Here is a 132,809-nt window from a genome sequence, read left to right as displayed (position 1 = left end):
CTTTGAGGTAAAATGTAGATACCGTGAAATTCACAAGTCCTAAGGATACCGTTCGATGCGTTTTTGGCAAATATATGCCCAACTGTAAAAATACAGAGTACATTTTCATGCCCCAGAAAGTTACCTCATGCTCCTCCCCTGTCAACCCCTGCCTCCACCCCGCCCCCTCACCCCACCCCAGGCAGCTACTGTTCCGATTTCCATCACCATAGGTTATGTTTTATCTGTTCCAGACCTTTTTATAAACAGAAACCTACAGTTGGTGATTTGCGTGTGCGTGTCTGGTTTCCTTCACGCTGCATAATGCTTTTGATACTCCTCCCTGTTGTAAGAATCAGTAGTCGCTTCCTTTTCATCACCGTGTGGTACCCTGTTGTGTGGGTGCACCCATTTGTTGACCCCTTCTGCTGTCGATGGACACGTATTTCCACTTTGGGCTTATTATGAATAAAGCTGCTATTAATATTCTTGTACCGGTCTCTTCAGTGGGTACAAGTTCTGATTTCGCGTGACTGGAATTTCTTAGTCACAGGCTAGATGTGGGTTTCATGTCTAAAAAAATGCCACGTCTTTTCCGGAGGTGGCTGTATTAGCTTCCCATTGCTGCTATAACAAATTGCCACAATCTTAGTGGCTTAAAACAGCACAAATTATATAGTTCTGGAGGTCACATGTTTGAAATGGGTCTTACAGGGCTAACCTCAAGATGTCAGAGGAACTGTGTCTCTTCCCGAGGCTCTAACCCGTTCCTTAGGCTGAGTTTTAGAATCATACCACCCAGCGTGGTGGCCCACTAGTCACGTGAGTCTAAGTTTAGATGACTTAAAATTAAATAAGACTGAAAAGTCCGTTCCTCAGTCCTGCTAGGCGTATTTCACATGCTCAGTAGCCACATGAGGTTGGTGGCTACCACGTCGGCAGCACAGACATGCAACATTTCCCTTTCACAGAAAGTTCTAGAAGCATCTACAGGGAATTCAACCTGTCTCTTGCAGAAGTGACTGCCTTTCTTAAGACTACACAAATGTGTTATTATGCCAGACAGCTGCCTTCCCACAGGGGCTGAAGAGAAGAAATGAAGTGGCAAGAAGGAGAAAAAAATCCAACCATAATAATTGTCTGGCATTTTATAAGCACTCATTACATTAGAAAAATACACACTTAATTACCATCTAATGAGTATTTACTGAGTGCCAGGTCCTTTCTTGACTAAGTTATGGGACATATGTTTATTGCCAGAGACATAAAGGAGGGGCAAGAGAGAAAGACACTCCAGCCAAGCCCTTTCTTTTCTAAATAGCAAAGGGATTAACTCTTTAAATTCCACACCACTTGGGGCCAGCCATCCTGGAAGAAAGTCTCTCATAAATGTTCTGTGCACTTACCTTCAAACAGGGTTCATTATCTTTCCAGCCAAACCTGCTCTAAAACCTGTATTTTCTCTCTTGGCAAATAGCCTCTCCATACATCTAGTCATCTAGGTTGGATAACAGAGGCACCGTCATCACTGCCTCTCTCCTTCTTGCACATCTCCCACAGCTAGGCCCTTTTGCCCCCATCTCTGCCCAAGCCCTTCTCTCCATCCCCATGGTCACAACCTCAGTTCAGGCCCTGACCCCATCCTCCTCCCAGGCCTCCACATTTCTCCTCTGGCCTGTCCCCCATATGGTCCCAGGTCTTTCTACACCCAGCACTCATCCCCTGCTCAATCCTCCCAGAGCTCTCCAGTGCTTCTAGGACAACATCCCATCCCTTCAATTTTCATCTCTGCACAAGCATTGCCTCCTTTCTCCAGAATTCCCTTCTCGTCTCTCCCTGGTAAACTCCTATTCATCCTTCAACACCCAACTCAAATATCCCTTCTTCCAGGAGAAGAGACACACACCTGGAACTGAGAAGGAGGTTAGGTGTCCTAGAGATGCAGGGTTAAGATGCCTGGGTTAAGTGTCCTGGAGATGCAACACCCTATGATACTGCATGCCACAGGGAATTCCCTGGTGGCCCATTGGTTAAGGCTCTGCACTTCCACTACAGGGGACATTGGTTCGATCCCTGGTTGGGGAACTGAGATTCCACATGGCACAGGTATGCCAATAAATAAATAAAATTTTTAAAAAGTACCACAAACTGGATGGCTTTGAACAATAGAAATTCACTGTTTCATTGTTCTGGAGGCCAGAACCCTGAGATCAAAGTGTCAGCAGGGCCATGTTCCCTCTGAAACCTGTAGGAAAGAATTCTTCCTTGCCTCTTCCTAGCCTCTGATGGCTGTCAGCAATCTTTGACATTCCTTGGTTTGAAGCTTCACCCCTCCAATCTCTACTTTTTTTTTTTTTTGGTCACATGGCATTCTCTCTGTGCATCTCTGTGTCTTCACATGGTGCTCTTATAAGGACAGCAATCACATTGGATTAGGGGCCCACCCTGCTCCAGTATGAGCTCATTTTAACTAATTACATCTGCAATGACCCTATTTCCAAATAAGGTCACATTCTGAGGGACTGGAGTCTAGGACTTCAACATATCCTTTTCTTATATATATATTTATGTATATTTATTTATTTATTTGTTTATTTTATTGGCTGTGTTGGGTCTTTGTTGCTGCACACAGGCTTTCTCTAGTTGCAGTGAATGGGGGCTACTATTCATTGTGGTGCACAGGCTCCTCATTGTGGTGGCCTCTCTTGTTGCGGAGCATGGGCTCTAGGCACATGGGCTTCAGTAGTTGTGGTACATGGGCTCAATAGTTGTGGCTCATGGGCTCTAGAGCGCAGGCTTGATAGTTGTGGCACACGGGCTTGGTTGCTTCAAGGCATGTGGTATCTTCCTGGGGCAGGGATCGAACCTGTGTCCCCTGCATTGGCAGACGGATTCCTAACCCACCTCACCACCTAGGAAGTCCCCATCATATCCTTTTGAGGGGCACACAAGTCCACCCCTCACACACACTAAGGCAAAGCACAAACAGACAAGGGGGACATGAAGTGGTGGGGTGAGGGGTTGCTCTCTCAGATAGAGTGGCCTGGGAAGATCTCTCTGTCACTCGAGTCACAGCCTGAAGGAGAGGAGTTGACAGTGTTCTCCTATGAGTAACAGATATAAATTTCATTGCCTGGCTTTTATGACATGTCCCTTGGTATCTTGGAGGTGTTTAATTTGATTTTTTTTCCTGCTTATTTCCTGGTTTGAAATCGGTGAGATTAAGAGGGAGTAGACTCATGGGGGTGTGGTTCTCGTAAGAATCAGAGAACTTTTCCACCATGTCGAATTCACTCTGTCAGCGATTCTGAGAAGCCCCAGCAGCTGTGAGGCTGTGAAGCCGTCAGATCCTGATTCCAGCGAAAGGTCAGGGGGCCTCTGGTGAGTCCCAGCTGCTGTATCCCAGCCAATGCCCCTGCCAACTTTATTTAGAATAACACGCACACAAAAGAGGGGCTCACCCCATAGGAGTACAGCTTAACGAATTGTGACAAAGCCAGCATGTCCGGGAAGCGAAATTAAAAAAGCAGGACACCCCAGCCCCCCTAAAGCCCTCCTTGTACTCCTTCCCCCATGGGTCACCCTTGTCCTCACTTCTATTGCCATAGATTAGTTCCTCCTGTTCTTTTTTTTTCCTTTTCCTCTCTCTCTCTTTTTCTCAGTTCTTTCCATTCTTGAATTTCATATAAATGGAGTTGGACAGTCTGTACTCCTTTCATTTAACATAGTGTATCCAGGTTGTATGTTGTGGATTGTTTATTCTCATTGCTGTATGGTGGGTGTTGGCAAACTACTGCCTGGGGGCCAGATCCAGCCTGTGCCTGTTTATATAAATAAAGTTTTATTGGAACACAGCCACGCCCACTCATGTACTGTTGTCAGTAGCTGCTTGCATGCTCCGGTGGCTGCGCCTGTGCCTATAGGGCCCAGAGAGCTGAAAATATTTACTGTCTGGTCCTTAAGAGAAAAAGTTTGTTGGCCCCTGCTGGGTGACATTCCATTGTACAAATACAACACTGTCTATTTATTCATTCACCTGTGAATGGGTATTTGTGTAATTGCCAGTTGGAGGTATTACAATAAGGCTGCTAAGAACATTCTAAAACAAGGGTTGTCAAACTTTTTCTGATCTCTTTCCTCTTCTTTTTTTTGTAATATTTGTTTATTTATTTATTGGCTGCATTGGGCCTTTGTTGCTGCATGCAGGCTTTCTCCAGTTGCGGTGAGCGGGGGCTGCTCTTTGTTGTGGTGCCTGGGCTTCTCAGTGTGGTGGCTTCTCTTGTTGCGGAGCACGGGCTCCAGAACGCAGGCTCAGTAGTTGTGGCTCACAAGCTTAGTTGCTCCACGGCACGTGTGATCTTCCAGGACCAGGGATCGAACCCATGTCCCCTGCATTGACAGGTGGATTCTTAACCGCTGTGCCACCAGGGAAGTCCCTGATCTCTTTCTAATTAGACCTGTGATTCTCCACAGGGAGAAATTGTGTCACTCAGGGGACACTTGACGATGTCTGGAGACCATTTTGATGGTGGCTGAGGGCTGAATATTTGTGTCCCTCCAAAATTCATATGTTGAAATCCGAATCCCCAAGGGGTGGTATCAGGAGGTGGGACTTTTGGGTGGTGATTAAGTCATGAAGAGGGAGCCCTCGTGATTCGGATCAGTGCCCTTCTAAAAGGGGGTCCCAAGAGCCGCCTTACCCTTACAACCATGTTTGGATACAATGAGAAGCCTGTGACCCTCACCCAAACATATTGATACTGTGATCTTCGACTTTCAGCCTCCGGAACTGTGAGAAATAAACATCTGTTGTTTATAAGCTACCTGTCTATGGCATCTTCTTATAGCAGCCCAAACAGACTGAGACAATTGCCATGACTGGTAAGGAGTGCTTCTGAGTAGAGTCCAGGGATGCTGCCACAAGAGAGTCCCACAACAAAGAATCATTGCCCCCAAATGTCAGTAGTGCGGAGGTTGAGAAACCCTGCCCCAGAAGCTTACTCTGGAAGTGCTATCCATAGACCAAGAGCATAGCAAGTCTGAGAAGCCTGTTAGAAATATAGAATCTGGACTTCCCTGGTGGCGCAATGGTTCGGAATCTGCCTGCCAGTGCAGAGCACAGGGGTTCGTTCCCTGGTTGGGGAAGCTCCCACATGCCACAGAGCAACTAAGCCTGTGCGCCACAACTACTGAGCTTGTGCTCTAGAGCCCAGGAGCCACAACTACTGAGCCCACGTGCCGTAACTCCTGAAGCGCAGGCACCCAGAGCCTGTGCTCCACAACAAGAGAAGCCACCTCAATGAGAAGCCCACACACCACAACAAGGCATAGCCCCCACTCGCCATAACTAGAGTAAGCCTGCACGCAGCAATGAAGACCCAACACCGCCAAAAAATAATACAGTTCTTAAAAAAAAAAAAACTTAATGACCTCTTAAAAAAAAGAAAGGAAAAAAAGAAAAAGAAATGTAGAATTTCCAGCCCCATCCCGGACGACCTTGTAGATCAGAATCTGCCTTTGAACAACCCCCCCAGGAGGAGGTATATGTTCATTAATGTTCGGGACCCAGCCCACGTGATGAAGGAGCCAGGGCTTGCACGCATAGCAATCACCATGAAAGCCACAGCAACAAACCCGGTCTGACATGGGGTCGTGTGTGAGGTCAAAAACCACGAGAGACTTTGCTGTCAGACACGGGATTTTTTTCCAAAATGGCGGTCAACTCTCGCTGAAGTTTGCAGTACAATGGAGCAAAATCTCTCACTTCACGTGCCAGCCACACCCCTGGAAGAGTTGGTAGAAACTCAAACTGAACAAGAAGTATTTTATGTTTATGGGCAAAACAGAGACCAGTTCCAGGCTCAGATCATTAGAAACACGTTTTCCATCTACCCAAATTCTCTTCCCATCGGCTGCCAGGACTCAAGAGGCTGATGTTCCCTGACCGATGCCACACAGCCAGGATAGCAACCCTCCATTCTTATCTTCAAAAGACAAGCACACGTCCTGGTTACTCCATTCCTACATTTACTCATTTTTTCATGCATTCATTCATTATTCATCCAATAATATATATACTGGGCATCTATTGTGGGCCAGGTGCTGGGGATACTGCACTGAACAAAACAGAAGCCCCTGTGAGCTTGGGTGGCCTCAGCCTGCAGAGGCTTGAAGCAGGATTTCGGTTCCCTGGTGAAAGACTAAAGTCAGGCTGCGGCATTGAGAGCACTGAATCCTAACCACTAGCCCACCAGGGGCTTTGTAGAAATGAATTCCCACAAAGAAACGGAAAGTAAAGCAAGTAAAGTATTTATTAGGAGGAAAAAGGGTACATGTGAACAGATATACTCGAGCGGGCTCAGAGAGGGAGTTGCACACTCGTGGTAGTTTGAATCACTTATATGGGGCATTTCTTGAGGATTTCCTTTGGTCAATCGTCTTGCTTTGTCTGGCTCTGAGTCCGTGTTTGGTTTAATTCAGGGTCCTTCCCTGTGTGTGCATGCATCTCTTAGTCCAGATGGATTCTAGCGAAGAGACCTATGGGTAGATTGACATCACTTACTATGGGGTGGCGCCCCCTCCCTTTTGAGCTCCAAGGGGCCTTTCTGTGCATGTGTAGTTGGGAAGGTCTCTTCCACCTTGAGAATGGGAAATCTGTGGTCTCTTTATCTCTTATCTGGGCAGGGCTCAGCACCTCATTCCTGTTACTATCTTCATATTGGAGTTTCTGTCCACAGGGGGCAAACTCCAGCAGCTCAGCCTGGGGCCCATCTATCTCCTGCCTCACGGGCAAGGTGCTCCTTTCCTTATCTCACTCCTGCCTTTGCCTAGAGCTACAGCATCCAGAAGAAACAGAATGCAAGCACCATATACGATTTCAAATTTTCTAGTAGCCACACTAAAAAATAAGTAAAACGAAACAAGTGCCATTCTTTTATTTTTGGTGGGGGGTGGGGGTAGGGGGTGGGGATGCTGTGTTGGGTCTTCATTGCTGCGTTCAGGCTTTCTCTAGTTGCGGAGAGCAGGGGCTACTCATCTTTGTGGTGCGCAGGCGTCTTAGTGTGGTGGCTTCTCTCGCAGGGCACAGGCTCTAGGCGCGCAGGCTTCAGTCGTTGTGGCTCACGGGCTCTAGAGCACAGGCTCAGTAGTTGTGGTGCACGGGCCTAGCTGCTCCACAGCATGTGGGATCTTCCCGGACTAGGGCTAGAACCCGTGTCCCCTGCATTGGCAGGCAGATTCCCAACCACTGAGCCACCAGAGAAGTCCCAGTGCCATTCATTTTAATAATATAGTTTATTTAACCAGATAGATTCGAAGCATTCCCATTACAACATGTGATCGGTTTAACCAATTATAATGAGATATTTGACAGTTTCTTTTTTCACACTAACTCTTTGAAATCCGCTATGTTCCTTACACTCACAACCCATCTTAACTCAGAGCAGCCGCATTTCAAGTACTCAAGAGTGACATGTAGCAACTGGCTGTCCCATTGAACAATGCAGTACAACATTCGAATTCAACATTCCTAAAAGTGGAGTCCTTTTAGGTCTGCATTAAGCCTCCACTGTGTTGGCTAGATTTCCTCCTCTCGGCCAAGGTTATTATCATTCTCTCTCTCCAAATCCATCTCCTTCTCTCCCCTCATGCCACCCGCACCCTATTCTTCCTTTGCCAAGAGACTTACATTTATCCCCTTCTCTCTGAGCCCGAGGCTGTCAGTATGCATCCTTGTTATTTTCGTCATTCATGCCCTCACTAATTCATTCACTTCTCTAACAAATAGTTATTGAGAACCTACTGTGTACCAGGTGCTGTTCTAGACACTGGGAGTATAGCAGGGAGGAAGTTCTTGTCCTCAAAGAGCTTCCTTCTGATGTAAAATCCCCTTCCTGCCGAGGGCTTCCAGGGAAAAATGCATGATGCTCTGAGAATATATAACAGAGGGATCTGACCTTGTTGGGACCATCTAGAGGGCTTCCCTGAGGAGGTGTCCTCGTTGAGCTTTGAACTGAAGAGTGAGGAGGAGTTATTAGATAGAATGGGAGGGAAAGGTGGTCCAGGAAGAAGGAACAGCGTATGCAAATGTCCTGTAACAGGAGGATACAAGGTTCACGCAGAGAACAGAAAGGTCAGTGCAGCTGGAGGGAAGCAAGCAGGATGCGGTGTGAGGTGAGGCTGGAGGTGTGGGCATGGCTGAGTGGTCAGGAGTGTGGACTGGATCCTGAGCTCACAGGGAGTCTCTGGACACTTTAAGTAGGGAGGGCAGGATGGGACTTTGTATCAGAAGGGTCCCTGCAACAAAGAGTGGAGAATGGACTGGAGGGAGTGGGGTGGGGGTGGGGGGAGCAGCCAGGGAGCCGTCGATCACTCTGGAGTGACCGAGATGACTTCATTCATTCATTTCTTCACAACAAGACCTCTCCTCTAAACCCCAGATTCACTCACTCACCTGTCCACTTGACATTTCCACGTAGGTGTCAAACAGACATTTCATCCCGGTCCTGAACCAAACTCCTAACCTCTCCCCCTCTGTCTACTTTCCCTGTTGCCACAGTAACCGATTATCACACATTTCATGGCTTCAAACAACAGAAATTTGTTTTCTTCCAGTTCTGGAGGCCAGAAGTCTGTCATCAGTTTCACTGGGCTAAAATCAAGGGGATGACAGGGCTGTTTCCTTCTGGAGGCTCTGAGGGGAGACTCTGTTTCTTGGCCTTTTTCCAGCTTCTAGAGGCTGCCTGCATCCCTTGGCCCATGGCCCCTTGAAAACCTCTGTTTCTATGGTTACATCTCCTACTACTGTCTTGTCTTTGGTCCTCCTGTATCCCTCTTATAAGAACCTTTGTGGGGACTTCCCTGGTGGCACAGTGGTTAAGAATCCACCTGCCAATGCAGGGGACATGGGTTCGATCCCTGGTCCAGGAAGATCCCACATGCCTTGGAGCAACTAAGCCCGTGCACCACAACTACTGAAGCCTGCAAGGCTAGAGCCCGGGCTTGGCAGGAGGAGAAGCCACCACAATGAGAAGCCTGTGCACCACAATGAAGAGTAGCCCCCACTCACCACAACTAGACAAAGCCCGCGCACAGCAACAAAGACCTGACACAGCCAATACATAAATAAACAAATTTATTAAAAAAAATAAAAATAAAGGGTGTTTTTTTTTTTAAAAAGAACCCTTGTGATGACACTGGGCCCATTCAGATCATCCAGAATCATTCCCCCCACCTCAAGATAATTTAATCACCCCTGCAAAGTCCCTTATAACATGTAAGGTCACATACTCACAGAGTCTGGGGATTAGAACCTGGCCATCTTTGGGGCATCATTATTGAGCCTACCATGGCATCCTTAGACCTGCTCCTCTCTGTCTCCCTGTCTCAGAGGAAGACAGCTCCATCCTTCCAGGCCAAAACCAACAAATTCCTCGCTTTCTCTCGCATCTCATATCCAACTTCTCAATAGATTCCACAGTCTCTACCTTCAAAAATACGTTCCAGTTTCCATCACTCCCCACTACCCATCTGCCACCACCCTGGTCCAGCCCACCATCACCTCCTGATTTATCCATTGCCTTCTCGCTGGGCTCTCTGCTTCCAACCACAGCCTATTCCCCACCTGGCTCCTAGTCCCCACCTGGCAGCCAGAAAGATCCTGTTAAAACCTCAGACAGAACTCATCCCTCCACTGCTCAAAATTCTCCTAAATGGACTGAATGTTTGTGTCCCTACAAAACGCATTTGCTAAAGCCCTAACCCCCAGTGCAATAGTATTAGGAGTTGCGGTCTTTGGAGGTAATTAGGTTTAGCTGAGTTCATGAGGCCAGAGCCTCTGGGATGGGATTAGTGTAGTGCCCCTATAAGAAGAGGAAGAAAAACTAGAGCTCATGTTCTCTCTGCTCTAGGATAGAGGGAAAAGCTGCCGTCTGCAAGCCAGGGAGACAGCTCTTACTGGGGAAAGTATCTGCTGACACCTCGATATTGGACTTTCCAGCCTCCAGACTGTAAGAAACAAATTCCTGTTGTTTGAGCCACCCAGTCTATGGTATTTTTTTATGGCAGCCTGAGCAGACCAAGACACCGCCCCTGGCTCCTACCTCATTCAGAGCAAAAGCAAAAATCTCACCATAAGGTCTATAAGACTTGCACAACCTATCACATCTCCCCTCTGACCCTGTCTCGGATCTTCTACTGTTTGCTTCCTGCACTCAGTTGCTGTCACACTGGTTTCTTTGCTATTCATTGAAAATGCCAGGCACGTTTGCACCCCAGGGCCTTTGCACTGGTTGTTCCCCCCCTCCCCCCCCCACCCAGAAAGCTTTCCCCTGGGAGATCCCCATGACTCACTCCCTCATCTCCATCCAGACTTCACTTTCATCAATGAGGCCTCCCCTGGCAGAACCATGGGAATTATCAACAACCCCCCCCCCCATCCTTCATTCTCATTCTCTTTTCCTGCTTTATTTACTTCTCTTTGGTGCATAAGACTATCTAATAGGTTACATCTTTTAAGTGTTTATTTTATTTATGTTTTGTCTCACCCTTTAGAACATAAGCTCCAGGGGTTTGTGTCTGTGTTGGTCACTGTTATAGCCTCAGTGTCTAGAACAGTGCCTGGGATGCACTGTCTCTATGAACAAATGAATGAATGGATGGATGGATGAATTCAACAAATATTTCTGCTGTGCTCCTAGAACAGGGATGGAGGCTGGGTTCTGGAGACCTACAGAGCTCTGATGAGGCTCCTCCCCTGGGAGTTCAAGGTCTGGGCGTGGGGAAGGCTTGACCCCTAAAGGGAAAGAGAAACTGATTTCCTAATATAGTCTGATAAAGACTGTGAGAGAAAAGAGTTTGGAGAGGCATACAAAGCCTGAAAAATAAAGAATTGCCTCTTCTTCAATGCTGATACGGGGTCAACCATGACCCATGGGCCAGCTGTCTCTTATACTAAATAAAGTTTTATTGGAACACAGCTCATCCATTCTTTGATGCATTATCTGTGCTTTTGCACAACGACAACAGAGTTGAGTCATTGCAACAGAGACCATATAGTCTGAAAAGCCGAAAATATTTAGCAACTGACTCCCTTTACAGAAAAAGTTTGCTGACCTCTGCACTAATAGTAAAAGCTCACATTTTCTGAATATTTATATTTTTATATATATGTTTTGTTATGTAATCTTCACCTCAACCTTTGAGATTATGAATATCCCGTTCTATGGACAAGGAAATGGGGGTTCAGAAAGGCGAGGTGATTTTCCCAAGTTCACACAGCAAGTGCGGGAGGGGCAGAGCACAGAGTACCCTTGATTTTGCTCCCTGTGTTTTTCCCTTAGTAACGTATCTTGAAGAGGGTTCCTTTTGTAATTGTGGGCATCTATCAAGTTTGTTTATTTTGCAGCCTCCTCCTGGGGTCTATGTGAAGTCCCCATCTGATGAACACTGAGGTTATTTCCCCTCTAATCTGCTAGGATCAGCAGTGCTGAGATGAATATCCGCATGCTTTGTTCTTCACGCTCCTGTGTGAGTGTTATCTGAAGGCTGAATTCCTAGATTGGAATAGCTAGCTGGTCAAAGGGCATGTGCCAGGCTGTGATTTGGGTGTGGAGTTGAGTCCACTGGGCAGGTGGGGAAGGAGAGAATGAGGAGGGCATTCTGGGCAGAGGGACCCACCTGGACAAGAGTCTGGAGGTGTGAGTCAGGCTATCCTTGAGTGCCAGCGTCTGCACAGTAAAGGTGATACAAGGCGTGCAAGGCAGGGTGGTGCCAGGTGTCTCAGTGAAGGGCTGGGCTTGGTCCTGGGGGCACTGGGGAGCCATGGGAGGGCAGTGAGCAAAGGAGGGGCCAGATCAGCTCTGTGGCCCTGGAGGAAATGGGCTGGATGGGGAGACTAGAGGCAGGGAGGAGGCTAGGGGAGAGGACAGAGGCTGAGCCTTCCCCCATCAGAATTTCTTTTAAAAAAAAATTGATTGACTGATTGATTGATTTTGGCTGCTCTGGGTCTTAGTGGTGGCATGCATGTGGGATCTAGTTCCATGACCAGAGATGGAACCCAGACCCCCTGCATTGGGAGCGTGGAGTCTTAGCTACTGGACCATCAGGGAAGTCCCTTTTTTTTTTCCCAATCAGAATTTCTGAGTGGATCACTGGGATACCTCTCCTGCTGCTTCTGGCTCATGTTTATGGGGGTGATACTTGCATCTTGTGGATGGAGCCCAGAGATGCAGCTGAACATCCCACAGTGCACGGACAGGCCCCCACAAGACAAATCACATGGCCTCATATGTCAGTAGTACCTCAGAAATTCTGATATTTATTGATAAACGTAACAGTTAATGCTATAGAAGCCTCATAGCTCAGGGTTGGGGATGGGGCCAGGTGACCTGCATTCAAATTCTGGCCCCACCACTTACTTGCTGTTTGATTTTGGGCAAGTCTAGCCTGTAAACTTCAGTCTCCTCATCTGTATACTGGGGTCAATGCCTTACCTCCTTCATGGGGATGCCATAAGGGGTAAATGAGCCATTATGTCTTAAATCTAAGCCCAGGGCTTGGTGCAGAGTCGCCTATGTTAGTTGTGGTCTTGATCAATCACCAGCTGTATACCAGACAACCGTGGGACATGTGGTAACTCACTTCAGCTTCTCATCAGCCCTGTGAGTACAGGTGAGAAACTGAGGCAGAGAGAGGCAAAGGTTCCTGTCCAAGGTCACACAGCAACCACATGGCTCCTTGGACAGAGGTTAAAGGATGGCAGGAAGAAAGGAAAGAAAAGAAAAAGCAAGCCAAGAAAAAGGAGACTCAGGAAGATGGAGATCCAGAGATGGAAGACAGAGACCCACACAGAGGGGAAGACAAAAAGAGAGAAAAACAGGGTGAGGGAACAATCTTGAAGAACAGGAAGGAGGGGCTTCCCTGGTGGCGCAGTGATTAAGAATCCGCCTGCCAATGCAGGGGATGCAGGTTCGATCTCTGGTCTGGGAAGATCCCACATGCTGCAGAGCAACTAAGCCCGTACTCCATAGCTACTGAGCCTGCGCTCTACAGCCTGCGAGCCACAACTACTGAGCCCACATGCCACAACTACTGAAGCCTGTGTGCCTAGAGCCCGTGCTCCGCAACAAGAGAAGCCACTGCCATGAGAAGCCTGCGCACCGTAACGAAGAGTAGCCCATGCTCCCCTCCTCTGCAACTACAGAAGCCCAGCACGCAGCAATGATAACCCAACACAGCCAATAAATTTAAAAAAAAAATAATAAAAAAAAGAACAGGAAGGACCTGGGGAGGGTGTGGGGTGCCCTGACCCCAGGAGCAGTCTCGGAGTCAAAGTCTGAACAGAGATGGCATAGCCCCTCTACCCAGAGCAGCTGACAGTTGAGAGGAAGCTGGCCAGTGGGTGTGGCAGTATTTGGAGCCTGGCACTTGTAGTTGTGACAGTGCCCCACCCTGTGGGTGTGAGAGTCACTGAACCAGGGCAGAAGTGCCTCAGGAGATGCCCCAGGTGACGGGACCCAGCTCTGCCTCGGGGCAACACCCAGGCCCAGGCCAGGGTGTGTGTGGGGGGGGGGCACACGTGGGTGTGTGAACACACTACTAATTCAGCAGATAGCACTGCACATTATTTATTTTTATTTTTTAAACGAAGTGCAGTTGATTTATAATATGTTAATTTCTACTGTGCGGCAAAGTAATTCAGTTTTACATATATATGTATATATACGTTCTTTCTCATATTCTTTTCCATGATGGTTTATCTCAGGATATTGAGTATAGTTCCCCGTGCTGTACAGTAGGACCTTGTTATTTATCCATTCTACATATAATATTTTGCATCTGCTAATCCCAAACTCCCAATCATTCCCTCCCCCACCCCTCCTCCCCGTTGGCAACCACAAGTCTGTTCTCTGTGTCTGTGAATCTGTTTCTGTTTCATAGATAAGTTCATTTGTCTCATATTTTAGATTCCATACGTAAGTGATATCATATGATATTTGTCCTCCTCTGTCTGACTTACTTCACTTAGTGTGATAATCTCCAGGTCCAGCCATGTTGCTGCAAATGGCATTATTTCATTCTTTTTTATGGCTCAGTTATATTCCATTTATATGTGTGTGTGTGTGTGTGTGTGTGTGTGAGATATATATATATATATATCACATCTTTATCTATTCATCTGTTGATGGACATTTAGGTAGTTTCCATGTCTTGATTATTGTGAAGAGTGCTGCTATGAACATAGGGGTGCATGTATCTTTTTGAATTGTAGTTTTGTCTGGATATATATCCCAGCAGTGGGATTGCTGGATCACATGGCAACTCTATTTTTAGTTTTTTGATGCACATTATTTATTTATAAAGCTTTTTTTATCGTAAAATATAACACACATCAAGAAAAGGACATAACACACATTGTCGAAGCAACTCACATGTTCGTTGATGGATGACTTGATACACAAAATGTGGTCTATCCACCCAATGGAATTTTAATAAGCCTTAAAAAGGAAGCAGAGACTTCCCTAGTGGTCCAGTGGTTAAGACTCCATACTTCCACTGCAAGGGACACGGGCTAGATCCCTGGTTCAGGAAGATCCCGCATACCATGGAGCAACTAAGCTCCTGTGTCACAACTACTGAGCCTGAGCTCTAGAGCCTACGAGCCACAGCTACTGAAGCCCAGGCACCTAGAGCCTGTGCTCAGCAACAAGAGAAGCCACCGCACTGAGAAGCCCGCACAATGCAACAAAGAGTAGCCCCTGCTCGCTACAACTAGAGAAAGCCTGTGCACAGCAATGAAGACCCAACACAGCCAATAAATAAAATAAATAAGTAAACAAACAAATAAATAAATTTTAAAAAAATATTCCTTGTTTGTTAAAAAAAAAAAAAAAAGGAAGGAGGGAGGGACTTCCCTGGTTGTCCGGTGGTTAAGACTCCGCACTTCCACTGCAGAGGGCATGGGTTTGATCCCTGGTCGGGGAACTAAGATCCCACTATGCCTCTGGGCACAGCCAAAAAAGAAAAAAAAGAAAGAAAAAAAAATGGAAGGAAATTCTGACACATGCTACATTGTGGATGACCCTTAAGGACATTGTGCGGAGTGAAATAAGCCAGTCCCAGAAACGCAAGTAATGCATGATTCCACTTATACGAGGTACTTAGAGTAGTTAAATTCATAGAGACCGAAAGTAGAATATGGGATGCCAGGGGAAAACGGAGTTAGTGTTTAATGGGTACTGAGTTTCAGTTTTGCAAGATGAAGAAAGTTCTGGAGATCGATGGTTGTGATGGCTGCACCGCAACGTGAATGCACTAGATGCCACCGCATTGTACACTTAAAAGTGGTGAAAATGGTCACCATTTGTGTTGCGTGTATTTTACCACAATATTTAAAAATGTAAGTTGGATCATGCCACTTGCTTATCTTTACTGTCAGAATAAAACATAAATGATTTTAAACCATTTTTTAATTGAAGCATAGCTAATTTACTATGTTGTGTTAGTTTCAGGTGTGCAGCAAAGTGATTCAGTTACACGTAAATATATTGGGTTGGCCAAAAATTTTATTCGGGTTTTTCCGTAATATCTTACAAAAAGCCAAAAGAACTTTTTGGCCAACCCAATATGTATTCTTTCCATTATAGGTTATTAGGAGATATTGAATATAGTTCCCTGTGATTCACAGGAGGTCCTTGTTCTTTACTTATTAGAATAAAATATATAAATGATTTTGAAAATCATAGCTTGCAGCTTCATTGATGGCTATAAAATGAAACCCTTGTCACCAGCAGGTCAAGAAACAGAGCCGGGCCATTCCCTCTGTCATAGCCCGGCCCTCCTCACTTCTCCATCACTTGCCCGATTTTCTCATCCGTTTATCATCCAAGCCATCGGCCCCACCCGGTTATTTGCTTTGGCCTGTTTTGAGCTTTCTGTCAATGGAACCTTGGATCACATCTTCTTTTGCATGTGGCTTCTTGTGCCCAACATCATGTGTGGGACATGCATCGGAGCCGGTGTGCGTGTCTGGAGATCATTGCACCCCAGTGCTGTGGGGAATTCCATCGAATGAGTGTGCCACAGTGGTGTTTTGTTTTGTTTTCTTTAATGATTCAAGGATTTATTAAGTCACACGTGGAAAACAGACCGCTCCTACTGCTCACTGCGCTACCAAAAGTTTAAGGTAAAAACACCCCACATTTCTGCAACTGTCAATTTAAAAAATTGGGGTTCTAATGGTTGAAAGGTCCAACTTTGCATTCTTGCTAGCGGATGAGTGGTACAGAGCTCTGTCAGCAGCAGAAGGGGTTAGCATCACAGACGCAAATGAACACCATTAGACAAAGACAGGAAGTGTGTGTCCACATGGGTCCTGTGAAGAGGAGGCTCCGTAACAGTCCCAGTACAGCCTGATGGTCTGCTAAGGCAGTGATGTCAGCCAGGTGCATGGTTTAAGAATACAGTATTTAAAATATTTTATGAAGACAACGTCAATGAAAAAAAAATAATAAAAATTTAAAATTTTTAATTAAAAAATTTTAAATATATATATTTTTAAAAACTGTAAAGCTGCAACACCTGATGTTTACACCTAGTTACTAGAAAATGAAGGAAAGCACTTAATAGTTTAAATGAAGCAAAACAAACAAACAAAAAACATGGAAACAGGAATGCACTTTCATTTATCAATACAAAAAACCAAAAAGGGGTTTACGGTGAGTCTCCTGTTGATGGCCATTTGGGTGGTTTCCGGCTTGGCATTCTTACGAAGAGTAGGGGCCGTGGGCATTCGTGTCCCCCGGCAGCCGTGTATACCCATTTCTCACCTGTACACACCGAGGAGGGGATGTGCAAACGGCCAGCGCTCATGGATCCTGCCAAACAGTTCTCCAAAGGTCTTGTCTCAATTTCTCCTCCCACGGCAGCGCTTGAGAACAGGCCACTGTTTCTGCGGTGTGGACCGGGGAGGGGGCTGGGCACCGGCAGCGGATGGTGGGAAAACAGCCCACTCCGCCATCCCCACCCCAGGCGCTGGCACTGCCTCTTCTAATCCCACCTCCTCTTGCACTGGGCTCAAAGCCAGATCCCTCCAACCGTTTCCCTGGCGTACTTTTCCTCCTGCCTCACGCCAGCGCCAGCGCCAAACGGGGCCATTAGTGTTGCCCAGTGGAGCTCGTGGCCGGGACCGTATCCTGGTTGCCTGGTCCCACTCCTGCTTCTGTCTCTACCTCCGCGACCCAGCGCAAGTGGCTTTACCCTGCTAAGCCTGTTTCCACATCTGTCAAATTTTTTTTTTTTTTTAATGGCATACCCATCAAATGTGCTAAGTCATGCCCTCATTTAGGCAATACACGGTTTTATGTCAATTACTTTACAAGGTTCACGGAGCACAGTAAAACCTCTGAAAATATTTGAGCAGTGGGCACCGTTTTTTACAATCACAATGTGAGCAGAAAGCACAAAGTATTTTCTTTATAACACAGAGTTGTGTTCCGGAGCCCGGACCCTGGAACCCAACTGCCCGGGTTCAAAGCCCAACCCTCCCACTAACTAGCTGTGCTGTCTTAGAATAGTTACTTAACCTCTCTGATCCAGTTTCACTATCCATCAATGGGGGTCAAAACAGTACCTGTCTCACTGAGTGGTGAGATTAAATGAGTTGATACATGTAAAGCATTTAGGACTGTGACACTTAGTAAGGGCTCAATAGATGTAAGGTATTGTTCTATGACCTCGTGTGGTTGTCATGAGAATGACTTGAATTAACATATATGAGTACCTAGGAAGATGGTTGATACTTAGCACATGCTCAAGGGGAGACTGGATTTTGGTGGCAACTAGCAGTCTCTACCCCATGTCCCTTGTGCCCCTGAGCCTATAGGACATTTATGGAGGCTTCTGATGGCCAAACATACACACCACAATTCCACCATGTGGCTGCCAGGGGTGGTTTTAGAATATATCCACAAATTCTTTGATCTTCCTCCTTTCAAAAGGTGGAGACTAATTCCTCTTCTTTTGAATGTGAGCCAGACTCAATGGCTTGCTTCTAACACATAGAATATGCTAGAAGTAATAGTGTGTGACTTCAGAGTCTAGGTCCCAAAAGACCTGGCTCCTTCCTCCTGGCTTTCTCTTGGAATGGTCACTCTGGGGGAAGCCAAATACTATATACTGTGAACCTTTGAGAAGCCTGTGGGGAGACCCACATAGCAAGGACACGAGGCTTTCTGCCAAGAGCCAGTGCCAGCTTGCCAGTGAGCCATCTTGGAAGCAGATTCTCCAGTACCAATCTCACCATCAGATGACTGCAGCCCAAGCTGACATCATGAGATGCTGAGTCAGAACTGTCCAGCCACTTCCTAATTCCTGACCCACAGAAACTGTGAGATAACAAATGCTTATTGGTGTTTTAGGCAGTGTGTTGGGGGTGTAATTTGTTACACAGCAGTAGGTGACTATTACACTACTCCACTATAATGGCATGAAGGAACTTCTCTTATCTTCTTTCTGAGCCAGTCCCAGACTTTCAGGATGAGTTTCCTCAGCTCTCAGGTCCCTAAGTTTAAAGAGGGCTTTGAGCTGATCATTCAAGCTGTTTGCAAATATTCCAACTCTCAATCCTTCTGAGCCCATAAAAGATCATTTTTCCTCACTCTTGTGAAGTATGATGTGGCCATGTGACTCAATTCAGCCAATAAGTAGGTATCATTTGAGGGTGAAAGCATTTACAAACAACTGTGAGTTTTCCTCTTTTTTTCCCCTCTGCCAGAGTTCTGACCAGCCAAACATAATGACACAAGCAAAAAATAAGTTTGTTGTTTTAAGCCACTGAGATATCTGGGCTAGTTGTTGCAGCAGCATAACCCAGCCCACACTGACTAATATAGACATGCATCTTTCATGTGGTCTCACCCCTGCCAGACACAGAAGGCCCCACACTGACATCCAAATTTTTAATTTTCTCTCTTTCTCACATCTCTCTCTCCCTTCCCCAGCTCAGAGAGCCTCCCTTTTCCCTTCCATTTCTAACAACCTCAGGTGCAGAAGATTAAGTAAATAATCTTCAGTTCATAAAATATATAAAAATAGCAGCTAGCACTTGCTATGTAATATTGTAAACTCTGTATACATTTTTTGTTTTTCATTCTTGGCACAACCCTGTAACGTCGGGACTCTTGTTATTCCTTTTTATGCATGAGGCAGCTGAGGCAGAGAAATTACCTCATTTCACTGAGGGCCCCCAATAATTAAGTGGCAGAGATTAATTTTAATTAATTAATTAAAACAGGCAGTCTAACCCCAGAGGTACCCTTACCCACCTGGTTCACACAGAAGCCAGTGTTAGTTTTATTTATTTCTTATTCATTTGCTTCGTTTCACCCTCACCACCTTCTCTCTTTTCCTTCCCAGCCAGAGTCACTATTTTATCATGTTTATTGTGGTTCTTTTGTTTGCAGGTGCTCTTACATATTGTGTATTTTTGTTTGGGATGTATGAAGTTTACATTTATATCAACAGTATTGGGTTGTTTCTTACTATTTTCACTCAGATGCATTCTTGCTGTGTGCACAGACTGGTTTGCTGCTTCCCACACACAGAATCCTCCATTCTGGACACTGGCGGGCACATCCTCCTCCCCAGTGATGGACACCAGCTTGCCTTTGAACATTCCCCCCTCCCCCGCACCCCCCAGCCTGCTACAAACAGCACTGGGGGATAAACATCTTTGCCCTTGATGGGAGAGTGTGAGAACTTCCGCCTCTTCACCAAACACAGTGGGCTTGCCTGGTTGTGAAGTCTGCAAATTAATAGGTAATCTAGATAATCAAGTTAACGAAATTTTACCAAATGGCCCTTCAGAGTGGCTACGTCATCAGAGAAACAAAACCGGTTCCGCCGTCTGATTCTTGCTGCCTCCCACCTGGACCTGAGGCTTTGGGGCTTAGAAACGAGGAATTTGCAGGCTTTGTTTCCCCACCTTTGTTTTCCGTCCCATTCTGACTACTCCTTCCCTTAGGGCAAGTAGCTTCTTGCCTGCCTGAAGCAAATAGCACTGCCTGCCTGAAGCTTGGTAATGGGGGAAGGGGAAAGGACGGGCAAGTTCATATCTCGGCTCATATCTCAAAGTACGGTCTGCATCGCAATTCTGGGAAAGGTAGGCGAGGGCAGCAGGAAGCCAAGGGTGAGATTTCTCAGATGGGAAAGAGAGAATTTCACTGGGGTATGAGCACCCCCTTGTGGTCTAATCACCCCCATTACACCTTGAGTGGTTCTCCCCATTAATCCCAGTTAATTTAATCACAGCTAATTCAATTCAAATGATACCTATCGGCACATAAATATAATTCGAGGCCCACATGTGATTTCAAACTTTCTGCTAGCCACTTTAAAATGGTAAAAAGAAACAGGTGACACTAATTATAATATTTTTCTTTACCTCAATAGATCCAAAATACTATCACTTCAACGTGCAACCAATATAACAATTATTGAGATATTTTTACCTTTTATTGTACTAAGCCTTCAAAATGTTCTCAGGAGAGCCCAGGTCAATGCAGACACTAATTTTTTCATTAAAAACACTTGATCTCTATTTAGATTTCATAACATTTACAGTTGACGAGGTAGGTTCTCATAATTAAGTCGTTCCAAACATGTTTAAAGGCTTCCCAATAACTCAATCAAGGCTCCATTTTTTTAAATCTAAGTTTAAATCTATTACAAGTTCCCTCTTAAGGGTTGGAAACATATTGGTGAACAAGACACACATGGTTCCTGGCCTCAAGGGGTTTATTGATATAAGAGAAAGACAAAAAAAGAATTATAAATTGTAATTAAAGCTATAGCAGAAACTAACAGGATAATTAATTAGAGTTAATGGCAAACCGCGGCTCCTCAGTTGAAAACAGCTTTTACGTCTCTACAGGGTTGAAAACAGTCAAAAGAAGAATATTTTGTGACACCTGAAAATTACATGCAATTCAAATTTCAGTGTCTGTAATTATAGTTTTATTGGAACATAGTCACATCTATTCATTGCCACGTGGTCTGTGGCTGCTTTCCTGTTACAGTAGCAAGAGAACTATGGACCACACAGCCTAAAATATTTACAACCTGGCCCTTTACAGAAAGTATTAGCGGATCCCTGAAACAGAGAATAAAGAGGCAGGCATGCTTTACAGGGAGGGGGTAATCTGGGAGGACTTCTCGGAGGAGGTGCTATTGCTGCAGAGGAGAGTCAGGAGGCATTTATGAAAGTCTGATAATGTTGAACAGATCAAACCAATGTTAGATATCGTGAGTGTGAATTTAACTACTCTAGGTACTCTAGCTACCTCATGTAAGTGGAATCATGCAGTATCTGTCTTTTATGACTGCCTTTATTTCACTTAGCATAACGACCTCAAGGTTCATCCATGTTGTCGCATGTCAGAATTTCCATCCTTTTCAAGCCTGCATGTATATATCATGCATGTACCACATTTTGTTTCCCCAGTTGTTAGTTGATGGGTAGCACCCACATTTCAGTTTTTGCGAATAATGCTGCTATGAACATGGGTATACAAAGATCTCTTCCAGTCTCTGCTTCCAATTCTTTTGGATATATACCCAGAAGTGGAATTGCTCGATCATACAGTAATTCTACTTTTAATTATTTGAGGAACGTCCATATTGTTTTCCATAGCGGCGGTACCATTTCACATTCTCACCAACAGTGTGCAAGCGTTGCTATTTCTCTACATCTTTGTTATTTTCTGTTTTTCAGATAGTAGCCATCTTCTCAGGTGTGAAGTGGTAGCTCATTGGGGTTTTGATTTGCATTCTCCTAAAGCCCAGCGATGCTGAACATCTTTTCATGTGCTTATTGGCCATTCTTTGGAGAAATAACTATTCAAATACTTTGTCCATTTCTAATCGAAATTAACATTTAATTAATCTCTGTATGTTACATACATGGAGAGATACAGTAGATGCAAGTGTTAATAAGGCGTATTCGAGTATTTATTGTACTGTTCCTGCAACTTTTCTCTAGGTTTGATGATTTCTCAAAAAAAAAAAATTCCTGGGAAAAAATAAAGTGTATTTTATTCTTCTGTGGATTCACTGAATTCGATAAGTATTTATTGAGCACCTAGGACACGTCAGGCATTGGACGGGAGCAGGGAACACAAATCCTGACCTCGCGGCACAAGCGTAGGGGGAACTCATCATATATCCCACGGTTTATTTGCTTCCCAGCACTTAATGCGGTTTGTCAAGATCATCTGTTTACTAGGTTTCTCTCCGGTGCACCTCCTTCCACTGCGGCTAGAAGAAATTCCATGAGCAGGAACTGTGTCCATCTTATTCCATCTGCCTCCAGCGCCCGGCGCACAGTGTGTGCTCCATTGACATTTCTTGAACTGTAAACTCCATGTGAGCAAAGACTGTCTCTGTTTGCCTCAGCGCTCCATCAGGTGCCTAGGACAGGGCCTGGTACACAGTAGGTGTTCAGTAAATATTTGTTGAATTAAAGAATGTAAGTTCTGAAAAAAGCAGGGATCTCCTGTTTTTCTCAGCTCTAACCCTAGTTCCTGGAGCAGACCTGGCACATAGCAGGTGCTCAAAACACATAAGTTGAATGAATGAATGCAAAGACCCAAGAGGGCAGGGCAGTGACCTCTGGTTTTTGAGATTCTCTCCTTCGCTCCCAGCTCCACGCCTGGCACACAGTAAGTACGCCGCAAACACGCGCCTGCGCACTCAGTGTTTCTCCCCCGGGCCTCCCTGACCCCGCCCTTGCCTGGGGGCGGGGCCTACTGGGTTCTCTCTGTGGCGTCACAAAGGCTCTGCCATGCCTCTGGCCTTGGCCCTTCTGCTGCTCTTGGGCCTGAGCGCCCGCAGAAGCTGGGGCTGCCTGCAGTGTGACCACTCGGTGCAGGAGGCCCTGAGCCAGCTGCGCGTCGCCCTCATCCCCGACCGCTTCCATCAAGAGCAGCTGCAGGCCCGCGCTCATGCCCTGCTGCTGGGCATGGAGGGGCCTTTCTTTCGGGACTATGCGCTGAACGTCTTTGTGGGGAGAGTGGGTGCGCGCTGGGGCGGGGAGGGCGCCTAGCATGGTGAGAAAGGGACCAGTGGGGTAGCCCGAGGCTGGGCCGGAAGACGGACGCTTTGGGGACCAGGCTTCCAAGAGGGGGGAGGGCGGGGTCAGTGCCAGAGGGAGATGGAGGGGATCACTTGGCTCTCCCAGGGACCCATTGGAATTTCCTCCCCTCTCGTCCCCAGGGTTAGAGCACCTGGACCTTGTGGCATCTTTTGTCAAGAATCAAACAAACAACTTAATGATTAATTCTCTGAAAGGTAGGAGCTAAGAGGGAAAGCCTTTTTCCAGCCCCTTTACCCCTCTCCCTTTCCACCGGTCCATCACGCCTTCTCTTTGATGTAAAAAAAAAAGCAAACACGCGTGTGGCCTTCACTGTGTGTCTGACAGTGTTCTAGAGAAGTCTAGGACAGTTCATCAAGGTGGGCGGTATTGTGATCTGCCCTTTACAGAGGGGGAGACGGAGGATCAGAGAGGTTAGGCGACATGCCCAAAGTCACACAGCTAGGAATAACAGTGCTGAGGATTTGAACCTGGGACATCCGGCTCAGACCATTATATTCCTAACCATCACCCCACGGGGTGTCTTCTGGTTTTGTATTCAGCGGCTCCTGGGGGCGCCGCTTTCAGAGTTGGTCCTTGGAAATCATGGTGGTCCTTATGACAGTTCCCCACCAGAAGGCAGTAGAGGGCCCTGTGGACTGGGAAGGGGATGGATCTAAGCCCCAGAAACCTCACCCCACTTTGAGGGATGGAGCAGGGGGAAGGGAACCACGGAAGGGCACCATTTTTTAAAATTAATTAATTAATTTTGGCTGCATCAGGTCTTTGTTGCTTCTAGTGGGCTTTCTTTAGTTGTGGCCAGCGAGAGCTGCTCTTCGTTGGGGTGTGGCGGGCTTTTCATTGCGGTGGCTTCCCATGTTGCACTGGCTCTAGGTGTGCGAGCTTCAGTAGTTGTGGCGCAGGGACTTAGTTGCTCCTGCGCATGTGGGTCTTTCTGGAGCAAGGATCCAACAGGTGTCCCCTGCATTGGCAGGCAGAGTCTTAACCACTGCGCCACTGGGAAAGTCCCTTACTTTTTTTAAGATACGCACTGTGTGTGTGTGTGGTTTGTATAAATTGAGCCCTCAAAGAGGGATGGGGGTGGGGAGGTGAGTAGATTGACTCAATACTGACCGTCGGTTGTCCTAGAATAAGGGAACTGAAGGTGATGTATGCTTTTCTTGCCTATGCTTGTCAAATTGCTGTGGATTTCAATTTCTTTTTCTTTTTCCCTCCCTCCCCTTTTTAATACAGAATATGCAGTAGTCATAGAATCAGGAGGAAATACTAATCATTTTAATTATGTTAAAAATTTAAATTTTATCTCATTTTTTAGAATTGCCCTATCATTTAGTGAACATGAAATGTGAAAAAACAATGCATACTAAGGGGTGCAGGGATTTTGGGGGGGCAGAGAGGGGTAATGAATATTCTAAAATTGTGGCAATGGTTACACAGCTCTGGGAATAATCTAAAAGCCATTGAATTGTATACTGTAAATGGGTGAATTGTATAGTATGTGAGTTATGTTTCAGTAAAGCGGTCCTCCCCCCCAGAAAATCCAAATGTGTGTAGTCCCCTTTGCCCAGTCTCAGGCCCCTTCCTGGAGACTTTAAACACTGGAAGTTCTGTTCTCAGCTGGGGGACAGGAAGGGAGGTTGAGTTCTCATTCCAGACCTTTGAGAGAAGTATAGAAATTAAAAGTGGAGGTCCTGAGGGTAGGCTGCTCGGGATTCAAAGCTTGACTAACCTTCAGCAAGCTGTTTAACATCTTTGTGCCTCAGTTTCCTCAACTGTAAAATGGGAATAATAGCACTCACCTCATCGTCACTGAGAAGTGTAAAGAATTTTGTGCACATCGGGGATATGTGTATAAAAACAGATGATTGAACTTGGTGTACCCCCAAAAAATAATAAATAAATAAAATTAAAAAATAAAAATAAATAAAAAAAGAATTTTGTGCACATGCCTTTAGTGCAGAGGCTGGCCCACAGTAAGTGCTCAATAAATGTTAGCTATTAAGATTATTACGCTGCAGGGAGTTCCCTGGTGGTGCAGTGGTTAAGAATCTGCCTGCCAACGCAGGGGACATGGATGTGATCCCTGACCGGGGAGGATCCCACATGCCTCAGAGCAACTAAGCCCGTGTGCCCCAATTGCTGAGCCTGCGCCCTAGAGCCTGTGAGCCACAACGACTGAGCCCACGTGCCACAACTGCTGAAGTCCGCGTGCCTAGAGCCTGTGCTTCACAACAGGAAAAGCCACTGCAGTGAAAGGCCTGCGCGCTGCAACGAAGAGTAGCCCCCGCTCTCCGCAACTAGAGGAAGCCCGTGCGCAGCAACGAGGACCCAACACAGCCAATTAAAAAATAAACAAAGAAACAAACAAAAGATTATTATGCTACATCTTGCCTCTCTGTCTAAAGCAGGGATTGGCAAAATACAGCGCAAGGGCCAAATCTGCCCACCCCCTGTTTTTGCAAGTAGAGTGTTATTGGAACACAGCCACACCCATTCATGTCTGTACTGTGTGTTGCTTTTGCTCTCCAAGGCAGAGTTGAGTGGGGACAATGACCATATGGCCCTCAAATCTGAAAACATTGACTATCCAGACTTTCACAGAAAAAACTTAGAGCAGCAGGTCTCAACTCAGGCTGCAGGTTGGAATCCCCTGGGGAACTTTTAAAACAATCCAGGAGCCCAGGCAGCAGGCCCTGCCAGTTAAATCAGAATATTGGGGGTGGGGCCTGAACATCAGTAATTTTTAAAGCGCTCACCTCTTAACCCTTCTACCACTCACCAGATGAGGAAACTGAGGGCCCAAGGAGAGTGGTTTAGCCTGGATCCCCGCAGTGAATCAGAGCGTAGATGTGGGACCTCCAGGCCATAGATTTGCCCCAGTGGACCCCGAGGAATAGCCAGTGTTCCTTAGTCCTGATGAATGAAAAGAAGTTTCTTTATCTCTTTTGTGCCGCTTGTGGGATCCTAGTTCCCCAACCAGGGATCAAACCCGGGCCCGGGTAGTAAAAGCGCAGAGTCCTAACCACTGGACCATGAGGGAATTCCCCCTTATCCCTTCTCTTTAAAGCTGCAGGTAGAGTGGGCTTGTTGAGTGCCTCCCACCCCACAAGGATCTCTTTCTCTCCTCAGATGGTCCTCTGCTGGATGAACTGGTGACTCTTAGGGAGAGAGTAATCAAGGAACTCAAGAAAGTTTTAAGATCGTATGAATTAAAAGGTGTCGCATCTCTCTCCATTAAGCCCCCTTCTCCCCTTCCCTATTATCACTTGATGCCCTTCTCCTACCCTTTCTTCCAAACTCTTCTCTCACCTCCCCTATGACTCAGCCTCCTCTGCCTCTCCCCAAAATTCCCTTCTCTCCTTTCCTGGACTCACTCCTTCCTCCCTCTCCTGGTCCTTTCCCATTAAATTCTCAAATTGCTGGCCCAGTTTAATTCACCTCCGCTCTTTTCTCTTGCAGCCTGTGATCCCAAAATTTGCCGTGAGTCCTGGGTTTATTGTCTGTTCTTCCCTTGCTACCCTCCTACCCCCTTTTACCTCATCTCCCCCAAATCAAGCACTGCCGTGCTGTCACACCTACTCCATCTGGTGGTCTCCCACCCCAAAGCTATGACTAAGGGATATCTGATTTTTGAAGGCTTGCGAAAGTGATTGCAACCTGCAAAAAAGGATTTGGGGGGTGTTAGTCAGGCTAGAATAGGCTATGGCATAGTGACAAATAAACCCTCACATCTCAGTGGTTTAACAAAAGAAAGGTTTATTTCTCCCTTGCCAAAATTCCATTGAGAGTTGAACAGATCTTCCAAGTGGTAACTCAATGATCTAGGCTGCACATGCCATGGCTGCTAAGCTAGCTTCAGAAGGGAGAGTGAATAGGGAATCCTCATCTGGGAGTGACAAACCCCTCTCTGCCCATCTTCCTTTGGGCAGAACTTGGTCACGTGGGTGCAACCTACTGCAAAGGAGCCTGGGAAATATAGTCTTCCTGTGTGGGAGGAAGCTGGGGAGACACATGAGTGAGCAGGCAGCCAGTCTATGCCACAGGGGGCAGCAAAATAGGAAAAGAAAAAGGCAAACATTCTGTTGGTAGACATTTAATTTAAAATTAATTTAGTGTAATCACATGTCTACCAACAGAATGTTGGGTCAACTGCACAACTAAGCTCCACTCTTCAGTGATTATATACAAATTGTTTTTAATGTGAGTCATAAGTGCATTTTGTTCAGGTTACTCTGAGCAAAATGGGACCTCCAAATTCAGAAGGGCCAAGGGACTCCTTCTCTTCTTTCCCTTTCTACCTTCCTGCCCTTTGCCAGTCCTCTGATTCCTGCCTTCATCCCAATTCTCCCCTTACTCTTGCCCAGACTTGCTGAAAGAAGAAGTCTTGGATTGTTTACATTGCCAGAGGATCAGTCCCAAATGCATCAAACAAAAGTACTGTTTTGGTAAGCTCCTGTCATAGGGGAAGGCATGGTACAGGTGCATGAGAGGTGAAGACAGCCATATCCCTGTGGATATGGCTTTTGAGGTCTCCCACATGTAGCTTTGAGCCCTGCCCTTACCATTCAATTACAGTGTGGCCCAGAAGTTGCTCCCACATTCTGAAATTCACTTTCCCTGTACTAACTGGAAGACCTCTCTATAACTTTACAGTGCTTCTAAGTCCAGGATGGTGAGTGCTGGAAAACATTTTATTTTTAGACAGTGCCATACCTGTGGAGTCTGGAAGGATTGCTGAATTCATTCATTTATTCATTTAAAGGTTTTAAATATATAACATTATACACACACACACACACACATATCCTTATAGCACACAGAATAACACAGTGAACCCCTACATATCCATCAAGATTGAATAGTCAAGCTGAACCTTTTCACATGCCGTTCCCTCTCTCCGTCACACTGTTCCTCTCACTCCCTTACTTCAATAAAGTCTCAGAGTTCTCCTGCTCAGCAAGAACTCCCTGATGACTCTTTCTAAAGTATCACTTTCTATCAGATTGTGTTGATGGTGAACATACCTCCACATTTGCTTCATTTATTTTGTTTATTGCTGTTGTATTTGAAAAGAAATGAGGCATCACGAGATTTCACCCATAAACAGTGTGCGCCTCTGAAAGGGACACTTCCTGCATAACCACGATGCCCTTCCCAGTGAACCTAACAATTCCACATTATCAAATAATTCCAAGTCCCTTTTCCAACTTCCCTAATTTTCCCCACAATATCTTCACTGCTGATTTCATTCAAATCAGGATCCAATGAGAGGACTTTTCATATCATTTAATTGTCAGGTTTTTCCACTTTTTTTAAAAATCTAGAATTTCTCTTATCAGTTGTTTCCCCCCTATGATGTTGACTAGTTAAAAAGGAAGGATTTATCTATTTGCTCTCTGAGGATAATGTTTAACTACAACAAATATATTTTTCAATTTATTTATTTATTATTGGCTGCTTTGGGTCTTTGTTGCTGCATGGGCTTTCTCTAGTTGTGGCGAGCAGGGGCTACTCTTCACTGCAGTAGGTGGGCTTTTTATTGCAGTGGCTTCTCTTGTTGCGGAGCATGGGCTCTAGGCGCGAGGGCTTCAGTAGTTGCAGCACGTGGGCTCAGTAGTTGTGGCTCGCTGGCTCTAGAGCGCAGGTTCAGTAGTTGTTATGCGTGGGCTTAGTTGCTCTGTGGCATGTGGGATCTTTCCGGACCAGGGCTCGAACCCATGTCCCCTGCACTGGCAGGCAGATTCTTAACCACTGTGCCGCCAGGGAAGCCCCTACAACAAATATTTTGAGCACCTTATAATGCCTCAAACTGCTCATCAGCAGAATGGGAGACAAATGTCTCATAGAGCCCACATTTTAATGGGGTGAAGGGTTAGACTAGAGTTTCTCAGCCTTGGCACTATTGACATTGGGGCTGGATAACTGTCCTGAGGCTGTCCTATGTGTTATAGGAATTTTAGCAGCAGCGATAGCCTCTACCCACTCAGTGCCAGTTAGTACCCTCCAACCAAAATCGTGACAATCATTTCCAGCCTCCAGACATTTCCAAATGTCCCCTGGGAAGTAAAATTGTCCCCAGCTGAGAACCACTGCTAGATGATAATTTCATGAACAAATAAATAGACTAATTCCAGATAGCGGTAGTGCTCTAATGACAACAGAACAGAACAATTTCATAGGCAGTGCCTGCGGGGAGGGGCGGTTCTACTCTAGAGAGTGCAGGTGGGGGGACCTCTCTGAAGAGGTGATGTTTGAGATCTAAAGGAAGTGAAGGAGTGAGTGCACGACAAAGGGAACAGCAGGTGCGAAGATCCAACATGGCTGAGTAATAAGGGGGAAGCCAGTGTGGCCAGAGCCGAGTGAATGAAGAGGAGGGTATTAGGGTGGCCACATGGGGACCAGATCGTGCAGGGCCTGGTGGACCGTGGTGAGGACTTGGGCTTTGATTCTGATTGAGACGAGAGGCACTGGAAGGCTCTGAGCTGAAGACGGACATGAGCAGGCTTGGGCGTTATTGGCGCCCCTGGTGGCCAGGTGGGGAACTGTAGGAGAAGCAGGGCGCCCCTTGGGAGGAGTGATGATGAGAACCGGACCAGGTCGGTAACCCAGGAGGTGGATCCGATTCCGGCCCGTTTTGAAGGTCGAGCCAAGAGGCTTTGCTGGCAGAATGAAAGAGCTGAGGGAGGGGACAAATGGAAGATGCAGAATAGGACTCCCAAGGCCACCTTCAGGGTCCGCAGCTAAGATGCAGGCTGAGACTGTCAACATTTTGCAGTCCCGTCTCGTGTTTGTGGGTAGTTGCCAAGTCGTCCCCTCCATCACCTCCCTCCCCGCTCCCCTCCTCATCCAATAAGATGCACTTGGCTCTGGGCCCTTCGCCGTTCCGTAGACTGCTCCGTCAAGGCAGGGGGGGGTTGCGAATGGAGTTCCCAGCAGTCTCCCAAGTGCCTAGAATGGTGCCTGGGACACAGAATTTGAGGAACGGATGAATGACTGAAAAGTCAGACCCAGGAGAGGGCAGCAGCTAAGTAGAGAGAAGGGAGAGAGAGGCCCGACCCTGGCCAGGTTGCCGAGTGAGCAGGCGGGTGGGGGTGCAAGCCCAAAGAAGGGTGATGACTTGAGGTCGGGCTGTCTCCCACTCCCACCGCCCCCCTACCCCAGTCGACAGGCAGCCCCGCATGGACCTGCAGTACCAGAAGGACAGCAGCTCTCCGCGAAATCCGGCCCTGCTGGGCAGCATCATTTCCGTGTCTTTGGCTGTCTTGGCCTTCGGGATCATCGTGGCTTCGTGAGTCATGCCTATCCTCTCCTGAGGTCCCCAAAAGCCCCGCTGGGCCCCCCTCAGAAGTGGCATTGCTCTGGAAGGGCCACTGTGTCATTTGAGAATCTCTTCCCCAGTCCCTTCATGCCTCTGTCTCTGTTTTCCCCTCTCTCTTTTTCTTTCCCCTTTTTTTCTCTGTCTCTCCTTCCCTCTTGCCATCTCTTTTCTCTCTCCCTCTCTCCCATGTCTCTCCACCCAACTCTCGCTCTCATCTCCTCTTCTCCCCACCCCCATCCCTGGACCACATTATGTCTTTCCTGGGTCCTCATCACTTTGGCCTTCATGGGTCCCTTCCTCCACTAAAAAGACACTAAAAATTATATTTCATGTATGAAGACAGATGTAATCCAATCTGGACTTATTACATAGATATCATTATATATCCATCATCCTCATCATTGTTATATTAATTTTATGTTCTCCTGATTTTCACAAGTGTTTATTTATTTACTTTAATTGAAGTATAGTTGATGTACAATGTTGTGTTAGTTTCAGGTGTACAGCACAGTGATTCATGTGTATATATATATACTTTTTCAGATTCTTTTCACCTATGCGTTATTACAAAATATTGGGTACAAAGTATTTAAAATGAAGACATCTCCAGGGCCCCAAGTACTGAGTCCATGATGTTCTCACGAGGGGAGAAGTCACCATCACCTTCCTTTCTCCACCTCTGAGGGCTCCCCCCTGCCCCTGTCTGCTTCTCCCCAGCTCAGCCCCCTCTCAGCCCCTCTCCTCTTCTCTCTGGCTCCATTTCTGTCAGCCTCTCTCTGCCTCCTCCATCTGCCCCTCACCCTCCTTTCCTGAATACCTCCATTTCTTCATATTCAGTTGGGGATAATCCCAGTACCTCCCATTTAGGGGTGGTGGTGACCAGTAAATCAGCCCTTCGCCTAAGGAATGTCCCCTTCTCTCTCCCTCTCTGAAACTCTCTCCCCCTCTCAGCCTCTCCCACTGGTCTTCTCCCTTCCTCTGTCCCAGTCCCAATACTACCATCTCCCTCTTCCCCTTCCTGCCCCTCATGTTGGATCTGTGTCTCTCAGTCTCTCCGTCTCTCTCTGTGTCTGTCTCAGAATATCTCCCTGTCTCTGAGTCTCTGTTTTGGACTCCTGTCCCTCCCACCCCCAGACTCTCTCCCTATCTGTCAACTCCTCTCTGCTTCTTTAAATCTCTCCTGTGGTGGCTCCTCTCTTTCCCCTCCCACCTTCCCACTGTTCCCCCTCCCTCTCTCTCTCCGTCTTTGTCTTCTCCTGATCTTCACTTCTGTCTCCCTCTGTCTTCCCCCCTCCCATCTCTGGACTTCCCTTTCTCTCTTGAATTCTGTTTCTCTCTCCCTCAGCATCTGTCTGCTGCCTTGATGTCTCTAGAGCATAATTCTCTCCCTGTTCTCTCCCCGCTGTCTCCCTGTGTCTCCCTCTCTTGCTACTGTAACAAGTGACCATGAACTGGGCAGCTCAAGGCAACAGAAATTTATTCTCTCAGAGTTCTGGAGGCCAGAAGTGCAACATCCAAAGGTTGGCAGGGTGGGTTCCTTCTGGAGGTTCTGAGCGAGAGTCCATTCCATACCTGTCTCCTACCTTCTGGTGGTGGCTGGCATCCTTGGCATCCCTTGGCTTGTGGCTTCTCTCCAGTTTCTGCCTCCATCTTCACATGGCTTTGTCCTCAGTAGCTGTGTCCCAAACCTCCCTCCCCTTTCTCTTGTAAGGACATCAGTCTTTGAATGTAAGGGCCAGCCTAAATCCAGAATAACCTCATTTTTACCTTAACATAATTATATCTGCAAAGATCCTATATGCAAATAAGGTCACATTCACAGGTACTGTGGATTAGGACTTGGATATATTTTTGGAGTGTGGGGATACAGTTCAACCCAGTACATCTGCTTCTCTTTTTTCCTCATTTCTCTTTCTGTCTTTCCCATCTCTTTGAGTCACTCTCCCTGTATCTGTGTCTCTCCGAGTCTCCTGTCTTTGTCCATTCTTTCTGTTTCCACATTTAATACCCTCAGTCCCAGTCCCAACTTTTCTTTCCTCCCTCCTCATGTACTGATTGGCTGAGAACCCTGGAAATCTGCCCACAGACCTATGATGTCATTGGTTGAGCCAATTAAAGCCAATGACTGAGGGAAAGTTATGGGTGGTCAGTCAACCTGGAGGCGTCTGAAGTTCTTTTTCTAACCTGCGGGCTTTTTTCTCTCTGACCAGGGCTATTACATACAGGCGAAACCGAAAACTCCTGCTTCAGTAGGGCACTGGTTTTGAGGTTTGTAAGGGGAAAGGAAAAGAAGTTTAATAAAGTCTGTGACAAATTCCTCAATGTCTCCATCAGTTTCTGGAGGACCCTGCCCCAACTGGTGTCCAGCTTTGGACATCTGACTGGGTGCTCCTCAAGGGTTGGGATGTCTCACTCATCTGTAGATTCCAGTTAACCTAATTCAAAGTAGAAGTTATTTGGACCTTCAAGAGGGATGGACAACCTACAATGAGGACTTGAAGGGGACAACCATTCCTACTTCTGCAAAAAAAATGCATCCTAAAGGAGATGACACTGTCATGAGAGCCTTGAGAACATGAGACAGAGGAAGAGCAGTGGTCAATGTGGAAAATACAGGTTTCCCTCTGTTGTTGGAAATAATCAATAAACAATATATAATAGGAATAGAAAAGTTTTTTTTTAACCTCATGCATGAACTATTTTATTGTTTGAATATTTTTTTAATTTAAGTTTATTATCTTGACTTTTTAATGTATTTTATGTTTTATTTTTTTAGTTGACATAATACTGGGTTAGTTTCATGTATACAGCAAAATTATTCAGATATATTTGTTACTGAGTCCACGCTCACTCTGCTTGCCACACAACAGGCCAGAGAATCAGAGATGAGGTGTTGAGTCAAGGAATATGACTTTATTCGGAAAGCCAGCAGACTGAGAAGATGGCAGACTAGTGTCTCAAAAAACCATCTTCCCTCAATTGGAATTTGGGCTCCTTTTATACATAAGAGGGGGAGGGGGAGGGGCCCACTGTGGCTCCAACCAGTGGCTGAGCAGAACCACAACTGTCGCTGGTTAACAGTTGCTCATTAACTGGCTGGCGGCTTGCTTGGGGGAGGGGCCCACCATGCTTCAGGTTAGGTCCCATCTGGGGGGGCCACTGTTAAAATTAGATATAGATATATGTATACATCTACCTTCTTTTTTAAAACTCTTTTCCATTATAGTTTATTATGTAAAAATCACGAGTTCCCCATACCTCAATATGTGAAAATTTCTTCCATCACCTCCCAATCTGAAGTCTTAAACTTTCACCCTCTGTGTTCCTGAATAGATTGAGATACATTCTCATGTAAATTTTTTGCTGTCTGAACTCCCCAGACTTGCTAACCTAAAGTAGGAAGCAAAGAGATTTGGATAACATGGTACCCTTCTGTTTCTGAACCTGCTAGCAGAGCTATGGCTTCCTCATTCAAGACTTGGATAATGAGGGTGTTGTGAGAGGGTCACAGACTGATAAGAAAGGCTGAATTTAGCTGAAGAGTCCATGCCTCGTACAACGCTTGGCCCAGAGCAGGCACTCAGTAAATATTTGTTGAGTAAATGAGAATAGTAGTGTTGGGGTGGGGGGGGGGGGGCGGGGGGAGGGTGTCTATAAAGACGGTATTGAGCCATACACTGAAGGGCTTTAACTGCCAGGGAAAGGAACTTGGTGGTTTTTCCCAGTGTCTGGGTTTGAAATCTCAAATATTTTATGGGTCCATGTAGATAAGTGAGCAACTGCAGGTCCCATTCATAGAGGCTAGAAAATACCCAGCTCCACCCTATTTCGGTTATAGTGAAGTAACAGATCCAGAGTTTTCAATCTTCATATTTTTCAAGAAAACCCAGAAATTCAGATTTTTTTAAAATGTGAAATCTCTCCAACAGTAGTGTGGGCAATTTATTTTTTCTAATACTGAAGATCAACCCAAGACACATTTTGCTGCCATTGTGAGGTGATGGGGACCATCTGGGGCTGAGTATTGCTTACATTACTTTATGTTGTGAGAGATTAGCAAAAGGAAGTTTTGTGTTGATGAATCCCGCTGGACTCCAATTAATTGCATTTCCCAGATTCCTCTGTCGTCTCCCCCCACCCCCCAAGTGAGTTTGTTGCCATAGATACTGTCATCCCCAGTCTCGTTGGGGGCGGGGAGTGCACATAAAGGTCTACTGATGATTGGCCGAAAGCTTGCACGCGCTACCAAGATTCCAGTTTTAGTACTTGCACAGTAGAGCCCGCTTTGACTGGGGCAGTTTTGAAGAGATGGATGAGAGGCTGAGACCTCTGAAACAGACCCATCTCCAATCGAGAGGATTCTGGAATTGTATCTGGCCTCTCCCAGTGCAGGCACCCTTCCCTGGAGGCTGCAGACGCTGGTTGCCTTGGCGACGTGGCTCCTGGCACGCTTGACGTCACCGTCACCTGCCCGCTGGCCGGGGCCTGGGGTACTGAGGCCAAGTCAGAGATGCTCACTTCTTAAGCTGGTGGGCAGACTGAAGCCCAGATGGGGAAAGTCTTTAGTCTGGGATTCTAAGCCGGTGGCCTCAAAATGTCTTTTCCTTGGGTAGTAGTGTTGTTTGGGTTTGTTTGTTTGTTTTAATATCTTCACGCTACAGGTCCAGCCATTTCCTAACTTCCTGGGAATTTCCTGGGAGCAATGCACAATAAATGGATAATTAAATTGTGCATAAATTATAGTGTGATGAGAGCTCTTGGAGAGTGCAGTCTGGGGTGGGAGAGACAGTTACCAAATAATTACAATACAGCAATTATTATGCTATCAACACCATGAGAACTCAGGAGTGGGAGTTGTCAGCTCTAGCCAGGCTGAATGGGAATGAAATGGAGCAGGACCCTATAGTCCTTCCCCCAGGTCCTCAGCCTGCCTTTCGTCTGTGGAAAAACTTTAGTCAAAGAATAAGTTTAATCAGTGACATGAGAAAATGCAGAAGCAAAAACAAAAACAAAACAAAAACAAAAACAAACAAAAAAAACAGTCCAACAAGACTAAATAATAATAGTTTAGTCATTACACATAGTCAAGGACCTTTAGTTCCTCCTCAAGGGCTATAGATAATATTCTGAGCCATTTCTGTAAGCTGTCGTGAAAATACTGAGACCCCCACCAGGTGGAAGACATTAACTACATGATGACCAGACTGTAGCCGTGACATAAGCTGCCACAGTTCTGAGAACTGGCCTCAAGGAAATGGGAACAAACCGACTCTGGAACTGAAGATTGATTGTACTTAAAACAATCAAGACGACACGGGTCAGGCCACGGATGACCAATTTCAAGATGACTGTAGGAGCTGCTTGTGCATGTATTCCCCTCCCTCAGCCTATAAGAGCTCTTCCCCACTGGTGGGGCGGTGGAGGGGGGAGTCGGCCTTTGGACAGGCCTCACCCTCCCCTATGGTTGCCGGCACCCAAAAGAAAGCAAACTTTCCTTTCTGCCAGGCTTGCCTCTTTATTGGCTTTTGAGCAACGAGCAGCCCCAGACCCCACTTTCAGTTACAGGAATAGAGGAAATCTTCCTACAGGAATGGCTGTACGAGCTTGTTCTTGCAAGAAAAGTAGGAGTTTTCCAAAAGTAGAAGAGAAAGGACGTTTTGGACAGAGCGAACAGCAAATACAGAGGTCAAGAGGTGGGAACTATTAGTAATTTGACGTAAATGGTGTTTTCCATCTCAGACTGTTCTTGTGGCGTTACTTATATCAATCTACTCAAACCTCATAACCCAACAAAGAGGGTATTGTCCTCCATGTACAGTGAGTACACAGAGATACAGAGGAGTTAATGACTTTCAGTTTCACACACAGATGAGTGGGATTAACCATTATGCTATACAGCCCTTTTTACAAGGTCTTAAAGTAATTGAGCATTTTGTACCTGCGAAGCACTGTGCTGATTGACTTGTATACAACATCGAATTTAAGCCTCTTGGAGACTTTAGGAGATGGTTGTGTCAATCAGGACAGGCTACCGTAGCAAACAGCCTCCTAATATAATAGCTTAGTGGCTTACAGCAATGAAGGTTTGCTTCTCATCATGGGACATTCCTATCTCAGGGCAGCTGAGGCTCTGCTCCAGGTCACCTTGACTCCAGAGTCCTGGCTGAGGAAGCAGTTTCTGTTCGGGGCATTCCAAACAGAAGTCATCATGACACAAGGAAAAGAGGGTGAACTTGGCAGCTGTAAAAACAGTGGTTGCAGATATGGGCTGGACTTGGATTCAAATTCTGCCTCTGTCCTTGACTAGCTCTGGACCTTGGGTGAGTTACACAAATCCCTTGTCTGTAAGATGGGGGAGGAATGCCTTCTTCATAGGGTGGTCAGGCAACTGAAATGAGTTCAGTGACACGTGTCACTTCTGTCTGCATTTCTTTGGCTGAAGCAAGTAATACAGTTGCAACTGAGTTCATACAGCAATCCCAGGGAAGGATCCTGATTGGTCCTGCCCCCTCCTTGGACCAGTCACTATTGCTAGGATTAGGGTCATGATAGAGACATGGTTACAGGCAGTTAGGACCCAGTATGATATGTGTGCTTGATTAGAATAGCCTAGAGAGTTGTATGAACTCAGAAGAGGGCCCCCAACCCAGCCTGGGCAATCAGGGAAGGCTTTCCAAGGAGGTGTCACCTTGGCTGTAACACGGTAGATAAGAACCAATGGAGTAAGAGACATGAATGTGATCGAGAGTGAGGTGTGCTGTTCCAAGCAATGAGAACAGGGTGTACAGAAGCCTAGAGGGGAGAGGGAGATTTAAGCAGTTCTTTGTGGCTGGCATGCAGGCTGGGATACGGGAGTAAGCCATGGACTGAATGTGTCCCCCCAAAAATCTATATGTTGAAGTCCTAATCCCCAAAGTGACTTCAGTTGGAGATAGGACCTTTACAGAAGTAATTAAGGTTAAATGAGGTCATAAGGGTAGGGCCCTGATCCAATAGGATTAGCGTCCTTAAAAAAGGGGGAAGAGACATGAGAGCACTCTCCATGTGCTCATGCACTGAGGAAAAGTCACGTGAGGATACAGCCAGAAGGCAGCTGTCTACAAGCAAGGGAGAGAGCTCTCACCAGAAACCAACCATGCTGGCTCCATGATCTAGGACCTCCAGGTGAGAAATAAGTTTCTGTTGTTTAAGCCATTCAGTCTACGATATTTTGTTATGGTGGCCCCCAGTGAGTAAGACAGAGTAGCATGAAGCAAAGCAAGGCAGGCCCAGGGCTCAAAGGGCTTCAAGTACCAGGCTAAGGCCTGGACACTTTCCTGCTAGTGGAAAGGCAGGTCTGATCTGGGCATAGACACACCCACTGGGATTGTGCAGGGGACAGACTGGAGGGAAACACTGGAGGCCAGGAGGTTTGGAATGAAATAGGAGTGATGTTCAAGGCCTGAGTCAGGGCCAGGTTCATAGGCATGGAGACAGCAGCAGAGATGGAGAGTCTGGTAGTGATAAGTTCGGATCCACTGGCTGGGTCTTTGAGCTGTTAGGCTGCAAAGGTCCCCCCAGGGCTGCCTGATGCACCTTCATAGAGTGATTGTGGAGTTAAATGGGCCAATAAAGCCCACTGCGTGTTGTCAAGAAGTGACAGCTGTTGTTATTTCATCTTGGCAATGGTCTATGTAGCTTTTACTCATGTGCATACATGTACTTTACATGTTTATAAACATGAAAGATAACTTTACAATTTTTGTTTTTCTAACATTAATGTTCATTTGCAAGCATTTCCCCCATGTTATTGTGTGGTTGTTATAGTTATTTCAGGGCTCCATAATGTTTCACGGGCAGGATGTATTTAGCCAATCAGTAGTTCATATAATTGAATTTTTTTTCTATCTTGTTTCTAATTGGAGATGGCCTCCTCCATGTGACAATACAGGGACATAGGCTCCTTCCATCATCAACACTTGACTACTAGGGTCACAGTGTTCATCTGCAACAGCATAAGGGAAAAGACTGTAGACAGTGACAAGTGGGACATTTTAACGAGCCAGGTCTGCATGGCATTCAGGTCATTTTTGCTCGTATTTTATTGGCCAGAACTTAGTCACGTGGTCACCCCCAAATTGCAAGGGTGGCTGGGAAGTGCAGTCCAGCTGTGTGCACAGGAAGTAGAGGAAAGGATTTGGAGATGAGCTCTCCAGTCTCCGCCACACATTATTCCAATGAGGGATCTTAGAGAAGAAAACCTAGGTGTAGAGAGTGGAAGAAAACTGCCCGAGATCACAGAGACATTAAGATCTATCTGGCAAATATGACTCTAAAATCCAAACAACTATTTTTTTCTTTAGGGTCCTCATAATTCTTGTTTGAAAAGAAAAAACCTATTGGGTCTTATTGATTAATTTTGCACCCAGTAATTTTACAGAATTATGTTATCAATTATCTTAGTGTTTCAGCTGATTCTCTGATTTCCAAGGTATCATTCATATCATATTCAAAGAAGGATGAAAACCAAGACTTCTTTATTCCAATGACATCTTTTCTTTTGTCAAACTACATTGCTGGGTTTTTGGGTTTTTTTAATAAGTTTATGTATTTATTTTATTGGCTGTGTTGGGTCTTTTTGTGCTGTGCGCGGGCTTTCTTTAGTTGCGGTGAGTGGGGGGTTACTCTTGGTTGTGGTGCGCAGGCTCCTCATTGCCGCGGAGCACAGGCTCTAGGTGCATGGGCTTCAGTAGTTGTGGCACATGGGCTTCAGTAGTTGTGGCTCATGGGCTCTAAAGTGCAGGCTCAATAGTTGTGGCACACGGGCTTAGTTGCTCCGTGGCACGTGGGATCTTCCTGGAGCAGGGATCAAACCCATGTCCTCTGCATTGGCAGGCAGATTCTTAACCACTGTACCATCTAGGAAGCCCATGTTGCTGGTTTTTAAAAGCAGTAATGGTTGACATTTTGTTTTGTTTCTGACTTTAATGGGCAATTTTTGGTGTTTTACCATTAAGCCTGATTTGGGACTTTGATTATATGTATATAATTTAAAACAAGGAGAGGCCAGTGACTCTGTAAGATTGTGGTTATTACTGTTCAATATGGGTCTATTCTTTATTAAGTTTATATAGAATGGCTGATTACTGAATACCCTCAAAACTCTTTTCATATCCGTGGATATGACTGAAACCGTGTACAAGCCCCTGTGTCCCTGTCTTTTGAAGTAAAATGCTGACTTAAGAGTTGATTGGGAAATGTGAAGATATAGAAACAAAGAATAGCTGTTGGGCTGAGAAACTGGTAACAATTTAGACTATAAATCTACCACACAGCAGAATCACCAGGAACTCCCAGTTCCCTGAAAAATATATTAAGGCCTGACACACATTCCTAACTCGTTTTTACAGGAAGCAGACCCCCGCCTCCAGATGAAAACTGCTGACCACAAGAACATTGACCCTAGACTGGCTAAAACCAGAAGCTTGATGATGCTTGAAAGTTAACCTTGATGCCAGCCAATCCAAGAACTGTTCACGGGCTGATAATGCCCTGCTCCTTGAACACTATATAAAACTCCTCACTGCCCCCTAGGGTGGGTCAAACAGTTTTGAGAGCATTAGCCCACTGTGGCCCCTTTGCCCTGCAAAACAGTAAAAGCTACACTTTTCTACTTCACCCAAAACTCTGACTCCACATTTCTATTCGGCCTGGTGAACAGAGGCTGAGTTTTGGCAACAGGACTGTATTATTTTGATATATTAATAGAAGAATTACATAATAACCCAACGCATCCTTGCTTCCTGGATACTTCCCAGCTCCCACTATAGGGGTCTATTTCCTTTACCACGCTGTCCTTTAAGAAGTGATGGATGAAACTGAGGCAAATGGAAAGGCGGCTGCCCAGGAAAATTGAATAATTAAGTAACAGAGGCTCCATTCATTCACCATCAGTTTAGATGGTGCCTTGAAGATTTTTGCTTTGGTAGGAGAAATTTGAAGTAGATGGGTTAACCGGACTATGACATCGGCTCCTGTGTAGGGCAGTGAAAGACTCTGGCTATAAGAGAAATATACACGGTGCCAGTACAGCCATACAGTTCCCAAATACTATGTTTCAGCTAGCTACAAAACAGCTATTTTCAGCATTCTTTCTCCTGACCCACGTTCTTCGCGTGGACTCCATTTCCCAGCATTCCCCTGCCCTCAGAGACCTTAGGCCTGGAGGAGCGTGAGCCGCAATGGTTTCTGGGAAATGAAGTCCAGCTGCGAAGCCGAGTTTAAAGACCAGGACTTGTGGGTCCGAAACAGCGACAGCGCAGGCGCTCTCCGGGACCCGAAGGCGTGCGGGAAGGCCTGGCAGCCGTGCACAACCCGTGGGGGCACACAGGTGAGTTCGGAACTGGCGGTCCCGAGAGGTTGCAGGTGGGTGTAGGCTGGTCCAGGCAGGTAGGCAAGAGCGCAGGAGACGGGCCCGAGTCTGCCTGGATGGGAGGGGAAGCGTGCTGTTGGCGGCGCCCCGCCCCCTCCCGTCACTCGAGAGGCGGCCTCAGAGTCCATGCTGCCACCGACTCAGCGCGCAGGAATTGGGCGCCCGCTGTTTTCCAGAACTCTAGCCAAGTGCAGCGATTTCCTAGGAGGGAGAATGCACTTTTTTCTCACTTGGCAGGTGAAGAAACAGACAAGGGAGATTCCGCGACTTCTCCCAAATCACAATGCTGATGAGTTGTCCACCTGGGCTCACACCCAGGGATGTCTGACCCGAAAGCCCTCGCATACTCTGAACAGTCATGCCCTCGGTGTCTGTCCTGATCCCGAGCGTCTGTTCTCCTTTCTCTGGGTCTCATCTCCCCTCTCTAATCTCTTACCACACCCCAACCCCCATTCCGTCTCCCTCTCTCTCCCAGGGTCTCTGCTTCTCTATCTCTGTGTCTGTCCCCTTCTCTCTGGGTCTCTGCGTGCTCCCGGCCCCAATAAGTCTCTGCGTTTTTTCTAAAAACAGTCATTTTCTTCCAAAACCATTGCAGCATGATTACGTCAGGAAATGAACATCCGTATAATACTATTGATTGGCTAATCTGCAGGCCTTCTTCAGGTTCTGCTAACTGTCCCAATAATGCCCACAGTGGCCAAAGAGAATCCCCTATCACGCACTGCATTTGTCCTCATGTCTCTTTAGTCTCCGTTAACCTGGAACAGTTCTTCAGTCTTTTTTGACCTTTGTGATCGTGATAGTTCTGAAGATTACAGACCATGTTCTTCTAGAATGTCACTCAGTTTGGATGTGTTGGAAGTTCCCTCGTGATTAGATTTGGCAGGAATACCTTAGGAGTGATGCTGTGTCCTTAACAGATCAGGAGCCTGTGATGTCAGTTTGCCCATCGCTGGTCACATTGGCCTTGATCACTTGGCTAGGGTGGTGTCTGCCAAGTTTCTCCACTTAAAAATTATCCTCTTCGTTTTATAATTTCATCAGATCCCCTTATCCTTGGAGGTTACATTCTAAGACCACCAGTGGATGGCTGAAATCTTGGATAGTGCCGAACCCTATATATACTATTGTTAACCGAGAGACTAAAACCGCCAGTTATTTTACAAGCAAAATGGGTTTACTCAGGAACAGCAAAGAATTGCAATTCGGGACAAGCAGGCTATAGCAAAAGCCATAGGAAGTCCAACAAACAAGAGAAGAACCTTATTTTATAGAGAAAAAAAAAACAGGAAAGTGGGAGGAGTTCTTGTGAATGAAAGTCTAGTGGAGAAAAGTGAGAATTCAAGGTGGTGATGGTTTCCCATTGGCCTAGATGCTGGGAAAGTTGATTTCTTGTGGGAGATGCAGTGTACATCTTTTGGGGTTGGGACCTGTAATAGATGGTTCTTTCCTGCTGAAGATCTTCTTTTAGGGCTTGTGATGGATGTGGCGTGGTACTGCATGAGAGCTCCCCCTGCTGGCCTCCCAACTCCATTTTAAATGAGGTTCCCCTTTACTAATTTTCATACTAGGTTTTTTCTAAACATTTGTACCTATGATAAAGTTTCATTTATAAACTAGGCACAATAAGAGGTTAACAACAATAACTAATGATAAAATAGAACAATTATAAGAATATACTGTAATATTATGTGATTGTAAAGTTATGTGACTGTGGTCTCTCTCTCAAAATATCTCATTGTAGAAATGTAATAATGCCTTTTCCATCTTAACTAGGCACTTATCATGCACTGTGGCTGTAACTTCCGCAATTTGAGGCATGACAGTAAAACTGGCATGATTTTCTTTTTCCTTCTTCACAATTGCATGGATAGAAGATTCGTTCTTGCCATAGATCTTAGCAACCTCAGCTTACTTTTTTTTTTTCTTTCCTCACTAAGTTGAAAACTTTCACTTTTGCACTTAAAGGAAGCACTTTACAAGCTTCTCTTTGGCGTATTCGAATTACCAGCATCACTACTCTTGCACTTTGGGGCCATTATTAAGTAAAATAAGGGTTCCTTGAACACAAGCACTGTGATATGACAGTCAATCGAGACAACTACTAAGTGACTATTGGGCAGGATACGCTGGCCAAGGGGATGATTCACGCCCCGAGTGGGACAGAGTGGGACAGCGCAAGATTTCATCATGATACTCAGAATGGTGTGTGATTTAAAACTTATGAATTGTTTCTTTCTGGAACTTTCCATGCAGTGTTTTTGGACCACAGTTGACCTCAGGTAACTGAAACCTCGGAAAGCGAAACTGCAGATAAGGGGGCATTACCATAATAAGTCACTTGTGAGGAGATAGTTAAGACTCTGTAAGACTGTTCCTCGTCAGAATTTCACCCACTAGTTTCAGCGCTCAGGTGCATGCATTCCCGTGTGGCTGTTTGCCTGGAGACACATGTGAGGCTCTGAGTCTTTATCTCTGTTGACGCAGAGCCATGTTCCCTACGGAGGCTCCAGAGAATCCATCTCCTTGCCTTTTCCAGTTTCTAGAGGCCGCCTGCATTCCTTGGCTGGTGGCCCCTTCCTCCAGCTTCAAAGCTAGAGGTGCGGTGCCTTGTCTCTCTGACTCTGCTCCTCTTTACTTCTGTCACATGGGCTTCTCCTCCGTGTCAGGTCTCCCTCTGCCTCCCTCTTATGAGGACACTTGTGATCGCATTTAGGCTCCACCCTGATAATCCAGGATCATCTTCTGATCTCAAGATGCTTAACTGGAGAGGCAGTGTTCTGGGGTGGGGTGGCAGTCCTGCCAAAGACGCAGATTGAGTGTTTGTTATCTGCCTTGAAGTGTATGGGGCTTTCCAGAACCCACCAACATCAGTCCCTTGAGGCAGCCTGTGGAAAGCTCACATATTTAACTTGGTTTTTCTAAGAACTTGTGGGGGCCTCTGAGCTCACAGCCTGGCTCTGTTACAAGTGCCGTGGCTAATGGTGTGGTCTGCACACAGCCCGCTCTGCTCTGAGTCAGGGGAGGCTGGCCGCATTCAGGGACAGTTAAGATGCTTAACTTAATCACTTCAAAAGTTCATCCCAGGGATAATTTTTGGGACCATTATTCAGCCCACCACCTGGTCCATGTCCAGGCCTGTCTTCCCCACAGGCAGGAAGTCCCTCGAGGGCAGGATCACATCTCACTCATCTCTCTGCCCTCAGAACCCCAAATGGAGCCTGTTACTCACCTGGGGGCACAGAGCATGTTTGATGAACGAATGGGGGTGACCACAGTTGGAGCACCAACTTCTCTCTGTAAAGGATTCTTCAACTTTATTTCAACAGCTGTAATCTTTTTTTCTTCCTGATGCCACGCAGGTTGCAGGATCTTAGTTCCCCAATCAGGGATCAAATCCAGGCCCACGGCAGTGAAAGCACTGTGTCCTAACCACTGGACATCCAGGGAACACCTTGGAATCTTTCTTTAAATGACATCTTAAGCAGGAGTCCAGGAATGAGGCACTTGATCACGTGCTGTAGTGTGGATGATCCTTGAACACACTGCTGAGTGAAAGAAGCCAGACACAAAAGGTCACGTATTGTATGGTTCCACTGATACAAAATGTCCGGAATAGGGAAGTGCATTGAGACAGATTAGTGGTTATGATGTGGGGCTGGCATGGGGGAAGGGAGATTCAGGGGTGACTGATTAACGGTACAAGGTTTCCTTTTAGGGCAACGGTGAAAACGTCCTGGAACTAGATAGCAGCGATGGTTGCATACCACTGTGACTGTATGAAGTGCCACTGAATTATATACATTCAGATGGTTAAAATGGTATATTTTCTGGTGTTTTACCACAATTTAAAAATGAGGCACTTGGGACTTCCCGGTGGTCCAGTGGTTAAGACTTCGCCTTCCATTGCAGGGGGTGTGGGTTCGATCCCTGATCTGGGAGCTAAGATCCCATATGCCTCCTGGCCAAAAAACCAAAACATAAAACAGAAGCAATATTGTAACAAGTTCAATAAAGACTTTAAAAATGGTCCACGTCAAAAAGAAAATCTTTAAAAAAAATTATAAGACACTACTACATATAAGATAGATAACCAACAAGGACCTACTGTATAGCACAGGGAAGTCTACTCAGTATTTCTGTAATGACCTATAAGAGAAAAGAATCTAAAAAAGAATGAATATATGTATATGTGTAACTGAATCACTTTGCTGTACACCTGAAACTGACACAACATTGCAAGTCAACTCTACACCAATAGAATGTAAAAAATAAATAAATAAATAAACAAACAAATAAATACATAAATAATAAGGAAAAAAAGGACGGGTTGTCTCTTCCAGCAGACTTCTGGGTTTGAATCTCATTCTGACACTTGATGTCTCTGTGACCTTGAGCAATGGCCTTGGCCTCTTGTGCTTGGATTTCCTCATCTGGCGATAACTGTAGTTACTTCTTTGAGACTTGTCGTGTGCAGTGAGCTGAACCCCTTGGTTGCTAGTGGTGATTGCTATAGAATGGGGGCCTCAGGCAGCCTGCCCCGAGCCTTTGCTTTGGCTCTTAGGAGACGAGGGGCCCCTCTGTCATGAGGCATCGTTTGCAAAGTGTCTGTCTGTCTGAGCCAGAACTGACCCCCTCTCTGCTCTATCTTCCTCCTGTAGCTTTGCGGATTCAGGCCTGGTCCTTTCCTCTGGAGGTGCATGCCTGGGACCCAGCAATGGCCATCAGGACCCTGACAGGCAAGGGCCAGGTGAGTCTGGGCTCCCCGCTTCCCCGAGATGACTTTGTGGACCCCAGAGAGCCTTCCCTGTCTCTGCCTGTGGCCCCAAGACCTTCTGCCCCTCCCAACACTAGGAGAGATACGGTGATGGGACTGGGAGTTGCAGGGCCGGGGGGCAGGATTCTCCAAGCTGGAGAATTATGACATTATGACACGGTCTAAAAATCAATCATCGAACGCTCGGCAGCCTTTGGTTACCAGGCGAAGTGGGCAGTGGCCAGTTTTCTTCATCCCTGAGCCTTATTCTTGGAGTCAGGAGTGGGAGTTGGGATCAGAATTGGAGTCTGGGATGTAGTGCAACTTAGGAATAGCTCTAGCACATGACTTGGTGGGGCGGTTTTTGTCTTGGTTTGGTTTGGTTTAGTTTTTTGGCCATGCCACACGGCATGCAGAAGTTCCCCAACCAGGAATCAAACCCATGCCCCCTGCGTTGGAAACACAGAGTCTTAACCACTGGACCACTAGGGAACTCCAATAGTTTTTTTAAAGTGTTTCTCAGGGCTATCATGTACAGGTGTGTAAGTTACGCACTGCACAAGGGTGCCTCATCTCAGTGGCATGATTTGCATCTTCTACCTCCTACATGGGTATATTTATTATAGCAATTTACATGCAGATGGCAGTCCACTGTCATATGCTAGAAATAATTGGTGTATTATAACAATTTTCCAACAAATGGCAGTAAAGAGTCACGTGAATGTAGTGGCGGGGGTGGCTTGTTTTACGTTCTACAAGGGTACCTGTTAGCTAACAGCTGCCCTTGACTTTTTACATTCCGTGGGCATGTTTAATTCAGGGGTCCCAAATCGGCTGAGTCAGAATGTTGCAGCCCAGGGAGTAAGTGATAGACTCGTAACCCATGACTTGTCCCACCCCAGAGTTCTGGAAAGATGTGCCCATCTGTGATGTAAAATTGGCCCTTGCAGGAATCGGTGACCTTCAAAGACGTGGCTGTGGACTTTACCCTGGAGGAGTGGGGCCGGCTAGGGCCTGGCCAGAGGGAGCTATATCGGGATGTGATGCTGGAGAACTACCAGAACCTTCTCTCGCTGGGTGAGGCCCTGCCCTCTGCCCTCCCAGGAAGAGACAGGATGCCCCCTTCAGCCCTTATCTCCTCTGTGTCCATCCACTGCTTAACTGTGGGCATTCACTGGGGTCCTCTCTGTTCCTGTCACCAGGCCCCCTTAGGTGGCCCTTGTTCATCTCTCTGTCTCTCTGTCGGCTTCTCCCAGAGTCCTGTATCCGTGAGGGCCCCAAGTCCTCTGCCTATCCCACAAAATCTTCAGCCTGTGCCCCTGTCCTCTTCTTCTTCTTTTTAATTTATTAAAGTATAGTTGATTTACAATGCTGTGTTAATTTCTTCTGTACAGCAGAGTGATTCAGTTATTCTTTTTCTAATTCTTTTTCATATTCTTTTCCATTATGGTTGATCACAGGATATTGAATAGAGTTCCCTGTCCTATACAGTAGGCCCTTTTGTTTATCCATCCTATATATAATAGTTTGCATCTGCTAATCCCAAATTCCCAACCCATTCCTCCCCCATCCCCCCCACCCCAGCAACCACAAGTCTGTTCTCTATGTCTGTGAGTCTGTTTTTGTTTCATAGATATGTTGATCTGTGTTGTATTTTAGATTCCACATATAAGCAATATCGTGGGATATTTGTCTTTCTCTGTCTGACTTACTTCACTTAGTAAATGATCATCTCTAAGTCCATTCATGTTGCTTCTAATGGCATTATTTCATTCTTTTTATGACTGAGTAATATTCCATCGTATATATACACCACATCTTCTTTATCCATTCATCTTTCAATGGACATTTAGGTTGTTTCCATGTCTTTGCTACTGTAAATAGTGCTGCTATGCACATAGGGGTGCATGTTTATTTTAGTTTAGTTTAGTTTATGCCGCACCATGCGGCTTGTGTGATGTTAGTTCCAAGACCAGGGATTGAACCCCAGGCCCTCTGCAGTGAAAGTGTAGAGTCCTAGCCGCTGGACCACCAGAGAATTCACTACACGTATCTTTTCAAATTAGAGTTTTGTATGAATATATGCCCAGGAGAAAAACCACATTGTTTTGAATAGACAGTTTAGGCATAGGGAGCCCCTCTTGTCAGTTAGAGAGTGCTGGAAACCTCCCAAAACCCAGGTTCCCAGATGCCAGCAAGGGCAGCTTTGTGAGCAGGCCTTGCCAAGGAGAGCAGTCACCTGCTGTGTTAAACCCTTTTCTGTACAACCTGCACATACAGACAAGGTCCCTTCAGTCTGTGTAGCTGGTGGCCTACAGAACATCTCCCTGGGGAGGTCCCGGCCCTCATGCTCCCTGTCCTCACCGAGCTCACCATGTCTCCCTGGACCCACTCCTCCTCTAGTACACCCATCTCAGGGACAGTCCCCGCGCATCCAGTCACCACGCCAGTCCTGCGCATGGCCTGTACCTGCTCCTTCATACCCTTATGTGACCTTACCCCTGCCACTCTCCTCAATGTCATCCCCTTCCTTTCTCTTCCTTCCTCCCTCTTCTCCATGCAGAGGAAAGCTTGTCATTTAAGGTGAGAGCGATTTTTCAGCACATTTGCTTATAGAAATGATCAGTAGGGAGTGTGTTTCTTTCCTAGGAAGCTGTAGCAAGTTACCACAAACGTGGGCACTCAAGGTGGCAGCAATGTATCCTCTCATAGTTCTGGAAGCCAGGAGTGCAAACTCAAGGTGGGGGCAGGGCTGGGCTCCTTCTCAAGGCTCCTTGGAAGAGTCTTTCCTTGCTTCTTCCAGCTTCTGAAGACTCCTGGCATCCTTGGAGTTCTTTGCCCTGTACCTGCATCACCCCAGTCTCTGCCTCCATTTTCACCTGGCCTTTTCCCCTCCAAATGTGTCTGCGTCTTTCCTCTTCTTATAAGGACACCCGTCATTGGATTTAGGGTGATTTAGATTCCTACCTGAATCCAGTAGGGCCTCATCTTAAGCATTTACATCTGTAAAGCCCCTCTTTCCAAATCAGGTCACCTGCTGAGGTTCCTTGGCGGCCTAATTTGGGAGGAACACTGTTCCGCCCACTGCAGGAAGAGAGGAATTAGTGACCTCAATGACAGCAGGCATGAAAAAGTCAAAAGAAACAGATGAGATGAATTTTAGTTATCTGTTTTGTTGCACCCAATCTGGCCGAACTATGCTCATTTGGGCACATGTTGACATCATAATCAATCTATAAATTATCAGTGAGATCATTTTTCTCTTTTCTCCATATCAGGCCTTCGAAATGCGATGTGTATTTTTCACTCAACCAGAACGCAGAGCTGGAGCCTTAAACAGTGATGTCAGGACTCAGGTTCTCTCTGGAATGCAGTGGGCACTCAACAAACGAGTCTTGCATTGACCTTCAGATCCGCTAATCATTAGGCGTCCAATGTATGCATCTCCCCTGCAGACCCTGGGCCTCGGGCCCAGCCCTGAGGCCTCCCTGTGACCGTGGCACCCATGGCCAAGTCTTGTGTCTTTTCCAGGGGCAGGACTCCCTGGGTCCAAACCCGATGTGATCTCCCGTCTAGAGCGAGGGGAAGAGCCCAGGATGGAGAGGAGAGAAGACCAGCAAGTTACCTGTCAAGGTGGGTGAGGATGTCCAGCAGGTGCAAGCCATCTTCCTACCCTGTCAGTCATGATCAGTGACAGTCATTCGAAAGTGAGGGGTTGTAAAATACAGGCCATCACTGTGGGCGCTGGGTTGAAATCCCAGTTCTATTGCTTCCTGACTGTGTGACCTTTAGGCAAGTCATTTAGCCCCTCTGTGCCTCAATTTCCTCATCTGCAAAATGGGGTCAATAATAGTACCTGGAGTTGGGAAGAATAAGTGAGTTAACACATACAGAGGGCACCCAGGAACCCCCTGCTCAGAATAGGCTCCGATGATTATCGTTATGATTACAGTAAGTCCCCCACATACAAACGCATTCATTCCAGGAGCACGTTTGTAAGTCCAGTTTGTTCGTTAAGTCCAACAAAGTTAGCCTAGGTACCCAACTAACACAATCAGCTATATAGTACTGTACTGTAATAGGTTTATAATACTTTTCACACAAATAATACGTAAAAAACAAACATAAAAAATAAAGAAAACATTTTAAATCTTACAGTACAGCATCTTGAAAAGTATACCAGACACATGAACTAACTTACGTGATTGGACATGAGAACACATGTTCCCATCTTTGAAAGTTTGCAACTTGAAGGTTTGTATGTAGGGGACTAACTTTATTTATTGGGAATCACTTCTGTAATAGAACCAGAAGTGGGACCTGGCCTGACATGTTGGGGGACAGGAAGAAGCCAGATTTCTGCCCCCACTGGCCCACAACCTCATTAGAGGAGGGAACTGAAGCATCTTTGTTTCTGTCACTTGTCTACCCTGTTGGGGGACCAGGACTTGCCCCCTTCTTCCCCCTCACTCACCACAGCCCATCAGGCCCCAGTCCTGTCCCTCCAGCCCCCATGTCTTTGCGCAGCAGCCCCCTGCCTCTCTCATAGCCCTGGCTCAGGCCTCAGCTTCCCTCACCTGGACCCTCATGGCAGCCTCCTCTCTGGCCTCCCAGCCTCCAGTCTTATGCCCTCCAGTTCATCTCACACAAGGCCCCAGATCCCATCCCTCCCCTGCTCACAGACCTGTGGCTCCCCAGTGGCCCTGAGACAGAGTCCTAGCCCCCAAACCTGGCACTCGAGGCCCTGCATGGTCCAGCCTGCTCTGTCTCTGGCCTCATCTCTCGTCACCATCTACGCATGGTGGTACCCCATGTCCTGACCTCACTCACTGAAGCCCCATCCATCCCTCAATCTGAGTGAGCGTTCCCATCTTTGGGCCTTCACACGTGCTGTTCCCTCTGCCTGAAACACCCTTCCCTGCTTTGTCTGCCTAGTGAACACCTTCATGTAGCTCAAGGCTACAGGTCACCTCCTCCAGGAGGCCTTCCCTGACTTCCAGGCTGAGTTACCTGCCGCTTCTCTGTGCTTTCACAGCTCCTTGCTTGAACTGCTATTATTGCACTTGTTCATGTGGCAGTTAAGAGTGTGGGCTCTGGAGCTAGACTCTCTGAGTTCAAATCCCAGCCCTGCCACTGACAGGCCATGTGACTGTGGGTAAGTGACTTAACATCTTGGTGCTTGTCTGTAAAGTGGGGACATTGATTGGGGACACTGATAGTACCCACTTCACTGAATTTCTTTTGGGGAGTAAATTAGAGAACTCTGGGTGCTAAGACTCAAGCAGACTGCCCTGGGTGAAGGCATCTTCCATGTACCTCTGAAGTTCACATCAGTAGAGAAAAGCACATCCAAGTGACCCTTGCAGAGAGAGGATGACTTGGAAGCCTTCACATGATCTCTGTAGGCTTCACCTACACACTTACTTGTTATATACTTTGCTGTAATAAATTTTAGCTGTGTGGACAACTTGTTGTTGAGTCATGTAAATCTTTCCAGAAAAATCACCGAACTAGTGGATGGCTGTGAGATCACCCCAAATAGAAACAGGGCAACTAAATCCTATGTGGGATTTTCAAAATAATCCTGATGTCATTGGATTAGGCAATGGTTTCTTAGATATGACATCAAGGGAACACACAACAAAAGAAAAAATAAATTGGACATCATAAAAATTTAAAACTTTTGTGCTTCAAAAGACACTACAAAGAAAATGAAAAGGCAACCCACAAAATGCCAGAAAAATTCTGTAAATTATGTCTGATAAGGAACTGATAATTCTTATAACTCAATAATAAAAAGGCAAATAATCCAATTAAAAATGGGCCAAGGGAGACTTCCCTGGTGGTCCAGTGATTAAGACTCCATGCTACCACTACAGCGGGAGCAGGTTCGATCCCTGGTCAGGAAACTAAGATCCCACAAGTGCAGCCAAAAAAAAAAAAATTACAATGCCAGGTCTAAATAACCAGCTTCTTTTGTCCTAGGACAGATGAAGTTCATATTTTCCATTTCTTTCAGACTTGGAGACGAGCTCTGCAACTACTCAGGAGACACTTCTAAAAAAGAATATTTCCGAAGAGATGGCTTCCCCAATGGGAAAGATGGAGGGAATTATAAGGGCAGTGCTTGGAGATGCCAAGTTGGGGGACTCTTGGACATGCAGCCATCAACTGGAGGACCAGGGAAAGCAAGAGAGGCGTTTGCGGTGGTTGTTTGCTACTCCCAAGAAAAACATCCATGGGGAGTTGAGAAGCTTCAGGCGGACATCAGCCTTTGTCAGGAAGCAAAGAGTGCCTGGGGGAGAGAACCCTCAGAAGTGGACCAGGTCAAGAAAGAGCCTGAAACACCAAAGGACCTTTGTAGAAAAGAAACCATTTAACTGCATGGAATGTGGGAAAGCCTTCATCTACCATTCAGACTATGTTCTACACCAGAGAATTCACACTGGAGAGAAGCCCTACAAGTGTAATGATTGTGGAAAGGCATTCAGCAACAGCTCATATTTCATTCAGCACCACATCATCCACACCGGAGAGAAGCCCTATGCCTGCAACGAATGTGGCAAGACCTTTACCCAGAGCTCATCGCTCACTGAGCATCAGAGGATCCACACTGGAGAGAAACCCTACAAATGCAAGGAATGTGGGAAAGCCTTCACCCAGAGCTCCTCCCTCATCAAACACCAGCGATGCCACACTGGGGAGAAACCCTATAAATGCAACCAGTGTGGGAAGTTCTACTCCCAGGTGTCCCACCTCACCCGCCACCAGAAAATCCACACAGGGGAGAAGCCCTACAAATGCAGTGAGTGTGGCAAGGCTTTCTGTCACACTTCCTCCCTGACTCAGCACCAGACAATCCACACTGGAGAGAAACCCTACAAGTGTAACGAGTGTGGGAAAACCTTCAGCCACAGCTCGTCACTGACCCAGCACCAGCGAGTTCACACTGGAGAGAAACCTTACGAGTGTCCTGAGTGTGGCAAAGCCTTCAGCCACAGTTCGTCCCTGACTCAGCATCAGAGAATTCATACTGGCGAGAAGCCATATGAGTGTCATGAGTGTGGGAAGGCTTACACACAGATTTCCCATCTCATGAGGCACCAGAGCATTCACATGGGAGAGAAACCCTATATATGTAATGAGTGTGGAAAGGCTTTCAGTCACACCTCCTCCTTTACTCAACACCAGACAATTCACACTGGAGAGAAGCCCTACAAGTGTAATGAATGTGGGAAAACCTTCAGCCAGAACTCTTCACTTACGCGCCACCAGAGAATTCATACTGGGGAGAAGCCCTATGAGTGTAAAGTTTGTGGGAAGGCATACACCCAGATTTCCCACCTCATTCAACACCAGAGGACTCACACTGGAGAGAAACCTTATGAGTGCAGTGAGTGTGGGAAAGCCTTCAGCCGGAGCACCCATCTCATTGAGCATCAGAAGATCCACACGGGCGAGAAACCCTATAAGTGTAAGGAGTGTGGGAAAACATTCAGTCACAATTCATCCCTCACTCAACATCAGAGGATTCACACTGGTGAGAAACCCTATGCCTGTAAGGAATGTGGGAAAGCTTTCAACCAGAGCATCCACCTTATTCAGCATCAGAGGATTCACACAGGGGAGAAGCCCTACAAGTGTAAGAACTGTGGGAAAACATATACCCAAATTTCACACCTCATTCAGCACCAGAAAGTTCACATGGGTGGCAACCACTATGTGTGTAAAGAATGGGGAGAGGATTTTAGCTGGGGTTCACACCTGGCCAAACATCAGAGACTTCATGCCGTGCAGGATAGCTACGTCTGTGGTAATTTTGAGAAAGCCTTTGCTTGGAGTACGCAGCTCACTGATCATCAGAGAACTCATGCTGACTAGAGAACCTGAGAATGAAACAAACTGGCGATTCTGCTGTTGGGTTCCATTCAGCCTTCATCAGCAGTAGTAACTTCCTCCCAGAGAGGAACCCTAACAGTATATATTGAGAGACTTGGTTCCTTTATTTCCTAGAAAGAGGCTGGCACCATTTTTCACCAGCTGGGACACCTGATCATTCAAAAGGCTTCCCCCCAAAATCTCAGCTTCCCCCCTATTTCTCAACCCTACAATGTCCCCAGATGGTGGTAGATATGGAGAAGTCTAAATAGGATGCAGCTTCATCTGGGATCTTTAATAAGGTCTCTCCAAGTTTTTTTAATTTATTCATCATTTGTTAAATTAGAGCCTGGAAATTTAAGAAAAAACAAACACAGCTGGAGAGATTCATCCTTCAGAGTAAAAGTCGCAAATATGTGTAGCTAAAGATAAATGCCAGATGATTTTAGTTTCCTTTAAAAATCTAAGCTACAAATTTCACTGAAAAATATGCAGTTGTCTTAAACACAGAATATGTTTCATATATTTCCAGCCGTTTTTAATGTCCTATTGTTTCTGTCTTTTCCATTTCTAGGAATTATGCTTTACAAAGTAATTGCCCTGATAAACATCATTTTCTGATTTTATTCATGCCCAAAAGGAGGTTTTTCTCTCCTCATATTTTTGAAACATAGTACTTTTATTATAAATAATACACATAATTTTATAACAGGAAAAAATTTTTAAGTAGAATAACATAAGCTCATTGAAAAGGGTAATTTGAAAAGTGTAGAGAAGTATGAACTAAACTACCAAGTCCCCATAATCCCACAGCCCAGAGAGACCCACTAGTCATTTTGAGCATATTTCTTTCTGGTTTCACTCTGTAGTCCATATTTTTAAATGTTGAAAATTTTGGATCATAAAACAAAAGCCATATACTCACCTACAACTTGGCCACTCTCAAGTCAGGTTGTTTTGATTTTTTTTTTCATCTTTCCTTCCAAATATCGTTTAAAAATAAGTGTTACTTTATTTAATTGTAATAAGAGTGTAGAAACAATTTTGGCTTCTCTGTTTTGCCCTCATTATACCATGATATTGTCCTTTGTCACCACATAAACTTCATATTCATCATTATTAGGCTAATGTTATTTCATTGGTGGGTGTAGAATAATCTACAAATCCACTCCCTCATTTAGGCTTTGCTCTGAGCCCCCGATTCACACAGGTTATTCACCACTTTTCCCAATTATGAGTCATGTAATAATGAGTCGTAATTTTCCTTTCTTACTTCCCCTCTCCTTTTGGGGGTATCATTTCTCTAAGTCGAATTCCCAGGATGGGAATAACAGAATTAAGACTCTAACCATTTTCTTAGTTTCTGGAACATGTTGTCAAATTGCTTTCCAAAGGGGCTGAACCTAATCTACCTGGCACAGGCTGGGACCTGAGGACCACAGTTCTGTTACGTTTTTGCCAGCACTGACTGAACATCAATCATATTCCCATGTCAAGCATATAAAATGGCTAGTGATTTCAGTAACTTACTGTGTGCCAATTTTGTTCTAAGTCCTTGGTAAGTATGAACTCCTTTCATTCTTCAACAGCCATATATGTTCAGGGCTGTATTGTCCATTTCACAGATGAGGACACTGAGGCACACAGGTGAAGTGGACAAAGTCTCACAGCTTTGAGGTCATGGAGTCTGGACTCAAGTTCAAGTAATCAGACTCCAGATGCTATGCACTGAACTTCTATTGGGATTGAACACATTCCACATATTACATTTCCTTCTTAAAATAATGTTTATTGTCATTATAAAAACCAATACATGCTTCTTGGGGAGGAAGATGTGTTTAAATCATTTTCCCCCATTAAAGAAATACATACTTCTTATAAAAAATTTACAAGATCCAAGAAATCTGGAAGATTTTACCCAAAGGCTGGTGCTACCCAGAGATAACTGTTAACATTTTGCTACACTTCTGCTATTTTTAACACAATCACTGGGACTTCCCTGGTAGCACAGTGGTTAAGAATCCACCTGCCAATGCAGTGGACGTGGGTTCAATCCCCTGTCCAGGAAGATCCCACATGCCACAGAGCAACTAAGCCTGCTCACCACAACTACTGAGCCTGGCACTCTATAGACTGCGAGCCACAACTACTGAGCCTGTGTGCTGCAACTACTCAAGCCTGAGTGTCTCAAGCCCATGCTCCACCACAAGAGAAGCCACCACAGTGAGAAGCCTGTGCACCACAATGAAGAGTAGTCCCTGCTCACCACAACTAGAGAAAGCCTTTGAACAGCAATGAAGACCCAACACAGACAATAAATAGATTTTTTTAAAAACTTAATCGCAGTATTATAATGCTTTAATAAACCTGGGATACACTTAATATACAGTTTAGCATACTTCTATGTTTACTTAACTTTATATCACAGGCCCCATCATTAAATATTATGATTTAGCCAGATCATTATACCCATATCATTAAATACCCATGTCATTAAATAATATTTAACAACGTGACGTTTGGGGGCTTTGCATAGTTTGTCTTTATTCGACCAATGTAGTAGCCAGTACCCTGTTAGATATTTTGGTTGCTTCCAGTTTTTGACTTTTACAAACATCCTTTCTACTGAAGTCTTAGGCTGAGCACCTGACCAGTTCCCAAGTAAAATCCTGGCAGGGAGGTCGTGGGAAGAGAGAACATTTTAATGACCCCATGCATGTAGCTAATGGCTTCCTGAAATTTCTGTATCAGTTGGCAATCTGATTGGCAATAGATGGGACGGCATCTCACCAACATCATCAGTGGTAACTATTAGCATGTTTTAAAGTCTTTGCTCAGGTATTTCTTCCAATCTTCTGTGACTTCTTGCATGGTTGATGAAATACACGTTTATTGTGAATAACTCAACACAAAAACGAAGAACGCTATGGCTCTCCATAAATCTTTATTCCAAAGATTCTAGACTTTTTTCTAAGATTCTAGGTTTTCTGTTGTCTCTCCCTTCCTGTTCTAGGTTTTCTGTTGTCTCTCCCTTCCTGTTGTTATGAAATATATGTGCATAAAATATTATTTATATGGTATAATCACAGACGTGATTTTAGAAGTGACTTTTTTCACTTGATATTATGTGAATATTTTCCCATGACAATGTGAAATATACATGTAGTATGTATTGTACAAAAATATATACATATGTATATATATGTATCATCATTTGCCACTTTACTTTTTAAGTTTATGTTTATTTTATTTATTGGCTGCATTGGGCCTTTGTTGCTGTGTGGGCTTTCTCTAGTTGCAGTGAGTGGGGGCTACTATTCATTGCGGTGTGCAGACTTCTCATTGTGTTGGCTTCTCTTGTTGCATAGCACAGGCTCTAGGTGTGTGGGCTTCAGTAGTTGTGGCATATGGGCTCAATAGTTGTGGCTCACGGGCTTCAGAGCTCAGGCTCAGTAGTTGTGGCACATGGGCTTAGTTGCTCCGCACCATGTGGGATCTTCCCGGACCAGCGCTCAAACCCATTTCCCCTGCATTGGCAGGCAGATTCTTAACCACTGAGCCACCAAGGAAGTTCCTCATTTGCCACTTTTAACAGCTGCGTAATATTTAATGCTGAGTTTCTTGAATTTATTTAACCAAATTCTATTAATGGACATTTGGGTTGTTTTATTTTCTTTTCCATCATTGGAAATATATTATTTAACACTTGTGCAAATCATCTCCAGAAGATGAATTCCTAGAAGTAAACTTGAGATCGTAGAATGTCCACATTTAAAATTTTGACAGTTATTGCTAAATAATCCTCCAAAAAAGGATGAACCAATTTACACGACTCCTGAAAGTGTATATTAGTGCCTATCTCTGTTCCTCCACTTCCTTCACAAATACTCTGTATTAGCCTTTTTGTTATTTTTAACATTTCTAATCTAATAAGTAAAAATGTCTTATTGTTTACCTTAAAGTAATGTGACAGAAGAGCTATTTTATGGCTTTGTTACATCACTAGAGAGGCAAACTTTGGCTAGCTAAGAACACATTTTTGTGTGTACCTAGGGTTTTGAAAGTTAAGAGGGGAGCTTTGTACAGCTGTACCTCCTTTTATTGTGCTTCACCTTATTGTGTGTTTTACAAATTGAAGTTTTGTGGCAACCCTGTATTGTCATTTGTTAGCATTCTTTAGAAATAAAATATTTTTAAGGTAAAAAAATGGCCTATTGATAATGAGATTGATACTTTAATGTATTTATTGATGTTTTGTCTTCTTCAAATTGTTTATTTGTATATTTTGCCCATTTTTAATTGGGCCACCTTTTTGTGTTGATTTATAGGAGTAAGTGTATGTATTATACATATTAACTCTTTGGTATTTATGTTCCTAATATTTTCTCCCAGTTTGTTATTTCTCTTTCAATTTTGTTTATGGTGTATTTTGCTACACAGAATTTTTAAACTTTTAGGTATTCAATTCTATCTGTATTTTCTTTTATAATTCTTGGACCTACTATCATGCTAAGAAAGGCCTCCCTCACCCCCAAGATTATGAAAAAGTTCGCCTATATTTTATTCTATTACTTTTATGATATTTTTAAATATTAAATTTTTATTCCTTCTGCATTTTTTTATGGCTTGTGGTATAAAATTTCAGTTTCTAGAAGCCACCTTCATTCCTTGGCTTGTGGCCCCTTCATCCTCAAAACCAGAGGCATAGCATCTTTAAATCCTTTGTCCTAATATATTCTGCCATATATGTAACGTTCTCAGCATTTTTGGTCCACTTCCTTTGTAAACAGAGCACTACAGTGCACAGCCCTCAGCACTGGGCCATTGCTGCACACCCTCCAGTTACCAGGCAGTGGTTACTGGGAGACCATTAATGCGGGTTGGTTACAGCCAGTTAGAGGTCCTGCTCAGCAATTGGTCAGTGCTGCAGTAGGGCCCTCCCCTAAGCTAGCAACTGCCAATGGGCGACCTTTAGGGGGCCTGTTCAGCCATTGGTGGGCACTTGGCCCCACCCCCAAGTGAGTAACTGTCAATGAGCCACCATTAGAGGAGCTAACCTTAGAGTCTATGGAGTGGTGATCATCTGGTGGAGAGTGAGGTAAGAGGCAGATCCTGACCTTCTCCCCTGGGGCTCTCCAGCTCACCCCGCCTCAGGTGAGACCACCCACTGGCTGGACTCAGGCCCTGAGGCAGCAGTGACCCTCTCCCATCCCTGCCTCTGTGACCTAATGGCAGTGGCAGTTTGCATGGGACACAGTCTGGGGGAGCTGGCCCCCACCCTTTGGGCGGCCTGAGGAGCCTGAGGACCAGTTGGGTCCTGGGCCCCTGGCTCCCTCAGCGATGACAGCTGGGCAAGTTCTGGGGACCTGGCCCTGAGGGAGCCACCAACTGAGTTCTGCCTCTTCAGCCAGGCCTGGGCACTGGTGGGAGGACCCAGACTGGGTGCCGGATGAATGCTCCAGGGCAGGGTAACCCCCCACCCCTGCCAGGGACCCCCTTCTCTTAGCCAGGCCTGGGCCTCGGAGAGTGAAAGTTGTGCTTTGGGACCTTCCCCTTTCTTGTTAGAACAGAGAGTAACACTTGTTTGGTGGAGATTGACAGGAACATTGTTACCTGACCATGACCTGACCTCAAGAACAAGCAACCTGACACCAGGAAGTTTGCAACAACTAACCACACCCCTCCCTAACCTTTCCTATAAGAGGGCTTTGCTGAAAGCTTTCAGGGAGTTCGGGGTTTCTTTTTAAGGCGTGAGCCACCTGTCTCCTTGCATGACCCTGAGGTAAACCTTTCTCTGCTCCAAACTCCAGCATTTTGGTATTGTTTGGCCTCACTGTGTGGTGGGCACACAGACTTGGGGTTCGGTAATACTTTCTCGAAGACTCACCCCTCCTTTACTAACATACTGATGTAGAATAACTGAATTTTTAATCTAAGAGAACCTAGTTTTGAATCTTGCCTTTGCCATTGTCTTGCTGTCTGATCTAGTTTCTTTATCTCTTTATATTTTAAACAAGAATAATAAGTTATATTACAAAAGATGTTCTGGGTTTCAAATAACAGAAAAGTTAAGAATTCAAACAAGAAAGACAGTTTACTAGCTCAAGTAGCCAAAAGAACCAAAACAAGGCATTCATCTTGTTTATCCTAGTACTTCAGGATGCCTTCAGTGGCAAGTAAGAGAAAACCCCAACTCAAACTGTCACAAACACTAGAAAGAAGAAATCTACAGGTAAGGCAAACTCCAGCTGCTATACATTAATATCTCTCTAAAATTCACTTGAGATATATATGGTTTTTATTTCACAATTATCTTCTAAAATAATTATACTTCCTGATCACCTTTTCATTCCTATCTCAGCCCCTTCCATGTTTACTTCATAGTGCTTATCGTAATTTCCTATTATATGTCCCCTATTTACTGCCTGCTGTGACTTCCTGAAGGCAGGTCATTTGTGTCTGTCACCACTGTATCTCCAGGGCCTAGAGCGCTGCCTGGAACATGGTAGGTTTTCAGAAAATAGTCGCCAATTGACTAATTTATTTCGAGGCTGAAGCCATTCCCCCCATCCGCACTTGCGTGGTAAGAGAGTGGTAGTTTCCGTACACCCTCAAGATTGTATGTCATACAGCTTTAAATTTTTGGCCAGATATATAAGTAAAGATAGCATTTTTCCTTCTCTTCCTGACGATCTCCTGCTCATCCCTCAAAACCTTACTCAAGACACCACCGCTGAGAAATATTCCTCACATCAACTCTTTCAGTCTCGCCCTACCCAGTTTTTCTCCCTTCCTTCTGCTCTAACATGTCTCCCGTTAAGTTTTACGAGCAAAAAAAAAAAAAAGTTTTATGAGCAAAGCACGTTGTTTTGTTGAGCATCCCTACTACTTAGAAGCGCCTGTAAAGAGGGGCTCTCGCCTAGTCTCCTTGCTTAGTTGCCATTGGAGACAGGCTTGCGGAATTGACGATTGCCCTGGCCACGGGCCCAGTGGTTAGCTTTCAGAAAGCAGGCTGTGGTTGGTCGAGAGGAAACGAACTGTGTAACCACCTTCTCCTTCTCCACTCCGCCTACGGAAGCTAGAAGAAGGCTTTGACACCGGTGTACCCAAAGCGAAGGCCACCCTGGGACTCCAGGCTTTTGTCCGCCTTTGCCCTCAGAGGACCGTCGCCCCCAGGAGCCGGAATCCTGCGGGGATCTGGGAAATGTAGTTAGGAAGTCTGCGCAGGCGCAGAAGCATGCTCGGCACAGGGGCCGCGCACTCGGCGGCGTCGCCTTAGCGGAGACTGTCTGTGGGGGACTGACTCGAAGTCCAAGAACCAATTGCCAGGTACTTCAGGATACGAGTATTAATGACACTCATCGTGTCCTCCCCGTCTTTGGCCGGAAGAGAGGCTCGGAACGGTCTCGGGGTCTAAGGCCATCTTAGAGGGATCGAGAGGCGTGAGAAGCTGAGAAGGCTGGGTCGTGCGTCGCAAGGAGAGTGTGTCTCAAGGAGCCTGAGGCTGGGCGGGGGCCGGGATTAGAGGCGGGGCCGCTGCAGGGGCGGGATTATGAGGCGTGATTCTGAGAGGGAATTGGCTGGAATCGGCGTGGACTGGCGGGCGACCCGGGAAAAGGGGTGGGACCTCAGGTGGGATTGAGCCAATGAAGCTGGGGTAGCCGGAGCTCTCTGACCTGCAAATCCTTCGACCCAGTATCCTCCTTGAGTCCAGTGGGGAAACTGAGGCTCCGAGAGGCGTGGAGATTCTTCCAAGGCTGTTCACGCATCTTTCATTCTTGGTTTATGGACTCACTGGCTGAATTAAATGGTGTTGAACCAGCTCAGTTTCTCAGTTTCAGTTTCTAAGCTTATTTTTTAAGGAAGGTAATTAGTAAATGTTTAGTAATAAGAAATCTATCGTTATTATTGTTTTATGAGTAATACAAGACTGAAGCATGTGTTGCTTTTTGGCTCACTCTTTGTCGTAACGGGTGTAAATGATCTCTCAGGAATGGAATGGCCCAAGCCCTGTGACGCCGTGTTTTCTTGGTGAGTTTATCAGGTCTTTCTGTCCCTCTGTAACAGGTGACATTTATCAAGCAAGGAAATTTTCTGACTCAGCAGCTTCTGGTACAAAGGGAACAACTCTTTTCTATCTTGGTGGGATTTCTTTCACCAGCAGATAGGTAGGCCTACTCATAATTTTCAAAGCCAAGCAATTAAATGCTATTAGACAAAAAAAGAAAGAAAGAAAGAGAAAGAAACAAAGAAAAAAGCCTTCATGTAATAGTGACTTTTTTTTTTACTTTTTTTACTTTTATTTATTTATTTTTTTGTCACACCACACAGCTTGCAGGATCTTAGTTCCCTGACGAGGGACTGAACCCAGGACAACAGGCAGTAAAAGCACCAAGCACCAAGTCCTAACCACTGGACCACCAGCGAATTTCCAACTGTGTTTTCCAATGTTTGCTGAAAGCATTAAGCCCCACGCCTCCTTTTTCCCCTGTGTCCCACATCTGGGGAAGCAGATTGGAAAGCCTGGCTGTGCCCTCCTTTGGTGCCAGTGGGAAGTTCAAACCAAATGCAGGAACCCTCACCTGGGCCCCGCCCATTAACCACTATACTAACCCCGAGCCAGTCCTTGCTCTCTTTCAAGCCATTTTCGAACCACCTTGGGAAACCTGCCTGCTTCCTAAAGAACATCTCATTGTGTGACCATTAAGTCGTTTTATAACTTCTTGCTGTGTGTGTGTGTGTGCCGACATCAGCCTGGATGTTCAAAGCACATTGGGGGGCGGGCATCCTGTCTGGCCACAATTCTTGAGAAGCTCCATACCTGTAGCATGGCCCAGGAACAGGGAGCCTAAGATCACTATCAGGTGAAGCATGGCAGTGCCATGTCCTGCATCCTCATGGGTTAGAGCTCAGGAAAGCTGAGCTGAATGGCAGGTTGGATTATCGCTCACGTGGTGCTCGTTTACACTTTATAGGTTCCCAGCCCTTTGCAGATGCTTGAGCAACTGAGGCTATGATGCTCCTCCTGCTGGCCCCAGCCCTGCCCTGACCCTTGTGAATTGGATTCGGACACAGTTCAGACAGTTGAGGGTTCAAAACGAGGGGCAAGATCTCCCACTTTGGAAGGGCGTCCTGGGGAAGATGACCCCCAGAGGTTGCCTCCAGAGTAACAAGCCTTCAGTGATGGAGGGTGAAGCACATTTCTTCATTCACAGCACAAATAGTACATTCACAGAGCTGTGCAACCATCACCACAAACACGTTTAAAACATTTTCATCACCTTAAAAAGAAATCCCTTAGCCGGCACCTCTCAATCCTCCCTCCCCTGGCCTCTGGCAACCACTAATCTACTTCCTGTCTCTTAACGGATTTGCCTATTCTGGACATTTCATTTAAATGGAATCATACAGGGGACTTCCTAGGTGGCACAGTGGCTAAGAGTCCACCTGCCAATGCAGGGAACACGGGTTTGATCCCTGCCCCAGGAAGATCCCACATGCTGCAGAGCAACAAAGCCCGTGTGCCACAACTACTGAGCCTATGCTCTAGAGCCCACATTCAGCAACTACTGAAGCCCACACACCTAGAGCCCGTGCTCCGCAACGAGAAGCCACCACAATGAGGAGCCTGAGTACTACAATGAAGAGTAGCCTCTGCTTGCTGCAACTAGAGAAAGCCTGTGTGCAGCAATGAAGACACAAAGCAGCCAATAAATAAATAAATTTTTAAAAAATGGAATCATACAACATGTGGTCTTATGTCCGATCTTTTTACTTAGCATAATGTTTTCAAGGTTCATTCATGCTGTAGCATCTATCAATACTGGATTCCTTTTTGTTGCAAAATAGTATTCCATTGTGTGAGTTATACCACATTTTATTTATCCATTCATCAGTTGATAGACATTAGTTGTTTCCATTTGGGGGCTATTATAAATGATGGTGATATGAGCAATCATGTACTCATTTTTATGGGGACATGTTTGTTTTCATTTTTCTTGGGAAATATCTGAGTGTGCTGAGTCGTAGGGTAACTGCAGGTTTAACCTTTTGAGGAACTGCCAGACTATTTTCCAAAGTGGCTGCACCATTTTAGAAATCCACCAGCAGGGAATGAAGTTCCAGTTTCTCTACCTCCTCACCAGCCAATACTTGTCTTTTTTTTTTTTTTTTTTTTTACCCCTGCACTGCATGTGGGATCTTAGTTTCCTGGCCAGGGATCAAACCCATGCCTCCTGCAGTGGAAGCACGGGGTCTTAACCATTGGACCACCAGGGAAGTCACACATCTTAACTGTTTTTAAGTGTACAGTTCAAAAGTATTAAATCCATTCATAATGTCGTGTGGCCATCACCACCATCCATCCCCACAACTATTTTTCGTCTTGTAAAACTGCCCCTTTCCCCAGCGCCTTGCAACCACTATTCGTAGGTATGATTTTCCTAAAGAGCATCATCAACATTAGGCATCCACATCCACCTCCCTGGCTTAGGCAGAGCAGCCACCTTCCATCCTCCTGAGACACCACTGCCTTTACCAAGCTTCTCCTACTTATTTCAATCCATGCCCTTTAAAACTTTCAACCACAACTGTGAATGAACAATCAGTATCATTTGCTGTGAATGAATGTTTGCTGTAAGAGTAAATGTAATGAAAACTACTCTTTGCACATTTTCAATGGATAGCATTTCCCACCCAAAGTGCAGAATTTGGAGTCCTGGAGAGAGGTATAGTGTTAAAGCCTCTTTCTCATTGGGGTGACTAAGAAGGATCAACAGACTCAAAATGGGAACACTGGTCTCTCAGGTGGACAGAACAGACACAGCCCCACCCCATCCCCCACCCCTGCCAACCCACAGTGGACATGTAACACGAGTGAGGGAAATAAACAGCCACTGAGATCTCACACACAACTCTGTTGCCACAGCATCATCTAGTTCATCCTGATGGGTACAATTGAGTCCACTGGCAGGTTGCTAGGCTTTAGCTGAGTGTTCCCCAACCTCATTCGATAATATATCCCCATCAAATTATTTTGCTATAGTTGTGTGCCATGCATTTTCCTTTCAATCAGCTTTTTTTTCTTTTAACTTAAATCAATTTATTTTTAAACAGGACTTCCAACCTTTCCCATGAGTGGGAAACTGGTTTCTCTTGTCAGTAGAGGGAAAAGGAGAGGGAAAGTAAAATAAATACCAGGAGGGACTTCCCTGGTGGTCCAGTGGTTAAGACTCCACACTTCCACTGCAGGGGGTGCAGGTTTGATCACTGGTTGGGGAAATAAGATTCTGCATGCTGCATGGCATGGCCAAATAAAGATAAATACATAAATAAAAGCAAAAAATAAACACCAGAAGAGCAAAGTAATATTCAATTCTAGCAACAATCTTGCCTGAGCCTAAGGCCTACTGTGTCTTTGTAACTAGAGAGGAATAAACAACATGCCGTCCACGCTTCCTCCTTGATTAAGTAGGATTGCATAAGAATGGAAAAGCACTGGCTGATGATGTACTGAGGACCAACTGAAACTGAGGAACCACTGGTGGTCTTTGCCTCTCCTGGACTTTGGGAAAACAGACTTAACCATCTCATCATGGGGTGGGTTTCACCACTAGGAGCCCTCCCATCCTAAAATGTGAGCACTTGGCAGGTAGTGACTATGCATGCCCAGGCTCTGGCCGGGTACATGGCACTGAGCTGAGAAAAGCAACCAACACTTAGAAACTCAAAACTTTAATCAGAGAACCAACGCACAGACATGAGGATGGGCATTTCTACATTAGCCCACAAAACACAGGTCTTTTGTTACACAGACCCCCAAACACACACACAATGGCTGCCAACTTCACACAAGCCCTCTGGACTCTATCTTTGGTATCAAAATTCTTGGTTGAATACACTTATCAATTTGAGTTCCCACCCCTGCCCTGCCCCTGAGGCATATATCAGGCCTGTTGCCCAGACACGACAGGCAGGGAGGAGCTGGATGTTTCAGCCATTTGAAAACCAGTACACTCCCCACTACGGTGTGAATGGTCAGCCCATAAAGTCCCAGTTTCAACAAGAAAACCAACCAGCACAACTCAAGGTACGTGGTTTGAAAATCCCAAGGGCCCAGAGCACAGACTCCTGAATCTTTTTAGCACCAAAAATATGACAGAATATTAAAAGTGTCAGAGTCCAATGTCTTCATAAGGTTGTGCTTCAGCAAACAGATGACTGGATCACTTAGCAGGTGGGAAACAAAAGCTCAGAGCCGAGGAGTGCCATCCAGAGAGCGGGTCGTGTGGTGCCCTGAGGTGAGACTCTGCTGGAGAACAGGCCCGGCCAAGACAAGCAGTGAACGCAACGGCTCCAACTCCAAGATATCACTTGGCAACGAACAGCATTCCTGTATGAAAACAAGGCCATCCATTTCCCTTTGATTCCAGAAGCTTCAAGGCAAGGGCAGGGCTTACCATATTGGTGTTCCCCACCCTGGAGCCTAGGAAGGTGCCTGGTGAGTGGCCGAGTTGGACAAATGGTGAAGGACATTCATCCCAGCAGTCATTTCTGTGCATCACAATTTTTGCACCAAGCACATCTTCTGTATAGATAGTGTGAACCATGCAGAGGCAGCGACATCCCATGTAACTTTCCTAACTGAATCTAGCTGTTTATGGTATTAACTCACAATAAGTTGGGTCTCATCATTTAACCAACAGCTTTAAGTGGGAGATTATGGGAAGGGGGTGGCATGTGGATGTGGGAGGGGGTCCTTTTGAGTGAGAGGTTTGGGAGGGTAGGAGTGGAAAGTTCTTGCTGTACAACGTTAGTTTACATGTTCTTGGCTTTTTGTTGGTAAGTTAAGAAAGTACTAGGACAGAGCTGAGAGATGGAGGGAAGGAAAAGGCTAGCCTTTTTTTTTTTTTAAGAGCAAAGTGCTGGGTTTTTAGAACCAACCAAGCCAAGAGTATTTTGGAATAAAAGTTTAAAAATTAAAGCCATGCATACTAGTAATGTTAACTGCAGTTAAACAGAGATAGAGGGTTGCTTAACTTTCTATTCCTTTTAATGTAAAAGAGGTAACTGTTATATCTGATGCGTATTTGTAGCTCACACTAGGTGAGTACTTACCATGTGCTGGGCGCTTAGTTCTAAGTGCTTTAAATCTCTTTATCCTCACAACAGCCCTTTGAGGTAGGTAACTATTATTGTGCCCATCTTATAAATGACAACACTGAGGTCCTGAGAGGTTCCAAGACTCTCCCCAGGTCACTCAGGTGGCAGATGGCAGAGTTGGGATTTAACTCAGCAGACTGGCTCCAGTCTACCCCATGACTTCTGAAGCTCCAGCTTCTCAGTGCTTGTGTCTTCACTGTTTTAGTGAAACTTGTGTGCAAGTTTTCTAATCAATCTTTATTAATAAAGAGACTTACTACTCATGGGGGGAGAGGCTTACACTTAGATGCTTTCAACTTTAGGCCTTGCATGAACACATTCGCAGATGTCTGGGATCCAGCTGCCACCCAGCAGCCATGGGGAGGACTGCTACCTGCTTCTCTGAAGTGTGAGTTCACTGATGTCGGCTGAGACCTGAGCAGCAGCACAAGGCTTTCTGACAATGTGGTCACTGATACGGTTTCTCTTGGGTGTGAATTCTCTGGTGCTGACTGAGATGGGCACTAAGGCCAAAGGCTTTCCCACACACATTACAAGCATAAGGCCTCTCCCCAGTGTGAGTTCTCTGATGCTGTGTCAGATTTGCTTTCTGGGCAAAGGCTTTCCCACATTCGGCACACACGTAGGGCTTCTCCCCAGTATGCACTCTCTGATGCTTAGAAAGGCACGAGCTCTGGGTGAAGGCTTTCCCACACTCCTGACAAACATAAGGCTTTTCTCCAGTATGAATCCTCTTATGTCGGATGAGTGGAGCACCCTGACTGAAGGTTTTCCCACAGTAGCCACATTTGTAGGGTTTCTCACCTGTGTGAACTCTCTGATGCTTAGAAAAGCACGAACTCTGGCTGAAGACTTTCCCGCATTCGTGACAAATGTAAGGCTTTTTTCTAGTGTGAACTCTCTGGTGTTGAATGAGTTGAGCACCCAGGCTGAAGGTTTTCCCACAGTGACCACATTCGTGGAGCTTCTCACCTGTGTGAACTCTCTGATGTTTGGAAAGGCACAAGTTCTGCTGGGACGTTTTCCTGCATTCATTTTGCTCAAAAGGCTTCTTTCCTGCCTGAGTTCCCTGATGCTGAACAAGACAGTCACTGTGGGCAAAGAGTTCGTCACACTTGTTAGGTTTAAAGGACTTCTCCGCAGCATGGATTAACTGATGTTCTAAGAGACATGCACTTTGGCTGAAAGTCTTCCCACATTCGTTACACTTAAAGGAGTGCTCACTCTTATGGGTAGACTGATGTTTGGCGAGGGAGGTGCTATGCATGAAGGCCTTCCCGCAGTCCCCACATTCATATGGTCTCACTCCAGAGTGGATCCTTTGGTGGCGCGTGAGCTGTGAACTTTGGCCAAAGGCTTTCCTACACTGGGTACACTCAAAGGGTTTCACCCTGGCATGAATCCGCTGGTGCTGAGTCAGATATCTGCTGCGGCTGAAGGTTTTCTCACATTTGTTACACTTAAAGAGCTTCTCACCGACTCTTGGATGCTCTCTCTGCTCTGGGTTCTCATTCAAGATCTTCCTGCTCTCATTGAGTCTTTGTTTTTCTCTAGTGTGAATGCTCTGGTGGCAAGTTAGGGTCGAGCAGCAAATGAAGCGCTCACCACACTCCTGACATTCATAGGGAGTTTCCACAGCATGGATTTTCTGGTGCTGAACAAGGTATTCATGATGGCTGAAGGTCTCCTTGCATTCGGCACAGCTGTAGGGCTTTTCTGTGGCATGACTGGACAGGTGTCGAATCAGGTGGGAGGGCCGGCTGAAACTCTTGAGGCATTTGTGACATTTGTGGGGCCTGTAGCCCGTGTGAATCCTCTGGTGTTCACTGAGGTGAGTGTTCCGGTAAAAAGCTTTCCCACATTCACTGCATTTGTACGGCTTCTCGCCACTGTGAACCCTCTGGTGGATCTTTAGGGTCAGGATATGGCTGAAGAGTTTCCCACACTCGTCACACTTATAAGGCTTTACTCCAGTGTGAATAGACTGGTGTTTAACAAGCAAGGAGCTTCGCCTGAAGGCCTTCCCACACTCCTGACACTCAGCGGTCGTTTTTGCAGCATGAATTTTCTGATGTTGGAGGAGGTATTTGTTAAAGTTGAAGATCGCCTTGCATTTGGCACATTCGTAGCGTTTTCGAGTGTGGATCTTCTGATGCCGGGTGAGATGAGAGGTTTGGCTGAAACTCTTGCCACATTCATTACATTTGTAGGATTTACCATCTGGGGGTGGTTTCTCATGCTCAACAGGCTGTGATTCGTGACCTGCTGGACCATCACTGTCTTGACTCTTACATGGTTTTTCTTCAGTGTGAATGTTCTGATGCCACAGGAAGTGTGTATTCTGACTAAAAGTTTTCCCGCACTTGTTACACACATAGGATTTGTAGCCTCTGTGAGTCACTGATTGCATGAAAAGGGAACAACTCTGGCTGACATCTTTCTCATACTCTTGAAGCACAGTGGGGTCCTCCCTAGTGTGAAGAATCCAGTGCTGGATCAGATGGTAACTCTGGCTGAAGCTCTTCCCACACTCACTACATTTATATGGTTTCTCCCCTCCCTGAACAGTATCCTGCTGGCTCTGGTCTGAGTAGCACCCAAAATCAGTTCCACATTCCTGAGACTTAGCAGGTGTCAAGCTCTTTTCAGGAAGATCATGCATCATGGAACCTGTTCCCGGGGAAAGGAGGGACCCAGGAACAAGGGCGCTCTTGAGTTCGTGGCTCTTGCATTCTGTGGTACTTTCCTTGCTGGTAACAGTATCCAACCTCAGAAGACTTTCTGGATCTCCTAGCAAACTATCTGACCAGCTCTGGCCTATGCAGGCTTCTCCCAACTGGGAGTTCCAGAGGTCATCCTTGGAAAATGTCTCTGTAATCTCCTGGGAGAGTACTTCTTCCAAGAAGTCCTGCGGCAGAGGAGAGTTCTTGGCTTCAGCCGTGTCTGAAAGAAAGGGAAAGTGCAAATGTCTCCTGTGCTCTGGGAGTTAAAGACAGGAGCTGAAGGCTGAGAACAGACATGAGGAAGAATAGGTGATGGGTCCTAAGTCAGGCCTGTCTGGCAAGGGGATGAAGGAGACAGAGCCTGCATGGTGACCCAGCTGGAGCTGACATCACAGGAAACAGCCCATTTCCAGGAGGGTTTAAGAGAGGAGCTGAGCAACCTCAGACGTTCCACAGAAAACGGGAGGCTCTCAGCAGATACTCCCCACCATCACCCCCGTCAGCCAAGGCCTACTTCACAGAAAAGTACACTCAGCGGAAAAGAGGTATACATGCAACAATATGATTGTTACCACAGGAAGAAATATTTGGACATGGCTACACATGCTTGGAACCAACCTGGATGTTAGGGTGGCAGAAACAGAAATCCACAGTGGCAGGAGCCTGGACCTGGGCTACGTGAAAACACCTGTGCATTCAATGGGAGGCTACAGAAGGTCCACGTTCATGAGCTCACGAGAGGTGAGCCAAGAACAGAGCTGCGTGCTGACGGCTAGGGTGCAGGCTGAGACTAAGCCGTGCAGCTCCCACTCCATAGCCTCCGGTTCAGGGGCCCTTCCTCTCATGTGAACAATCTAACAATGAGAAAAGCCTCCACTGCCCCAGGCAGGGCCCCTGCCTCTGCTTTCTCCTCCTGAAGATGTCTTGACCAGCATAACACCCAGGAATCCTCACCACCTGACCAGATCTCCCAGAAAAACCGTGGCTCTTTTAGCATTTAGGCCCAGGCTTGACTTACTAACAGATGAGCCATCTGCTAGGCCCTGTGGACCAGGAAGGAAGGATGGGCCTGAATGAAAGGCAGGTGAAACAGGTAGACAGGGGGTCCACAGTGCTCAGGGGGCACAAGGCAGGAAGGTGGAGAGACCAACTCAGGGAATGGAAGGTTGACCCCTCCTGAGTCTGGAAGGATGTGAAGGGGACAGAGGAAGGGCACCAGGACAGCCACATGCTGAACATGGAGGCAGATGGAGATAAGGCATGCAGGATGAGGGTCCCGGACCTGAAGCCAGTGCAAGGCAGAGTGAAGCCCGGAAGCAGGGAGTTGAGATGTCTGAGTAGACACACTGGGCGGGATGGAGGTCCTGAAGATGGAGAGCCCACAAAGGGCCACACCCCACGACCCCTCCACCCTCCCCTTGCTGCCTACTCACCAGGGCCTGCTGACTCTGGGCTTCCTTTCACCAGGGCCTCCAGCTCTTCCCCACCATCTGGATGGGAGGTCAGGCTGGATCTGGGGGGGTCTGAGAGAGAGAAGAGCATTGTCACCAACCAGATGACAGCAGCGTGGAGGGCCACCTGGCCACTGAGCAGGAACCTCCTGGCTCCCCTGACTATTCAGCACCTCATCCAGTGCACGGCTCCCAAGGGCCGGATGCAGCACTGGGCGACTCCAGGGATGCCTGCCCTACAGGGTTCCTGGTCCAGTGGAGGAGAGGGACCTGGACAGTCACAATCCAGCATGATCAGAGCTGTGACAGCTGGGGCTGGGGACACAAAGGATCTGCAATAGCTCTTGAGGGATGAGCAGAGTGGTCGGGGAGAGGCATGTACTTACTCGGCCATCAGTGATTCCCTCATTCACCCATGGACCACACACGGCCAGAGGCTTCTGTGCACCAGACCCTGTGATGGAGTATGTCAGGGTCCCAGAGCCCAATCCTGCACTCTACCCTCTGCAAGCTTCCTCAAGGAAGGGACCATAGTCTTAATCCCAGAGGAAACGTGCTATAGTGGAGAGAAAGCCACTGCTGACTCTGAAGATGAGAGGCCATGATCCCAGCAAGCAGGCTTCGGCTTTTAGCTGAAGGAGGGCAAGGAAAGAGATTCTCTCCAAGAGCCTCCAGAAGGAACCAGCTGTGCCCACACCTGGATTTCAGCCTCGCAGACCCACTCCAAACTTCTGACCTCCAGAACCATCAAAGTCAGTGTGTGTTGTTTCCAGCCAGATTTGTGGCATTTGTAAGAGCAGCCATAGCAAACGAATACACCACTCATGTATATACATACATAAACACATGCCAGGGAGTCAAGGAAAACGTATTTCTACCATGGATTGTAATTTAAAAATTGCAGACACTAAGATCTGACTTCCCATGGGCTGCTTCTGTAGTGCACATTGAGTAGCTTGGAGAAAATCTGCCCCAATGCAATAAAATTGCATGAAGTGATAGTTTTCAGTGTGTTGTCCTTTTTTTCCTTTTTAAAAACTTTTGGGATAAGTTATTTTTTCTGCTTTTGGAAAAGAAAGAAGCAAGGAGCTTGAGAAGGGGAATCAGTTGATCGGGACGAGGAGCAGCACAGGCTACATCTGGAGTCTTGGCCCTGTCACTCACTCCCTGCGCGACACTGCCCAGGGAAAAGGGTTAGCACCACAGGCTGCCTGCCCTGCTTGAAAGGCCTGCTCGCAAGGATGGCCCTTGGCTGGTGTCTGGGAACCTGGATTTCAGGGGTGGGGGTTCCTTGCATAAGAGGGGCTCCCTGTGCCCAAACTGTTAAGATCAATGCCTGCATTCCTTCAGGGAGTCTAGGATTTGAGTACGTGGCAGGCAGCGGGTGCCTATGCAACCTGCCCCTGGTAAAAACCCTGGGTGCTGGGTCTCTAAAGAGCGTCCTGGTAGACATTTCACCTGTGTTGTCACACCTGGTTGCTGGAGGAATTAAGCATGTCCCATGTGACTCCACAGGACGAAGAAGCTGGCACCTGCCCCCCTACACTTGACCCTCTGCACCTTCCCCTTTCGCTGGCTGTGCTCGCATTCTTTCTCGGTGGTAAGTTGTGGCCACGAGTAGAACCATGTGCTGAGTCCCTCAAGTCCTCCAAGTCAATCACCAAATGTGGGGGTGTTCCTGGGGACCCCAACAGAGCTGAGAAGGTGACTTCCCCTCTTTGAACCTGGATTTCAGGAGGACCAAGAAAACAGGGGAAGTCAGACTTCCTCGTGGGGTGACTGGAAGATTGGAGGAGAGTGTTCTAAGTGCTCTCCCAGCACAAGACCCAGCGGCTCCTGCTGCTCCCTCATCTAGTAATTGAGCCCCCAAAGCGGGTACTGTCCATTCCAGACACTGGGCTCCACCAGGGAGCAGCCCGAGTCCCTGCCCACAGGAAGCTCCCGTCCCAGCAGAGGGAGACAGACCATAAAACGAGTGGTTAGAAAGTGAAGGAGCAGTGGGCAAAGTGGGCAGGGGAGAGGCAGGAAGTGCTCATGGGGTCACAGTTTGTCTGAAAAAAGGGAAGCCCCAAGTCAGAGAGGGGACAGGGGAGAGCAAATGCAAAGACCCTGAAGTGTCAGCTGAAGGAACTCCTCTACGAGGAAGAGGAAAGTGCTGATGGAGCTGGAGGGCAGGCAGGGGCTGGATCTCACCCTGGCATTACTGACATTTGGGGTCAGATAATCCCTACATTCTAGGATGTGTGGCGGCACCCCTGGGCTCTTCCCACTGGATTCCAGAAGCACAGCACCCCCCCTCCAAGTGGTGGCAATCAAAAAGGTCACCAGGTATTGCCAGTGTCCCTGGTTGGGGGGGAGGGGGAGTCTGCCAGTTGAGCACACTGGTATGAGGTGCTCAGGAGTCAGGAGCTCGTGCCATGGGTGACAAGAGAGCCATGGTGATCACCAAGCAGGGCAGTGATGGGCCCCCAGGACTGGGGTGGACACTCACTCAGCAGGAAGAGGTCCTGGTAGTTGTCCAGTGCTGTGTCCCAGAAGAGGTCCCCCTGGTCCAGCCCCAGCTGCTCCCAGTCGTCCAGGGTAAAGTCCATGGCTATGTCCTTGGGGGTAGCAAATTCCTGAAACACAACACACTGTCAGTGACAACTGCAGGGCTGGGGTCAATGAGGGGCTGATGGCTCACTCAGCACTCCCACCCACCATGCACCAGGGCTTTGGCAAGAATCATCTCGTGAGAACCTTCAGATGTAAGAGACTGGGCATCATGATATTTTCTAGGCAAGGACAAGGAGTCTTGAAGAGGATCCCTCAAGGTCACAGAGGACCCCTCAAGGTCACAGAGGCAAGTCTGCCTGATCTTAACAACCATCTACCTTGGCTTTTGCTTTTTTCAGTGTTTGTTCAAGATTATAAGGTTTTTAAATTTTAAAAAAAAATTTGTTTAATTGAAGTATAGTTGATTTACTATGTGTTAATTTCTACTGTACAGCAAAGTGATTCAGTTATACATATATACACATATTCTTTTTCACATTCTTTTCCATTATGGTTTATCCCAGGGTACTGAATACAGTTCCCTGTAGGGCCTTGTTGTTTATCCATTCGATACATAATAATTTGCATCTACTAATCCCAAACTCCCAATCCTTCCCTCCCCCACCCCATTCCCCCTTGGCAACCACAAGTCTGTTCTCTCTGTGAGTCTGTTTCCATTTCATTTCTGTTTTCATTCACTCATTCAACAAACACCCCGAGGCTTCCCCTGTACCAGACCAGTGATGGTCCCTGGCGACCCAGAGATGAGTCCCAATCAGTACCTGTCCCCATGGAGTGCTGAGTCTGGTGGGACTGACAGATATGGGCAGGGACACCCCACCCGGTGGATTCGTGCTACAGCAGAGACGGCAGGAGTGATATGGGAGACCAGAGCAGGGAGGAGCTGACGCTGCCCAGGAAAGGTGGGGGGATGAGCTGGGTCTTCGAGGCTGTGGAAGACTTACCAGCCAGAGGTGGTGGGCAGGGCATATGCTAGGAGAGGGAGGAGCCTGACCAAAGGCAGGAAGCTGGAAAGTACAGAGTAACATTTTACCACCAGACCAAGAAGGGAGTAAAGCTTGTGTGGGGAAACGGAGGAGAAGATAGAGGGGAGGGAGACAGGGCCCAGGTCACACAGGGATGGACTGAGAAACCTAGATTTTATCCTGTAGGCAATAAGGATTCCTAGAAGGGTACTGAGCAGGAGAGCGACACTGTGAGAGCTTTCCTTTAAGAAGATCGAGTTGGGGGCCATCGAAAGACAGTGAGTGGGAACAAGGCAGGCCAGCTGCGCAGCCTTGGGGATGATGGGTTAGGATCAGAAGGGACCCTCGACTCACCTCCGTCACAGCCAATGGGGGCCCAGCAGCCGGGTCCTCATTTAAGCTCCCCCTCCTTCCCCTCTGTAGAGAACCACAGAGGACAAAGAGGACATTGACTTGGAGTAACAATCCTGAGAGCTCAGGACCGGCTACATGGCTGCAGGCAGTTCTGAAAGCAGAACTAGTCTCAAGGAAAACCACTGAGATAAAGCAGTCATATAGCCCATGGCACCAGGCTCCAGCTCCGAGTTAAAGATTAACTATCTCCCCTAGTAGTCATGAAAAACAAGATGTTCTGCTTTTTTCTCTAATTGAAGCATATACCTTGTGATGTCCATTATCGTGATTTATAATCTAGAATGCTAGAAAGCTTTTCCTCAATAAATACGCTATGGGAATCAAAGCTTGGGACTCTTGACTGGCTTGGTCTTGAGTCCCCGACCCCATGCTTTCCTATACTCTTGTGTGAATTTTCTTAATTCCGCCATGCCATTCACATTCAGGTTCGTTCGTGTGGATGAGATCTCCACACCCCTCCGCAATCCCGGCTGGCAGAGCTGTGGAAATGACGAGGGACCTAGGAGAAAGTGTGCTTCCTCCTAGGGCTGACTCTCTGGCCATGCTGGAGGAGCCCCCAAATTGTCCAGAAGCAGGAGGAGGAGTCAGAACGTGAGTCTCCCTGCAGGAATCACAACAACAATTCTATTTATTGAAACCACCCCAGCCCCACGTTTTTCCTGTGCTTCAGAGCCTAAAAGGCAACTTCCCAACCCTTCTTAGCACTTATCACAGTCAGTAAATACAGCCAGTAAATACCAGCTTGGGAGACATGGACATGCAGACCTATCACCTTGGCGGAACCTTCTGCCTTGCTCAACACTGTGCACACAGTGCCTGGCACACAGTAGGGACTTTTTTTTTTTAAATATTTGTTGACAGAACACATATGTCTCTAACTGAACCCCTGGGACGATGCCTCTGGGATTTCTGATTATCATCTCTAAGACTTGAGTCCAGGTGAGCCTCCAAGACTGTTGCTATTTCTTCAACCTTTTTTTTTAAACCATGACCCACAGTAACAGGGACAGTATATACCACGACTGCTCATTTGCATACATAACTGAACAAAAGCTTCATGAAAGAATACTTCATCTTACAAAGTAGTACAACAGACTGGGATGTTTACCATTCTGGTTGCTTTTATTTGACTTCATTAAAAAAAAATTATGGTCACTGCCCACTGAGTTATTTTGATGACCCATAACATACAAAAACACTGTAGCACTGGTGTGGCCACTGTGTATTTCCTATGTGGCATGTATCTATGGGGTGTTGAAAGCATTCCATATCACAAAGCAACAATGGCACACAGGTCCACAATTCTTAACCCGCTGGGGCTAGGTGTGCTTTGAATTCAGAAATTTTCAGATTTTAAAAAGGTGGTCCACCATATATATACTGTGTATTTCATTAAAATTCCAGGGCAGTGGGGCCGAGTCGGGGGTGGAGTAAGAGGAGCACTTAATAATTGAATATGTAAATATTTCTAGAGCGGAGATATAAATATCCACTCTAGGTAGGATAATTAAAAGTAATAAATCACAGCAGTTCTAGTCAGGCTCGGGCACCAAATTCATGTAAAAAATGTTTGGTTTTCAGAGCTTTCTAGATTTTGTATAAGGGAATGTGGTAGGCCTAATAAGTACTAACCTTTTACCCAAAAAGGATTTTCCTCACAATAGAGGTTAAGCCTCGACTTGAGAGTATAATTTGATCCAGAGATTTTTAAAATTTTTATTTTATTTAAGTATAGTTGATTTACAATGTTGTGTTAGTTTCTGGTGTATAGCAAAGTGATTCAAGTATATATATATATATTTTTCATACTCTTTTCCATTATGGTTTATTACAGGACATTGAATACAGTTCCCTGTGCTATACAAGACTTTGTTGTTTATCCTTCTCTATGTAATAGTTTGCATCTGCTAATTCCAAACCCCTCCACACCCCACCTCTTGGCAACCACAAGTCTGTTCTCTATGTCCGATCCACAGATGTTTTATCTGGCCTGAGTTGGCACAGAATGTTTTGACAGAAAATTCTTTTAAGTAATCCCAAACTTGAGAGCTGGGAAATTTCACCTAAAAATTTGATTTCCAGCTTCTGAAAAATCCTAGGACTTGGCCACACAGGGTCTGCATTCCCACAAAGCTAGTTTGTTGGAGGCCGCCCCCCCCCTTAGGTGGGGTGAGCCCTCCTAGACGCCCCAAAGCCCTCACCCAGACCTCCTCTTCCCTCTGCCTTATCTACCTGGCCCTCACAGACGTCTGAGTTTGAGAACTCTACATTACAGTTTCCAAATTCCATTCTGTCCACATCTCATACACTCTCAGCCCTGGGAGGGAAGAAACTGGAAACTGAGCCCTGATATGAAGCTCAAGGTCACCCAGCCTGTTGTAATAACTTGAGCCAAAACATTATGGGACTGGAAAGCCTTAGGCCCTGGAGTTGGGGAGTCTTGCCTTTTCCTGGCGTGGAACCACGGCCAGATCATTCACCCTTTCCGTGCCTGTGTCTACATGTACAAAATGGGGCAGATACAACCGATCCACAATCCCATATCTGCAATTCTAAAAACGGGACCTCTGAAAACCAGAACTTTATTCATAAATTGGCAGCGAAACTGAACCCGAATTGCCACTGGCTATGTAGAGTCTTTATTCCCCTTCAGTGTGAATATTCACGCCTTTTCCGGCAGAAATATTCGATTTCCAAGAGCTACCCCAGATCTCGCTGGGGGGGCTTGCTTAATTATGAAATATGCACCCTATTAATTTTCTAAGTTTTGAAAAATTCTGATTCCCAAGATGATCCTGTTGGCAAGGGTATCCAGTAAGACTGGGTAGCCGCTACGGAGTTTACGAGAGAAAATGCGAGAACGGCATGGCGCCTGGCACACCGAAAGCGCTCAAATAAACGGTAAATATCTTGACTTCCCAAAGAACTCCCATTCATTCATCCCTCCAGATCCTGCCCAGCTCTGCCAACAACTTCAGGCAACTCACCCCCTCTTTCAGCCTCAGTTTCCTCACCCCAAAATAAAATAAAACAGAATCGCTCCTCTCAGGGCTGGCGGCGAGGGTTGGAAACCACTTTAGCAAGATTCTGGCCCGTAACTCTTAACAAGGGCTCAAGATTCCACCTAGATACCCACAGCCCAAGGGAACGCGCCCAGTGCTGAAATCGTCCCAAAAGCATTCCGCCACCCCTCGGGAAGGACCGAGCCCCACAAGCCTCCAGAGTCCTCAGCGATCCCAGCCGCGGCGTCTCCTCACCTGGAGACTGCAGGCCGCCGGGTTAACAGGCCGGACCCCAGCCAGGTGGGTGCCGGAGACTCAGCTTCTCTCACACGCGCCTCCTCGCAACCACTTCCGGTGCCGGGAGAAATCTCTTCAGAGCTACCCCACCTAGGAGCCTCCGCGCCAGCGCCAGGACTCCGTTTCCCAGAGGGCTATACGGACCCGCTTCTTCATCCTTAGAGGGCCCGCTGAGCACGCTGGGAAATAAGAGTAGAAAGAGAATCGCCACCAGGTGGCATCTGGGTATTGTAGTCCATCTTTTGAAGGACAACCTAATCACTCTTCTTCTGCCTTTTAGAGAAGACTGGGAGGGTTTTCCATTTTTGAAGGAGACAACTAGAGGGTTACCACGGAAATAGGTTGAGGAAGAAACTGAGAAGATTCGTGAAGGTAAGGGGCGGGGTTGAGGCGGCAGAAACGAGACTGTGACCTCCGACTAGCAGAGAAAGGCCTCGTAGTTCATCCCTCCTTAACAATTGGCTCCACATTGGCACATGCGCAGTAAAATGAAGAAGCGTTCCACAGAAGGTGGAATGGGGTTGGGCGATGAGGGAATAATCCCTCCCCCAGCCGTGAATCAGAGGGCTGGCCTGCCGCGAAGGTGCCTGGGAAATGGAGTTCCCAGGCAGGCACAGCCCGCGGGCAAGTCGGGAGGTCTGTGTAGGCTGCGCGAGCGCAGTTCTCCCGCGGGGGAGAGGATGCGCGCGCAGCGCCTTCCGCCCAAGCGGAAGTTTCCGCGGGGCAACTGAGAAGGTGAGTCCGAGTAGCCTGGAGGGCCCGAGGGTTTGGCTGCAAACATCCGTCTCCCCACTCTGTTCACCAAATCCAGAGGTGAGGGGAAGGCGAGACGGAGCAAGGGGCGGTCTCCTGATATCCTAGCCACAGTTCGGTCTGTGGTGGTGCCTGTGACGTCAGCGCGGCCCTTTGTGGGAGGCGGAGCCCCCGGGAGTGGGAGGTCGGGGGTCAATTTGAGAGAAGCTTCTGGTCTCCGAAATAACCTGCGGGTCCAGGCTATTCCCAAGCCTTTTTGGGTTCTTGGTGATAGGCGTGGCTACTCCGGCGGTGGGCGGAGCTAATGGGTAGTTTGACAGACGCCCCGCCTTGGTCCTACGTGATCGCTGGTTTTTGCGGAGGGCGGGGCCTAGGCGAATCGCATCACCTAGAAGATTATCCCTCCTGCCCTAAAGTGCAGTCTAGCCTTTAGCTCTTCCAGGAGGGGCACAGAACTTAACACATAGCAGACGTTCACTAAATGTTTGCTGACTAAATAAAGAAAATGGATGAATGAATATTAAAGACTGGCCTGAGTGTTGGAGCCTTGGTTTTGAGTCCTGCACTAGCCATGTGACCTTGGACCAGTGCCTTCAGCACTGAGACTCCCTGCGTCCATGCGTATTTATTGAGAGTTTACTATAGCTCTACCCTCAAGTGACCTATTAAACAGTTATTTGCTTATTTGTTTATAAAACTTGTCTTCCCCCACTAGAATGTCAAGTCAGGAGCCTTGTTTGTTTCCTTTGCTGCAGTATCCCCAGTAATTGGCACATATTAGGAGTTCAGTGAATAATTATTGAGTGAATGAATGAATGAACGTGGCACAGGCTGGCTACATAGCCAGTGCTCAACAAATATTAACCATTATCTTTTACTTACATGTGCAGTGAGCCTCAGTCAGTCTTTCCACCTTTGTTCACTTACAGGACACAGTTAAGACGGAGTTTCCAGCCCAATGAATCTGAGGGCCAGACCGTGACCCAGTAAAGGTACCGTCCCCTCAGGCACATGCCACTTAAGGCCTATTCCCCACCAACAGCCTGCTTCTGCTCCATCTCCAGTGTGTTACTGCTCAAAGACTTCACTCCCAGGAGAAAGATTATCATGGGTGTGGCAGTGTCCGGGCACTTGCCCGTTCCTGGAGGCCGTCTTTATCCAGTGGCCCTTGGCACCTGGGGAAATTCCACTGAAAGCAAAGACACTTAAAACTGCCACAAATTTTCAAACTTTTATTTACATAAGTAACCCAGCACAGCCTTAAGTGTATTAGTCAGACAAGGCTAGACCATGCTGCAGTAACAGTGACCCCCAAATCTCAGTGGCTTAACCCAAACACAAGTTTCTCACTAATACAAGGTCCTGAACAACTCTCCAGGGTAGCTGTCCTCTAGACTAGTGGTCCCCAACCTTTCTGGCACCAGGGACCAGTTTCACGGAAGACCGTTTTTCCACGGACCGTGGGGTGGGGGTGGGGGAATGGTTCAGGCGGTAATAGGAGCTATGGGGAGCGGCAGGTGAAGCTTTGCTCGCACACCTCCCTCTGTGCAGCCCAGTTCCTAGAAGGCCACAGACCAGTACTGGCCCAGGGGTTGGGGACCCCAGCTCTAGACAATTTTAATTTTGATCTTGTGGCTTCAGCATCACACAAGGGCTTCAGGTTTGTCTTGGCCTGAAGGGAGAAGTGGTGGTGACTCCTCTAGCTTAACAAAATTGCTCACCAATATTTATACCTTCAAAAAGCTAGAGATGTCCATTTAAATGTTATTACCAGGAAAACAAATGATTAAGTCTCATGACCAATCAGAATTACAACCTTCTTAGAGGCTAAAGGACACCTGGTGACCATTTTGTAATCAGATGTCTTATACAACTCGTGTGAAATAACAGAAGGGCAGTTTTATGCCACAGCGTGGTTTCTGGTCTTCTGCAGGCCAAGGGAAAGAGGAACTCTTTTCTCCTCTGGTTGAGATTTCTTTCACGGGCTGTTTGGACAGCCCTTGTGTTTCAAGGGCAAGCACTGGAATTCCGTGAGTCAGCAGCAAGAGAAATGAAGAGACCTGAGAGGCTCAGAACTTAAGATATGGAAAGAGAAAAGGGAGGAATAGAAACATTAACAAATGGAAGATGATAAGTGGGATACAGGGCATGATAGGGTAGTAACAACCACAAACATGAAAGGCTTTCTGTGGGCTGGGCCCTGTTCTTAGCAGTTGATAGAAATGTATCCCGTTTAGGCCTCCAACCACTCTGTCAGACAGAACTGTTAAAAACCCCCATTTTACCATTGGGCAAACTGAGGCACAGAGAGGTTAAGTAACGTGCCCAGCAAGGAGCACATCTGGAATTCAAATCCTGTGATTTTAAGGACTCTACTGTTTGCAGCTGCAACAGAGACCAGTCTTTACAGTGAAGAAAGGAAAAGGTTTTAATTAGACTAAGCCAGACACAGGAAGATAAATATGGCATGATCCCACATATCTGTGGAATCTTAAAGTGTCAAACTCAGAGGCACAGAGAGTGGAATGGTGCTTGCCAGAGGCTGTGGGGGAAAAGAGATATTGATCAAAGGATACAAAGTTCCCATTACAAGATGAATAAATTCTGGAGACCTAATGGATAGCATGGCAACGATAGTAAATAATAACATAGTTGTGTACTTGAAATATGCTGAGAGAGTAGATCTCTCAAACACACACGTACACACAAATTGGAACCATGAGAGGTGATGGACGTGTTAATTAGCTTGATAGTGGCGATCGTTTCATAACATATACTGTTAACCAAAGTTTCAGAAACCGAGACCTGATTGAAATAAAGAGGCTTTTGTTTGGGGTTTTTTCCCTGGATACCCAGGTTCAAGAGGCACTTGAGGGCATCCTAATAAAGAAATACGTTTATACGTGTTCCAATTTAAAAAAAAAGAAAAGAAGCTGCAGCAACTTGAATTATGCTCTGCTGGACTACAAATGGAGGAAGCTTCTAAAGGCAAAAATTGCAAGGCCATGGTTACATGAGTTGTTTATCAAGAGTTATAATTGGAGCTGGCAAGAAGTAAGGGTGTTTGTTAAGCAAGGATTGGTTGGGGTCAGAAATGGTTGCATCGTTGCAAGGGAGAACAACCCTGAGACACAAGGTTCCAGGTATCAGATGCTGCTTTAAAAACGGTTGGTGTCCTTGGGTTAGATACAGTTCATAGAAAGTTCAGGTTCTCAGTGGTGCAGGCAGTTGTCTGAGACCAGATCCTCAGTGGCCACTCAACTCCATTTTTGTATGCCTGAACCATGATCGCTCTGTTATAATTTCAATTTGTCATATATTTGTATATATATGTCATATATATAAATAAAATAAAAGTAGATAAATAAATACAAGTGGAAAAAAAAAAGAACTTTGAACTTCTCTGGCAGTCCAGTGATTAAAACTCCATGCTTGCGGTGCAGGGGGCGTGGGTTCGATCCCTGATTGGGGAGCTAAACTCCCACATGCCGCACAGCACGGCCAAAAAAAGAAAAGAACTTTGTCTTGCAAGGTGACATGAAGTCACAGGCACAAGTTTATTTTGACTTCGATTTTGATATCTCAGCTTATAACTAGGACTGTACACTAAATCTTAGAATAAAGAACAAATAAAATAATTTAGCTTTTTCTTTTTCTATTTAAAATATATTCGTTGGGACTTCCCTGGTGGCGCAGTGGTTAAGAATCCACCTGCCAATGCAGAGGACACAGGTTCAATCCCTAGTCTAGGAAGATCCCACATGCCACAGAACAGCTAAGCCCGTGAGGCACACCTACTGAAGCCCATGCGCCTAGGGCCAAAAAAGACCCAACGCAGCCAAAAATAAATAAGTAAATAAATAAATTTTTAAAAATAAATAAATAAAATAAAATATATTCATTGGAAATGCCTATGGCACTCTCATCCCTGTTGAATTTCTCTGCTTCACTTATGAACTAGTTTAATCCTGCTCTTTTGGGCTGAGTTGTGTCCCATAGAAATTCATATTTTTAGGAAACCCTAACCCTGAGTATCTTAGAATGTGCCTGTATTTGGAGATAGGGCCTTTAAAGAGGTAATTAAAATGAGGTCTTTAGGGTGGGCCTGCTATGGTGTGAATGTTGGTGTCCCCCCCCAAAGTTTGTATGTTGAAATGAAATACCTAATATGATGGCATTAGGAGGTGGGGCCTTTGAGAGGTGGGTAGGTCATGAGGGTGGAGCTCTCACGAATGGGATCAGTGCCCTTATACAAGAGACCAGAGAGCTCCGCAGCCCCTTCCTCCATGTGAGGACACAGGGTGACGTTGTCAGTCTGTAGCCCAGAAGAGGGCCTTCACCAGAACCCAGCCACGGTGGCACCTTCATCTTGGACTTCCCAATCTCCAGAACTGTGAGAAATAAGTTTCTGTTGTTTGTATGCCACTCAGTCTGTAATATTTTATTATAGACACTCCAACAGACTAAGACAGGCCCTAACCCAGTGTGGCCAGTGTCCCTAAAAGAAGAGGAGATTAGAACACAGAGGGACAACCATGTGAGGACACAGTGAGAAGGCAGCGATGAGGGATCAAGGAGAGAGGCCTCAGAAGAAACCAAACCTGCTGATACCATGATCTCAGACTTTTAGCCTCCAAAATTGTGAGAAAATAAATTCCTGTTGTTTAAGCCACACAGTCTGTGGTCTTGAGTTGTGGCTGCCCAAGTAAATGAATATACCTGCTGGGTCCTCATTTGTCATAGCCTCTATGTGCGATTTTGGCTTTGATTTTTTTTTTTAAGTATTAGGAAATATTCCAGAAATACACAAGGCTTAGAGGATAACATAGTGAACACCTGTTATCTAAGTCAGTCAGGATAGGGTAGGCTGTGCTGCAGTAAATAAACCCTGAAATCCTAGTGGCTTAATACAACATAAGTTTATTTGCTGATCATTGTGGGGCTTCCCTGGTGTCGCAGTGGTTAAGAATCTGCCTGCCAGTGCAAGGGACACAAATTCGATCCCTGGTCCAGGAAGACCCTATATGCCACAGAGCAACTAAGCCTGTGCACCACAACTACCGAGCCTGTGCTCTAGAGCCCGTGAGCCACAACTATTGAGCCCATGTGTCACAACTACTGAAGCCCACGCACCTAGGGCCCATGCTCCGCAACAAGAGAAGCCACCACAATGAGAAGCCCGCACACCTCAGAGTAGCCCCCGCTCACCGCAACTAGAGGAAGCCTGTGCACAACAACAAAGACCTAACACAGCCAACAAATAAATAAATTTATAAAAAAGAAAAAAAGAAATTGGGGTGTGGACCAGGCAGCCCTCCTTCATCTTGTGCCTGTGCCATCTGGAGTAGGTGGCCTTCAGGGCCATCCCTGCAGAGGATGGATGGACAGAGGAGGTATTCGGACTTAACTGCCTCAGCCGGGAAATGATTTCCACTCACACCCCCTCGGCCGGAACTAGTCATGTGACCCCGATCTCACTGCAGTGGACACTGGGAAGTGTAGGGGACCATGTGGATATCTGGTGAGCACTAACCGTCTCTCCATCCCCATCACATGGCTCAAGAAATGAGCGTCACAGTTAGAGTTGAAGACCCTCAATGCTTCCATGATTGGAGCAGTTCTGCAGAATTTTTATTAACCTCAAGGCAGTCCTGTATTTTTTGTGAGCTCTGCAGTTTCACTCCGCATTTGTTCTGCTTTGTACCTGCCCTGAGCCATTAGGGAGAGACAGGTGGCTAGAGGCTGGACACAGCAGGAGGGAACTCATTTTAGAAGTGCCCACTTTTTGAGAGGGTGTATTCCGAGTATGATAACTTTCTTCCTTTTGCAATCTCATCACCATGGGGAACTCAGATGATGACTCGTTGGCAGTGGATTGTTTTTTCTTTCAGCTTCCTGCCCACCCTCCTCTTTCTGTTTTCTAGCATGATCTCCTGTCCAGACTGTGGCAAAGGTATTGAAGCAATATTCAAATTCTGCCCCTACTGTGGAAAACCTTTGCCTACAGAGGAGCATGAGGGGTCCCAGGCCTTTGTCAAACCATTTATGTCACCCTCCCAAGGTAAGAACCATGGCTTTGCGCTTCTCCCCAGAGGAGGGGTGATGTGTGTGGGTGTGTGCGTTTGGGAAGGGAGGACAGACACACCTTTGCAGCCTGCCTGACCCTGCATGGATATTGGACAAGCCCAGAACTCAGGCTTTCTCCATACTCAGTTTCTTGACGTCTTATCAGGCTCATGGCTCTAAAGTTGACAATTCACACATTTCTGTCTCCAGCTTGGACTCCTCCCCTGAAATCTACATTCGTGCATATCAGACTGCCTGCTTGACATCTATTGGATGTCCTATACGTGTTTCCATATGCCCAGAACTAAGCTCTTGATATGACTGCCACCCTCCATCTGCCCTGTCCCTAGACTTCCCCATCGAGGTAATAGCAACTCAGCTTATTCAGTTTCTCAGACCATGGAGAAACTCTCATTCCAGGAGAAACCAAACATGCTGGCTGAGGTAGTGTCAACTGAAAGAAGACTTCTGGTTTTAGTAATATGGCAGACTAGATGGCAAGGAAAAGTCCCTTATGCTTCAGCACTCCATAAAATTCTGGATAAAATATAAAGAATATCTGTATATTCATAGGGCTGAATGGTAGGAAAGTAAGGGAATTACATGGAAGTGAGAAACAGTAAGAAAACATAGACCCACAGGGCTGAGCAAATGCTATGGGTGGTGCTGGTCATTGGTGGCCTTGAGCCTGGGTTTTAATGGGGTACAGGAGACAAAGCATAGGGCCTGAGCAGCACAGGGGTGAGATTGGAAACCTCTAAAATCTGGGACTCTTCAGAGGTAAAAAATTGCTCTGCAGAGAAAATGGGTGGAGACATTTTCACTCACAATCACTCGGCCTTGATTGTGAGTGAAAAAAGGAAAAATGTCTTCCCTGAGAGTTCCTAACCAAGAACTCCCATCCTTACCGGTTTGGGGCCAGAATTCATGCTGATCTGTGTGCCCCCCCCACCAAAATCCAAGCAGAAAAGTTAGTATAAAGTGATGAGATATGGGTGCCCCCCCCCCCACCAGCAGAGGCAAATTTTTGCTTGTGGAACATCCTGTAAAGACAGACCTTAGAATTCTAGCGGGCACGTGAGCTCCCAACCAATTAACAAAGATACCAGGAAACAAGCCACTGTCAGGAGAGGAACAAACTATAGAATCAGACCTGCAGTGACCAGAGACCTTGGAATTAACAGATGAGAATATGTACAAAGCACATTTATGTTTACAGAAATAAAAGAAGTAATTGAAGGTATAAGGAAGGAACAAAAGCTGGTTAGAATTGATTAGGCAGATTTTAAAAGAACCAAATAAAATCTATGATGATAAAAATAAATATCATCATGGCAATCAGAAACTCATTGGATGGTTTAAACTGCAGACTAGACACAGCAGAAGGGAGAATAGTGAACTGGAAGACAGATCTGAAGAGATTACCTAAAGGAGACCACACTGTGGCAGACTGCTGGAGGATATAAAAGAGAGGCTAAGCCTCTCTTAGGAAAGAATAACTAAAACAAAGGAAAGTTTGCTTAGATTATTTAGGTGATAGAAGTAAAACCTGGCTGTGAGGGTGAAAGGGAGGAGAGTGGTTGGATACAACCTGGGGGTTTCTGGTTTAATGGTTCCTGGAAAGGACCTCTGTAACTCCAGTCTGCATTCAGTCTTCCTTTCTCCAGGCTCAAGGAGAAAGAGGGACACCACTTCTGAAATATCTTCCAAGAAAGTGAAATGGTCCAGCTGTGCTTCTTCTCCCCCATCATCCCTCCTCTCAGAAGGTGACAGTTCTGGATCTGAAGATACCTTCAGTACCCGTGGGAAATCCAAAGGTGAGAGTTACACTCAACCTGGCCTGACTCTAGATGGGGAGAAGGAGGGTCATCTGACAATGTTTGAGGCATGACGCTTCTGCTCAGGCATCACATAGCCTTGCCTGGACCCTCCTCCCAGCATCCTCCCCCACCTTCCAGCCCACAGCCTCCCCCTCCAATCCACCTCTGCATGGCCAGAGCTGACCTCACCCCTCCCTGCTCATAGCTTCCTGCCATCCCCATTGCCCCACTGTCTGGGCTCTTCAGCCTGACCTCTGTGACTCAGTATGGTCTAGTTCCTCCTTTAGCTCTCACCACAACCCTGTAACACAGAAAACACACTTTTTGGAAATACTTTTTTAGGATTTTCATACTTCTGGTCTTGGCTGTCTCTGTTCCCTCAGCCCAGGGACTACCCTTCTTTCCGACACTCAGGGTCAGACCTCTAGGAAGCCTTTCCTGAATGCTAGATGCTAGATCCTGTTCACCTCGTCCCCCTCCAAAGCCCCTCTTCATCCTCTTCACCTGGACTCCCGCAGTTGCCAATGCTGCGCTCTTTTGAGCTTGTGTCTCCTCCAGGCTCCCTGTCCCTTCCTGCCTCACTTGCTGGACTGAGTGTCCCCATAGACAGGGACGAGGTGCACTCATCTGTGTATGCCCTGTGCCAGCCAGTGAGCAGGGGAGGCGTGAGGACCATATGCCTGCCTCCTTCCCATTGGGTCCTTGGATCTGAAGTCACAGCCCTCAGTGTCTCCTCTTTGTCCCTTGTTATCCCCTGAGCCCCACTGCCTCTTACCACCTGTGCCTTGGTGGATAGTAGGTGGGAGAAATGGAGCAGGGAATATCTTTTCCTGTGTCCCTGTCTCCTCACCACACCACCCACATTCTCTTGCCCATCTAGGAGCCCCTCAAGGGCAGGGCCTCAGTCTGACAAATGTCTGGTCCATCTTCCTACTCAGCACAAAGCCAGGTCCTGTTCTAGGACGTTTTGGGTTGAATGTCTGGAATGTTTTTTTTTTTCCCCCTCCCTGGCAAACTTCTACTCATTCAACAAGACCCAACTCAAATGTCCCCTCTTCCACGAAGCCTCCCCTGACTTCTGCAGGCATAGTCAGTCTCTTTCTCATATCCCTCTGTACTGCCCTGTCTCAGACTCAGTTCTGACCGACTGTGTCCAAGTCAGTCCATCCCACCAAATTAGATGCTCCGGAGGGAAGGGTCCAGATCTGATTCATGTCTGGGTCTCCAGCTTCAGCACAAGGATCCATGAAAGGTCCCAGGAAGCTTTTGTTGAAGGAACAAATGAATAAGTGAACAGTAACATGAGCGCTGTCCAATTACCCACCCAACTTTTCTCTCCTGGATGCCGGTTTTTCTTTATTCTAACCATCCTCCTGCAGGGTGCTGGAGCAGACCCCCAACCCCCCGTAGCAGCCCTCAGACGACCAGGCAAAGCCCTCAGACACTGAAGCGGAGCCGGGTGACCACCTCGCTCACGGCTTTGCCAGTGGGGACAGTGCTGACAGACAAGAGTGGGCGGCACTGGAAGCTGAGATGCCTCCAGTCCAGGGACGACCAGGGCATCCTCTATGAAGGTATACTCGGTCCAGAGGCGGGTGGGTGCTGGGCTAGGCCGGGCTGTCTTGGAGCCAAGGCAAAGGGGAGGGAACCCCCTTCATGGAAATGGAAGCCGTATCCCAGCTGCAGACCTGCCTCGAGGCAGCTCTCTCTTAGATTTGGGACTGCAAACCTATGCATCTACAGCAGCCCGGCAGGTAGAGTAAATGGATGCAGGAGGCTGGGAGTCAGGCGATTGGGAGTGGTGGGGACTGGCCAGCCAGAGCGCATGTGCCCTGGGTAAAGAGGACACTCTTCCCCAGCGCCACCTACTGTTGTCACATGGGAGTCAAGGCCCAGTGTGGCCAGAAGATGAGGGCAGTGATGGCTGTTCTGTCTGCCCTGCAGAGATAGGATGGACCCTCCCTCCAAATTTGGTTTGAATGTTGAGACCGTTGAGGATATGAAAGGTTTATTGCTTGCGTAACTGAGATCTCGGGGGCGGCGGGGTGGGACCAGCTCTCTGAGAACAAGGAAGAGCTCCTGGCCCAGGTTTTTATTGTGGTTAAGGGGTGGGGCCGGGGTGAGAGTTCTTCCTGAGCCAGGGCCTCCTAAGGTTTGAATCTCTGCCGTCACCAAAAGAGGGAGCTCCAGGCTTTCTTATTAGCAGGAGGGGAAGACCAGGGCCAGGCTTAAAAGCTGTCAATAGTTAAAAAGTGGAGTAAAACACCTTGTTAAAATGAAGAAAAAAATCACTGCACTGGAAATGTTAGTATTAATCAACCTAACATTTACTGAGCGCTTACTCCATGCCAGGCCCTGTTCTAAGCACTTTATGTGGTTTTATGAGGTTTGTTGCATTTTTTTTTAATTAAGATAAAATTCACATAACATAAAATTCACCATTTTAAAGTTTACAATTCAGTGGGTTTTAGTAGACTCACAAAGTTGTGCAACCGTCACCACCATCTAATTCCAGGATACTTCTGTCACCCCGAAAGGAAACCCTGTACCTCTAACAGTCACTCTCATATCCCCTCCCCCCAGCCCCTGACAACCACTGATCTACTTTATGTCTCTGTGGATTTGCCTGGACATTTCAGGTGAATGGAGTGATACGCTGTGTGGCCTTTTGTGTCTGGCATCCCCTCAGCACGATGTTTTCAAGGTCAACCACGTTGTCACCTTTGTCAGAATTCCCTTCTGTTTTATGACTGAATAAGGTTCCAGGGTGTGTATAATTTCACGTTTGGTTGATCCGTTTATCAGTTGGTGGACATTTGGACTGTGTCCGCTTTGGGCCCTGTGTACATGCTGTGAACAAAGTCAACCACGTTGTCACCTTTGTCAGAATTCCCTTCTGTTTTATGACTGAATAAGGTTCCAGGGTGTGTATAATTTCACGTTTGGTTGATCCGCTTATCAGTTGGTGGACATTTGGACTGTGTCCGCTTTGGGCCACGTGTACAGGTTTTCACGTGGACATATGTTTGCTTTGTACTTCTTAACCGTTGTAATTCTCACAACAGCCTCATGACACCAGCACGGTCATTATCGCCATTTTCTAGGTGAGGAAGATGAAACCCAGAGGTGTTAATGGCTAGCCAGAGATCTGGCTCCAGAGAGCTTCCAAGTTTGCAGGGAAAGCCAGAAATCTGGATTTTTGAGAGGAAAACTCTGATTTGGAAGCACCGGCCAGCCAGACACAGATGCAAGCAATTTTGAGCCTCTGGCCTCAGGTTGGCCATCCTGCCTTAAAGTCTGGGCAGAAGGGCAGGGCAGCTGCACTTGAGACAGACCCAGGCGGGGACTTCCCTGGTGGTCCAGTGGTTAGGACTCTGTGCTTCCACTGTAGGGAGCCCGGGTTCCATCCCTGATCGGCGAAGTAAGATTGCACATGCCAAGCCCCAAGGCCAAAAAAAAGAGACAGGCCTAGGAAGAGTCGTGACTTAGCTCGGGCACACTGAGTGAGCCTGGGCAAGCAGCTCTGCCTCAATGTCCCAGTTGGAAAACTGAGAGGCGATGCCCTGCCCGCCTCCTGGGGCCATTGGTCCCAAATGGTGAGAAGGGACAGAGGCGATGAGCTTGGAAAACCGTAAAGGGATCTCCTCAGGTAGAGGTAGGTAGCGTTAGTCATGGAGGGAGAGAGGAGAGCATGAAGGAACACTAGGGAGTACTCACTCCATGCCAGGCGCTGTCCTGGGGCCCACTTAACGCTCCCAGCCGTACTAGAAGGGAGGCACGCACGTTACTTCACCTTACAGCTGGAGCACAGAGAGGGGAAGCCACTCTCCCAAGGTCACACAGCCCCGAAGTGGCAGAGCTGGGATTTGAACCTAGGTGGTCTGGCTTCACAGCCATTATACCACAAGACGTGGAAGGAGGTGGGGGCAGAAGGAAGGAGTCAGGGTGAGAAGGAATAAGAGGAAGAGAAAGGTAGAGGGGCAGAACCAACAGCGAGGAAGAGGCTGGGGAGAGAGAAGGATGGGGAGAGAGGAGGAAGGGGAGAGACCCAGAGGGCTGGGAAGAGGGAGAAGAAAGACAAACAGAGTAGAAGACATCTGAAGGAAAAAACCACCCGTGTCCTCACCCCAGAAACCCACAGTGGAAGGTCAGGAAGGAGATGCTCTGGGCCATGTGTCTTCCCTGTTTGCATCTCAGGTTGTTTGCGCAAACCCCTTCGCAGCCTCAGCCCGCCAGCATCACTGTTCTCCCACAGATACCCGCGGTGCCAGGCCCGGGTGCTGGCTTGGCACAGTGGGGAGGGGGCTGCATGTGGATGCACCTCAGAGCAGCGCTACCCCAGGGCAAGCTGCCCTTGGCTTCTGCCAGTTTGCACCAGTTGGGAAGATGGAGCTGAAAACAGTGACAGTAAAACAACGGCAGCAACCAGAATGGTGATGTTTATACAGCAGCCGACACTTCCAGCCCACTCTGGGCGCCCCCACCCCACCCCCGCCCTCAGTTCTTTATGTCTGTTAACTCATCTGATTCCCATAACAGCCCTGTGAGTTGGCACTCTCTCGTCCTTTGTGAAACACTGAATTATAACATCATCCTCGCTGGTCTCCCTGGCACAGTTTGGGAGACCCATTATCGAGGCAACCTCGTAAATCCCTGCAGCTGCTCACCACGGTGTGCATGGAGAGCAGCTGAGATTCAGGTCCAGGTCTGTGCCCTGTGGACGGAGGTTCAGGGCTTGTATTCATTTCCTGTGGCCGCTGTCACAAATCGCCATAACCTTAGTGGCTTAAGACAGCACACATTTATTCTCTTCTACTTGTGCAGGTCCTAAGTCTGAAATCCATCTCATGGGGCTAAAGTTAAGATATGCACAGAGAGACTTCCCTGGTTGTCCAGTGGTTAAGACTCTGTGCTTCCACTGCAGGGGGTGCAGGTTCAGTCCCTGGTTGAGGAACTAAGATCCTTCATGCTGCGTGTCCCGGCCAAAAAAATAAAATTAAAAAAAATTTTTTTTAAAGATATTGACAGGGCTGGTCCTTCCAGAGGCCTCAGGGGAGCATCTGTTTCCTTGCCTGTTCAGTTCCCAGAGGCCACCTGCGTTCCTCAGCATGCAGTCCCTTCCTCCATCCTCAAAGCACATCACCCCAGTCTCTGCTTCCACCATCACATCACCTCCTCTTCCGTGGTCAGATCTCCTCCTGCCTCCCTCTTTATAACGACCTTGTGATTACAGTAGGGCCCCCAGGATCGTCCAGGACAGTCCCCACAGCACAGGACCCTTAATTTAACTATACCTGCAAAGACCCACCATTTGTTCTCTCCACCTGCAACCCCTTAACACACCCTGCACATTTCTCCCAAAGGCAGCCCTGAGCCTCTCCCTGGTCCTCGGTTTCAGCTGCTCTGGGAGAATGGTTGCCTCCCTTTGCTCGGGGTTCCCTGGGAGTCCTTTAGGGCTTGTTTAAAGTATGCAGTTAACTCTCCTAGGAATTAGTCCAGAGTTTCTCAGCCTGGGCACCGTTGGCGTTCATTGTGGGGGCCTTCCCGTACACGATAGGGTGTATACAGCACCCTCAGCCTTTACCCACCAGATGCCAGGAGCATCAGTCCCCTTTCCCAGTCGTGACAACCAGAACTGTCTCCAGACATTGCCAGGTGCCCACTGCGGGGACAGAACTGCCCATGGTTGAGAACCACTGCGTCAGGCTGTCCCAGATGTGCTCTCCAAAGATGGAGAGACTGTCAGCTGATAACTGTCAGGTGGAATCACTATTCTTTAATTAAATGCCTTTCAACTGTGCCCACAACAAAGAGGTTGGGCCAGAGACGGGCAGGCCAAACAGAGGCACGGCACAGGCAAAGACTCAGAGGCCGGAAACTGACGGTGGGGCATGGGATGCCCGGAGTCCCCAGCCAGGCTTGGGGAGGTGGGAAAACACAGCCAGACCGCTCGAGGTGGTCTTCTGCCTCTGCCAGCAACTCGCCTGATCTTGCTTGAGGGATGTCATGACCTTGCCCCTCTGTTTCCTCACCTGCAAAAGGAGAGCGTAATAACACCGACCTCACAGGGTTGCTGGGAGAGTGAAGTGAGTAGAACGATGCACAGGGAAATAGCCAGCACCGTAGAAACGCTTCCCGTTGTTATTCTGGTCATGATGGATCCCAGCGCAGCATTCTTGGCGCCAGGTTCAGTGTCGCTGTCTCTTGGCAATCAGAGGCCCCCACCTGCCTGCCTGCCAGCCACACTCTGTCTGCATTTGGCACATGTAGGGCCTTTCCGAACATGTATCAGGTTTGCATCAAGCAGGGGTCTCCCAGGTCGCAGGGTCTGGAGCCGGGTTTATAGCCCAGCTCTGCAGGGGCCCTCAGTGAAGCCCACGGCCCTTCTTGGGCTTCTGTTGGTTCCTCTCAGTAATGGGAATTGCCCAGCTGACTCCACGGCTGTCAGCGGGAGGGCCAGTTGGAAGAGTGGAGGAGGAAAGCCCTTCATAATCTGCAGGGCAGTTCAGGAAAAGCGTATTTAAATTGCCGGCTCTCCTGCCTGTTTCTGAGTGCCGGGCATGTGCGCACTAGGATAACGTGTTCATTGAGTGGTACTTATCCTCAGACCTCGGGGTAACTCTGTGAGACGGGTACTGTTTTTATGTCTGAGAGGTGCCCTGGCCATTTCCTGCATTCCCCTCAAAGATTCCCCCCACCAAGGCCTCACCCCACAAGTGGGAAGGATCCGTCTTTCCCCTGAGATCCGTAATCTTCCCACATTCCCCTCCTTTAGGCTGGGCTCAGGTCGCCTTTGGCCGTGAATCTGTAAGCCCTGGTTCTTGCCATGCTCCACCTGGAGCTTCTTGAGGGCAAGGGTGGCTTCTAGGTAACTTTGTCACCTCCCTGCCCCTTAGCTCAGTGTCTAAGATGACACAAACCTGAATGGTTAGGAAGGGTGGGAAAGAAGAGAGAAGAGGAAGGCTGATGCAGAGGGCCAGCTGGGATGGATGGCGATGGTTCAGTTCACAAGCTCTGGAATGAGCTAGACCCAGGCCAAGGCCACTCTGCCACTTACCAACTGTGGACCCTCAGCTAATGTTGATATTTACTTATTTTTTGGCCATGCAGCACATGGGATCCTAGTTCGCCAACCAGGGATTGAACCCGTGCCCTCTGCAATGGAAGTGCGGAGTCTTAACTGCTGGATCGCTGGGGAAGTCCCGATGATATTTTAAAAGCTGCCACACACTGAGTACTCCCAGTGTGCCCGGCGTGGTGTGGGCTGTGGGGCTGTGAGTGGGATCACCGAGTGGCTTGTATAAAGGGTGAGGCTGGCTGTGATTCCTGCTCGGCTGGTACCATTGTTATTCCTACCGGCCCCTCTGAATCCTTGCATCCAATCTCAGGGGTGGGCTTTATTACTTCTACTTTACTGACGTGGAGCAGAGGCCCAGTGAGGTTTAGTACCTCACACCAAGTCACACAGAGCTGATGGAGGGGCTGGGCTTGAACCTAGATCTGCTTGGCACAAAGCCTCCTGGGTCTCTTGGCCTCCCTAAGCGTCAGCTCTCTCGTCTCATCCATCAAGTGGAGCTAACAGGAAACAGGTCTCAGAGCTTTGTGAGATGCTCTTCCCAGGTTATAATCCTCAAATTTGGCTCAAATGAAGTTTTCCATTTCTTTCTTAAAAAAAAAAAAGTCGAGCTAACAACAATGACGGCCACCGCAGTAATAATAACATCGTAGTAGGCCTTCCTGAGGCTGTCGTGAGCATTAAAGGAAACGAGGTGTGTAAAGCCCACACTTAGCACAGGGCAGGAGACTGCGGGGTTTGTGATTAAGCAGAATGAGACGATGAACATGCAGGGTGTTTATGAGGAAGTGCCTTGGAGGATTGGCACCTGTGGAGGGAGGGGAGGGAAGGGGGAGGGGAGGGAAGTGGCGGGGGGAGAGAAATAGAGCCGTGGGATCTCCTCGGCTGGCCCCATGGGGGCTCTGGAGCAGAAGTGGTCCTTCAGTATGGTTCCGTGTCAGGCCAGCGTGGCTGGGCCTTCATATCCCCCTCCGTCAGCCTTTGGTTATGGGCCGCCCTGGGACTTGCAGCTGAGGGGATCCCTGAGGGGCCGAAGGCTGCTGCAGTGGCCTCCCCAGCTGGGGTGGGGCTGGGGCAACAGGTCCTCCTCCAAGGGGATCTGTGTCCATCACATCAGGGGTCCCCAAGCCCCGGGATCTAATGCCTGATGATCTGAGGTGCAGCTGATGTGATAATAATAGAAATACAGTGCACGATGAATGTAATGCACTTGAATCATCCCGAAACCACCCCTCCCCACCCCCACCCCCCACCCCCGGTCCGTGGAAAAATTGTCTTCCATGAAACCGGTGCCTGGTGCCAAAAAGGTTGGGCACCACTGCGTCACATGGTACTAACGTGTTTTTCAAAGACTGGGATATTGACCAGTATCCCCTGACCTGAGAAGGAACTTTGAGATCTAAAAACTGAAGTGGACAACTCCATAAAGTACAGTTGTGAAGTTTATTGTGCGTAACTTACACATGGGTAGGATCAGGCGGACGGCAATCTGGAAGCATCTGTAGCTGCGCCCTGTGCTGCCAAAGAGGGTACAGGGGAACTTAAAGGGGCCAAAACTAAAGACAGAATCTGACTTCTAAGGGAGAAGCACATCTACGCCAACAGGACCCGGGGGGTTTTCCTCGCCCCCCCCACCCCCACCCCCGCACCCGGGGAGGGGCGGGGTGTCTCAGGACAGACCATTTTTCCTTGTGGGCTGTTAACCATCTGCATCAGCAAAAGACATTCTTCCAGTTTTCAGAGGAAGGTGAGGGTTAATCAGCAACTTATCTGGCCTGGGTGCAGTTCCTCATGAGTAGGCTAAAGCTCAGTCACGCAGGACAGTGGGTCTAAAATGGCGACAAGATGGAGTCAGTGTGGTTCAGCCACACACCTGTATATGCAGGCAAATGTACACAGCTGCGGAGTCAGGGGCCCCAGGACTACCCCCGGGCTCAGTGATTCGCTGGGGGGGCCCACAGGCCTCAGCTTATAGTCATACACACGTTATAATCTATTACAGCAGGACACAGCACAGGGATAAGGCACATGGGTAAGTCCGGGGGAAGCAGCGCCAGCTTCCAGAGCCCTCGCCCCTTGGAGTCACACAGCATGCCGTGTAACAAGGTGTGACATCACGTGTGCAAAGTCTCCCCGGGATGCTCATTAGAGCCTCGGCACCCAGGGTTTTTATTGGGCGCTGGTCACATCGACACCCTCTGTCTGGCACATACCAGAATTTTAGACTCGGAAAGCAGGTGTTCACCATAATAGTTTGGGCACAGGGAGCCCCTTTTACTGGTTAGCAATGCTAGAACCTTCCCAGCTGATTCGCAGACACCAGCCAAGGTTCAGCCTTGCGCACAGGCCTTTCTAAGGAGAGCAGTCTCAGGGTTAGTAACCCTTTGTGCACAGAGAGAAAGAGGGGGAAGGAAAGAAGCTGTTTAAAAATAGAAAGGAGCAGGTCTTGAACGTCAGAATGCACTTGACCCCATGGGAATCCGTTAACCGCAACTGCTGCTTGTTACTCTAAGGACGACGACCCTCACCTTCCCTGTAGATGATAACCTCACTCATTTTGTCCGTCCACAGCTGAGCCCGACTCCACCTTTGCCTGCGAGTCAAGTCCCCAGAAACAAAGATTCTCACTTAAACTAGTGAGTGGTCCCCTGGGGGCAGCACTGAGGGGAGGGCCTGGGGCTTTAGCAAATGCACCATTGACCTCCAAGCTCCTCTGTGGGCTGCGCAGGCCGGAGAGCACCACCTTGGCCTGCAAGGAGCAGTGGGACCTTGGGCGGGACACGTGTCCCTCTGGGCCTCGGGTTCTTCTACATGGGGCCCCTCAGAAACTGCAGTAAGATCCAGCTGTGAACCCTGGCTCTGATGCTTTCCGGCTGTGTGTCTGGGCAAGCACCCAAAACCTGGGACAGCCAGATTGGGTGGCCTCCCTCGGCCCTAGATGGAGGCCTTGTGAGTGGTTCAGAGCAAGGGCTCTGGAGCCAGGCTTGCAGATGAGTAACAGCACCTGCTTGCTGAGAGCCTGTCCTGCACCCAACGCTGTGCTAAGAGTTTCATAATCAAACCTGTGGGGTGGTTACCGTGTTCCCCATTTAACAGCTGAGGAAATAAAGACTCGGTCACTTGCCCAGGGGTATCCAGCATGCAAATTGCTTTGTTGACTGCTGTATGGGCAATGCCCAGGACAATACGACACATAATAGGTGCTTTATAGAAAGAATGAATAAATGACAGCGCTGGGATTTGAACCCAGTTCTCTTTGACCCTGTGCTCTTAAGAACCCAGCTGTACTAGTTGTGTTTGATTAAAATATTTGGTTTGACTGCTTGGAAAAAATGACCCAATGTCAGTAATGGCTTAAGCAAATATATTGTGTTGCTCTTTCACTTAAGAGTCTGGGGCAGTGGTCCAGATATGATGGTTCTGTAAACAAGGGGCTCACTTTCCTTCTCTCTTGTTGCTCCAAGATCCTCAACCTGTAACCTTCATCTCGTGGGCTGAGATAACTGCTCCAGCTCCTACTATCTCATCTGCATTCCAGCCAACTGGAACAGGAGAAGAGGAAGGGGAGAGCCTGCCCTAGCCCTTTAAGGGCATAACCTGGAAGTTGCCCATCTCTCTTCTGCTCACATCCCCATTGGCCAGAACTTGGTCATGTGGGCATTCCTCACGCAAGGAAGACTGGGAAGTGTAGTTTTTAGCTGAAGGGTGTGTGTCTAGGGAAAACTTGTGGATCCTATTGTAAAAGAAAGGAACCTGGGCAATAACTCAAAGTCACTGATATGAGTTCACATGGAGCTCCCTAGGGAATTTGGTTCTGATGTGCAGGACTTGGGGAACCTGGGTTGTTGCTGACATTATTACCCTGGGGTAATCTGTAGCCAATGATGACCTAGGAGCCCTTGCCTAAGAGGTTCCAGGGTGACAGCCTTTTCTCCTCCCCTCCCCCACTAGGATGCCAAGGATGGGCGCTTGTTCAATGAGCAGAACTTCTTCCAGAGGGCCGCCAAGCCTTTGCAAGGTACTCCTTGGGGAAATGGGCAAGTGAGAGAAGAGTAGAGGGTACCAGCTTGATCAAAACAACTGGCTTCTCCCTGAAGGTGTGGGAAGAGTGGGAATTAAATTAAAGGCTCAGATTTGCTCCCGTCACCCCTTGGGCCTTAGGCCCCAGAGGACAGACAGCAGACAGTGGGCTGAGGCTGGCTCTTCATACCAGATCTTGAGAGCAGAGTATTAGGTTTTCACAACTACAGCAAGCCAGTTGTTAAAACATAGCCATCAGACTTCCCTGGTGGTTCAGTGGTTAAGACTCCATGCTCCCAGTCCAGGGGGCCTGGGTTCCATCCCTGGTCAGGGAACTAGATCCCGCATGCCACAACTAAAAGATCCCGTATGCCACAACAAAGATCCTGCATGCCGCGACTAATACCCAGCACAGCCAAATAAATATTTTTTAAATAATAAAATAAAATACAATAAAATAGCCCTCCAAGCTTTCAGTCATAGCCATCTTAAAAAATAAATAATAAAAAATTTACAAATGAATAAAACATAGCCATCATAAATTAATTGTATCGGTTTACAATCAAATTAAGAACAAGGGTAATAAATACTCCAAGCTCATCACTTCCTAATTAGTTGTCTGCATTTTCTGTTATAATCTTAGTTCCCCAACCAGGGATTGAGTCCGTGCCTCCTGCAGTGGGAGCTCAGAGTCCTAACCCATGGCCCGCCAGGGAAGTCCAATTATCTATACTCTTGAAGTTGTCTACATTCACTGTATCTGTGCGGTGGAAATACCGTATAAGGGCATGCTACTGTCTCTTCCCAACTGTGTCTTCTGTGATACCACACTGGTAGCTTGAAATTGGACATGATGGGATGTATTTATACCATGGAAATCTGCAAACATGACATATCAGGGCTATTTTTCCCAGACAACCAGTTGTTAAACTTTTATCAGCACACTGCTCGATCCGTACCATCCAACTGAGATCCTGGAAGGTGGGCGGACAGCTAGTGACACCATGACCAGTTTAGACATTCCCCAGTCTCATTAGCTCGATGTGGGAACTCAGAGGTTATGCTGTCACTCTTACACCTTCCACTCATTCTAGATTTGTCAGCGCTTTCTCCCATGTTCACAGCCCTGTCATCACCCCCCTCGCTGTCACCCACCCACAGAGGTGACGTCTCCAACACGAGACCCAGTGTCAGGCCTGGGCTGGGGTGTGCTCTGCTTCTGGTCTGAGAACAGGCTGTTGTCCATTGTGGGTGCGGGGCCAGGTGGGCCCTAACCTCTCAGGCCCCTGCCTCCCTCAGTGAACAAGTGGAAAAAGCTGTACTCGACCCCCCAGCTGGCCATCCCCACCTGCATTGGCTTTGGCATTCACCAGGACAAGTACAGGTGAGTCACTTCGCTTGCCACTCACCTCACCGGCCCCTTGCTTTCTCTCCCTGTCACACGCCCAGGCATGGCTGGGACCCTGGAGCCACTGGCCAGTTCATCACTTCCTTCCTGGAGCTTTGAGCCAGGCTGGTTCCCCACCAATCCGAACCCTTCATCTCGCCCGGGACCAGGACCTGGTAGCCACCAGCCACAGTCCATTCTTGGTGGCCTGTATTCCGTCCCCTCCCCTGGTCATTTCTCCCACCTCCCGGGACACTCATGCCTTCCAGGTTCTTGGTGTTCCCCATCCTGGGGAGGAGCCTTCAGTCGATCCTGGGTGACTACCCGAAGCACGTGATGCCAGTGAGGTCTGTGTTCCAGATGGCCTGCCGGCTGGTAGGTACCTGAGAGTTGCAGGCTTCCATCCAGGGGATGGCCCCCTGGGTTCTAGTTTATCAGTCTGTTTGCTCGTTGACGCATTCAACCTGCATCTCCCTCTGCTGGACACTGGGGCGAGCATGGTGACAGACGTAGCTGAAAATCAGGCCACTGGAGCCAGAGTGATAAGTGGGACTTCCCTGACGGTCCAGTAGTTAAGACTCCGCGCTTCCTATGCAGGGGGTGCAGGTTCAGTCCCTAGTTGGGGAAGTAAGATCCCACATGCCACGCAGAGTGGCAGAGAAAGAAGAAAACAAAACAAAACAAAAAACAACCAGAGCGATAAGTATTGCCCTGAGGGGTGTTCCAAAGACTGTGGCAGTTGGAGGAAGGGGCCCAGCCTAAATCGAGGGGTTCAATTGGGCTTCCTGGTGGAGGTTATTTCTAAGCCAAGAGTGGGAAATAGCAAGGTGCTGGGTGGAGTGGGAGTGGAGATGCATGGGGAGAGCGTTCCAGGCCAAGAATATAGCTTAGGCAAAGGCTGGTGTGGGGGAGAGAGCACAAGACTTCTGTTCATTCCTTCCTTCCTTCACCCATCCTTTCATTAAATATTTATCAGGTCCCTGCTGGGTATCAGACGCTGTCCCAGGGGCTAGGAGTACAGTGGAGGATAGCACAGTCATGGTTTTTATGTCTAGTGGGAGAGGATGAGATTAAATCACAGTTGCACAAGTTATGAAAAGTGCTCTGAATAGAAGAGATGGAGAATAAGAGGAGCCAGTGCAAGTTGCTGGGGGGTGGAAGTGGCAAGGGAGTGACACATCAGGTGAGTCCCGAAGGTCATCACGCTCAGAGTCTGCAGTGTGATGTGCAGAGGGGAAAGGTGAGAGCTGAGGTTGGTGTGGAGAGCTCAGCAGTGAGCAGGTCATTCAGGGCCTTGAACACCAAGCTGGGGGGCTGGGACTCTGTCCCGAGAGCGCTGGGGAGCCACGAGAGGATTGGGAACAGGGGAGGGGCAGGGTCAGCTCTGAGTGTAGAAAGACCCCATGGGCTGTGTGGGGGTGGGCTGGAGGGGTGAGATGGAGGCTGAGTGAGGTTGGCACAAGAGAGGACCAGGCCTGAGGAGGAACTGGGCTGTGGGGCCAGAGAGCTTGAACGAGCAGAACTTGGTGGGCAGTTAAGCCTTGGAGGGCTTGGGTTGTAATTAAGATGTAACAAACACCTGGGCAGTTCAGTGTATGAGTCTGGAACTCAGTAGAAAAGTCAGAGCTACAGATCAAAATATGAATTACTTAACTAAATGTATTTCTGATCCCTAGGACAAATGAGAAAACTTCTTTGATGTACATGAGTGTTGCGTGTTTTATTTGCAGGGGGGCAATAAATAACCAGCTTCTTCCCCTCCTGAGACCGCAATCAGCTAAGAAATAGATACAAGAGATGGAAAATATTTGGAAAACCAAATATCAGTTTTAAAGCTGAATTTTTCAAAAGCCTAATTAGGAGACATGCCTAGGTGTGCTGTCAGGGTGGGCTTCCTGAGGCTTCACTCAGAATTAGTCAGGCTTAAACCACCACCACTACCACCACAACCTCAGGCCCAACAGTGGGTATTCCTTCTGGGGCTTTGCATCAGAGCCTTTTTGTGTTAGCCGGGCTACTCATGGGAAGGGTTGCTTTCTTCCCCCAGCTGGATGCCCTAGAGTTCCTCCATGAGAGTGAATACGTTCACGGCAACGTGACAGCTGAGAATATCTTCGTGAATCCAGAGGACCTGTGCCAGGTAATAGCCAGGTCCTCCCCCACCCTGGGGGCTCCCTGAGCTCAGGATCTCACCTGTCTCAAAATCTGCATTTATTTCACAATGCTTATTGCAGACAAAGAATTGCTGTCCATCATATGTAAAGAGCTCCTTTGCACAAATAAGGAGAGATAAGCAACTTAGTAGAAAAATGGACAAAGGACAGGAAAAGCAGTTCATAGACAAAGAAATCCACAGGTTAGTTAAATGTATGAAGAGATACTCAACCTCCCTAATAATCATAGAAATTAAACTTAAAATACACTATGTTTACGCTTGGAGTGGACAAAATTAAAACAAAAAAATATCTCTGGCTGATAAGGCTGTAAAGAAATAGGAATCCTTTATATACTATTGGAAGTGTGAATTGGGCAACCTTTTTGGAAGGTAATTTGGGTATAGCGGTCAAAATTTTAAATGCATATGGGTTTTTTGTTTGTTTTGCTGGAGGATTCACATTTATTGGTTCAAATACAGTACCTAACATTTGCTAAACATGCATTTCACACTAATTGGTCACATTTCCACAGGTTGTCAATTCACAGAAAGGTCCCATGCCTTGCCAGATGGCAGGATGGGAGGTAGCAGAGAGCCTGGGTAGCAGAGCTCACCCGCTATCATTTGGTCTTGCAAGATTGATGGAGCTAAATGCATATGTTTTTTGATCCACCGGTTCCTCTTTTAGGAATGTATCCATTCCATGTAGTCAAAGATATATTACAAAGATATATGTACAAAATGTTTCTGACAACACTGATTGTGACAGTAAAATGGGAAAACCTTAATTAAATACCCACTCCCAAGATGGTACTGATTGGTATTTTAAAGTAAATTCTAATTACTCTGTAATGACAGAAACGAAATTTAACACAAATATAAAAAAGAGAGAGAAAAAATAAAAAAAGGGAGGTACAATTTATTGCTCTATGGAGTGGAAAAAATCCAGGACTTCGCTGGCTTCAGGCATGGCTGAACCTAAGAACTCAGGCCCTGTCTTTGGGAAACTGGCTCTTCCATCTTATTATCAGGCAGACTCTCTTCCCTGTGGTGAGAAAACAACCACCAGCAAATGAGGCTCAAATCCCCTCCGCTTAGCAACCCCAGTGGAAATAGATCCAGTGAGCCCCAACTCAGTCATGTGGATTGAGAGTTGGAAGAGGGTGATCCCAGAGAAAATCCTAGAACTGTATTAGGCAGAGCTCTCTAGAGAAACAGAACCAACTGTGTGTGTGTGTGTGTGTGTGTGTGTGTTAGAGAGAGATTTATTATAAGAAATTGACTCATACAATTATGGAAGCTGAGAGTCCCTAGAGCTGCAGTCAGCAAACTGGAGACCCTGGACAGCTAATAGTGTGGTTCTAGTCAGAGTCCAAAGGCCTGAAAACCAGGAGAGGTGACTAAGTTCCAGTCCGAAAGTTGGCAGGCTGGGAACCCGAGAAGAGCCAATGTTTCTGTTCAAATCCAAAGGCAGGAAAAGACTGATGTTCAGCTCAAGCTGTCAGGCAGGAGGCATTCCCTCTCACACAGCCTTTTTGTTCTATTCAGGTCTTCAACTGATTGGGTGAGGCCCACCCAGTCTAGAGAGGGCAGTCTGCTGATCTAAATGTTCATCTCACCCAGACACACTCTCACAGACACACCAAGAATAACCTTTGGCTACATGTCTGGGCACCCTGTGGCCCAGTCAAGGTGACATAAAATTAACCATCACAGACTGTGACCAAAAGAAAAAGATGTAGGTCTCACATAGACAAAGCCAACAGTTGTCCACTCTCCATTCAGCAGAATAAGATGCAACCATTAAAAAGCAGTTGTGGGAGTTCCCTGGTGGCCTAGTAGTTAGGATTCCTGGCTTTTACTGTTGCAGCCCGGGTCCAATCCCTGTTCAGGGAACTGAGATCCCACAAGCCACGTGGCATAGCGAAAAGAATAAAATGAAAAATAAAGTCTCAGGAAATTAAAAAAAAAAGAAAAAGCAGTTGTGGCTAACTTTGTGTGTCTGGCGGATAAGTACTTTTTGTTTTAAACTCAGTTAAGCCTCTTAACAACCCTGCAAGGTGGGGACTATCATTATCTTCACTTTACGAATGGAGAAATCAAAGCACAGAGAAGTTTCATAATTCCCAAAGTTATATGGCCACTGAAGGTCCAGACTTGCATTGGAACCTGGTCTGTCTCGTTCTTAATACCCCAAACCACTGTTATGCAGAAAGCTGTGTGTCCAATAGGAGGTATGGTGTGATCCCTCCGTGGAAAACTAGAGCCCCCTCCCTATTCACATGTGTTTACCGATTATTTAAAGAAAAATGATTTGAAACAACACATAAGAAACTACTATTAGGGGTTACTTATGGGCAGTGGGTTTAAAGGGCTGGGCAGTGATGGGGACGGTTGGTTTGGGTTATTTTCACACCCTCTTGTACTGTTTGGCATTGGGTTGTTTCAAATTGCACCAACGATTGAAATCTCTGAGTCCAGAATCTGAGCTCCTAACCTTCAAAGTGTACGGCTTCTCCCCACGTCCACACAGGTGACCCTGGCAGGCTACGGCTTCACTTTCCGCTATTCGCCAGGTGGCAGACACGTGGCCTACACCGAAGGCAGCAGGAGCCCACATGAGGGGGACCTTGAGTTCATTAGCATGGACCTGCACAAAGGATGTGGTAAGAGGCCAGAGAAGGGGTTCAGGACCATGGAGACATGCTTCTCGGACAAAAGCAGCTCTAGTTTTTCACAGCCATGGACAGCAGATGGCCAAACACAGGAGTCAGGCTAAAGGGGGAGCCATGGTAGGGATTCAGAATCATGGATAGCACCTCACACATTAGGGCAGTAGTTCAGCACCAAGGACAGTGAGCGGTGGACTACAAGGAAGCCCTGCAGGTCCAGAGGTTCACGTTCAGGATCTGTGTAGACTTGGAATGTGAGAGTTGCCCAGGAGTCATCCAGGAGGGGCTGATGAGTAAGCAGTTGGCTGTGCATGTCTGCAGCACACAAGTGAGGTCTGGATGAAGACTCAGATGTCAGCAGTATCTTAGGAGTTAGCAGTTGAAGCCCAGGGATGAGAATAAAGTTATCCAAGGAAAGTGTGTGCGGAGAGAAGACGGCACTTGGAGAAAAAGACTCCTTGAGGAGGTCTCAGCATCTCTTTCCCAAACCGCTTGATATCATGGCCATCCGTGTGCCTGCCCCTGTCCTCCCACTACATTAAGCTCCCCCAGGGAAGGGATGGTGCCTGTGCCTCCAGCACCAGGTGGCAAAGGTCTGCACAGTCAACTCTCAGTGTTTGTTGAAGCTTACATAAAGTATTATCTAAATCACATGGTATAGGAAGGATAAGGAAAATCAAACCCCGCTGCCTCCTTTGCCCTCCCCTGCTGAGTGAGACTGAGTTCATCTCCCATCCTTCTGGGTTCCCTCATGCCTTGTTCTGTGTACTCTGTAACCCAGTGATCGCACACTATAACTGTCTTTCTACTGGACTGTCAAGGGCTGGGACCCAACCAAACTCTTATCTGTGTTTTAAGAATGTGGGAAGGGACCTGGCACACAGGGCTCTGAGGACTCGTTGAACGAATAGGCACATGAATGAAAGACAGGTAGATGAGGGAGTGAGCTAGTGAAAGCGGGGATGGAGGGCTGGCTGAGGGAGAGAAGGAGCAGTTGGAGACTCATGAGGGAATGGGAGTAGGTGAGTGACAAGTGAATGAACAGACGAGAGCCTGTATGTTTGGGTGGTTGAGTGTGTGAGCACATGCTTGAGTCGGTGACAGAAAGGAAGGGGGTGGGCGTGTCCGTGAGCAGAACATCCGGACTGAGCTGCCACCTCCCCTCCCTCCCCAGGGCCCTCACGCCGCAGTGACCTCCAGACCCTGGGCTACTGTTTGCTGAAGTGGCTCTATGGGACCCTGCCGTGGACAAACTGCCTTCCCAACACCGAAGATATCATGAAGCTGAAACAGAAGTGAGTCTGGGGGGCCCGCAGAGCCCAGCACTGTCCCAGCACCCCTGCAGATGGGACAGAAGCTCAGAACCCAAGAGGGAACAGGAAAGGGGCAGGCAGCATCTGGCAGAGTCAAGGTCCCTGCAGCTCTCGGACGTGTGCTTTGCCGTCCGTTCCAGCAGACAAGAACAGGGGCTCTGGAGCCACGCCGGAGTCTGGGGTCAGACTCCAGTCCCACTGCTGCAGGGTGTTGGGTGGGCAGCTTAACCTCCACAAGCCTCAGTGACCTCCATCAGATGGGATCCTATTAGCACCCACGTCAGGGGGCTGTGAAAGGATTCTGGGGAGTCAGATACACAGCACTCACCTGTAGAAAATGCTCACCGTGTGCAGGAGACCATGATTCATTTAGTCACACAGGGAAACACGAGCAACCTGCCTCAGCCTCCGGTGTCCTCACCTCTGCATCCTGCTAGTTCTGAGTCAGACATTCAGCACCAAGGACAGCAGGACGAAACCGGAAGTGCTGGGAGGTGTGGTTCAGCACCAAGGACAGGGGGCAATTGGGTGCAAAGGGAGGTGTTGCTTGGTGCGCACTTCAGCACCAAGGACAGAGGGGCCGTTGCCTGGAAAGGGAGGTTGCTGCCCAGTGCGGGGTTCAGCAGGAGGGACAGAGGGCAGCTGGGCACAGAGGGAAGTAAGCACAGGGGCTTTGGTCTTCAGCACCAAGGACAGTGGACAGCTCGACGCAGGGAAGCTCTGCAGGTCCAGAAGTTGGGGTTCAAGATCTGGTATAGGCTTGGGGCATGAGAGTTGCCCCAAGAGGAGTCATCCAGGAGGGGCCATCCAGGAGATGGTTGACTGTCCCATCGAAGTGCAGAAATGAAGTCCAAACGGAGACTTAGACCTCCGCAGTGTCTCAGGAGTTGTCAGCAGAATTCCTGGGAGAGGAAGAGAGATTATCCAGGAAAAGTGTGCAAAGTGGGAAGAGGGCACATTTTCCAGTGAGCAGCATTGAGTCTGTCGTACTTCTCAGTTCTTAGCATGCTGTGTCGCTGGTTCGTGTTGAGCCTCTCTCTGTTTATTTTGCCCCCTTTATTATCCCCCATCTTCCTTCTCTCAACTGTGGACACCCACTCATACATGCTGAATATATGTCCTACTGAAAATGCATGCTTAAATGTACTTGTATCCTTAAACTTGCATGATGGTGGCAGCACTGTGTGTATTTGACTTGCATAAATGGTATTCTGTTCTGGATCTCACCTGTTTCTGACTGTTTTCACTCAACACTTCCAGTTTAACCCCATCGTTACACGTGCATCGAGTTTACTGCTTCGGACTACTGCTTTAAAATAAGTTTGTATAGATGCGTCTGTGTGCTTAAACAACACATGATGAGTGTATTTAACTTACATAAATGGTACTGTGCTCTAAATTTCATTCTCTTTCTCTCACTCGATGTTATATTCTTTTAACTTTAGTTACATTGCTAAAGAAGCCCAGTGCTTCTCCTCAATTAACTTTAGATGTAGCTGTGTCCCTGAAAAATATGTTATTTGATTTATGCCAATCAAACACACACCTGTATGTGTGCGTTCGATTGGCATAACTGGTGCCGTGCCCCGCATCTCATCCTCCTTCAGGGTTCAGCTTAGTCGTCACTCCCCAGGGAGCCCTTCCCTCACCCCCACTGCATCAGGTCTCCTGCCTGTTCACGCTCAGAGAAAGGGACGCCTGTCACATTGTCCTGCTGTAATGAGCTATTCAAGCCTCACATCTGTTGTGTGCTTTCCTGCGCCAGGCACTGCGCCCAGCGCTTCCCTGTGTCATCCTCAGAGGAACTCTGTGTGAAGTGCTCTCATGGTCTGAGGCACAGAGAGCTTAGGTAATCAGCCCAGGTCACATAGCTGTGCTCCCAGGCCATTTGACTCCAGAGGAGGCCCTTTCACCTGGAAGCTAATATCTCCCAAGTATGGGAGGCTTATCACAGGTGGATTGGTGGTGTTTGGATGCAGTCATCCTCCACTCACCAGATACTCACTGAGCACCTCCCATGCACCAGGTTCTGTTCTAGGGCCTGGGGATACAGGATAACTAAGACAAGCATCCCTGCCCTCAGGGAACTCACATTCTAATGGGGGATATAGAAAGTAAAGAGAGTGAAACACACAGCACGTCAGAGGTCAGACGGTGGGGGCTGTCAGGTCAGAGCCCTGGGTATCCATCGGGGGGCTGTCAGGTGTGGGTGTGCCTGCTTTTTTAGGTTTAAAGGCCAGGGCAGGGACTTCCCTGGTGGTCCAGTGGGTGAGGCTCCGCGCTTCCAATGCAGGGGGCCTGGGTTCAATCCCTGGTCGGGGAACTAGATCCTGCATGCATGCTGCAACTAAGAGTCTGCATGCTGCAACTAAGAGTCTGCATGCTGCAACTAAAGATCCCGTGTGCCTCAACTAAAGATCCCGCGTGCTGCAACTAAGACCCGGTGCAACCAAAACAAATGATAAACATTTAAATAAAGGCCAGGGCAGGTCTCGTGATGATGGTGACAGGTGCATTGCCTCCAGAAGGGTGGCGAGGCAAGGAGGTCCCACTTTGGTGCTAATATGCCCCAACATCTCTGCAGAAGGAGGAAGAGACAGAGAAAGAGTGGCCCTCAGCTCCCAGGCTTCCACAGGCAACCTCTGCATTGGAAGCCAGCCTCAGAACCTGCCAGAACATGATGAGCGCATTGCCCTATTTTCTGAATTCCTTTTTGCACTTGTTTTTCTAGTTTTCCAGTAGTTTTTGATTTTTGCAATGAAGCCAGGTGAAAACAACGAGGCTCAGAATTAGTAACACAGGTGATCGGAACACACAACCCAACCGCTAAAACATTGTGTGGCTGAAGCCTGTGAACTGCTCCTTGACACGCTCTGCTGTGTTAGCGATGAGGCTGAGCTGCTCTTACAAGGTGACCCCGAAACACTGTAGCTCAGAGGTAGATGTTTACTTCCTTCTCACTAGCAGTCCGAAGGTAGGAGACCAAGGGTGGTGGGGCACCTCGGCCTCCCTCATGCTGAGTGCAAGCTCTGTTGCCACCGACTCCCATTGCTTTTAGAGGGCAGGACCGGAAATGACATGTCTCTCAGTCACGTGACCACCCCAAGCTTCAGTGGGGGCTGGGAAATGTCTCCAGCCTGTGGCTGCCAACCCTTGGGATTCTGCCGTTGAAGGGGAGGAGTGACACTGGGCGACAGGTAGCAGAATCCTCCACAGTGCCACCTTTAGTCCAATTTCTGTGAGGGCAGGGACCACGTCAGCTCTCTTGGTCACTATCTTATTTGAAGTATAGCACTTGGCAGGCTGTGGGTGCTCATGAGATAGTTGTGGGATGGATGAATGACTAAGGAAAGAGGGTGTGAACCTTTTCATACACAGCCTGGGCTTCTGTGTGGGCGCACAGGTCAGGCAGATGCAGCCCCAGCCTTGGGGGTTCCCAGGCTGGGAGGAGACACACAGGCAGGAAGAAGGCACTGCCTGTGAGGGTGGAGGCGGCCCCGGGGGGAGCTGTGGGAACAGAGGGGGGGCACGTGACCTGGCCTCAGGCCACTGGGAGCCCTTACCCAAGAGATCCCTGACCCGGTCTGCAGAGAGCAGAGGAGTTCCACAGGCAGGCGAGGGGGAGGCGAGATTTCTAGGCAGACAGGATAGCACATATGTGAATTCTCTGTTCATTCATTCTGAACCTGTTTCCTGAGGCTCCGCTGGGTTGAATCCTCCCTCCTGCTACCTCCTCTAACTCCGAAGAGCAATCGTAACTCCCTTTTCACCTCTCTACTACCCTCCCCTTCACAGAGTTTAATCAAATGTGTCTGTGACGTGCTTCACTAAGAGGCTGTGCCCTCACCAAGTCGGATGCACAGTAAATAAAATAGGTCTTAGTAATCACTTTCATATCAGTGATTTCAGAAAAAGTAACAGTTCCTTCCAGAACCCCAGGTCCCAACCACGATCACAGAGGGAGGGCCGGGAACATGAAGAGGCTCCCCTGGGAAATGTTGGTGATGCTGTGGGGCTGATCCTAGACCCTCCAGTCTAGCCTCTGTCGGATGACGCGAGGCAGTAACCAAAGGGCCCACAAGGGGGCAGTGTTGCAACATGCCCGTTTTCTGCAATTCTAACCTGTCCTCTGGGACGTCTTACTGGTGTGCATGGCATTTTTCACTCAGCAAACATGTAGTCATTTTTCTGCAAGGTCTAGTTCGTGACGGAATGAACGAATGAAAGAAAGATGAGAGGCAATGTGATTCCCCAAAGCTTTCTGGTATGCAAAGCCCCCAGCTGGGAAAGCACAGACTCCAGGTGGAGTTGGTCCCTGCTCTTAAGCCTGTGGCTGGGCGGGGAGGTCCTACAGACACCGACAGTGACAGCCTGTGGTGGGAGAATTGCTCACGCAATTTACAACATCCTGAGGCTGGCACAACCCTTTTCTGCCGTCACTCGATCGCTCAGTCATTCACCACATACATCCTGAGGCTGTCGGAGAAAGACAAGGGTCAGACCCAGCCCTTCTTGTGCACGTATGACAGTGGCTGTAGGGCATCCATGGACCTATGTGCAGGGAGTGCAGGTTCTTCTGCCTGGAGGGGTCCAGGGGAAGCTTCCGGGGACCAGCCCTCAAGCCGTGTCCAGAAGAGAGAGCAGCCACTTACTGGGGATCAAGGTGGGGAAGGGCTGCCAAGGGGAGAGGAGCAGCACGTAGAGGCCAGGAGATGTGGGCGGATGTGTGACCTGGTTGGGGGACCAGAAGGAGTTTGGTGTGACTGGAGCATGAGATGGGAGGTAGGAAGTCAGGGAGACAAGGCCACAGGGGCTGGTGGCTTTGGTGGCAAAGGTTTCCCTCCAGGGCACTGGGGAACCCCAGGAGGGCTGTGAGCAGGGAGGGGCAGGGTCCACTCTGGGCATAGAAAGACCCTCTGGGGCCGTGAAGGGGATGCGTGGGAAGCTGGGAAGTAGGCTGGGGTCCAGGGAGAAAAGGTGAGGCCTGAGCTTGGCTTAGAGCCATGGACAGAGTGGGGGATGGGGCAGAGAGTGTTGGGGAGCAGGAGGGTGGGGCTTGGGGACTTCTGGGCTGGATGGGAGGGGAGGGGAAGGACAGCTCCCCATGACTTGGTGGACAGTGGGGAGCCAGCCCGGTGGTCCAGGCCAGAGGAGGGTACAGGAGGCTGGGACTCTGAGGATGGAGCAAAGAGAGTGGATGAACTTTCACTTTTTTTTTATTGCAGTAAATTTACAATATCATGTTAGTTTCATTATACGGCACAGTGATTCAATTATATATATATGAATATATATATGTGAATACATATTCTTTTTCAGATTCTTTTCCCTTATAGGTTATTACAAAATATTGAGTAGAGTTCCCTGTGCTATACAGTGGGTCCTGGTTGATTATTTTATATATAGTAGTGTGTATATGTTAATCCCAATCTCCTAGTTTATCCCTCCCCCCACAACTTTCATTTCTCTTGAGTGGTCCAAGGGGTGTGTGTGTGTGTGTGTTTATATATGTATACATATACAAACGTGTGTAGATAGACAGATAGTTAATCCTTATTATTCACAGATTCTGTATTTGTGAATTGGCCTCTTCACTAAAATGTATTTGTGACCCCAAAATCCATACTCACGGTGCTTTCAAGGTCATGCTCAGACACACGCAGAGTGGAGAAAATTCTGAGTCGCCCAATGCACTGATCCCAGCCGAGGTCAAACAAGGCGACACTCTGCCTTCTTGTCTCAGCTCACACTGTGAACAAGTGTCCTTCACGCGGTCTGTTTAGTGCCACATTTTCCACACTTTTGTGCTTTTGGTGGGGGGTGGATTTTGCTGTTTAAAATGGCCCCCGAGTGTAGTACTGATGTGCTAAGTGCAACGAAATACATGTGTGAGGTGAGCATCCTTCAGGTGTGAAGGATGGACCGGAAATCCATGTGAGCGAATCCACATTACGGTAAAGAAGATGTCTGTAGGCACAAATACATGTAAAACCAGGCGATATACTGATCAGTTGGTAAAAATGTTGCTATTGGAAGCTTGCAAGTACCTAATGCTGTGCTTCCCCTAAACTCCTGGTTGAGAATTCACTCATTCAGTGTTCGAGGCAACTCTGTAGAGCATAACTGCCATGAATAACGTGAACTAGGGCACTCTTCCAGACGTCCTGTTCCAAAAGGTTTCTGTCCTTCCCCAAAAGGCCTCTCACATGTACCTCTCTCCTGTCAGGTTTCTTGACAACCCGGCGGGCCTCGTGGGACAATGCAGTCGCTGGATCAGTCCCTCAGGTATGTCCCAAGGGGAGGGAGTAGACAGGGGCCGTGGAGGGACCGGGGCTCGGGCCCATCCCAGAGATGCCTCTCTTTACACCCCTCTACGTTCCTTCTTTGAATTTTCCAAATTGCACATGGATTTGTGCTTCTTGTAGAACAACAGAAATCTTCTCCCCAAATTCAGAAGTGTGTTTGAACAATAATAATAGCAACACACACACACGCAGGTGCAACCACGTACACATAATGTGTGGGGTTTTTTTTTTAATGGAATCATATTATGTATATTGGTCTCTGACTTGCTTTTTTTCATTTAAGAATGTGATACCCTGGAGATTTTCTGTGTCAATACTTGTAGAATCTTATGGGTATTTTTTTAAATTGTGATAAAATACACTTAACGTCAGTTAAAACTGCAGTTGTGACTCATTAGTCAGTCATGAAATCCGTTTAATGGGTAAACAACAAGATTTTTAAAAACTGAAAACAGACAAAAAAAACCATGAATGCCTTGCAGAAGTTAAGGAAATGCCTTATGAGACATTAACTTCAGTGATACACATTTATACTCATATATGTGTATGTGAGTAATGGGTTATAATTAGAAATACATTTTATATTTATATTTGATATTATAAAATGTATTTCTAATTATACCTCTTTCTGTTTTGTTTATAACTTCATTTGTATCCTCTTTTTTAGATTCCACATATAAGTGATATCATACGACATATGTCTTTGTCAGTCTGTGTGACTTCACTAAGTATGATAATTTCTAGGTTCACCCATGTTGCTGCAAATGGCATTATTTCATCCTTTTTTATGGCTGAGTAATATTCCATTGTGTATATGTACCACATCTTCTTTATCCATTCATGTGTCAATGGACATTTACGTTGCTTCCATGTCTTTCTGTTTTGTTTTGTTTTGCTTCCATGTCTTGGTACTGTAAACAATGCTGCTATGAACATTGAGGGGCATGGATGTTTTTGAGTTAGAGGTTTCTTCATATATATGCCCGGGAGTGGGATTGCTGGTTCGTATGGTAGCTCTATTTTCAGTGTTTTAAGGAACCTTCATACTGGTCTCCATAATGGCTGCACCAATTTGTATTCCCACCAACAGGGTAGGAGTGTTCCCTTTTCTCCACACCCTTTCCAGCATTTATTATTTGTAGACTTTTTGATGATAGCCGTTCTGACCGGAGTGAGGCGATACCTCATTGTAGTTTTTGACTTGCATTTCTCTAATAATTAGCCATGTTGAGGATTTTTTTCATGTAAACCATCATTTTTAAAGGCAATCCCTCTTACTGGAGATAGAGGCTGTTTTTTGTTTTGTTTGGGGGAGTGGTTTTTTCCCAGCGTCTCTTCTATAGAACATCTACATTGCTCTCTAAACAAGAGGCAGAAAGACATCCAGAAAGGGATAGTTTGTCCCCTCCAGCTCTGTAAGGGCTCATTTTTTAATTACCTAAAATCCCTGGATTCAGATCATGTCTCTGCTGCTCAAGTCACTCTCCCCTCCAGCATCAGGTTTTTGCTCTGTAAGAATGAGCCCCATTGGAAGTTCCCTGGTGGCCTAGCGGTCAAGATGCCAGGCTTTCACTGCCAAGGGCCCGGGTTCAGTCCCTGGTTGAGGAACTGAGATCCCACAAGCTGTACCAGCGTGGCCAAAAAAAAAAAAAAAAAAGAGCCCCATGGTTAGTTTAATGGGCAGGGCTTGGAGTGGGCGGGGCCAGAAGGAAGTTCAGCCTCAGGTTTACCAGCCTCTCTGAACCTCAGCTTCCTCATGTCTAAAATGGAGCCAATAATAGCCCCCAGCTCCAGGTCTGTCCTGAGAATTCAACGTAGAACTGGGCCCAGGGGCACTGCCTCAGCTTCTGCTGCAGCCCTAATTAAACGTGCTTTTGAGCTCAGAGCCCGGCCTGAGATAGACATTCCTCAAGTGGGAGCTATTATGATTACTGTATTAGTTTCATAACTGGTACTTTTAAAAAGTGTAATAATGGCATTGTGCTATTTAGGGGAAGATAAACAACAAAAAGAGGTTTTATCTTTTAAAGCGGCCTCTATCTTTTAAACCCTGTCCCTGGAGCAGCCAGCCTGGTTTTGTAAGCCAATGAACTGGTTATTTTTGTTTTTTTGGTTTTTTTGGCCATGCACCCTGACTTGCGGGATCTTAGTTCCTCCACCGGGGATCCAACCCATGCCCGCTGCCGTGAAAGCTCGGAGTCTTAAGCACTGGACCACCAGGGAATTCCCCTAAGAATTGTTTTACATTTTGAAATGCCTGGGGGAAAAACATCAAGAGAACATTTTGTGACACGTAAAACTTGTTTGAAGTTCGAGCTGCAGCTCCCATAAGTACAGTATGGGCACGGCATGCCGCTGGCTTCCTGGCTTCCTGGCTTCCTGGCTTCCTGCCCTCCTGCCCTCCGTGGGCCTTCTGTGGGAGAACAGCTGAGCTGAGTCTTAGTCACACAGACTCCCCGCGTGCAAAGCCAAAAATTATTTACTCTCCGGAACTTTACAGTTAGAGCTTGCTGGCCCCCATTTTTAGAGATACACACCAAGTAATTAGAGGTAAAATCGTATAATCAGCTGGGATTTGCTTTAAAACAATACGGAGGGGGCAGCAGTAGGGACTGTGGTGAAATGAGCTTGGCAGGAGTTGGCAGCTGATGAGACTGGGGGATGGGTACACTGCTATTCCGGGTACCACTCTCCCACTGCTTGTGTTTGACGCCTTCCAATAAATAAATAGATAGACAGGTAAACAGATAGGTAAATAAGTAAATAATCTAAGTGGCTGTGACCGTGCCAGGCACAGAGGAAGCACTGAGCCAACAGACACCATGGTTGAGACCCTCTGGGCACGGGCCCCCGGGCTCTGGGTTGGGGGCCCCCCTCATCCTGTCCCATGTCTTGACCACAGAGACCCTACAGGAGTACCTGAAGGTGGTGATGACCCTCAGGTATGAGGAGAAGCCACCCTACACCGCGCTGAGGAACAGTCTGAAAGCCCTGCTGCGGGATCTGCGGGTGTCGGCCTATGACCCCTTGGACCTCCAGGTGGGTTCCGGTGGGAAGAGTTTGTGAGGCTTAACCCTCTCCCTGGCTCCCACCACTGTTTCCACTGATGCCATTTGATGTTTATACCCCAGGGGCCAACTTCCCAGTGAGCTGCTGGCTTTTTCCACAGGGTTCTTGAACCTTCCAGCCCCTGAGCATCACAGGTTGCAGCAGCTTGACTCAAACTGGCTTTAAGGAGAAGGGCGATTGATTGGCTCTTGTCACTAGAAAATTCTGAGGGCGAAGCTTTAGGTGTGACTGGATTCAGGGCCTGAAAGTTAGCACTGAGATGTTGTCAGTCTCTCTCCATCTTTCTCTGTCCCTTTTGCCATCCCTCCATCCCTCTACCCATCCACATTCAGCCTCTGCTTTCCTTTGGGTCACCCCCCCATCTCTTCCCTACCACAACACGCTGGCTCTGTGTCCTGTGCTTCACCTTGCCCGTGTGTGTGTGTGTGTGTGTGTGTGTGTGTGTGTGTGAGATGACAGTAATATTTGACTATGGTAAGCATACACATACAGGAAATCGGGGGAGCTAATGCCCAGGGACTAGAAAGACTACACAACACAACACGTAGACCAACACATTTCACAAAAACATTCCAGATCCTTACAAAAGGGGCTGTATTGGTCCTTTTGCCTTTTTTGTTGTTGTTCCACTGAGCTTGGATGGCCATTCATTGGGACAAAGGAGGAGGGCAGTTGATACCATTTGGTTCCCTCCCCCACAGCCTTGCAGCTCTTGCATTGTAGAGGTGAAGGATGCTCTTTATAACCAGTGGCTGGGTGTTTGCTTGGTTTCCCGGGGTTTTGTTTTCCCGACAAAGCACCTTGAACGCCCGTGTGCACACAGGCCTGTGGGTGGGTTTCTTCTGAAGGAGATAAGCCTGTTGCTCTCCGTGTGGGCAATACTCACTCGCTTACACTCCCCTTAGCACTGAGTGAGCGCACACGGGCATTTGTGGAAGGTCAAACTTAAACGCAGTTCACTTGACGGTTCATTTTGGTGAGACAGCATGTGTGCGTTCTGAGAAGCTTCCCCTAGGCCCTCGGCTGTCCATGGGGTTGTCATTTCTCTCATACATCTGGCTGGATTCAAAGCTTAGCAGGTCTGTCCAGCTCTTCACACAGCAGCTGGGCACAGAGCGCTGAAAAAAATGCCAGGTTGTTTGTTTGTTCGTTTGTTCAGTAGCCTACCAGGCTTCCCACTTTAACCACAGACACTCTCTAAAAGTGAAGGTGTGGCCTCCTCACCCGGCTTGCCCCCCTCCTAGTCTCTGTCCCCCCACCCCCAGCTGTGCCGAGAGACCTCTGGGTCCTCCCACAGCCCTCCCTCCCCCCAACCCTGTCCCTCCAGGCGGTTGCTAAGTTCCCTTGTAGTCCGACTCCTCCAGGGCTCTGCCTCCACCCTGGCCCGGGATCCCCCAGAGTGTGGTCTTTTGTCATAGTCACCTCCTGGCAGTGAGCTCCTTGAGGGCCGGGTCGAGTCTGTTTCTGCATCTCCATGTTTCCCGCTCACGTCGCTGGCCTGGCTCACTACACCCACATTTACCGAGTGGGCGGGTCCAGCCTTCCTGCTGATGCTGGCCTGTCTTACAGGACCTCCTCGTCCACCAGGTACCATGGAAATTTTCTTTTAAGCTCTTTATTGGAATATAATTGCTTTACTCTCTGGCATCAGCTTTTGAGGTACACCAAAGTGAATCAGCTGTATTTATACATATATCCCCATATCCCCTCCCTCCCACGACTCCCTCCCACATTCCCTGTCCCGGCCCTCTAAGGCATCACCCATCATCAAGTTGATCTCCCTTTGTTATACAGCAACTTCCCACTAGCTATCTACTTTACAGTTGCTAGTGTAAATATGTCTATGCTACTCTCTCACTTCGTCTCAGCTTCCCCTTCGCCCCCACCCCTGCAACCCCGTGTCCTCCAGTCCATTCTCTGCATCTGCATCTTTATTCTTGCCCTGTCACTGGGTTCATCAGTACCATTTTTTTTTTTAGATTCCGTATATATGAGTTAGCATACAGTATTTGTTTTTCTCTTTCTGACTTATTTCACTCTGTATGACAGACTCTAGGTCTATCCACCTCATTACACAGAGCTCCATTTCATTCCTTTTTATGGCTGAGTAATATTCCATCATATATATATGCCACATCTCCTTTATCCATTCATCTGTTGATGGGCATTTAGGTTGCTTCCATGTCCTGGCTATTGTAAATACTGCTGCAATGAACATTATGGGTACCATGGAAATTTAAAAACAAACCGAATGCCCCCCTTTCAGGATCATTACAGTTTCCAGTCTGCTTACTATCTGGGTACAACTTACTCAGAGGCAGGTCTGTCCCTTGGTTAGGAACTTGTTTTTTTCTTTTTTTTTTTTTGTGGCCACAGCTGTGCAGCTTGCAGGATCTTAGTTCCCTGACGAGAGATTGAACCCGGGCCCTCAGCAGTCAAAGTGGCTGAGTCCTGACCGCTGGACCACCAGGGAATTCCCTCTGGTTAGGAACTAAATGAGGAGATGCTCCTTAAGGAGCCCCGGGACTTTGGAGTAACTTGAGGATCATCTTGCCCCCATCTTGGTCCGATTGCCCAGCCTCCCCTCAGATTCTAGGCCAGGCCAAGCTCAGTCCTACCTCAGGACCTTTGCACTTGCCATTCCCATGGTCTGTGATGATTTTTCCCTTTTTGCACAACCAGCTCCTCATCACCACCTTCTCAGATCTCAAGGCTTCCCCTGATTGCCCCAGTGAGGTGCCTCCTCACCTCCTACTTTATCACATCTCCTGTTCTCTGCACAGCCCTTGTCCTCTTCTGGAGGGAAGCTTGTGTTTAACCTGTCATGTTTCCATCCCTCTCCTCCAGATTGTAAGCTCAGCAAAGCCTTCTTGTTCCTCTTGTCTGTGGTGGTATCTCCAGTCTCTAGAAAGTTGAAAGCCCCTATCACACAGTAGGTGCTTAAAGGGTGCTCTTTGAATGAATGACACTGACAGCCATTTTTATTGTCTTCTAGAACTTTCAGCCTGCAGTTTGAAATAGGAAAAACAAAAAGGAGACATGTGACTCAAGGCCTGCTGTAGAATCACAGATAAACATCTAGAAAGATCCCTCAAATGTGCATTCCTGCCACTTCTTGAAGTGAAATTGCTCATCCGTCTAGATCAGCCTCAGAGAACCCAGAAGTTAGGCTCCAGATACTGTGAACTCCCTCCTTTCGACTGTCCCTCCTTTCAGCCGTTGTCTCCCGCCAGCCCCTGGGGTTTTGGAAGGAGAAGACCCCCAATTCACAGACAGGGGTTGGGTTGGTCCCCTCAGTGGGGATGCTGCCATTGGCACCACTGCGCTTTGACAATAAATTGTTTCATTGGAGCTTGGAGAGTCAAATGTCTGCCAAAGAATTTCCTTTTGGAAAAATCTAGCTCATTTTTTCCATCCATCCCTTCAACCTTTCACCCAACCATCCACTCTTTTATACATCTATCCACACTTTCCAGCAGACACTCATCCATCCATTCGTTCTCTTATCCATCCCTCCATCCATCCCTCCATCCATCCATCCATGTACTTGTCTGTCCATCCCTCCATCCATCTCTCCATCCATTCACCCTTTCATCCATCCATTCATTTACTACTCATTCTCCCATCCACTTACCCCTCTTCTCTTCCATACATTCATCCTTCCTTTTATTCAACAAATATTGAGTAGGCATTTCTTGAGTACCTGCTGTATGACAGGTACCATGCTGCTCAGAGGGTCCCTATGCATCAGACATACGTGCCAAGGTTCTTGAGCTGATGGAGCCTACGGTCAAGTGGAAGGAAATGGTATTAAAGGAGACGACTTTGGGTTGTGGTCAGCACTCTGAAGACAAAGCACAGGCTGTGATGGAGAGAGAGGGGCCTCGTGACGGGAGGGCACCTTTGGGGAGAGCCTGGGCACAGAGAGACCAGGGAAGAAGCTGTAGGATGGTAGCTGGAGGAAGGGAGGGCCTGGGGAGAGATTTCAGAGTCAGGCTGGCCAGCAGCACGTGGCAGATAATTAGACTGGGAGGGATTAAGAAGGAGGAGGAGATAAACACGCCTCCCTGCATTTGGCCTTGGATATCTGAAATCATCCACCCTGCTCTGGGATGAGGAGAATCAGAGGCCAGATGAGGGGAGAAACTTCCCTGAGATGCCCTGATTCTCTCCCTGGTCAGGAGAGGAAAGGAGATTAGCAGATGGATGATCATTTCCTGGCTGAAAGGAAGTATGTATAACCCTTTCCAGGAGGTATTCCTCAGTGAGAGAGAAAACCTATCAGAAAATCTCCCACATACAGCCTCTCTGTGTTTGCAAGTCCACAAAAGAAGAGGATGTCAGCCACCCTTCAGGGCCTCAGATCAGGCAAGAGGGACGGTCACAGTCAACGCCTGCCCCTCCCGTCCTCCTGTCCTCGGTGCCCTTGGTCATTGCAGCCCTGAGGTCCTGCAGCCCCCTGTCCTCCACCCTCCTCTCTGAGCCAGCAAAGCCAGCAGGGCCCAGTGCTGCTCAGACAACGGGAGAATCCCACAACCGGGCAGAGCAGCGAGAGCGTGGACCACTTCCCTCTGTCTCTGAGCTGGCTTTAATCTGTCTCCAGAGCCCAGGTTTCGGCAGCTCATCCCCCAACCTCTGAAAGAGGAGGGTGTTGTCATCAGCATTAGATGAGAATCACAGGGCTCAGGGGAGTGGAAGTGACCCACAGGCCACCATGCGGCCAGCAGTGGCTGGAGCCTGTCCTCTGTTGCCTCCATCCCACCTCTGCAGCCAAATGAAACCCTGGCTCAATGTTAATCAGATAGTTGTGGTGCTGGGGGTGGGTTTTTTTTTTAATAATTTTTACTGCAGGGCACCTCTGAGCCTTCAGTAAACTCAAGTTGTTACCAGAAGGGGGACTCCTTCCAGTGCCCAAGAGTGAGCTCTTCTCTAACACTCAGAAATGAATTTTCCAGGGCTTCCCTGGTGGCGCAGTGATTAAGAATCCGCCTGCCAATACAGGGGACACGGGTCTGAGCCCTGGTCCAGGAAGATCCCACATGCTGTGAGCAACTAAGCCCATGCGCCACAGCTACGGAGCCTGCGCTGTAGAGCTCGTGAGCCACAACTGCTGAGCCCACATGCCACAACTACTGAAGCCCATGCTCCTAGGGCCCATGCTCTGCAACAAGAGAAGCCACGGCAACGAGAAGCCTGCACACCACAATGAAGAGTAGCCCCCACTCGCCACAACTAGAGAAAGCCCGCACACAGCAATGAAGACCCAACGCAGCCAATTAAATAAATAAATAAATTTTTTTAAAAAGAAAAAAGTATTTAAAAAAAAGAAAAGAAATGAATTGTCCAAGGAGACATTAGTGCTGACAAAGCAAGAGACTTTATCGGGAAGGGGCGCCCAGGCAGAGAGCAGCAGGTGAGGGAACCCAGGAGAACCGCTCTGCCACCTGGCTCGGCTTGCAGTCTCGGGTTTTATGGTGATGGGGTTAGCTTCCGGGTTGTCTCTGGTCAATCACTCTGACTCAGGGTCCTTCCTGGTGGTGCACCCATCTCTCAGCCAAGATGGATTCTAGTGTGAGGATTTCTGGGAGGTTGGCAGGACATACCACAGGCTGGCATCTCCCCCTTTCCTTTGGCCCCTACCGAAGTCTCCGGGTTAGTTTCAGCACCATGTCTCTAATCAGGACCTCCTGTGGTGAGACAACTCATGCTAGCGGTGATTATCATGCTTGGCCAAGGCAGGTGGTTTTGGTCAATGGTTCCCTAACAAGGTGTGGGGTTTCGTCTCCAAGAGGGGCCCCCGGACAAATCATTTCCCTTCACTTGTGAAATATTTTTCTTGTGAAAACTGCTTGCTTCTAAGGCTGTTGCAAATAAAATCCCTTCCGGATGAGACCTCAGAAACAATAGCAAATGTTTGCAGAGCCTTTCTTACAGAGGTTAAAAAACAAAATTCAGCTGACTACCTTTTCAAGATCTTATTGGCTCTGTTCACTGATTCCTGAATCGGGCGGCCTCCCATCAAGCAGACAGAAAGATCTGCACAAAACAGAAGACTTTTAGAGGCGGAAGGAAGCAAAAACAAGACAGTTCTACTGGGCAAAAAAAAAGCAGGCTGCTTATTGCAAAGCTTCTTTCCTTTAGGGGATGGCAGGGGTCTGCCAGGCAGATTGCTTAACTAGTTCTGACCAGACGACTCCTGATTCATGGTTTAAGATGCCATTTCCGGGAAAGCCGATGCTGTCATGGAGTCTCGGTTTGGTGACGTGGGGTTTAGCGTAAGACACTCCATTTGGGGCCCGTAGTCTTTTTTTTAATTTAATTTAATTTTAAGTTTTTGCCGTGTTGGGTCTTAGTTGCGGCACGTGGGCTTCTCTGGCTTCTCTCTAGTTGCAGCGCACGGGCTTAGTTGCCCCATGGCATGTGGGATCTTATTTCCCCAACCAGGGATCGAACCCACATCCCCTGCATTGGAAGGCAGATTCTTAACCACTGGACCACCAGAGAAGACCCCTGTTGTCTTATTTTTAACACCAAGTTGGAAGTTAATGGGGAAATTTTTACCGCTTTGGTGGAAAGTCTACAAATACAAAAAAGTTTTTTTAAACAAGAATACCTTTTTTTTTTTCTTTTTATGGTTTGTTTATTTTTGGCTGTGTTGGGTCTTTGTTGCTGCACGGGCTTTCTCTGGTTGCGGAGAGCAGGGGCTACTATTCGTTGCAGTGCACGGGCTTCTTATTGCGGTGGCTTCTCTTGTGAAGCACAGGCTCTAGGCATGTGGGCTTCAGTAGTTGTGGATCTCAGGCTCTAAAGCACAGGCTCAGTAACTGTGGCACAAGGGCTCAGTTGCTTCTCGGCATGTGGGATCTTCCCAGCCCAGGGCTCGAACCTGTGTGCCCTGCATTGGCAGGTGGATTCTTAACCACTGTGCCACCAGGGAAGTCCCTACAAATAAAAATTTTGATGGATGTTTGATTCAAAGTGGACACACAACGTGAACGATTCCACGGGAGGCCTCGGCTGCCCTGACCGTCTTCTACCTAATGCTGCTCAAACAGCATCTGATGTCCTTTCTATTGACACTGAAGGAAGTTGTTTTCTTACTTAGGCTTTGTACTGTTTGAACTGAGGGATTAAAGGCTTTTTATGATCTGTTCCCACTCGGTATTCTTCAGTTCTCTCTCATTCAAAAGCCCAGTGACATTCAGTTTATGAAGTCAAGAAAAATCCTCAGTTTGTTTGGAGTCCTGCAACTATACTTTCATTCTGGAGAAAAAGCTCCCCCAAATTCTTTTTTTTTTTAATAAATTTATTTATTTTATTGACTGTGTTGGGTCTTTTATTGCTGTGCGCGGGCTTTCTTTAGTTGCGGTGAGTGGGGGCTACTCTTCGTTGTGATGCGCGGGCTCCTCATTGCCGTGGCTTCTTCTGTTGCAGAGCATAGGCTCTAGGCGCGTGGACTTCAGTAGTTGCAGCACACGGGCTCAATAGTTGTGGCTCACCGGCTTAGTTGCTCTGCGGCATGTGGTATCTTCCTGGAGCAGGGATTGAACCCATGTCCCCTGCATTGGCAGGCAGATTCTTAACCACTGCGCCACCTAGGAAGCCCCCAAATTCTTGACTTTTAAAATAATCCATGGAGGGGGGAGCCTATTTTATTGCTTACTTGTAATTTCCGGTATCTGTTTAGCAATACGATTTTGCAAATTAAAAAAAAACAGAAAACAGTGTTAAGTGCTCTGTTACAAGAACTTCTTGAATGTGTTAAAGAAAGAATTGATGGAAAATTTCTTTAAATGTCAAGGATACTCTTAAAAGAGACATAACTTCAAACAGGAAAATAAATTATTTTTTAATGGAAATATAGTCGATTTACAATGTTGTGTTAGTTTCAGGTAGACAGCAAAATGATTCAGTTACACATATCTATATATATATATTCTGTTTCAGATTCTTTTCCATTATAGGTTATTACAAGATATTGAGTATGGTTCCCTGTGCTATGCAGAAGGTCCTTGTTGTTTATCATTTTTATATATAGCAGTGTGTATCTGTTAACTCCAAACGCCTAATTTATCCCTCCCTGCCTCCTTCCCCCTTTGGTAACCATCGGTTTGTTTTCAGTGTCTAAGAGAGGAAATTCTGACTTGAAGTGGCTAATTATTGTGGCATTTCCATGATGATCTTTTCAAAAAGATTCCGTCCCTTAGAGAATGTGATTCTTTTACACAGATGTCATCAAATACTCTGCCAGCAGGAGAACACATGGAACCACCTTGTGTCACGTTGAGGAAGGGGGTGAAAAGAGACAGCAATGTTCTCTTTTTTTGGTGGACACCATTTTTAAAGGTCATTGACTGGGGACTTCCCTGGTGGTGCAGAGGGCCTGGGTTCGATCCCTGGTCAGGGAACTAGATCCCGCTTGCATGCTGCAACTAAGAGTTTGCATGCCACAACTAAGGAGGCTGTGAGCCGCAACTAAGGGGCCCTAGAGCCACAACTAAGGGGCCCTAGAGCCACAACTAAAGAGCCATCATAAAAATAAAAAAATAATAAAAATAAATTTAAAAAAAAAAAAATTAAAAAAAAGAGCCCTCATACTGCAACTAAGACTCAGCGCAACCACATAGATATTTAAAAGTCATTGATCAAGAGATGCAACATACTCCTGAAAAATGGCAAAGCAAAATGTGCCACAAAAGATGGAATTACGTGTTTCAACACCTCCAATTTGAAGAGCAGTTACCAGCGTGAAGCTGTTAACTTTATGCCAAAACATATTCCCTATCTTGGCTCCTAATGCTGCTGTTGAGAGTGTTTCTTCGTGAATGGAAACAATGGAAAATTTTCAGTGGACACAATGGAAACAAGAACAAAATCAGGTGGATGTGACCCCTGTAAAAACTATATTACAATGTAAATGGACACAGACTGGAACTGCAAGGAATTTTGTAAGCCAGTTCTGCAAAAAAGAAGAAACTCTTAAGGAGAACCCAAATATCAAGGACACAGAATTAAAGAGGTCCCCTGTCATTTATTTCAGATAATCGGTGAATGTTTTTTTTGTCTGAGAAAATACACAAGTTGGGTTTCAAGGAAGCAAGGTCAGAGAGACACCAGTATGCAGTGTGTTCACGAGGAAGTGCCCCAGGAGTGGGTCCCAGTGGAGGGGAGGGGAAGGGGGCAGGTGGGGCAGAGGGATGCCATGCAGCCCAACAACAGCCTCGGCCGAGCCTTCGGAGAGTTCTGGAGCTAGACAGCCCTGCAAAGTGGTCCCCATTTGGGCCAGGATGCCAGACCCTTATCCCAGGTGGGCTGCCATAGGACAAGGTTTGACCTTGGGCATGATGCCCTCTGCACGTTCACTCCTGTGGCACACTTTACATTAATTACTGCCTTGACACCCCACGACAACCCTGTGAGTTAGGTTTATTGTGTCCATTTTACAGAGCGGGAGACCGAGAAGGAAAGTGACTTGCTCAGACTCACATTTGTCATTGGTGACAGGGCTGAAATTTGAGCCCAGTTCTGCCCATCATCCCACCAGCAGAACTCCCAGACACTCATTGGTAGCCCTGTGTACATGGAAAACTATTCTCTCAGGAATTGTCCCTGATGTCTCCCTTTCTGGAGAAGCCCTGGGCCCTCCAGCTAGAGGTCACCGGAGCGGGCGGTCGTCATTTACAGATCTTGATCTCAGCATATTCAGTGGTACTGGTGGCCTCCTGGTGCTGAGGCTCCCAGGGCCCCAGCACGTGGAGATTGAGGGAGGCATAATGGAGCTCCTGTTCCTCCCCAGAGGTGGGGCTGGCCACCCCTGGGGGTGGGAGGTCCAGGGGGCTGCCTGGAGGACACTCATGCTGATAACCCTGAGTGGAGGGGGAAGAAGGGGGTCATATTAGGATAACAGGGGCTGGAAGAGAGCAAGGAGGGTCCACAGGTGAACCGGAAAACTGAACATTCAGTCTGTCTTCTATTCTTTCCAGACATTGGCTGGGCCGCCTACATTCATTCATTCATTCATTCAAACAAATACTTGAGAGTAGTAATGCCTGGCCCTTGGTAATCAGTTGCCAGTCTCCTAGATTCCTCACGACAATCTACATGGGAGACCCTATTATCCCTACTTATCAGGTGGAGAAATTGAAGCTAAGTAAATATCCGCAAATCACACATTCAGTCATTGGTAGGGCCAAGATTTACGCTAGATCTTTCTGACTCCAGTGCTACCTCCTGGATCAGCTCCCCCTGGTGCCAGGATCTGGATATCCAGTGAGAAACAAAGAAGACACTATTCCTGACCTGCTGCAGCTTGCGGGGGGTGGGGGTGGGGGGGCAGACATTAAAGCAATAGTCAATTATATTACTATCTAATTGCAAATTAAGATGGGACAAGAATGGGATGGATGGTGTGAGAAGGACAGGGATTTGCTCAGACCTGGATGGCCCTTCAGGGACCACTCAACATTTCAGAGGTTCAGGCAAACGCAATCACCCAATTGCATTCTGAACCCTAAAATCAAAGGATCTTGTTGTGCCAGAAAGGGTTAACCCTGTCCAAAGAAAATCTGACCCTTTGCCCCAGCACCTGGGAGGGAACCTCTAAGCCCTTGAAATGTCTTGCCTGATAAGAATGTCTTTGTTCACCTGGACCTTGGCCCACGCTAGATGGTCTATGTAACAATGTGACAGATGGTAGGGGCCTTGGGTCACACAGTATCACACCTCTGCAGGGACTGGACACTAAGTTCAGCCATGTGGGTAGTCAGCCACGCCAACGTGACCAACTCCCAATAAAAACGCTGAATGTGGAGGCATCCCCTGGCAGTCCAGTGGTTAGGGCGCCACGCTTCCACGGCAGGGGCACAGGTTCCATCCCTGGTCAAGGAACTAAGATCCCACAAGCCATGCAGTACAACAACAACAAAAAAATAGGCGGGGGGGAGGGCAACTCTGGATACGAAGGCTCAGGTGTGCTTCCCTGTCTGGCAATAGCCCATGCATGTTATCACACATTATTGATCATTTCTGGGAGAATTAAGCACTTTCTGCTCAACTCCACTGAAAGAGGCAACTAGACACTCACGCCTGGTCTCCCCTGGACTCTGCCCCCCGTGCCTTTTTCCTTAGCTGATTTGAATCTCTATCCTTGTCCTGTAATAAACTATCACCGTGAGTACAAAAGCTTTCAGTGAGTTTTGTGTCTGTCTGGTGAGTTATTGAAACGGAGAGTGTCTTGGGGACCCCTGAACTTCATGGTAGACACTAATTATTTTGGGGAGATCCTTCTGGCATCCTGTCTTGAGGAGGAGAGGTAGGAAGTGGGGGGGGAAGGTGGGTCAGGGGCCCAGAGAGAAAGGAGGAGGTGGGGGTAGGGAGGGCCCAGTTGGAACTGAATGCAATCAGTAAGATGAACGGGTGGTCCTCGGCTCTGAGAGAGGAGACAGCAAAGGGAAAAGTGACTCCCCGGTCGCTCGGCTGGGTGAGAGTGTTGATGGCGCCCAAGAGGAAAAGCCTATTGTGGGGGCACAATGATCATCTGAATCACTGAGAGGAATGTGGCCATGGCCATCCTGGTGAGACAGCCAGACGGGATCCCGAGGGCTCATCACTCACCTGGGAGGTGGGACCCGGCATGGAGGGCTCCTCCTTCTCACCTGCTGCCTTCCTGAAAGTCTTCACTCTGAAAGGGGAAGCCAGGACCTTTCAGCAGCCTGGCTGCCTCAGAGCTTGGAGGGCAACTGCTTAGGAGGCTACAAGGGCTGGGACATCCCTGGTGGTCCAGTGGTTAAGACTCCGCATTTCCACTGAAGGGGGCACAGGTTCGATCCCTGGTGGGGGAACTAAGATCCCACGTGCCGTGTGACACAGCCAAAAGATAAGAAAAATTAAAAAAAAAAAAAAAGAGAGGGTAGAAGGGCTGACCAAGGCCAGGAGGTGGGGGACGTGCCTCGTCTTATGACCTTCATGATGAGAATGGGCACCCTTCACAAACGGCTGGGATGGAGGGGTGGGGACAGACCCTGCTCTGATTTCCTGACCCAAGAGCCAGTTCTCCAAAGCTCTGCACCATCTAGATTCCTCCAGCAGGGGCTGCCTGGGGTTCCAGGGCTTGGACCCCTCCCTGCCCCCTGCACTCGCCCTCCCGCGCCCCCCAGAGACGTCACTCACGTGAAGAAGAAGAGGCAAAAACAGAGACTGAGCAGGCCAGCGACACCAGCTCCCCCAACAGCCCCCAGAATGAATTCTCCTCCAAGTCTGGGCTTCCCTGCAGATGACCGGGGTGTAGGGTGACTCCCCGCCAAGTCCCAGGACCCTGTGCCCCTTCCTCCCAGAGAACTTGAGCTCTCCTGTGTCTTCAGCCCCCAATCAGCCGAAGAACAGGACTCTGCCCCCACCCCTGCCTCTCCCCCCCTCCCCTCCAAGTCCCTCTCCCCAAAAGCTCCATCTTCTCTAGGGTGGAGTCTCCTTTCTGCCTAAGCCTCTGTCCCCAACCAGCCCCCTGACCTGGCAGCAGTAGGACGGTGGCGCTCTGGGCCCCGTGGACGTTCTGAGCCTCGCAGCTGAGTCTGAGGCCGGAGCGGAGCCCCTCGCTGAGGCTCAGGGAGCTGTTGGCCCAGGGCCCAGACGAGCTGGAGGTGACCTTGAAGGAGGCGTTGCTGAGCTGCCCCTCCAGCAGCCCCTCCCCCAGCCGCCAGCGCAGGGAGGGGGCCGGCTGGGCTCGGGAGGAGCAGCTGCAGTGCAGACCCTCACCCTCCTGGGAGCAGGCGGGTCCCAGCAGCTGCGGGGGGGCTGTAGGGAGGGAGCAGAAGGGTCAGCGTGCCTCTCCCCTCCCCTAGACCTGAGCGTCCCCTCCCCGGGTGTTTTCCCTCCTCGAAGCTCACTCTGCACAGAGAGATGCACGGAGACCCGCAGGGAGCCCTGAGGGTACTGAGCTTGGCAGGCGAATTCGCCTTCATGGCCCAGCCCCACCCGGGGCAGCTGCAGGACCCCGGGGTTTGAGGGATGTGAGGGGCTCAGGGTCTGGTTGCCCCAGGCCCAGCTCAGTGTGGCCGGGGGGTTGCTGTCGGTGACACAGAGCAGGCGCAGAGATTCTCCTTCCAGGACAGGAAGAGATGAGCCGTTCCCCAGGTGTTTCAGCTCTGGAGGGAGAGAGACAGAGACATATAGAGACACAGAGAGAGACAGAAAAAAAGAGAGAGAGAGAACGCTGAGCCCAGGCTATGAAGCCCTGTTTCTATTTCTCTCTCCTCTCTATTTTATTTATTTAAAGTTGAGAAAGGATCCCACAAGTATTTTTTGTTTTATTATTTTATTTTATTTTTATTTTTATTTTGGCTGTGTTGGGTCTTTGTTGCTCTGCGGGGTTTTCTCTAGTTGTGGCAAGAGGGGGTTACTCTTCATTGCAGTGCGCGGGCTTCTCATTGCGGTGGCTTCTTTTGTTGTGGAGCATGGGCTCTAGGCATGCAGGCTTCAGTAGTTGTGGCACGTGGGCTCAGTAGCAGGCTCTAGAGCGCAAGCTCAGTAGTTGTGGTGCACAGGCTTAGTTGCTCCGTGGTATGTGGGATCTTCCCGGACCAGGGATGGAACTGGTGTCCCCTGCATTGGCAGGCAGATTCTTAACCACTGCACCACCAGGGAAGCACCCCCATAAGTAGTTTTTTAAGCAGCTTTATTGAGATATAATTCACATTCCATACAACTCCATGTACATACCACTTAAAAGTCACACAATAACCATCACCACAATCAGTTTCAGAACATTTTCATGACCTCGCAAAATACTCCGCACCCCTCAGCCATCTCCCCCAATCCTCCCATCACCCCAGCCCTAAGCAATCACTACTTTCTGTCCCTATGGATTTGTCTCTTCTGGACATGGCCAGTGAATATCCTGCTTTTCCCCCTCAGCATGACGTTTCCAAGGTTCATCTATGTGTATCAGTGCCTCATTCCTTGTCATGGCTGAATCTCATCCATTGTCTGAATAGACTACCTTTTGTTCATCCGTCCACTGGATACTGGAGTTGCCCCTTAACTTCTTTGAGGCATCTGTCCTCGTCCACGTTTCTCTCCTTCCTTCCTGAGCAGCTCACCACCCCTCGTTCAAGTATCCACAATTCAAGTCCCAGATCCCTCGAGGTTCTTCAGGACCTGGTCTCTACCTCCTCACCTCCTTTGCCCTGGTCATCTCAGGATAAATAGGGTGTTCACATCTCGAATTCTAAAATTCACAGAGGACGGAATAGGTGTCCAGAGTGAAGTCTCCCTCTCACACTGACTCCCCAGGTAACAAATTCCTCTTGTCAAAGGCAACATTCATTGCCTGCTTCTCATGTGTCCCCTCCAGAGCTGGTCTGTCATAGCCTCATCTAGTGGCATTGAAAATATACATCCCTGAGGGACTTCCCTGGTGGTCCAGTGGTTACAACTCTGTGCTCCCAATGCAGGGGGCCCGGGTTCCATCCTTGATCCCACATGCAGCAACTAAGAGCCCGCATGTCACAACTAAGGCCTGGCACAGCAAAATAAATTTTTAAAAAAAATTTTTTTTAAAAAGGACATGACTACTTAATAGGTATGGGTCTTTCTGGGTGATGGGAAAGTTTTGGGATGCGATTGAGGTGGTGGTTGCGCCACACTGTGAATGTCCTCAATGCCACCAAATTGTTCCCTTCAAAATGGCTCATTTTAGGAATTCCCAGGCTGTCCAGTGGTTAGGACTCAGCGCTTTCACTGCTGAGGGCTCAGGTCCGAGTCCTGGTCAGGGAACTAAGATCCCACAAGCCCCACAACACGGCAAAAATAAAATAAAATAAAATGGCTAATTTTAACTGTATTCAATATCCTGTAATAACCTATAATGGAAAAGAATCTGAAAAGGAATATATATGTATATATGCATAACTGAATCACTTTGCTGTACACCTGAAACTAACACAACACTGTAAATCAACTCTACTTCAGTTAAAAAATAAAGGGAGGAAGGGACTTCCCTGGTGGTCCAGCGGTAAATGTAGGGTCCCAGGTTCCATCCCTGGTCTCGGAACTAAGATCCCACAAGCCACAGGGCAACTAAGCTTGCGTGCCTCAACTAGAGAGTCCTCATGCCCCAGAACTACAGAGCCCATGTGCCACAACTAGAGAGAGAAAACCCTCACGCCACAACTAGAGAGAAGTCCATGCGCCACAAGGAAGAGACCCAATGCAGCCAAAAGTTTAAAAAATAAAACTAAATTTAAAAATAAATAAATAAATAAAGGGAGGGAATTCCCTGGCAGTCCAATGGTTAGGACTCTGCACTTTCACTGCCTTAGCCCAGGTTCAATCCCAGGTCAGGGAACTAAGATTCTGCAAGCTGCATGGACTAAATAAATAAATAGGGAATTCCCTGCTGGTCCCAGTGGTTGAGATTCCACACTCCCACGGCAGGGGCCATGGGTTTGATCTCTGGTCGGGAAACTAGGATCTCACTTGCTATGCGGTGTGGCATAAATAAAAAAATAAAATGGCTAATTTCATGTTATGTGAATTTAATTTCAACTAAAAGTAAAATAAAAAGTCAGACAGGAACACATATGTTTTAGTCCTATTCACATAAAGCTTTTAAAAATATGGTATCCAGGCTTCCCTGGTGGCACAGTGGTTAAGAATCCGCCTGCCTATGCAGGGAACGTGGGTTCGAGTCCTGGGCCAGGAAGATCCCACATGCCACAAAGCAACTAAGCCCATGTGCCACAACTACTGAGCCTGAGCTCTAGACCCCAAGAGCCACAACTACTGAAGCCCGAGGGCCTAGAGCCTCTACTCTGCAACAAGAGAAGCCATAGCAATGAGAAGCCGCAAGGAAGAGTAGCCCCCACTCTCCACAACTACAGAAAGCCCGAGCACAGCGGCAAAGAAACAACACAGACAATAAATAACTAAATAAATAATTAATAAATAAAGTAAAACGATGGGAATTCCCTGGTAGTCCAATGGTTAGGACTCCGTGCTTTCACTGCAGGGGGCACAGGGTCCATCCCTGGCCGGAAAACTAAGGTCCCACATGCCGCGATCCGGCCAAATAAATAAAATGAAATCAACAGAAAGAGGAATCACATAAAGTTCAGTGTAGTCGCTTTCTCTGAGGCCAGAAGAAAGGGGCTAAAATCGGGTGCTCCAAAAAGTAGGGGTGCTGTTCTAGTTCTTACCCAGAGAGTACCCGGGTGTTCATTTTGCTGCGTTTCCCCATAATTTGGATATGCTTGCCAAACTGTCATTGCACGGAATGAATAGTAGGTAAAAGCAATCTGTCTAGAAGTGAATGGGGGCTCTCCCATCTCTGCAAACCCGGTGTATCCCCACGGCCCTGTCTTCCTACCTGTGCCATTTCCTTGGGAGATGCTGACCATCAGGTTCTGGGGGGCGTCTAGGGCAGAGGGACGCAGTGAGGAAGAGAGTCAGAGCTGGCCCTTCCCCGCCCGCCACCCCCAGGACACCCACCCCAAGGAGGCACAGAACTGGAAGCAAAGCAGAACAGGGCCTACCTCCTTCCTGCAGCCCCTCCCAGCCCCTGGCCTCTGGGTCACCAGTGCCCGTTCCCTGCCCCGCAGGCATCCCGCCATCCTGGCCCAGCACTCACAGGACACGTTGAGGGTTACAGTTGTGTTTCTGCTCACGCCAGCCCTGCGGAAGGTCACCTGGCACGTGAGGTTGGTGCCGTGGTCCTGAGGGCGGGGGGTGAGCAGGATTTCCGAGGAGTTAAAGGCCCCCTTGGAATCCAGTCCTGGGGGGCGGAGGGCGGTCCCCATCCAGGAGATGGTGGGAGGCGTGGCCCAGTCACAGGCCCTTGGCATGGAGCACGTCACATGGCTGCTGGAGCCGGACTCTAGGGGCTCCTTGATGTAGATATCAGGGGTCCATTTCAGCTCTGGAGAGGAGAGAGGGAGAGGCCAGACCTCACAGGAGACGCTTGGGTGTGCCCAGCCCTGATCTGACCATGCCCCACTGTCCCCCTTAGAGATGGCGGGGCAGGGAGGTCCATCCTTCCCACCCATCCCTGTTGTCTGTTCCTGGGGACCATTCCATACCTGTCACATGCACAGTGAGCAGGTTATTTTTGTAACTGTGTTTCACATCATCTTCTCTCATCAGCTGAAAATAATAGTTTCCACTGTCCCGCATCTGGGCATCCGCGATGCCCAGGGAGCAGTTGTTGGCCCAGGGGTCCCTGGGGAGGTGGAATGGCACTTTTCTCTTCTTTTTAACTCCCATGGCTGGGTTGTTTGTGGCCATGACAACATTCTTTTGGGACCTATCTACTTTCCGAACCCATTCACCATAAATGGACGTAGAGTTGGTCCAGCCGAGCTGGGGGTAGGAGACGGTGCAAGGCACGAGGAGGCACAGACCCTCCTGCACTGTCACCGATTCCTGCACTTGCAGCTGGTACCGTGGATCCTTCTGCAGGGACCCTGGGGGGACACAGAGGCTCAGCTCCAGCCTCAGCTCCATCCCGGCTAGGACCCCCCTCTCCCCGCCACCCACTCACCAGCCCATAGCAGAGGCAGCAGCAGCAGCAGCAGCGGCATCTCCACGTCCAAGGGGCGAGGAGTTCCCAAAACTGTCCAGTTTCTGAGCCTGCCTGCCTCTCTGGGAAGGAAGCCCCAACAGGAAGCTTCTGGGGGAGAAGAGGGCAATGACAATCCACAGATGAGTAAAAGAGGAAGCTGGGAACTGCAAATGCCTGGAAGACATCTATTCTGACTTCTCCTTTGGTAGATGGGAGCAGCAGGGCAGCGAGAGGATGCAGGGCTGCTCTAAACCAGGAAGGAGCCACCCTGGGTCAGCCTAGGGGGAGGGCAGTGCCGGGAGTAGGACTCGCAGGGGAAATAGGTGGGGAAGGGCTCCAGGTGCAGGAGGCAGGGATTCTTCATTCATTCATTCATTCATTTGTCAGGCAAACGTCTACTCCATTCAGGGGCTACAGGCAGAGGAGGGCATGACCTCAAGAATCCTGCCTCACTTTTTTTAAAATTAATTAATTAATTTATTTATTTATTTTATTTTTGGCCGCGTTGTGTCTTTATTGCTATGCGCGGGCTTCCTCTAATTGCTGCTATTGGGGGCTTCTCATTG

At 47.7% G+C, this 132,809-nt stretch overlaps 5 protein-coding genes across 13 annotated transcripts; 3 read left to right on the top strand and 2 right to left on the bottom strand.

Annotated features, from left to right (window-relative positions):
* The first annotated feature begins 22,781 nt into the window (after positions 1-22,781).
* On the top strand, positions 22,782-32,759 carry IZUMO2 (IZUMO family member 2). The gene is made up of 7 exons (XM_057711345.1): positions 22,782-23,048; positions 23,248-23,322; positions 26,255-26,341; positions 26,585-26,605; positions 27,490-27,570; positions 30,287-30,413; positions 32,654-32,759. The coding sequence occupies exons 1-7, from the start codon at positions 22,817-22,819 to the stop codon at positions 32,694-32,696; spliced, it is 666 nt and encodes a 221-aa protein (XP_057567328.1). The 5' UTR covers positions 22,782-22,816; the 3' UTR covers positions 32,697-32,759.
* A 12,773-nt stretch (positions 32,760-45,532) lies between these two features.
* On the top strand, positions 45,533-53,548 carry LOC130838367 (zinc finger protein 420-like). The gene is made up of 4 exons (XM_057711344.1): positions 45,533-45,604; positions 46,561-46,687; positions 49,148-49,230; positions 52,046-53,548. Exons 1-4 carry the CDS (start codon positions 45,572-45,574, stop codon positions 53,489-53,491), a joined length of 1,689 nt encoding a protein of 562 aa, XP_057567327.1. The 5' UTR covers positions 45,533-45,571; the 3' UTR covers positions 53,492-53,548.
* Positions 53,549-65,211: 11,663 nt separating this feature from the next.
* On the bottom strand, positions 65,212-78,115 carry ZNF473 (zinc finger protein 473). 4 transcript variants are annotated; one of them, XM_057713303.1, is made up of 6 exons: positions 78,016-78,109; positions 74,699-75,359; positions 73,315-73,441; positions 70,806-70,895; positions 67,454-69,592; positions 65,212-65,879 (listed from the first exon to the last, which is right to left on the bottom strand). In XM_057713303.1, exons 3-6 carry the CDS (start codon positions 73,412-73,414, stop codon positions 65,857-65,859), a joined length of 2,352 nt encoding a protein of 783 aa, XP_057569286.1. In that variant the 5' UTR covers positions 73,415-73,441; positions 74,699-75,359; positions 78,016-78,109; the 3' UTR covers positions 65,212-65,856. The 4 variants fall into 4 exon arrangements, with proteins under 4 accessions (XP_057569286.1, XP_057569283.1, XP_057569284.1 ...); XM_057713300.1 differs by having other exon boundaries at positions 65,212-69,592; XM_057713301.1 differs by lacking the exon at positions 74,699-75,359 and having other exon boundaries at positions 65,212-69,592; positions 78,016-78,115.
* A 216-nt stretch (positions 78,116-78,331) lies between these two features.
* On the top strand, positions 78,332-118,262 carry VRK3 (VRK serine/threonine kinase 3). Of its 6 annotated transcripts, none has more exons than XM_057713138.1 (15): positions 78,332-78,429; positions 79,740-79,802; positions 84,735-84,871; positions 86,529-86,693; positions 88,076-88,270; positions 96,343-96,407; positions 97,723-97,789; positions 99,091-99,175; positions 99,448-99,553; positions 101,226-101,318; positions 103,867-103,999; positions 105,180-105,300; positions 111,545-111,603; positions 114,526-114,662; positions 117,688-118,261. In XM_057713138.1, the coding sequence occupies exons 3-15, from the start codon at positions 84,736-84,738 to the stop codon at positions 117,706-117,708; spliced, it is 1,383 nt and encodes a 460-aa protein (XP_057569121.1). In that variant the 5' UTR covers positions 78,332-78,429; positions 79,740-79,802; position 84,735; the 3' UTR covers positions 117,709-118,261. The 6 variants fall into 6 exon arrangements, with proteins under 6 accessions (XP_057569121.1, XP_057569120.1, XP_057569123.1 ...); XM_057713137.1 differs by lacking the exon at positions 78,332-78,429 and adding an exon at positions 78,690-78,792; XM_057713140.1 differs by lacking the exon at positions 78,332-78,429 and adding an exon at positions 78,764-78,870 and having other exon boundaries at positions 86,640-86,693; positions 117,688-118,262.
* Positions 118,263-123,595: 5,333 nt separating this feature from the next.
* On the bottom strand, positions 123,596-131,957 carry LOC130839192 (sialic acid-binding Ig-like lectin 5). The gene is made up of 8 exons (XM_057713134.1): positions 131,762-131,957; positions 131,314-131,601; positions 131,053-131,100; positions 127,574-127,831; positions 127,197-127,481; positions 126,861-126,957; positions 126,306-126,372; positions 123,596-124,558 (listed from the first exon to the last, which is right to left on the bottom strand). Exons 1-8 carry the CDS (start codon positions 131,943-131,945, stop codon positions 124,367-124,369), a joined length of 1,419 nt encoding a protein of 472 aa, XP_057569117.1. The 5' UTR covers positions 131,946-131,957; the 3' UTR covers positions 123,596-124,366.
* Positions 131,958-132,809: the final 852 nt, after the last annotated feature.

The sequence above is a fragment of the Hippopotamus amphibius genome, chromosome 16 (assembly GCF_030028045.1).
Source record: "Hippopotamus amphibius kiboko isolate mHipAmp2 chromosome 16, mHipAmp2.hap2, whole genome shotgun sequence".
Taxonomy (NCBI): domain Eukaryota; kingdom Metazoa; phylum Chordata; class Mammalia; order Artiodactyla; family Hippopotamidae; genus Hippopotamus; species Hippopotamus amphibius.
Note: the sequence above shows the minus strand (reverse complement) of the source record. Positions and strands in the feature narration are given on the sequence as shown.

What these genes read in the sequence shown, in the direction of transcription:
- IZUMO2 (XM_057711345.1), top strand. Translation starts at nt 22,817, where the DNA reads ATGCCTCTGGCCTTGGCCCTTCTGCTGCTCTTGGGCCTGAGCGCCCGC. An exon ending in CGTCTTTGTGGGGAGAGTGG is followed by an intron (nt 23,049 to 23,247) that starts GTGCGCGCTGGG and finishes TCTCGTCCCCAG; the next exon opens with GGTTAGAGCACCTGGACCTT. An exon ending in CAAACAAAAGTACTGTTTTG is followed by an intron (nt 27,571 to 30,286) that starts GTAAGCTCCTGT and finishes CCCCTACCCCAG; the next exon opens with TCGACAGGCAGCCCCGCATG.
- LOC130838367 (XM_057711344.1), top strand. Translation starts at nt 45,572, where the DNA reads ATGGCCATCAGGACCCTGACAGGCAAGGGCCAG. An exon ending in CCAGAACCTTCTCTCGCTGG is followed by an intron (nt 46,688 to 49,147) that starts GTGAGGCCCTGC and finishes TTCCAGGGGCAG; the next exon opens with GACTCCCTGGGTCCAAACCC. An exon ending in AGAGGAGAGAAGACCAGCAA is followed by an intron (nt 49,231 to 52,045) that starts GTTACCTGTCAA and finishes GTTCTACACCAG; the next exon opens with AGAATTCACACTGGAGAGAA.
- ZNF473 (XM_057713301.1), bottom strand. Translation starts at nt 73,414, where the DNA reads ATGGACTTTACCCTGGACGACTGGGAGCAGCTGGGGCTGGACCAGGGG. An exon ending in CCAGGACCTCTTCCTGCTGA is followed by an intron (nt 70,896 to 73,314) that starts GTGAGTGTCCAC and finishes TCTCTCTCTCAG; the next exon opens with ACCCCCCCAGATCCAGCCTG. An exon ending in CCCAGAGTCAGCAGGCCCTG is followed by an intron (nt 69,593 to 70,805) that starts GTGAGTAGGCAG and finishes CCTTTCTTTCAG; the next exon opens with ACACGGCTGAAGCCAAGAAC.
- VRK3 (XM_057713138.1), top strand. Translation starts at nt 84,736, where the DNA reads ATGATCTCCTGTCCAGACTGTGGCAAAGGTATTGAAGCAATATTCAAA. An exon ending in TACCCGTGGGAAATCCAAAG is followed by an intron (nt 86,694 to 88,075) that starts GTGAGAGTTACA and finishes ATCCTCCTGCAG; the next exon opens with GGTGCTGGAGCAGACCCCCA. An exon ending in TCCAGATGGCCTGCCGGCTG is followed by an intron (nt 99,554 to 101,225) that starts GTAGGTACCTGA and finishes TTCTTCCCCCAG; the next exon opens with CTGGATGCCCTAGAGTTCCT.
- LOC130839192 (XM_057713134.1), bottom strand. Translation starts at nt 131,945, where the DNA reads ATGGGAGTTAAAAAGAAGAGAAAAGTGCCATTCCACCTCCCCAGGGAC. An exon ending in CTCCCAAGGAAATGGCACAG is followed by an intron (nt 127,832 to 131,052) that starts GTAGGAAGACAG and finishes CTCTCCCTCCAG; the next exon opens with AGCTGAAACACCTGGGGAAC. An exon ending in TTTTGCCTCTTCTTCTTCAC is followed by an intron (nt 126,373 to 126,860) that starts GTGAGTGACGTC and finishes TTCCCCTTTCAG; the next exon opens with AGTGAAGACTTTCAGGAAGG.